This window comes from Cotesia typhae, unplaced genomic scaffold, assembly GCF_013202065.1.
Source record: "Cotesia typhae breed Kobodo isofemale line unplaced genomic scaffold, CoteBio_Ctyphae contig_22, whole genome shotgun sequence".
Lineage (NCBI taxonomy): Eukaryota > Metazoa > Arthropoda > Insecta > Hymenoptera > Braconidae > Cotesia > Cotesia typhae.
In genome coordinates this window covers 8735650-8879828 of record NW_027423728.1, presented here as the reverse complement: position 1 = coordinate 8879828, position 144179 = coordinate 8735650, and the positions used below count along the sequence as shown (strand labels likewise).

The 144179-nt window shown below is 30.9% G+C and overlaps 15 protein-coding genes and 5 long non-coding RNA genes across 36 annotated transcripts in view; 10 read left to right on the top strand and 10 right to left on the bottom strand.

Annotated features, from left to right (window-relative positions):
* The window catches only part of LOC141523866 (uncharacterized), an 88402-nt gene extending 70908 nt beyond the window's left edge, over positions 1-17494 (bottom strand). For 2 of the 4 annotated variants that reach the window (XM_074237409.1, XM_074237410.1), the window contains exon 1: positions 17398-17492. In XM_074237409.1, coding sequence (XP_074093510.1) covers positions 17398-17437 — 40 coding nt within the window. In that variant the 5' untranslated portion in view covers positions 17438-17492. Of the gene's footprint in view, positions 1-17397 lie in introns of all 4 variants that reach the window. The other 2 variants (XM_074237408.1, XM_074237407.1) reach the window with 2 other exon arrangements.
* A 19039-nt stretch (positions 17495-36533) lies between these two features.
* On the bottom strand, positions 36534-44504 carry LOC141524005 (uncharacterized). Of its 4 annotated transcripts, XR_012478651.1 has the most exons (7): positions 43704-44004; positions 38972-39425; positions 38439-38861; positions 38155-38324; positions 37049-37127; positions 36797-36878; positions 36534-36721 (listed from the first exon to the last, which is right to left on the bottom strand). It is a non-coding gene; the product is annotated as an uncharacterized LOC141524005 (long non-coding RNA). The 4 variants fall into 4 exon arrangements; XR_012478649.1 differs by lacking the exons at positions 36534-36721; positions 36797-36878; positions 37049-37127 and adding an exon at positions 44433-44504 and having other exon boundaries at positions 37962-38324; positions 43704-43816; XR_012478650.1 differs by lacking the exons at positions 36534-36721; positions 36797-36878; positions 37049-37127; positions 43704-44004 and adding an exon at positions 44433-44503 and having other exon boundaries at positions 37963-38324.
* Positions 44030-54514, top strand: LOC141523994 (dexamethasone-induced Ras-related protein 1). Its single transcript, XM_074237625.1, has 6 exons — positions 44030-44082; positions 48745-49025; positions 50075-50232; positions 52413-52596; positions 52668-52878; positions 53108-54514. Exons 1-6 carry the CDS (start codon positions 44065-44067, stop codon positions 53318-53320), a joined length of 1065 nt encoding a protein of 354 aa, XP_074093726.1. The 5' UTR covers positions 44030-44064; the 3' UTR covers positions 53321-54514.
* Positions 54515-56507: 1993 nt separating this feature from the next.
* Pmp34 (Peroxisomal Membrane Protein 34) lies at positions 56508-59338 on the top strand. Of its 2 annotated transcripts, XM_074237628.1 has the most exons (9): positions 56508-56771; positions 56865-56986; positions 57121-57181; positions 57619-57685; positions 57774-57922; positions 58174-58287; positions 58483-58730; positions 58965-59032; positions 59118-59338. In XM_074237628.1, the coding sequence occupies exons 2-9, from the start codon at positions 56915-56917 to the stop codon at positions 59257-59259; spliced, it is 921 nt and encodes a 306-aa protein (XP_074093729.1). In that variant the 5' UTR covers positions 56508-56771; positions 56865-56914; the 3' UTR covers positions 59260-59338. The 2 variants fall into 2 exon arrangements, with proteins under 2 accessions (XP_074093729.1, XP_074093728.1); XM_074237627.1 differs by having other exon boundaries at positions 56508-56986.
* Positions 59339-59475: 137 nt separating this feature from the next.
* Positions 59476-60838, top strand: LOC141523995 (uncharacterized). Its single transcript, XM_074237626.1, has 3 exons — positions 59476-59871; positions 59942-60324; positions 60431-60838. The coding sequence occupies exons 1-3, from the start codon at positions 59476-59478 to the stop codon at positions 60684-60686; spliced, it is 1035 nt and encodes a 344-aa protein (XP_074093727.1). The 3' UTR covers positions 60687-60838.
* On the bottom strand, positions 60774-62931 carry LOC141523999 (uncharacterized). The gene is made up of 6 exons (XM_074237632.1): positions 62821-62931; positions 61603-61913; positions 61465-61534; positions 61323-61407; positions 60935-61255; positions 60774-60845 (listed from the first exon to the last, which is right to left on the bottom strand). Exons 2-6 carry the CDS (start codon positions 61838-61840, stop codon positions 60774-60776), a joined length of 786 nt encoding a protein of 261 aa, XP_074093733.1. The 5' UTR covers positions 61841-61913; positions 62821-62931.
* Positions 62200-73345, top strand: LOC141523992 (uncharacterized). Of its 4 annotated transcripts, none has more exons than XM_074237621.1 (10): positions 62200-62467; positions 63225-63585; positions 63674-63795; positions 64049-66009; positions 66563-66667; positions 66953-67057; positions 67275-67419; positions 67518-71644; positions 71741-71810; positions 71885-73345. In XM_074237621.1, the coding sequence occupies exons 4-10, from the start codon at positions 64132-64134 to the stop codon at positions 72646-72648; spliced, it is 7194 nt and encodes a 2397-aa protein (XP_074093722.1). In that variant the 5' UTR covers positions 62200-62467; positions 63225-63585; positions 63674-63795; positions 64049-64131; the 3' UTR covers positions 72649-73345. The 4 variants fall into 4 exon arrangements, with proteins under 4 accessions (XP_074093722.1, XP_074093721.1, XP_074093724.1 ...); XM_074237620.1 differs by having other exon boundaries at positions 62200-62471; XM_074237622.1 differs by lacking the exon at positions 62200-62467 and adding an exon at positions 62943-63078.
* Positions 73346-75618: 2273 nt separating this feature from the next.
* Positions 75619-78570, top strand: Nup75 (nuclear pore complex protein Nup75). Its single transcript, XM_074237624.1, has 9 exons — positions 75619-75777; positions 75903-76008; positions 76077-76418; positions 76561-76940; positions 77008-77327; positions 77489-77706; positions 77771-77989; positions 78056-78155; positions 78223-78570. Exons 1-9 carry the CDS (start codon positions 75748-75750, stop codon positions 78428-78430), a joined length of 1923 nt encoding a protein of 640 aa, XP_074093725.1. The 5' UTR covers positions 75619-75747; the 3' UTR covers positions 78431-78570.
* LOC141524003 (uncharacterized) lies at positions 77496-87005 on the bottom strand. The gene is made up of 3 exons (XR_012478646.1): positions 86866-87005; positions 86662-86797; positions 77496-77637 (listed from the first exon to the last, which is right to left on the bottom strand). It is a non-coding gene; the product is annotated as an uncharacterized LOC141524003 (long non-coding RNA).
* Positions 79214-87519, top strand: Lrrk (Leucine-rich repeat kinase). The gene is made up of 2 exons (XM_074237618.1): positions 79214-79716; positions 79914-87519. Exon 2 carries the CDS (start codon positions 79915-79917, stop codon positions 87307-87309), a length of 7395 nt encoding a protein of 2464 aa, XP_074093719.1. The 5' UTR covers positions 79214-79716; position 79914; the 3' UTR covers positions 87310-87519.
* On the bottom strand, positions 87165-90409 carry LOC141524002 (uncharacterized). The gene is made up of 3 exons (XR_012478645.1): positions 90278-90409; positions 89431-89623; positions 87165-87305 (listed from the first exon to the last, which is right to left on the bottom strand). It is a non-coding gene; the product is annotated as an uncharacterized LOC141524002 (long non-coding RNA).
* Positions 87621-89422, top strand: LOC141524001 (nudC domain-containing protein 3). The gene is made up of 2 exons (XM_074237634.1): positions 87621-88596; positions 88674-89422. Exons 1-2 carry the CDS (start codon positions 88291-88293, stop codon positions 88857-88859), a joined length of 492 nt encoding a protein of 163 aa, XP_074093735.1. The 5' UTR covers positions 87621-88290; the 3' UTR covers positions 88860-89422.
* A 5-nt stretch (positions 90410-90414) lies between the features above and the next one.
* On the top strand, positions 90415-101186 carry LOC141523998 (uncharacterized). Of its 2 annotated transcripts, none has more exons than XM_074237630.1 (7): positions 90415-90820; positions 94436-94559; positions 97486-97596; positions 97781-97918; positions 97990-98087; positions 98581-98746; positions 100011-101186. In XM_074237630.1, the coding sequence occupies exons 1-7, from the start codon at positions 90695-90697 to the stop codon at positions 100112-100114; spliced, it is 867 nt and encodes a 288-aa protein (XP_074093731.1). In that variant the 5' UTR covers positions 90415-90694; the 3' UTR covers positions 100115-101186. The 2 variants fall into 2 exon arrangements, with proteins under 2 accessions (XP_074093731.1, XP_074093730.1); XM_074237629.1 differs by lacking the exon at positions 98581-98746 and adding an exon at positions 98842-99007 and having other exon boundaries at positions 90438-90820.
* On the bottom strand, positions 90831-92771 carry LOC141524004 (uncharacterized). The gene is made up of 3 exons (XR_012478647.1): positions 92032-92771; positions 91329-91823; positions 90831-91276 (listed from the first exon to the last, which is right to left on the bottom strand). It is a non-coding gene; the product is annotated as an uncharacterized LOC141524004 (long non-coding RNA).
* An 83-nt stretch (positions 101187-101269) lies between the features above and the next one.
* Positions 101270-102301, bottom strand: Mrpl12 (mitochondrial ribosomal protein L12). Its single transcript, XM_074237633.1, has 4 exons — positions 102142-102301; positions 101724-101952; positions 101507-101635; positions 101270-101428 (listed from the first exon to the last, which is right to left on the bottom strand). Exons 1-4 carry the CDS (start codon positions 102198-102200, stop codon positions 101312-101314), a joined length of 534 nt encoding a protein of 177 aa, XP_074093734.1. The 5' UTR covers positions 102201-102301; the 3' UTR covers positions 101270-101311.
* Positions 102302-103109: 808 nt separating this feature from the next.
* On the top strand, positions 103110-107431 carry LOC141523943 (uncharacterized). Its single transcript, XR_012478632.1, has 4 exons — positions 103110-103490; positions 103694-103910; positions 103980-104022; positions 107296-107431. It is a non-coding gene; the product is annotated as an uncharacterized LOC141523943 (long non-coding RNA).
* Positions 107131-112833, bottom strand: LOC141523942 (uncharacterized). Its single transcript, XM_074237528.1, has 4 exons — positions 112661-112833; positions 109060-109225; positions 108407-108666; positions 107131-107585 (listed from the first exon to the last, which is right to left on the bottom strand). The coding sequence occupies exons 2-4, from the start codon at positions 109222-109224 to the stop codon at positions 107486-107488; spliced, it is 525 nt and encodes a 174-aa protein (XP_074093629.1). The 5' UTR covers position 109225; positions 112661-112833; the 3' UTR covers positions 107131-107485.
* A 3864-nt stretch (positions 112834-116697) lies between these two features.
* LOC141538599 (uncharacterized) lies at positions 116698-123034 on the bottom strand. Of its 5 annotated transcripts, none has more exons than XM_074260194.1 (4): positions 122000-123034; positions 117828-118020; positions 117580-117724; positions 116698-117368 (listed from the first exon to the last, which is right to left on the bottom strand). In XM_074260194.1, exons 2-4 carry the CDS (start codon positions 118017-118019, stop codon positions 117112-117114), a joined length of 594 nt encoding a protein of 197 aa, XP_074116295.1. In that variant the 5' UTR covers position 118020; positions 122000-123034; the 3' UTR covers positions 116698-117111. The 5 variants fall into 5 exon arrangements, with proteins under 5 accessions (XP_074116295.1, XP_074116297.1, XP_074116296.1 ...); XM_074260196.1 differs by having other exon boundaries at positions 122508-123034; XM_074260195.1 differs by lacking the exon at positions 122000-123034 and adding an exon at positions 119419-119705.
* A 204-nt stretch (positions 123035-123238) lies between these two features.
* Positions 123239-135168, bottom strand: LOC141538598 (uncharacterized). Of its 2 annotated transcripts, none has more exons than XM_074260190.1 (2): positions 134966-135168; positions 123239-125596 (listed from the first exon to the last, which is right to left on the bottom strand). In XM_074260190.1, the coding sequence occupies exon 2, from the start codon at positions 125593-125595 to the stop codon at positions 124696-124698; it is 900 nt and encodes a 299-aa protein (XP_074116291.1). In that variant the 5' UTR covers position 125596; positions 134966-135168; the 3' UTR covers positions 123239-124695. The 2 variants fall into 2 exon arrangements, 1 of the variants encoding a protein (XP_074116291.1); XR_012481076.1 differs by lacking the exon at positions 123239-125596 and adding an exon at positions 132364-132808.
* A 1892-nt stretch (positions 135169-137060) lies between these two features.
* On the top strand, positions 137061-137660 carry Mrps21 (mitochondrial ribosomal protein S21). The gene is made up of 2 exons (XM_074237596.1): positions 137061-137202; positions 137308-137660. Exon 2 carries the CDS (start codon positions 137308-137310, stop codon positions 137569-137571), a length of 264 nt encoding a protein of 87 aa, XP_074093697.1. The 5' UTR covers positions 137061-137202; the 3' UTR covers positions 137572-137660.
* The last annotated feature ends 6519 nt before the right edge of the window (positions 137661-144179 follow it).

Here is a 144179-nt window from a genome sequence, read left to right as displayed (position 1 = left end):
TTGAATATCAAAAGTCTAACAGAGCCTAACAAAGCCTAACAAAGCCTAACAAAGCCTAACAAAGCCTAATAAAGCCTAACAAAGCCTAATAATAGTCACTATATTCGCAATCATATTTTGGTTTATTAAAACATCTATTATTGTAATTGTAAAGATCATCAATGGTTCTTTTTAAAAAAAAAAATTAATTTGTCTGGAGAATAGATTTTATTGAAATTAGAGGACTGAGTTTGCTGGAGAAAAATTTATTAAAAAATCACGGTGTCGAAAATGAGCGATAATTCTAAATTCAAGTACCTCGATGGTGATAAATAAAAATTCGAGTCGATTAAGTATTAAGTATAAAATATTAAGTCAGATCAATGATTTCCCGAGGCGACAGTTATCTTCACCAGTATAAGTAAGGAGATCATGAGAGAAATTCTCAGCGGTATCTCGAATCTTTCAGTAACGAGTTTCGATTCCTACCAATTCCACGGTCATACATCACTCCCAGGTAGATACAATGGTGACTCGAACTTGGGCGGCGTAACCACCAATCCCCACGATAAATATCTCATTGTGCCGAACGAGAAAGAGAAATAACGCACCGAATAATATAACCCGCCTTATGTATCCTTATGTATCCTTATGTAAAGCTATACTCTCTATGCTCACTTTTCATATTATCTTTTTTTACTTATTCTTGTTATTATGTTTTGTTAAGGTCTCATCTTTGTAATTAATTAACATTCTTCCCACCATTTTCTATTTGCAAAACTATTAAATACTCTTTTCCAAACTCTGATATAAGTTTATATTATTGTATTGTTTATTGTTCTTCGTGTTAAATCATTGTAGGAGCTGTCATCGATGGTTATTTTTTATTACTGTCACTATTCAATGAGTTTCTAGCAACAACTCCTTCGAATTGATCAAGTGCTTGATAGTTTCATTGTATCAAAATAAGTTTTTTGATGATTGATTATCTTTGTACTGAGATTTTATTTTATCTCAAGTATCATTCTAACGGTTTTTTTTTTTTTTTTTCCCAAGTTTAATAACTGTTGGTTATGAAAACATTTTAGAAGTAATTACAATTATTACTAGATTTGGTAATTGATTTTTTTTTTTTTTTAAACTTTTAATACAGAGAATAAATAAATTTATTTCTTTCAAAGATAATTGATGCTATTAGAAAGGAATTGCAGAAATCAAATGGGTTGTAATTATTGTTTTTTAGTTTTTGTAAATTTTTTTCAATCTAAAAAAATAATAATAATAATCAAGTTTGAAACAATATTAGAATTGGTCTCTACCTTACCGAACCAACAATCCCACGTGCTTAGGTAAACATTTTTATGATCCAATCTGAGTTATGATTCTGGAAGGCAGCCAACGACATGCAGTCTCGTCCAACCGAAACCAGGAGCATTTGATGATTTTTAGCTGGTGGATTTAAACCCACTGTCTCGACTTTACTATTATCCTAATATACATATACTAGCCGTATTATCGATCAACTGTGATCTCGATTCCCGGTGATTTACGTCGGCCATGAATCACCTCGGTACGTCACGTTAACTATTTTGAATGAAGAGAAACGTCATCGACTTATATTAACCAAAAGCAAAACTACGAGGAAGTAAATAGATAAAGTTTAGCAAACAGTCATTTGATTTCAAAGTAAATAATTATAATCATCTTGGAATGCTATTTAATATAAATTTAGCAGTTTTTAGGAGTTTATAGACTTATAGATTATGTAAATCAGCGTTTAGTTAACATATACAGCGGGTTCGATGAATCAAGCTCTTTATATTTTTAGGATAAATCTTTTTACAAAATCTTCGCATAATCTTTGGCACTGGTATTCTAAATTACTCAAATTTAGTTCGGCAATGTAATAACATCGCTATTGGATTATATATTATAATATTATATAAAATAGATAAAATGGTTGGGAATGATGCAGCTCGTATAAATAATAAATTGTAAAAAGTGATTTTAGGATTTGGCATGGAGTTTTTGATTTCTAAACTAGAATGAAAATTCCTGAGATCTCGATGACCGGAAATAAAAATACCTTGCCAAGTGGCAGAGTCTTTTCTGGGCTGGTAAAAAATTCGATGGTTGTCTGGTGGTTATTGGTGTGTAGGAGACAGAGGCTGCTCCTTTATTTATTTTTATTTTGTTAAATGAATGTGTGGTGCAGTACCTTGCTTATAAATCGGTGTGTTAAAACACTGACGGGTTTATGTTTACGAGTTTTACTGTTGAATGTCAAAGTGGCGCGAGTTGCTTATGCAATAACACTTTGAACGCCGGGAAGAGCTATTGTGTGTGTATTATGTGTTATGTGTTGTGTGTTGGGTATTTGTATATGTATTGTTAGGGTTGATGATGCCAACGCGTCGTTTGTTTACTCGTGGAACGGGTAAGGCGCCTTTAACAGCCTTGCGAAGTTGTTCCTTAGCATCCTTGCATGTCATGTAGCTTTTATTTTATACAACCTTCAATTCATTATCGTGACTCGTTTGTTCAGTATATTTCGGCGAGCTGGTTGGCTAAATTTGCGGTAAGCCAATTGGAGAAATTATATATATATATATATATGTATATATATATATATATATATATATATATATATATATATATATATATATATATATATGTATATATATATATGTATATATATATATATATATATATATATATATATATATATATATATATATATATTGAAGAAAAAAATTAAATTAAATAAAAGTATATTTTAAAATGAAAATTAACTGATGAACCTTGAATTCATTGAATAAAATCTAAACTTTATTAACCGGAAGTCTCTTTGGGGAAAATAGTAAAAATTAAAACCCCGTGACATATTGTTTAAACAGTTAGCTCGGGAATTTATAAATAAAGCTTTAATAAATCTTGATAAAACGTACACACCGGTGAATGATTAGTGTGATCATAAAAGCATTGTCGGTTGGCTGCCAAAAACGGGGCATCAATCCAAAATGTCGTATGAAATGAAACAAAAGGAAAACAATCCATCCGAGATACAGAGTGACGGTACATATCTAAGTTAATTTTATTAACCGTTTTCAATCCAGAGTTATTCCCAAGCTTATATTCAAGATGACACTGATTGACACGCAGACTGAGCTTAAATGAAAATTATCACGCCATCCTTCCTGTCACTCCTAGTGCAAGGTCACTTTGTAGCCTTCTTCATTATAAATCATAAATTTTCGATAAATAATTGTTTTTGCTTTTGGCAATAAATTCCAAAATTAATGATTTAATTTATTTTTAAATTTATATTTCATCATCGAATATTGGAAAAAACCATTCAAACACTCTCAACTTTACTATAAATAAATAAATAAATAAATAAATAAATAAATAAAGCTTTTGTAGTAAAGTATGCCTATAAATCTAAATTGAAATGTTAATCAAAGGCAATCAACATTAATTACTCCGAGCATAACCAATAATAATAATAATAATTATTATTATTATTATTATTATTATTATTATTATTTTGTTATTAAATGCTCAGGGGGGTTATCCCCGGAGTCCGATTCTCCGAGGGCCCAGCCTGAGCTCCATCCGTTACTGCTGGACCACTCCGCACAACAAGGCGGTTAGTGATCACAGCAGGCCAAAGTCATTTCCCTTAAGAGACGGAGAGAACCAAGTAAAACAGCCTTCTGCATCCTAACTGCCAAGAACTCAGCTTTTGATGAGCAAGCTGGAACTTTGGCAAGTGAGGATACAAAAGACTGTTTCATCCCTCCTAGGACGCCAACAATCAGGACGACAAGCTTGACACGGTAACCTGGGTAAAGTTTGCCAATTTCAAACAGGAGATCCTGATATATTTGTCTTTTGTGCTCTTCTTTGGCTGAGATGTTGTATTCAGCCGGGGCCGAGAACTCAATGACATAAATGTCACGAGTGGCCTTGTCGAAGAGCACAATATCAGGTTTGTTGTGATCTATCCGCCGGGTTGTTGCAAATGGCATGTTCCAATAAATTTTGCAACTGTCATTCTCAACAACCTGGGGAATATCTCCTGGCAAATAAGGCAGCACTGGTGTCACGTCAATACCGTAGCAATGACGAAGATAGTAGTACAGTACTCTCAGGGCAGCATTGTGACGCTGGATATATGCACCTCTCGCCAGCACTGGACATGCCGACAAAAGGTGCATAAGCGTCTCCGGATGTTGTCTACACCTCCTACAGGACGTGTCCGGAAGCTGCACCTGGAGCACCTTGCTACGGTACTCAAGAGTGTTAATGACACCATCTTGGCAGGCAAATATGAACCCTTCAGTCTCGGACATCAGGCCCGCTGACTTTAAGAAGGAAAACGTCAGCTGGATGGACAAGCCATGATCACGCACGTGTTTAAAGAACACGCTGTGCATGGACTTGTCCATCAGTTCGCCAAGGAGTAGTTTTTCCTCGGCGTTCCTGATGACGCTCTTAAATTCCTCCTTTCGGAGTTCCATAAGAGCGTTTATTTCTCCAAGACCAAGGGTTCTTGCCGCATATATTGCTGCCTTATACAAGAATGACCCCTTATGCGCATTTTCATGTTTATGTACAATTTGCATAAGAAAGTCATCCTCGTCTGCAGTGAAATTGACAACTTCGTGAGTTAAACCCAGGACCAAACGGTCGTGAAGCCGCTCCAAATTCTGCAAACCTCTCCCACCGATGGACCGGGAGAGGTATAATCTGGCGACTGATGAATTGGGGTTCATGCTCCGATTCATATTAATGATCTTACGGGTTTTGATGTCGAGATCTCGTAAATCCTTTCGGGTCCATTTCAGGACACCGAAAGAGTATAGTAAGACTGGGACAGCGAGCATGTTAGTAGCTGAGACTTTGTTTTTGCCGGAAAGTTCGGAGGACCAAATTTTCCGGAGTCTCCTAACATACTCGCTCTGGAGAGTTGTTCGGACTTCAGAGACCGCATGCATGCGGTGCTCTTCCATTCCTAGATATCTATACAACTCCCCGGCGTCTAATTGGCTTAAGACGCTCCCATCCACTAATTCGACATCATCACCAGTATCAGAGCACTTACCCCTCGCCAGATGTACGACCGCACACTTGTCCAACCCAAAAGACATTCCGACATCTCGTGTGTACTCTGCTACGATGTTGAGGGCCGCTTGTAGATGATCTTTATCAGCGCTATACAACTTCAGATCATCCATGTAAAGCAGATGGGTAATCGAATAGTTTCGATCACCCGGAGGCCCCACAGAGTACCCATGAGTTTTACGGAGAACAACAGATATAGGCAGCAGTGAAATGCAAAACAGCAGAGGGCTCAAGGAATCGCCTTGGAAGACCCCTCGTTTGTACTCTACAACTCCGGTTACGTGCAATGCGTTTCCACTTCCAATGTGAAATCGCGTTCGCCAGAGCTGCATTGTACGCCGAATGCATTCCACTATTTCGGGATTGACTCCCAGGCATTTGAGTAGATATAAAATCAACTCATGTGGAGTTGAGTCAAATGCCTTGCGATAGTCAATCCAAGCCATTGACAGGTTGCGTTGATAGTAGATCGCATCTTGTAAGACGCATCGATCCACTATCAGGTTCTCCTTGCAACCTGACAGGCCTCTTTACTGCCACGTTGTTCATATATCTGTTGCCATACAGGCTCTATCTGCTGCAAGATACGGTTATTTAAAATTTTTGTAAAAATTTTATAAACCGCATTCAAGCAGGTGATAGGCCTGAAATTCTTAGGGTCAGACAAGTCACTTTTTTTAGGTATCAGTACGGTTCGCCCTTCTACAAGCCAGTCCGGAATCGGATCGTCAGCTCTAATGTATGATGTAAATATGCGGGCCAGATGGAGGTGGGTAGAAGTAAACTTCTTCCACCAGAAGACATTAATGCCGTCTGGTCCCGGGGCAGCCCAATTTTTGCTGCCATTTAGAGCTGAACGAACTTCATCCACACTGACTGCAGGGCTCTCTTCATCAGCATTCTGTCGACGGTGTTCCCGACAGAATACTTTGAAGTCGTGCAGAGCTGGAGTGTTGGCGTTCACGTTTGGTTGATCTCCATACAACTCAGTCCAAAAAGCTTCCACCCGCTCAGGTGTTGGATAATTCCCGGTAACATCGGTCTTTGGTGTCAGAAACCGTGAAGGGCTGGTTTATAATAATAATAATAATAATAATAATAATAATAATTACAATAATAATAATAATAATAATAATAATAATAATAATAATAATAATAATAATAATAATAATAATGCTCTTCGACAAGGCCACTCGTGACATTTATGTCATTGAGTTCTCGGCCCCGGCTGAATACAACATCTCAGCCAAAGAAGAGCACAAAAGACAAATATATCAGGATCTCCTGTTTGAAATTGGCAAACTTTACCCAGGTTACCGTGTCAAGCTTGTCGTCCTGATTGTTGGCGTCCTAGGAGGGATGAAACAGTCTTTTGTATCCTCACTTGCCAAAGTTCCAGCTTGCTCATCAAAAGCTGAGTTCTTGGCAGTTAGGATGCAGAAGGCTGTTTTACTTGGTTCTCTCCGTCTCTTAAGGGAAATGACTTTGGCCTGCTGTGATCACTAACCGCCTTGTTGTGCGGAGTGGTCCAGCAGTAACGGATGGAGCTCAGGCTGGGCCCTCGGAGAATCGGACTCCGGGGATAACCCCCCTGAGCATTTAATAACAAAATAATAATAATAATAATAATAATAATTATTATTATTATTATTATTATTATTATTATTATTATTATTGAATTGAATATAAATAAATAAAAGTATAATATGTTTTTTATCGAAAATTTCGAATAACAGGAGGAAAAAGGGATCGGTGTATTATTTACCCGGTAAATAAAGAGGCTCATATAAATGTAATTAATTTTTATATCTCTATAAAGATACCCAGTGTGTATATGTAGGTATGATAATACTCAACTCTCTGGTCGCTGGTCAGTAAGTTTATGTATCGACAGTAATTTTTTACCGACAATTCCGATCGAGAAGTCATGTTGTGACATTAATTCTTTCTGTTAGTGTGTTCACCGGGCGATAATCAGCCGGAACAAACGACGTGGGATCGGGTTCGATACGAGTAATTTAACGACTCCCGTGCTCGAGAATTCGTACACTGGCACCACATATACACAACAAGACAGGACAGATGGGACTAAGACCATTCTTATTTTACTGCATCCTCGATGGCCTACCTGCGATCGGCCCCTTAATTAGCAATTAAACGGGCGAATTATTGTAATAAACTGGCAACTGACCGGCTTACCGGCTTAACCAAATCTTTTGGTTCACTCGGCAGCTTCCCAAGTAGCACGCGGCTAAAATCACCTCCTTTTTATTCCAATACTTCGTTTAACTTTGTTTTTATTACTGTGCTTTGACCCTACAATTGCCGATACCACAACAAATTATTTCAAAAATCAAATATATTAGTTAAATATGAAAAAAATAAAATAAATAAGCAAAGGAGGACCAAAACTAATGAGAAAAAAAAAACAAAAAAAAAAAAAATCTATAGTCGGTTTCAATGGGAGATAAGACTGAACAAACCGAGGAATGCAAACAAATATACACAAGAGAGCATGAGGTTCTGTTGTTGGTCGAAAGGGACCAGCCTTGCCCTGCGTTCACAGTTATAACAATGCGCGCCTAATGAACCCACTCCGTGTCTTATTACCGCCGTTAATCTCCCCGTTTAATGTGAATATAGTACGCGTCTTATTGTTCGCTTTCGATCTTCATCAAACAATGCTACCATTTTACCCTTGTCTTTCCTTTAAGATTCTTACCAACCAAAAGTTTGGGAATATTAAAGGTCCAAGAAATGGTGAACCATTTTAGGGTTGAAACTTTACTATTGATTATAGAAAAGAGAACTTTTGCAAGAGCGACTTTTTGAGCATCCGCATATAGCATTGGCATAACCTCCTGGTCTTCCTTCTACTTAGCGAGTGGCGTCAACCGTTATGCAATACGCAAGAGAAGAGCCCAAGCAGGGATTGCACTACCAAACATCCCAAGTATGTTATCTCTGGGGCATTCCTTTAACCTGGCAGTCGGCAACAATCACCCGCCCTTTCAATTTAAAGATCGGTTATTTCTTAGCCAACAGTATAAGAGAGTTGTCACCATTTTCTCTGCTCTATTTTACAGGATTTTATTCGCTAGCTGATTAGAATTTTAAAAGTAAAAGTAATAATGAATATCAGAATTCGAAAATAAATAATCAAATTTCTTTTTTTTTTTTTTTTTATACAAACTCCTTCTCATTATCAACCGTTTACTACTCAAGAATTAATTGCTCAAGGCTTACAACCTTATTACAGAAATAAATGATTTAATTAAAAATTTATCGAGTTTTTACTCACTGATTTTTTACAACCGAATAAAAAGTAAATAATAAATAAAGTAAAAGCGGGTTGTCGACAATTAAACTTTTTGAAATTAAAACAAGCTGTTAAGCGCGTGCTTATCATTCCTGTGGATAATATGTTTACTGTTTACAGCGGTCTTGACGTTGCTTTTCTCCACTAAATAATATAATATAATATAATATATATTATACACAAATTATTAAGTTTTATTCACCCACTCGTTCATCGCAAATGTATAAATATATTTTATTGGTAAAATAACGCAGTTCGACAACAGGTGATATGAGTTTAGTTATTGCATAACAGATATTAAATTCTTCTATATAATACTGTATGACTAAATAAAATAAAATCAGCAATTTAACCGTGACTTTAGTCTCCGAACAATTTAAAAGCTATTAAATATTTTTTATACCGCATTATCTGTATTATATATATTAAGTCTTCGATAAATAACTCCCACGCGATTTGTATAAGAAAAATCTAAATATTCATTTATAATAATAATAATAATAATAATGATATATAAAATAACAATTGTGAGCTGTATTTGTGGCCCCTGGCACGCAGCTGAATGATGACGAAACGACTGCAATAGTCTGAAAAAAACACTAATGACGTGTCAGACAACTATATGACAGTTTCTATTTTTGTTACCCGGTAGACCGACGATAGAGAGCAAATTCATCAGGAAAAAAACTCATCAAATCATTTTACTTTTTACTTTTCTTTAAATAACATTTTTTATTCTGTGTCATTTGTTTTTAAAAGACGAAAAATAGACAGATTATTAACCCGGTATTTTATCTAGTGGGTATTTAAACTTTGAGACTAACGTTCTGACGTAGGAATTACGCACAATGTTAAAAAAAATCTATATTAAATACGATGATTTTATTTATTTATTTTTTTTTTTTTGATTTATTAATCAAGTATATGTAAATATTTTTCACGTCACGATTTTTAAAAAAATTGGATAAAGATTTTTTTTGTAGAAAATTCAATTTCTTTTATCATTGTTTTGTTTCAACTTACGCGATTTTATTACCGTCGTTCTTATTAAAACAGCTAGCTTTGATCCATAATACTCAGGTGTGGCTAAATAAATTCTAGTTTCCGCATTTAAAGTCGGCAGTTTCTCTCAACATTGTTCAATTCCATTTTACTCGATAAAAATATATTTCAGAAGCACCCTACCGCTTTTAGACTTTCAATATAAATATCCTTGATAAAATTTTCTCCTACACTTATGTGTATTTGGAGTTCCCATAAAAAATCCAGTGACCTTAAATAATAAATTGATCACTATCACTTAAAGTACCGAGTAACATCTTAATTGAAGTATTTAACGGGAAATATCGGAATAATAAATAGTTTATATCAATAACAAATTGCTCGGGATTCTTTTCAGAAGTTTAAATTAAAACAATTAATAAAAATTCCAAACAGTCAAGATAAGGGATATTAAATTAATAATTATGACGTTAACATTTTTAAAAAATCAATTAACTTTGTGAAAATTAATCTAAAGACGCAAGGCCGATAAAGAATGAGCTCGATAATTTCTTGTCATCCCTGCTAATCATTAAAAATAGCAATGTCTTGCGGTTTAACATCTGAGATGGACTTTTTTTTTATTTTTTAATTCTACATTCTTTATTGTATAATCTATGTAACCACGAGCCAAGGACTCGCCTTTCTAACTTTACCCACGCGACTTGCTATCACGACAAAAAAAAAAAAAAAAAAAAATACAAATACAAATATAATAGAAAAAATAAAAAGTAAAAATATAGTATGTTTTACCTCATAATCGAATTGCGTACTGGGTTAATGATTAACAAGAGAGAAGAGAGATGAGTCTGTCTGCTTACCTGTAATGAGAAAATGAAAATTAAATTATATTAATACCTTGAATATTGAAAAAGAAAGTACTATTAATAACAGAAATGTGTGGCGTGTATGTGGGAGTTTAATAAATTTCGGGTAATAACGGTCTCGTGTGTCTTCCACCAGCGTAATTTTTAACATATTTTACTTCTTTCCTTTCTCTCCCACTATCGCTTAACTTTTTTACATTTATTTTTTTCGGATACGTTTTAATAAATGACTCAATAATGTCATCCTCTAGTTTATATTTTTTTGAGAACATTATGTAAAGAGATAAAATCAAATAATTATATTATTTTATTTATATTAAGTACTCTTCAATGTTTCAGAATAAATAAATTATTTTTATTTAAGTAAAAAAATATTTATATTTATTGTTTCCTCGATTAATTGCTACTCAATTATTATTTTTTTTATTAACAACGTTATAAAAAAAATGATCCGTAATTTTTAAAAGAAAATATAAAATACTTATTCTGGATATATTATTGGAGCCCTTATTATTTTTTTTGTATCTTCTACCTTTCTCTTAGAGTATGAATTTAAGATTAAAAATCAAAATAATAATAATTTTAAATGTTTAAACGAGTAATAAAAAGATAAAAGAGGGTGTAGGGAGATTGAAAAACAGAGTAGAGTGAAAACGAAACAGAAACAGAAACAGAAACAGCAACAGAAACAGAATCAGAAAGAGAAAACAAACTAAACTAAAATAAAATAAGTGAAGTAGTCGAGAAGACGCAAATAGCACGCCAAACTTAGCCTAACGGAGTTGCCAGGCACATCTGAAGGGGGAAGTAGTTTAACGTCGACTTAACTTCTCATTTCTTCTCTTGTCTCTTTTCCTCTGGCATCTAAAGCGACCTCTCAGACCGACAACCAACTATCAGAACAGATAAATTTATACCTTGCCAATAAAATTAAAGAAAAAAAATTCGGTATGAAGCAACCGGGTTGCGGCAATCGGCGTCATAAACCAAAAAATAATCAGTTAAGTACAAAGTAAACAATAGAAATCCTAAAAGTGTTAATTAACACCCGAATACTTACATTTAAACTTCCATTTCCACGTCCGAGATTATTTTATTTGTTGTGTAAGGTCTCTTTCAGGACTATTCAATTCCCTCGGTATATGTATACATAGAAACATATATCTGATGGCTTAACTTGTTTGTGGTGTTATACCGGGTACGGGCGTGTCATCAACGCACGTAAACTCGGAAATTTATTGGCGAAATATTTACCGTAACGAGATATTATTTTGAGAGCGGTAAAATAAGACCGTGAGGAAAAAATACTGCCGTGGGTTTTTAAAATTCATTTTAACAACACGTTACGCTAATTGAAATATAAATAAACCCCGATGGGATTAATAAGATGAACAGACTGGAAAATTATCAGAAGATAAGTATTGATAATTACCGGACTGATATAGATAAATTTAATGAGTTATTTGGTTTACCCAACAAGAGAACAGAACAGAGATTTTATGTGTACTGATGTAAGAAGAAAATAGAACGAAAACATTTATCTTCAATGTCTAACAGCACAAATAGTTAAGAAGAACTGGTTAAACAATATTTATTTATATAACGAGGCTTAGTTATCAATAAAAATTTATTTTTATAAAAAACTATTAATTTATATTTACAAAAATTATACCTCATAACAAATGTATCTATTCCCCTTATCCTTTTAGCGATGCCCCTTAACCTAGCAACCGTCAACAAGCAATACAATACCTGTTCTGAAACCTTTTAGCATTACTTTAAAATTTTGTTCATTCGAATTGAACGGTTGATTCGTCACAAAACGTTAATACGAGTACAAGTTTGATCTTGAGCGTGGATTTAGCGACGGGAGAAAAAAAGAGAAAAAGGGGCCTCAAGCAAACTGTAAAGCGATTAAGAGTTAAACGATTCAGCCTGAAGGTATCGTTTAGACCAGTGACTTGTTTACTTGAGATAATTTAACTATAAATTAAATACATTGTACCTATTTATATTTTTGACATTAAACATTATTATTGTAAATATTAACGTAATTATTTGAAAACAGCAAAAAAAAACTTTGGATCTAACAGTTTATCACTTTGATCTCATTAAAAATAGGTGTTAGTTAGATAAGTAAAAAATTAACGAGATTAATTAAGGGGCGTGGGTAGAGCGCTAAAATAATGTCCAAGGTCTCGTAGATGATAGTTATTAATTTGATAATTTGATAATTAATAAGAATAAACCTAGAATAGTGTACTAATACTAATACTTTTAAGATGCTCGGGTCTGCAGTTGCTCTAGCTTTTAGCTTTACATAGCCTAAGTGACGCCTAAGTCTCGCCATTTCGGGAATGGCCGGGGGAACGTCTTTACGGGCTAAAACTCTGGACAGAAATATCCCGAACGCAAGGACAAACTAGTAGCGAATTTAAATGGTTAACTTAGATGCCAAACTTAGAAACTTTTATCTACCAGTCAAGCTGTGTTATTTTATTTTTTTATTATAAATAAATGATATAATATTATTATTGTTATTAATTAATTAAAAATAAAGAAAGTAAAATTAATCATTTAAATTAAAAAAGACAATAAAATGTCAGGTTAAATGTTTGCCAAATATTTAAATCAATGGACGACGTAGATTGGTATTACACTATTAAATATGTATATCATTGAGTCATTAACTAATTTCAGAAAATATAGAATATGTTTTCATTCATATTTCTGGTGACTAATCAAGATTGGAAGGCCTGTAAGGATCGTAAGCTTAACGCCAACGACCACACGAATTTTATTTTAAAATAAAATAATAAATGTTTGCTTTAAAAATAAATAATGTTTGAAAAATTAATTTTTAGTTGTAATATATAAAATATAAAATAGAATTAAAATTAAAACTATTATTGTCGAGTAAATTAACACACTGAATAAATGGGGTGAAAATGAATGACAAGTGTGATGTAATAATTCATTAAGGGCAACAATAATTAAACTTCCTAGATTTTCTAAGCTTATGTCACCCGTGCCAAAAGTTGTCATATCTCAGCAATGCTCTGGTCCTAATGACTCGAATACACTTATAACGCGTGCAAGAGGAAAACTTATGTTAATAGAAATAAAGAGAAAAACCGACAAACTATTCCATATTACATTACATAGTCGAGAGAGTAAGACGAAATAGTTGTACGGTAACTCGGAAAAAATCGGTGAAAATAGATAAGAGGAAGTAACGCTTGACGGAAGGAACAAAGAATGACATCTTTACTTAAATTAAATTCGTTGGGAGTTGTAGAGGCTAATGACTCTTCTTTTTTTAAATAAATTTATCTCTATGTAACAATATTAATTATAGAATATACAAGTATTTCTACATTAGGATATAAATATACAGTTTGATCTCGTGTTTTTCGGATTAATAATATTATTAAGAGACGAAAAATTATCGTTTGATTTATGGAGGATTTTCATTTATTTTTACGTTGTTTTGGAAAATTAATGAAAGAATATATAAGTCAGTTGAAAACTAAAAATTTTTTTCCTAAAACAAAATTATACCAACTCCAAGTATTCTTTAAATAAAACCTTCAAAATTAATTCCCATTTCTCAAAAACGACACCGAGATATTCCGAACTAATTTCTCACAGAAATTGACCCCAGGATCGCTGAAATGAACTCGAACGGAGTCGCCTGGCAGAAGATTTTCCAGGTCAAAAACATTTTATCTTTTTTTCCACATATGTGTATACGTTTTTCCAAAAAAAAAAAAAAAAAAAAAAAAAAAAAAAAAAAAATGAAAACTATTGTGGATAGTCTCTGACAGCATGTCATTTATTTTTACGGACATATAGACACGCCAGGGTGAATGTTTAGTTTTCAGTTAGGTGGATGCTGTGTCAGACACTTGAAGAGTTCGCAGAACTTTGTACCAGCCAGACAGCGTGGGCTTCCATTAAAAATCTCACAGTTGGATATATTGAAAATTCTAGATCGTAGGACGTCACAATCGGTAGAATGACTCCTTATATTTGTATTACATCAATGATAAATAATAATTATTATTATTCTGTAATAAATAATAAATTTGTAAGAATTTAAGGTAAGAAATTTTACATAAAGTACGGAGGATCTGATTTAGGGCTTGACTCATATGCAAGGCACCTCTATCTGCACATTGTTGATTGTCTGGTAATACTAAATTGCCAGAAAATAGGTGTCAGTATGGGGAACTAGAATCATCAATCAGAAATTAGGCAATACGATTAGGTTGGAGATGGTAATAGTAATAGTAATAGTAAGAATGACAGAAGACATCAGTAACGCCCGATTTGCTTAGACAGGATCGTGATATATTATGAACGACCGGTACAGTCGAAAGTTTACAGTCCACGATCTAATACTAACGTCTAGTGTCTAATATGTGTAAGTTGAGCGGAAGTCAGGTGCAAACCCGCTTTTAAGAGCTAACTTATTTCCAGTTCTGGCTTATCTTTAGCGTTTCCGGAAACGGAAATAACATAACAAAAATCTCAGCAGTTGCACAATATTTAAATAACTGATAGAAGAATTAATAATTTATCGTTAAAGTAAATTAAGTTTTGCAAATATGTTAAAAAAAATATATATATATATATATATATATATATATATATATATATATATATATATATATATATATATATATATTATATATAAGTAAAGTAAAGTAAACGGAAGAGAGTATAAAGACAGCGAAGAATGAGAACAACGTTGCGCTTTAGCCGTGTAACGAGAAATATATCTGAGACTTGTTTAGTTGTTGAGAGCATAATATCCATCCTCAATCTCAATCTGAATTGTGAAGCCTCTCTACAATCAAACAATCCAGCTATAATATAAAATAATAACATAACATAATGTAAGATATAATACACACGAGCATTCGTCCGATGTCGGATTTTGTGGGTGTAAGGTGTCGCCGATTTGGATGACGGCCAGTTTTCGGGGACTACGCCCACGTAACGCACATACCGTAACGATAAATAATCCAATGGTGGCTCTGCCAAAATAAAATAAAAAGACGCCGGCGAATTTCTGCCTTGCGCAGTCTCCGTCCGTCTCTTTAACATTAAATCACGGATCTCTTTATTGCAACTTTCACGCCTCAATTGTCATCAAACTAGTTTTGATTCTAATTGTCCATCCAATTCGCTCAATCGGATAATCTCGGCTTTCAACACTAAACCAAAAGACTTCTCTATTATATTTATTACATCCATCCAATCAACTCTTACTTGCTCGTACAAGAGTAAGTTATTCTATTCTATATTCTATTTTGGTAGAGTTTACTCAAAAAATAACAAAATTTACATTTACATCGACAATACATCATATGTGTAGTACACATAACCAGCTTGATCCAGTTACACAATCACCCACCATTCCTAGAGACATTTGTTTTCACTGTAAGAATTAAATACACCAGACTAAAAAAATTGATTCGCTTTCGCTAGGTTAAATTTATTTGCGTAGCTGCTCAGATTATTCGCAATATCTCTTGTGTCCAGCCAAAGTATTTATCAACCTTATTAATGTTAAACTTATTCTACAACTAAACGTTTTAACAAGCGTAAATTATCGTTACGGGATGCAAAATCAGATTCTAAACTCAAAATTATAGAAAAGAATTCCTCTAAATCTACCGGAAAGATTATTACATTTCGAAAAACGTTCTAAATAAATAAAAAATACATTTAATGTATCTTAATTTTGTTTCCTCTTAGCTAACTGTTTGACCCAGTTTCTAAATTATCCATTGAAAATAAAAATAATAACAAAATATACTTTTTTAAAAACTAAAACTTAAACTAACGAAACTCCTTTTTTTTTTTTTTTTTTTTTTTGCAATTGTAGCTTCAGTGTAACTGTAACACAGCGAAAAGGTCGAGATTTAGCGAATACCAAATACCAGATTACAGACCTACACCATCTCAGACTACTTTCTATATTTAGAATCTGTTTTTCATCGACAGCTGTTGAGCCTCATGTTTACGATCCATTCGACTCACCTACGATAAAAAGCTTTATTTCATTTGCTAACAAGTAACCCTATGACCGCTCCAAAGAGCCTATTGTTTCAAGACATTTCTAGTTAATTTCCGGTTTTCGAGCCCAAAAGAAGCATCTTCAAACATACAATTCTATTGCAAACAAATTAAACTCGATGTAAATAAGTTTAGACATTAGATTAAAATTCAAAATTGATCGAAAAAAATTTTCTTCAAAACGTTCATTGAAGCTTAATATGCACAATTGAGATATAAATATAAATAGTAAGGAATCGAATTTATTCTGAATGAACGTCAAGTGGATGAGGTGTGATGATATGAAGACAGGAAGAAAACTTGAGAGGAAAAGCACCCGTTGGTTAATATCTTCCAACTGAGGTCAAGTTCTATGTATAGAGAAACCTGGCAAAAAAATTAGAGCAGTGAAAATTTGAATCTGACTGATAAATGTATTGGCTTTAGCAGTGTTACATAGTCAGCGCAGGTGAACAACCGAAGATAAAAATACTGAGGACACAACAAAGACAAAGAATTGAGAGGATTAGATGCTTAGAACCCGATCGGAATGCAATGGACGAGCCATATACATAGTTCACATACGAGCACTACAAAATTAATGACCCAGAGTGAGATTAACCGTGCCCCGGGTCTCAATTAAGCCTGACTTTTCATCGAAACTTCCGTCCCACTTTCTGATTAAAAGCTGACGCCATTAGTTGATCATTTAATTCGCCCAATTAGTCTTCTTGTCTTATCTGCTCATCATAAATAAACTAAACAAACGTCACGGATTTTATGAATTAGTTAGTAGGTAGTAGTAGTAGTAGTAGTAGTAATAGCAGCAGCAGCAGCAGCAGCACTTGCACTCATTAATATCCACGTTAATCATAGGTTAATTCAATCACACATCAGCCAAATGTCAACAAAATTTCGTTAGTTTAAACTCAAACGAATAAATCAGCACAAACGATTAATAAAACGACAATGTTGGTTGTCAAAAACAAATCGTTTAGTTATATTTCTTGAAGGCACATTCTTTGGACAATGTCGTACCCTCACAGTGTTTACAGCGCTTTGCCCTCGGTTCAGGCATTCTGCGGTGACCTCGTGACTTCACCGATATTCCATTTTCGGTACACACCGTTCAATGGATTGACTGTTCTTCACTAAATAGTCTCACTTCACTGAACATTAGCATTACCCTGTTTTGGAACAACTAATTTCCAATTTGATTTTTTTTTTTTTATTTTTAAATTTTTAAATCAACAAAACCAAAATACTAATCTCAACAAACTGTCACACATTATTCATTATTCAGTACAGGGAATGCATGTCTACACTAGTAGGAATGATACGTTGGCTTAATTTACATACGCTTCATCAAAATCTCAATGTTCTTTAAAATTTTCAATTTTAATCTTTTAAACAATTTCACTCACCAGCTATGAAAATGCAATTAAAGTGACTTTCAGCCATTGTCACATTTGATACTTTTGATACTGTTTTGTCAGTAATAATTACATTTTTTGAATAATAAATAGATAACGAAATAGCGATAAATTGTTTTATATTTTTGAATCTGTTTCTGTTTTCACTGACACTCACTGTTCACAAATCAAAGGTTCTGATTCAACATATCAACTTGCTATCACCAGACCGAAAAATAATCATATCTAAAAAAACGTGCTGGTTGATCGTGGAGCGCTTTGCAGCCATCTCACACGCTTACTGACGGATGCTCGACGCCGGGACGCCTTAATCTTCGGGAGTACTCGGTTCACCCTCTCGGTAAGCGTCGGGACGCCTGTACTGGCGTCACGCCAATTGCAATTGTCGACGACAACGACTGCTCAAATCCACTGCCTATTTTTCTATTTTATCTACCGCTTCTTCCTTCAAAAACAAGTCATGCAATTGTGTTTTGCATACGCAAACTCAAACTTCATTCATTATAATTAAAATAATAAACTAGATAACCAAAATTAGTATAACTAGGACCATCAAGTAGACCAATAGATGCTGTAATTGTTGGATAATTTAATTCTAGTCATGAGTATTTTTATCACGTCCTGCATACCAAAGAAGTTCTATTAAATTTTAGTCTATCCAAGCAATTTTCTGTGGATGGCGTCATTCGATGGTTTAAAGGCTGAAGTTTAAACAGAACAGATGGCCTTTGTGGCGACCGTATATTTGGTATTGCTTCTAGTCTTAGTATTAGTGATAGTTCTCAAACGGCGCACAGTTATAGCCACAGAAAAGCATTATTGTAGAAATAGGTGAGCTAGAATAAGTAAAGCAAAGCCCAACTTTTTAAATTTTAATGTAAATTAGTAAACATATTTTGTTTGTTCGGAGCTTTTATTAAATGGTTGTCCCATATTGTTTACGATCCAAGGTTTTTAGTTTTACTTTTGTCTCTTATTCGTAATCTCATTTACGTTGTTTTTGTCTTTCGACACTACTTCTATTTTGTTCATCGAAGTCATTGAATCTAAAGAAAATATATGTTGAGCTTGTTGACGAAAACAACTAGTTAACGTTATTAGTAAATAAATTACAAGGCTACTCAACAAACTATGATGATATATTATATACTATTAGTTGAGTAATGAGAAAGTGGATGCTCGAGTAAATAAACCGTTTATTTTTTAATGATTTGGGCAACTGTTTCACGGGGTTAATATATGCCTTAATTGCTGTGATTATCTTTTTTTTTTTTTTTTTTTTTTTTTTTTTTTTTTTTAACGAGCTATTTTTTCCTCTAGTTTTTCAACTATTAATAGACAAATTAATTATTTTTTGTTTGCTAATCAATTGTAAATTTAACAACGCAATGCTCTAATATATAAACTTAATTGTAAAAATTAAATAGACAGTATTATGACGAAAATAGTACAAGGAATTATTGTGCGCTTGAGCATGGTTTATGTTAAATTGAATCACCGATTAAATAACAGCTCGATATTATTCAACAAAAATAATTATTTCCTCAATTACTTTTAGAAAAATTTACTGTATCACCCTCGAACTCGAATTAAACTTATTTGTAATGAAACTGTCTAATTCAGTAGCAAGTGAAATCTATAAAATTAACATTTTTATTATCAAAAATGTCTTATATATTTTATATAACTGGGTACAGTGCAATGCTTATCCCATGCACGAAAACATACGATAAAAATATCGTGAGTTTAATTTTTTAATACGAAATTTTGATTAATAGTTTCCTGAATATATAAGCATTACACTCGCATATGTATTTCATGATTTAATTCCCCTTATATTTGAATTTTTTATGTCTCTTAAACCTAAATATCTCAAACTTTACTGGATCATTCATAAAATTATTTTATATATCTTTACATCTTTTATATTTTTGTAATTTTATTTAGAGCATTTGCTTCCATGCGTTTAATGCATTTTTATTTATTTTTTGAGCTTTGCATACCGTTTGTTATTTTTTTTCTCGAAATAATAAAGCCCTGACTCTCTAAACCGTACGCATTTTACCTTGTTTCATAATAAAAATAATAATATGATTTTTAGTCTTATTTTTATAAATTTTCAAAATTCACATAGATGGAAAATTTACACTCACGATTAAATAAGTCCAAAAAGTATCTGCGAGAATTTTGTTATCATCATTATTATTATTATTATTAGAAATAATAATAGAAAAAAAAAAAAAAAAAAATACGAGCGTAAAGTATGGAGAGTTTTATTAAGAAAAACAAAAAATACAGTATAATTAATACCGACATAAAGAAAAATTAAAATTATATAACAACATATATCTCTTGATCGTTGATGTAAGATAAGTTAAGCACGAGTGTGAAAAATATGAAAGTGAATAAATATAAATAAAGTATGAGAAATGAATTAGTACGGTATGAAGACCAAGAAGTAAAGGGAAGGACCGAAATTCGTATGGAAAAAAAGTAAAGGAAAAAATTATTTTTACAAGAGTGAGTGCGTTTAAAGCTGATGGATGCACTCAAATTATTTATTAACTCTTAACTCTTGACTCGGGTCGTCAGGCTGAGATAATATATGGTCTATAGAGAGAACTAACCGGCAAATCAGGAATTTAAAATTGCAATAACATTTTTTAAGTTATGGGAGTTTAAACACGTTTTCATTTATTTTATCATACTCTAGTTTTACTTTTACTCTTTTCTTTTAAAACTACAGCAGGTTATGGGCCCAGTACTATTTCGATAACTTTTCAACACGTTAAATTTTGTCTTATTGGGTGTTTATCACCTGGTTTACTAAAACTTTCAAGCATTAAACTCCAAAACAATTTAAAAAAAAAAAAAAAAAATAAGAAAGTGATGAACAAGAGCGTAGCGAGAGTAGCCGAGCGAATCACGATAGTTGGCTATTCTCTACCGGGTGGCCCGAGCCAAACGTCAAAAATAAAATAAAAGCGCCGGTTTACTCAAACTTACACTGTTGTCCTCGGCAATAATACTATGTGATTAATTTACCGCGAGGCTTAATGCTATCACACAACTCACTAGCTTGCTTTTAGTATTTACTGAACAAACACCCTGCCTACGTGACTTTTCCACAGAGTACAACGTAAATCATACGAATGTTCTGATTATGACATATTTAAAACAAATTTCCTCTAATATAACGATGAAACTAAACTAATTGGAACCGCTACAAGCTCAGCACAGATACCAAAATTTATATGTCTTGAATGTATACGACATTAATAATAATATATTGTTTTTATTTGAGGCAAGTAAATGCCAACTTAACGCCTTATGAACATACACTATCTCATATAGATGTTAGTTTGGGAAACAGATCTCCTTTAAGTCCAAATTAATTGTTCATGTCAGAAAAGTTTCATTTTTGAGCTACTGCTTTGCTACTGTTGGTCAGGTCATCTGTTATAGACAATCTAGAACGGGCAATAAATTAACAATAGAGAAGAGACTTGAGTATTTGCAGACGGGCATTTGTCTAAGATTTAAAAGACACCTTCAAATGTAACAAAAATTGAACTATTGTTTAAAATATAATTTTCAGTTAAACTAAACTGTTGAAACTGAATTATATATTTAGAAAATTTTTGACTAAAACAATTTTCACAAATTTCAAATATCAAAAAATAGCTGAATAAAAGAAAGTTCGTCGATAAAGAAGCTCTAAAGCAAGGTACTGCGACAGATCTCACAATGAAGGTAAATCGAGTTGCGCAAGCCTTATTTAACTCTGGGTCTCATTGGATTGGAGTCTGGACTCTAGAAAGAACATACAGCAAGTATGAAAGCAGAAGATGAAGAAGCTGCTGCTGCTGGGGACAACGACGAATGACGTACGAAGGTAACTTGGGCGGCTGTGTAACCTGTATGTGAAATAACTCGTGTGGGAGTCGTCGTGAGTCAGCCATGGCCAGAAATACATGACGCCTTGCCTACATTCACAATAACAACACTCTTAACTTCACTCGTTTCGAGCAAAGGTACAGCATTATGATTTTCGCAATCCAGACTATCACTCTGCACCATGTCCTCGCAATTGCAATTCTTCATTTTGTTTACATTGCATCTAATATGAGCTCCTCCGAAACCGAATCGACAGAAGGGACAGCAGGTACTATAAACATAACATAGTGCCAATGATAGTAAGTAATAACAGATATTGTTTAAACGCAGAGGCGTGATAGTCTAACTTGAGCAAAAGTTAAAATGAAAGACCACATTAAGACCAAATTAAAGATCGTAATGGTCCAAGTGTGGGCGTAAACGCGAGGCTCTACTTGAGATAATGCTCGGTATAGGTGAGATAATTCTGCTAATCACAGGTGATCCGTATCTGAGACGTCTAGTGGAGAATTGAGCCCCAATTATTCGCCCATTTCGCAATTAATCTCCAACTGGTAACAATTTAAGTTGATACACGCGTGTTAGTTATTACTTTATTACATTTGGCTTTATAGGGTCAGAATTTGAGTCTGGATCTGAGTTGAATTGCATCGAAACTGGTAATGGTTTTATTTAAGATAATCCCGGATGAGTCATGCTCATGCCTGGTACACCGTTCGCTAAACGAATGGGTGACGTTATTCAGCCCAATTATCTCTGGGTCATGGTATGCTCTCCTATTGCGTCAGATCACGATTGCGCTTTTCGAGGAGTGAAGTTGTTGTTGTTGTTGTTGTTGTTGCGTTTATTTTATTGTAAGTTTAATAAATAAACGCATAACTGGTAACGAAGTTTTTTTTTTTTTTTTTTTTTTTTTTAAACTCGCCGACTATCATATCAGGCGTTATATCACTTGTCATTATTTACTTGGAGATAGTGATGTTGTTATTACAGCGCGAGTTTACTAATAAGAGGTATTTTATATCGTATGTTTGATGATCGAGGAGGATTTTATAAATGATTGGTTGTGTTAACGTAAAATGAGTGACATGTAGGACGAATCCAAAATGACGGTGTTTACTAATATTATACTTTTGTCAACATGATTGGTATATCAGGAGAGCCAGACAAGGGACGTGAGAGAGAAGAGAAGTCAGAATTTCGAAATAGCAGTAGGTGGATCATTATAGAATGTGGTTCTGAGTAAACAAGAGCAAGTACTGGGAAATTGAAAAAGGTGAAAAAATTATTCAACTATGAATTGTTTCTAAATAAATAAAATTAAAAATAAAAAACAAAAGAAATAGAAATATCATTTATCAGAATTTATCAGAAAAGTAGTGTTAAATTCCCGTAAAATTTACCAAAATAAAATCAGTTATGGTTCAGAATTTTGATTGTCTATTAAATTTATAGGACAAAGATATAAATCCAGAAAGTAAAGATTTATCTTCTCAGTTGTTATTTTACGAAATGCTACGAAACGAGGTATATTGTATACGAGAGATATTATGCTGGGTTATTATTGCGAAACGGTAAACGTCTCAATGCGATCATAAAATGTGCCAGTGAACTCGATTTAAAATTTCCAATTATCAGACATCTTCACTAGGAGTACGAGGGTGTAGCCGTACCTATTTATCCATCTACCTAATTCACTATTTGACCATTTACTACTCAATCTAATGAAAATAAAAATAAAAACAGTAATTTATAGCCTATATACCTCTCCTACATCTTATTAAAACAAACACCGTTGATTTACTAGCATCGCTGATTAACAGATTAATAATAAAATTCTTTACCGACATTTAAATCATGCGGGATGCTCACGCTTCCATTCGCAATTTACACAGCTCATCGCTACGTGTCTCTCGGTAGCAATGTTAATGCATAACATCATAATCATAATACATTACATACATCTTCCACACATGCATTCGGGTCATTACTGCCCATGTCTATTCTACAAATTTAAGGGTGTGTACAAACGTGATGCACTTTCTATACAATATATAATGTAATACTTCAATATATATATATATATATATATATATATATATATATATATATATATATATATATATATTATATTATTTACGCGCGGGTGTGGCTCGAAAAGCTATCACAACTTTTTTTACAGAATTAGAAATTTTTGATTTAATTTCCTTAAATGAAAAATAAAAAAAAAAGTTTTAACGCGAATTCAATTATTTTTTTTTTTTTTTTTTTTTTTTTTTATTTACAATCCACAACCCTGAGCCAGATTATTTTCCAAGTAGAGACACGAGACACGCTTATATAGAATAATGTTACAACTTTGAAAATAATTGTAATGACATCTTAGATATTTAAAATAAAATAAATAAAACAGTAAAACCATTGGTGTCTTTCCGGTTTACTTGTCAAAAAATTCAATTAAACTCTTAATGCCTTAAATTCTGGCTGGCAAAGTGCCTTAATAAAATTGTCACGCGCTAACGTTTGATCGTTAATCGGATACTTAAAGTTATATTATATTACATATCCATTTGGTTTGTACTTATTGTTAATCACTGTCCAGCGAAAGATGTCTCATTTTATTATCCTAAAATGTAATCGGCAATAATTCCCCCAACAATATTATATTATATTAATACACTGAGACTTATAATTATTTATTTATTCATTAATGATCACCATCTCGTGATTCTTAGTGGGACAGTGACAGTGACACTGAGCCGTTAGGAAGACCGAAAAGAACTCAGCGAGCCGGAATATCACTCATTTACCATTTAAGATTCACTAACACATAGGGGATTTGTGATAATCTTCAATGGGAACAACTATAATGAGATTTGAAAGAGCTTATTAAATATTTCATTCAATTGATTAACTTGCGATTAATATGACAAGAGAAGTGTTACTTATCGTTGTAATTTATAATAATTTAGAGTGTATTATATTAACTCGCGAAAAGCGAAAGTTGGTAAAATAAATTTTTAAATTAAATATCTCGAAAATTGTACTGTTCAAAAATTTCATTTTCAAAGATTAATTATTGATGATATAAAATCCATCAGATAGGAATTGTCTAGATCAAATAAAAGATTCGATCTTTTTTATCGATATAACTATATTCTATTTATATTATTATTTTTAGTTATAATTGGAACGAAAAATGGGACTGAGTTTGATCTAGTTGACTAGTTTTAAAAACGCATGAATTAATTTTAGAGGAGGAAATGAAATAAAAAATACAAAATCGTAGATGGAGATAGTTAATACCCTCGTCAGAGCGGGCCATGGAGGAGATAATCTCTCTCAATTTTTTTGTTTCGCCAGTGTATTAAAAGATGTAGTCATAAGATGAAAATAAACTATTACAAATAGTGACTATCGAAATAGTTTTGTTTTGTTTAGCTCTATTTTTTTGTAAATCTTTTTAAAAGTAGTAACTTATAGAGAGAGAGGACTAAAAATAAATATAAAAATAATAAATGTAATTAAAATGGTTGCCCTTTCACCCCATTTAATATAAATAAAAAAGAAATGTTAAAATAAAGGCAAAGCGCCAAAGATATCGGTAATTTATTGTAATAAATTCAGGAATAAAAAAGCATGAGATTGTTCTTGTGACCTCTTTGAAATGGTTGAAATGTTGATAGACAGTGAGTGAGTAAAAGATATAATTTGCAGGTTTCGTAGAGTTGTAAGATTATCACACGTTTAAGTCCGTGATTCCTAATCAAGGTGTCTCGAGGACAACGAAAAGAAGTTTTCCAAGCACCGGAGGCGAGATCATTAGGCCTTCGTGGCGGCAACGGCGATTTAACTGACACGTTTGATCGTAAACGGACAAGAGATCGTCGCAATCGCAGCTCCGTTAACGTTCATCGATGCAGTTGGAATCGCGATCCGTGATCCGGTTTTTGATATCGATTCTCGTGTTATACACTCTCGCTTGTATTTGTACGAAAGCACCGAGATCCTTTTCGGCGATCGAATTTATCGCTAACAAAATACTAAAGAGAAACTCTAACTCTAAAGAACACTGATCATCATTTATTCCCTACTATCTACTGCCTACTACCTACTCTCGCTATTATTTAATATATTTTACCGGTAAATAACTTCCATAATGGAAATAATTATACGACCGGTGGCATTAAATATCATTTTGTTGTGATTAAGGGCCACTTACTTTTTATTGCCTTTAGTTTCTAATAGTTACAATTTATTTTAAATTATTCAACTTATAATAAAATTTTTTTAACAAATACTCTTCCTCCTTCCCTAAGCATGCCTAGCAACAAAACTTCGAAATTTTATATTAAATTTTCATTTAAAAAAAAAGTTAAGTGCATATTTGGCAAGTTAAACTCTTACAATTAAAACATTGGCTTAATTTCAACAAAATTTAAATCAATAACTGACATTGTAGTAAATGCAAAATAAACTCAACTACAGTCCAAGGAAAACAAATTAGCAGTAAGAATATATCGTAGGGAATATTTTATATCGCGGAATGTTTTAATTAACAACACCAAATAAATATCCGCGTGATTTAGAGGACAATTACGGAACAATTGTAAACAATGTCAGAAATTGAGAGCCTGTGAGGTAACATGTAGCGAGTCGGGCACAACTGTCGAGCGATAAGTCTGGAGAGGAGTGTAAAAGTAAATAGTAAATGTTTGTCTTTCATTTGCATTGCTGTATTGGAGTATTTATGTAAGTAGAGGCAAATTTTCACCTGGCACGCAAGCTCATAAACTCTAAGCTGTTACATTATGTACAAAGTTTACAAAGTGCCGGACTACTGAATAACACCCAACAGTACATCAGTGCCGAGGACGAGAAGATCTGCTCAAGAGAGGACTAATAAGTCGGCCAGCATGACGAAGACAGACAGGTGCAAGAGCTGTCGCGCCATCCACTAAATTACTATAGAATAGAAATGACCAGAACGTGGATTTATAGAGGTAATATCCTCGTCAAAGACTCGTAATTTGTTGAATATTTTTGACTTTACTCTCAATCATTTATACTCTTTACTAATTTACAACCGCACCTACACAGTCGACAGTTTTAACAACCTGTTTACTCTTGAGCAATCGTATTAATAGATTTATTCCATATCTTTATAGTTCAATTAACAATAAGGTAATACATTTTTGACTTCCCCTTTTCCCCTTATAACTTACCGACTATCTTTTTTTTTATTTTTAAAAGATATTTGGACTTGAAGAAAATTTCAAAAATCAAAAATCGAAATTTATGTTTCCGGATCTTTAGGTGGCCATAACTCCTAAAATAATTGCTCTAAATGCAATTCTAACCACTCTAAATTGTTCCTCGGAAAATTTCCTACAAGTTACGTTTGTGATTTATGAAGAAAAAAATTTTTTTTCGGGAGATATCGGGACTTTAAGAAAATTCGGAAAATCGGAAATTCACAATTTCGACTTTGGACCATAAAAGTGGCCATAACTCCTAAAATAATTGCTCTAAATGCAATTCTGACCACTCTAAATTGTTCCTCGGGAAATTTCTTACAATTTACGTTTGTGTTTTATAGAGAAAAAAATTTTTTTTTCGGGAGTTATTCAGACTTGAAGACAATTTCAAAAGTCGAAAATTCAAATTTTTCGTTCTGAACTATAAAAGTAGCCCCATAACTTCTAAAACAAATGAATTTCCAAAAATCGCCAAACTTTATCTACAAGAGTACCAAAGACGCACTTTTACGTCAAGAAACCTGTTACGAAAGATCAGCTACCCAAAGGGAAATACGTCGAAAACATACGAAAAGTGACATTTGTCGCGTCTAACGGTTTTCTGTTTCTCGGGAACCCCGCGGCTTGCACCTCCTCCAACCAATAAATACCGAAGATTTGTGAATCGAGAAGATTGGAGGAGAATTTTGATCGGGATTTTCTCAGCCTGTCCGCAACATTCTCACATTAAAAGTATTTGTTGCGATAAAGCCCGACGTTGAAGATGAGGAACAGAAGCAAGAGCAGGAGCAGGAGCCGGTGCTGTCGAATGCCCCAGTATTGGGTGTATGATAAAAAGGTCGTAGCATTGCCGACACGTGCTTTCATTGCTTTTGGACCACACACGTGGTAAGCCTGCGTGCGACTGCAAACAGTTATACAGACAAGACGACAAACCAAAATATAATACGAGATGGTGAATTCCTTCAACAGTGTCTCTCCTTGCTTATTCCTTGTTTCTGTCCTTTGTCTTTTTCTCTCTCCACCGTGTACGTTCACTTGGATGCCTTTTTTATCCTTACCCCCTTCGGTACCAATGATGATACCTCTCGATAACGTTCCTATCCTCCTCTACCCTTCAAACTTAAATCCAAACTAAATAAAATTAATACAATCGAGCCTCTAGAGACTGAGGACTTATAATCGGTCTTGTATCTTGTATTAGACTCCTATCCTATCATCATCAATCCGATGACAATCCTCAACGAGTCGTCGAGGATGATATATTAATTAAAACAATTTTTATCGCTCAAGATACTCGATATTTTTCTTAGGACATTCCCCGCGAGTTCTCAATGCTAATCAACCTGATACCGAGTATAAGTTTTGTTAGAGTATGAAGGTGTAATTCGTCTCCGGAAGACCTGAATGCGACTAAAAAGCCACCAGCTAAGGCTACGTGTTGTGTAGATCGAGATATCGAGCGTCAACCTATTTGTAATTTTTAAGTTATGATAAATAAACAATAATTTGATATTGTTTGTTGCATGTCGCATCAAAAATTAGTGTTTGGTTTTGTTAACTGATGGTCCTTTTGGCCTTGTCGCACTTGCTGGCATCCCTGTCGCGATTATTATTTATGGAATTACCCTTTTTAATCTCTGATTCCTTGAAAGTTTAGAAAATGAAGGAATAACTCTTAAAAATTAAATTAAATATAAATTTTCAAGACAAATTTTCAGTATTTGTAGAACAGTAAGTGTTTTGTTTAGTTAGATTAAACCTTGTCCGAATTCCTTCGGTCTCTTGTAATTATCAAAAGTCACGGACAAAACTCAACAACGATTAATAACACAAATAATATTTGCTCTTTTATTGGGCTTTAGATTGCTACGGTAGATAAAAAATATGAAAAGCGGCTACGCTGCCAGTTCGATGGTAATTTATATCAGGCTTAGCAGCAAGGCGGCTTGATGCTTGATGTTATAATGTTAATGTTATTCGAGGTGGTAGCCAAAAGTCAAAGCTAAGAGTACTGTTTAGTTATTATACCGCGGTAATTGTGTGCCAGATACCATTTCTACTGTCAACGTTAAATAAATACATACACAGGCAAAATTTAAATTATTTCACTAAAAATAACTTAAATGCTTTTTGAACTCGTAATTATTTTATTAATAAATAAAATGTCGTGGATAAATAAAATACGACTCAACACTGAACACTCAACTCTCAACACCAGGTAAGAAAATTAAGTCTACCGGATAATGGAATTCCGTAACGTAGGTATCTACCAGTCTGATAGAAAAAGCACCGCAATTATCACTAAATCTCCGATATTAATCTTCAGAAGATCAATATCAGCATCAGCAATCAGCGGATCGGTAAGATCGAGCCCGCGTTACTCACATTAGTGTTTTTAAAATAAAATATAAAATTCCGCGAGTATATGAGCGTAAGATAGGAGTTTAAATCACGCGGAAGTTTACTCAGGACATTTGTTAGTAATCGTGACGTAAAATATATGCGTCCTACGTTTTAAATTATTCCTGAGCTTCCAGAGGTCACAGGACTCGGGATTTATTTTTACTGGATATACAATTACATCATTTTGAAATTTTAATTTTGTTTATAATGTAGCTTGTAGTTATTTTACAGTTTAACGTCAACAGAAATAATTCTGGTAAAACCCGTTAAAAAAATTCTCAGTACCCTTTACACTATTTTAAAATAGTATTGTTTTATGGATTTAACCTTGACCATTGCTCAATTTTTCATGCTTTTGACAATAAAATATAAATAGAGTTAATAAAATACTGATGGAAATTTTAAACAACTATCACTACTCTGCAATTTTTTGTTCATTCAAAAATAGTTTTTAGTATATATTTTAAATTTGTCATTTGCAAAATAATATTGCTCAAAACAAAAAAATAAAAATTAATTTATTTTAATGAATTATTAAATGTAATTAAATTTGTAATTTTTTTTTTTTAATAAATTATAATGAAAAAATAAAAGAGAATGAAAATTTTTTTTAAATGAATTTTTCGTTGTTATTTAATTATTAAAAAATTGACGGATGTCATCACCTAAAAAATGTAACCTTCATAATAAACATTAATCAGTGAATGAAACTAAATTGAAAAAGTTAGCTAAATATAAAAGAAATAGATAGTAAACAAATGGTAAGTAAACATTCGTGTGACCTCTAGCTGAAAGAATGTGAGTCTTGAGTAAATATAATGGTTATTGACCGACAGAGAGTGTGTGGGTGGTCAAGATTAATTTTCTCCAAACGTAATAAACACCAATAAAAATATTTACTTAGCGTAATAATTTATTACAACATCGTATTTACCTTTTCTCAGTCAGCGGTCGTTATTATCCAGCATACTCGTTCAATCATCAGACCAGATAAACGATAAACGCCTATCTAAATGTCACAGTTTATCAACGTTAATCCTTAGCCTCCGATAATAATACTCAACAATTGAAATTACTAAGCCCGCTGTGACAATTCAATTGCTCGTATTTTTTGACAATAAGCGAAACTTTTCTGTTGAAATCAACTATCTCGGAGGCTGTTTCTGTTGGAAAAACGAAAAAAACGAAGTGAAAAATTAATTTTTATGCATGTCTCTTCCACTCGTAATTTTTACCAAGTTCCAATAGAATTTTAACGCTTACCTATTTTACAAACGCGGTACTCAGCATGATTATCACAATCGGACACTGTTAACTCGTGTTCAAGGCACTACACTCATAAAAAACTTTTATTTTTAATCACTTGTCACTAATTAAAATTCTTACTCTGGCAGCCATCTTGCCGACAACCATGCTTCGGAATATAAGAATCTGCGCATGCGCGCATCTCTCATCCCGACTAAGACCGAAGTTTGCGCGCCATTTTTCAGAATTTGAATTTTCTAATACTTAATTTTAATTATTAATAAATTTTTGCAAATGAAAATCGCAAAAATTAAAATAATTATTATTGAGTATATAACACTTTATTTTTTTTGTAGTTTTAAAAAATATTTAAATTTTAGATTTTTCTAGTGTGTGTGTCGGTAAGTTAAATTTCATTATTAACGTATTTTTTATCTACGCAAGATGGCGAAGTGACCGCAAATCATAGCCTAGAAATTTACACTCAAGATTGTTACCAAATTTTTTCAGAAAAATAATAAATATTTTACATTGAATTGATAAATAAAAAACAACAATGCTGATTCCGGAAAAAGTTGTCAAAGGTAATAAAAATTCAAATGATATTCTGATAATAATTATCAAAGAATTAATTTTTTAATTTTTTAATTTTGTGATGTTATAAAACTAAACATGGCAGATAAATTTTATTTTTATATAAAAAAATAATGTTTAATACTTATAATTATCATAAGTGTTTATATCTTTAAAAATCAATCAATTTTGGTGAATAAAAAAAATTTTTTGCTGTTTTTAAGATCATATGTGTCACTAATAAATTTGTTTTGTTAAACTTGAAGGGAATGTAGACCAAGTATCAAGTAATATAGATTTTAACTGTTGACATTTTTTACAGTGGGTACCTTTTGGGACAGAGTTAAGCTTTATTACAATCGCCATCCCGTAATTTGCGGATACACAGCACTATCTTCGGCTATTTTCTGTGTAGTGATGTACAATCAATACCATGCTGATAAGCGAATGCAATTTGTTGCTAAATACCGCAGAAATTACACTGGTAGGTCTCTAAAATTTGATAGACGTTTTCTCTAAAATTATTGACATTGAAAGTAGCCGATTTTTTTAAGGTTTTAGTTTTTTTAATAAATGTATGCTAAAAATTTATATGAATTGATATTTTTTCTAGTTTTGAGACCGGATGACCCGCAAACTGCGATGATCAAGACAAAACGCATTGGACTGGATTATTAAATTATGTAGCTAATCATTAAAAATCTCTAATAGTCTATAATTCAATAACACACTTTTAGTATGATGAATTAATTGGAATAATGGATATTTATTCAATTAAAAATTATTATCAGTTATGTAAATACCAATCATTTCAATTTAAATAAATAATTCAGTCTTAAGTAATATCTATCTAATTTTTTTAATTAATTTTTGTTTTTAATATCGAATTTTAAATATTTTATGATACAGCAATTATTCAAATCATCACACGATTTTATTTTGGAGAATTGAGAGGAGTAATTAAAATTTCAAAGTTTAACTCATAATTTAAACTTTAGTATAAAATTACTTATTATCATTATCTTTACACTTGTTGTGGAAGATTAAATTACCACAACAAAATTGTGACATAAAACGTCAAAAAACATTCAAATGATCACAGCAAAGTAAACATCCATAGACTTTTAAATTTAAATACCACAATATTAATAATAATAATAATTTTTCTAGTCATCAACGCGTAAATAATAAATAACGTATTTTTGATACTGTTGTAATCATTATTTAGTAAATTTTAATCAAATTTTACCCGAAATCTATTTATTGATAATTTTACTCACATTTTACTTTCATGCTGCTTTCTATTTTCATAGTAAATAACACGTAAATACTGTAAATTTAAATTTCATTGTTTTACATATATATATATATATATATATATATATATATATATATATATATATATTATTAATCGCTCATTGCATCACAGAGAAATATATGTCGGCCGCTCTCGCGCCGCCATCATTGAGTCATTTACAAAAACAAGCTGCAGGTGGCTCTACGGATCGGTCAGATTTCAACGCGCAGAACGAAAACTTGATATTTAAATTTTGAAATCTGACCGCCCTGCAGTTTGTTTTATAAGTGACACAATGATGGCGGCGCGCGACCTCATGACATATTCTGTAGTTCGTTGCGCGAATGATAAACAATATTTATTATACACGTGTTGTTTTTATAACCATATCTTATTTTACAATTATGTGGATAAATATATAATATCCGTAAGTAAATATCATAGTAACAAAGCAGTGATGTTAACTTTTGATTTTATTGTTTATAATATTTATAAAATGTTAAAGTCTTTTTAATTTAATTTTTATTCCAAACAAATTATTGAAAAGTTTGTTACTATTTTTTTTATTTTTTAAATAAGTCAATTGCATTAATAAAATCTCTTCTAATTTCAATTGTTTTATTATCTATGGAATATTTTTAAAATGAAGTGATAATATTGAATACGTTGAAATTCATAAGAAATTTTAATATCCGAGCAAACATAGTACACACTTTTTATTAATCAGCATCAAAGCAGAAAATTAATTGACCTCGTTGCTGATAGTATTAAAATTGAAACAAGTTTATAATGAACAAAATTTTTTATTGTCAAAATGAATCACAGAGACTATTTAATTGCCAGAGTTTATATAACTACTTTAAATACTCGATATTTACGTAGAGAAATTCACATATGAATAAACAAATTATCATTTAATCGGTAAGAAACAAATGACTCCAAATATATAAATATATATATATATATATATATATATATATATATATATATATATATATATATATATATATATATATATATATATATATTCATCGAAAGCTCCATTGCAGGAACAAAACTGACCAACTGATGATTCTTGGTATCAACGTGATGCTGCAAATTCAAGCTGATGTGCCGCTGCTGGTCAGGTTTTTAGCTGGATTGTTTTCTGTGGGTATTTCATCGCCGGGTGAGTCAAAATTTATCTTGAATATTTTATTAATATTGCATTTAGGATCTCACGTCAATTTAAATTGATCCTTGATTAGAAAAATGAAATCAGCTATTAAAAAAAATAACTAGTTTGAGTTGATATTTTTATTTAAGATGATCAGGTTCTGGTCAAAATTTTTTTAAGATACATAAAAAATGGTAGGACATTTTTCAATGTTTAACGCTTTAGGTTTCTCAGAGTAGCGATTTTATCATCTTAAATTGTAAATTCTATTAAGATACAGAAATTATAAAATCGCAAAGAGGTGACTAAAAATTCCGTGGTAAGTCTTTTTCTTTTTTTCTTAGAAAAATAGTTTTATCAAGGTTCTTTTCTATACTACCAAAACAATATCATCAACATTGTTTTGTTAAAAATGAAAAAAAAATAAAGATTTTTTGTAAAATAAATAAATGAAAAATGAAGTAACACCTGAGGGTTGTTAAGCGCTGATAAGGGCCGGATTTTCTAACAGCATAAATATGTTCCACTTGAGAAAATATCTCTTCACGCGTACGTACTTGTCTTACACTGAGAATATACATCTATACGATCGATTGCCGGTATCCATATAATACTATACTATTATATATACTAAAGGTACAGCATATAATATTTATAACGTAACATTTGAGTCTTTTATATTCACTCGAGGGAGTCTATGCTCCACCTTCAACTTCCATCCTACCCAGAGAACATAACAGGAGAAAACGATCTTTTTAACGAGTAACGAAGTTATCGAGGAACAGTGAGAGCGACCAATCGTGAAAACCGCTTTGCTTCACTTTCTCAAAGTAGTCTGACAATCCTATCTCCGATCTCTATCGAATTAAACTTATAATGTTTTACTTTTTTTATTTTATACCAGTTTGTTCTTCGACAAACTAAACATACAAATGTCTTTCCGATATGCACCGACGACTTTTACAAATCGATAGGTGTCCCGAGCGCTAAAAAATCCACCAAAGTCAGCAAGAAAAGTGTGGAATCATTATTTGAAAATTTTATCAAACAGCTGCGAGGCTTTACTTTTTCGGATAATGTATGTGTAATGTCTTTTATATACAAGTACAGTTTGAGTATAGATGTATTGATTTAGCAGACAACAGAAGATGATACCGCTATTTTTTTTTTCTAAATGAAAATTGAATTTTTTTTTGTACGAAAAATTAAAAAAAAAAAAAATATTAATTCAATTATCTTTTTAATGCATTATTCACAGGGCAGTAAATTACAAACCAACAGACATTTCAAAAAAATGAATATAATATATTTCCTCGAGGAATACAATAAATGTGCCTTATCTCCACACCATGAAATTATCATGACAAACACAGTTCCATCATTATTATATAAATTATTCTTATTACCTACTCAAACATTAATAATTTATTAAAATTAACCTTGTAAAATAATGGAATAATAATTTATTTAAGCCCATACGTGATAATTCAAAATTTTCATGACCGGGCGTAGTATTTGTACCTCATTCCAGAGCGTATCATATTCAAATGGCTGCTAAATGCATACATTAAATTTAAATAACAGACATTGATGTTACATTCTTCCAACTGGTACATTGTTAACTAAAAGCTCGCGATTTTATTCAGCGATCAAACATTTGTAGGTTTGTAAGTCAAAAAGCATTATTTTCTGTACGGATGGTGTGTATTTTTTCTCGTATGCACCACAAACAAATGCTCTTTGTGGCCGATTATTTGAGGAGTACTTTTCCTATGTAGTACTTGACAACCATTGTTCTTTGTTAGGGATAAAGTCTCTAATTAAAACTATACCACTGTGAAAAAATTCTATTGATTGCATTCCAAAATTAATACTGAGTACTTTTTTAGCAAAAAAAAATTTTTATATTTATAAATACAAATCACATTAATATTAAAAATATGTTTGTAGTTGCAGATTGATCTCTTTGAGTTAAATCCAGTACATTAAACTTTACAAACTATTCAAATCAACTTGAATTCAAATTCATGAAAGTACTTTTAATAATTTTACGTCTTACATTTCTTCAAACAGTTTTAAAAGTACTGAATTACTCATCTATCATCCGGGAAAAAAAAAAAAAAAAAAAAAAAAAAAAATTGATTAAGAACTGTTCTAAAAATTTTAAAGAGAAAAAAAAATCTCGTTTCATTTTATCACATCAAATGTAAACAATTTATCATCTAGTCTACTCAAAAATGTCCTTTTACAAAAACGGAGTGAATTTCCTTAGAAGTAAAATATTAGGGTGTCAATAGCGCCGAGAGCAGTGTATCCGAGGTAAACGGTAACAGACATCCCAAATTCAAACCCAAACCTAAAATAAATAAAAGAAACAGAGGAGGGTGTTTATGTGAACAACAGGGCCTTTTTTTTTATGTCAGAGTAAACGATAAAGTAGCCGAGTTATCTTTATCGCGTCCGTCGAGTGCTCGTAAAAAGTTGTGAGATCGGGTCTGGTATTCGCGACGTGCAAGACAATAAGTCCCCTCAACTTCTTTCAATATAACAACTGCATTCTATTCTAAAAAAATTTTTTTTTAATTTCTTATCCAAAAGTTCAGTAGACTGTCAAAGATTTATCGAAGGTATTATCTTCTAATCGTGAATTCTTGATCCCTTTTCTCGATCACGAAGCAGCTCAGTGTGAAGGTCGCGATGCAAAGGGAACACTGACAGAAACCTATAAAAAAAGTCCGTAGAATATTTATACACATATATAAATGTAAATATAAATATATCTATAAATGATAGATGTATAGAGTTTGAAGAAAACATAAGCGCGCAAAATCGTAGGATCGCGCAGCACACAGCGGAGCAGCAGGTTGAGTTAACGGTGTAGTGGGTAGAGTCGAGTATAACGTGTGTGGTATAGCTAGCCACCCCTAACTCTTAGCCAGTGGTTCAGTCAACGGTTCGCACCGGCGGCTCGACCTTCTACCGTGTGTTGCTGTTGCTGTGTATAGTATTCTCTCAACTCTCTGCTGTATTTGTATCTCTATCTATGTACCTGGACTGCTTTCACTCTACTCGAGAGTCTGCTCGTTGATCAATGAGGCTATAAAATATATTAAAGGAAGAATAACAAATCCGACGATATTAAGTATATTGTGTACCGACAAAGGATTATCACCGAGATTTACACTCGCTGCTGCTGCTGCTGCTGCTGCTGCTGCTCCTGCTCCTGCTGCTTTTATCACATCCTCCTTTGTCCTCTGTGAAGTTTATGTTTTTTTATTACTAAATTATCTCTTTATTTTTTTGTTGAAAATTTTTATAAATACTTAGAACAAAATTCTGAGCGTATGGGTGTTTTTTTTAAATTCGATTCACGGTTAAGCAAAATTGGATTGTATTGAGTAATATAGTTACTAGAAGGACCTACCGGGTCCTTAACATCAGCTCAGTGTATGTCTCAACCCCTAAACGTCAGACTTTCGCCCTACATTGCTTCTCCAACATTCCTGAGGTGAGAAAATTATTTAAAAAATCAATAAAATAATTTAAAAAATGTTCTTATGCATGAAATTTAAATTCTTCGGACAGGAAATTGATGGTACAATCACAAAAGTTGAATTTAAAAGTTACAAGACATAATGGTGTAGATACAGTATGAAATGAAAAATAGTTTCGATGTAATCAATATCATTGAGATCTAAATTAATCAATCGAGGAGAGTGATAGTCGGAGGAAATTTACTTTGCTTAAAAGTTGCTCTTGACAAGATTATCAGACACGTCTCCTACTACTACTACTACTACTACTACTACTACTACTACTACTACTACTACTACTACTATATATCGCATATTCCTCTCATCTATAGATCTATATGGCTCATAGCTTTTATTCCCTACTGGTTACGGAAGTATAAGAGACATTAAAGCGGCAAATGTATGAGCAGCATCACAATCTTTAAGCCTGTACCAAGTATCTCGAGTATTTTAATTCTGTTTTATTTTTAAAATTCAAATAAGTTAAAAAAAAAAAAAAGCAAGATTTTTTTTAGGTAATTAAATTTTCACTGTCTTTATGTGCCTCCCTTTATCTAGAATCTTAATTAAAAGTCGAGATTTTACCCACTGACATTAAATTAAGCGGTCAATTTTTCTTACCAAAAAATCAAAATTTCCACAATTAAAATTCGAGTATTTGTTGATATTTATTATTTAATATTATTCAATAAAATTAGTGATGAAAACGGATTTATCAAGCATAATATATGATACATAATATTTGACGTTCAGTTATATATATATATATATATATATATATATATATATATATATATATATATATTTATATTATAAATTATAATATACAAAGTCTATTAACTTAATTGACATTTAAATGGACTACAACAGTAGAGTAATGTTATTATTCGGTATGATTATGATTATGAGCGCGTCTATCACTCTATTGTGGTAGAATACATGTGTAGCAAAGAAATAGTTTTAAATGTCAGGTAACAAGAAAATTATGATAACGTACACATGACAATAATGAGATAAAATCAATGCGTTTAAGTGGTTCTTTGGTAGATGCCTTGCTAGTGCAACAAGTCGGGTAACAAATGGTTCTAGGCATAACAGACAAACCGTATACATGTACTCTAGACCCGCTAGACTCGATTTGGACAGAGTCCAAGAATTCTTCTAGAACTGAGAACAGACAAGGGTTAAAGTTTAAGGATTCTTATCAGCTTTTAGAAACCAAGAGTGTCGGAAATATTTTTAGAAGGATATTTTTTTTTAAGCAAGTAATAAATTATTTACCTTAAATATTATGACACATAAACCCTCAAATGTTGCTCATATTTAGACATTAGAGTGATAAAATAGGAAGATTTATCAACCAGACGTCTTACATTATCCAGTGTCGTAATACAATAACACATGATGGCTCTCTTCCTTAAAAGGGAATATCAAAGTATGAAGGATTAATATAGCAAGCAATACGTCAACGTCAGGTCAATTCTCGACAGTTGTATTGTCATTCAAAGCTTGACGTTATTCCACGGATCTATATGTATCTTATGATCCTTATCCAGCTCCAAAGCCCGGAGATAATTAATTCTTCAGCCGGCTTAGTGCTGATTCAAAAGTTTACCTCTCAAAAATTAAAGACTTCCAGCTAAAAATACTTGCAAACAGCGTCTAGTGTCAATTTACTGTCAGGCGTTAGTTCAACATCTGAAACTATTATATCAGTTTATAGGAAAAAATAGATGCAGCTAAATTAAATTAAAAAATTTCCTTTAGACGTAATGGAATTTTTATTTCTTATTTCTTTATTTTGGTTAACTTACCATGAAATCTTAGGACAGAAAGCAATGCTTATTACTGAATAATTTGCAAAGTGGAGATCACCGGCTTAAAGGACTCTGTTTTTTTTTTATCTTTTATTTTTAATTTTTTATTTAAAAATAGACTTTGTTGATGAAACGGAAAAGATCTTGAGTGCAGATGGTTTTCTGTGTTTGCGGATATAAATACAAATATAAATCCGGGATGAATGATGAATGTATATCCGATTACAGCGAGTTGAGTGGGTATTGGCGAATGATGAGGCTAATCCGGAACATAAGCATGTCAATGCTTGCATTAAACACCTATAATGCTATACCAGAGAGCTTCTATTTCTAATCTCCCGATAATCGGCTCCAATCTCATCAATCAACATTGTATTGTTTTGGGTTTAGGATGTTAATCACATTCCGGTAATCTTTGTTACCAGGATCCGTATCTCCATTCCTGAAATGCCTAAATCATACATTAATCGGTCAATAACTATTTTCAATTACTATTTTATCATTTATATCATACATTCTATATTTTAAATTCATCTTATTTAAAATTTTATTTTTTTTATATTATAAATTATTCACTTGACTATTTTTTTTTTTTTCTTTTTATGTTTATACAGGTATTATAAGCTTTTCTGACAGCCAAAAATTTTCATGCTAATAAAATGTTTAATATTTTATTCATGATTGGAATTTTATTGATTTTATGTTGGATTTATAAATTATAGCTTCACTGGACTTTGAACTTAATTTATAAATTTAACATGTAAAAGTTTTTATAAATGATATAAATGTAAATTAAAAAAAAAAAAAAAAAAAAAAAAGTGAGATGTTTGGTGACATCTACTATAGTATAATTACATAAATCAACTTATAAGAGGAGGGAAATTTGTCTATGTTTATACGAAAGTTATTCGTCTTACACATCGTTAATTATTCGGTAGGTTGTATCAAAGGATTTCATAGAAGCTCGAGTTAATCTTTTAGGATTTCTCTGGCATAGTTTCGTGAGACTGGGGGTACGCGGAATGCTAGGGATGTGAATTCGACCGAAAACTAATCGCCCTTGGGTGGAGAAAACAAAGTACCGCTATCCAGCTCTCTGGCTTGAGGTGTGGATCTCTTGGGGCTGGAAATGGTGAACAGATCTTCCAATGACTAGTCCAGTAAACTAGTACGCTTTGTAAGATTAATTGTCAACGTTGCATTCTTCATTTCCACACCGCTGCCTTTTTCTTCTTTTCTCCTTTTTTATTTTCACATTGACACACTTTCAAAACAAATACTTTGTTTTATGACAAGTATCAAGTATCAAACCAAAACTAAATTTAATTTACTTCTATAATAAATATTTCTTATCATCAATCAAACAGTCATTTAATTTCTCTTAAAGTTCATTTATTTTTCTTGAAATAATTATTCTCTGTGAATAAAAGCAGTTCATGCTAATTTAAATTAGTTCTAGTTATAGAAAAATCGTGATAAAGTGATAAAACACTTTTGTGTTCTGCTCAAATCAGCTTAGTAGTGCATGCATGGCTTTTCGAGGTTATTTTAAATTCAAATAGATCCTTGGTATGATCAAAACCCGATGTTTCTTCTGGCGAATAATTTTATTCTTTGAATTTAACACCGGAAAGAAAAACCAGCGCTTGCAATTTGATTAATAAATTTTAAAAAAAGATCTAGCGAATTTTATTTTGATAAGAATAATTAATATTTACTTCTATGAATGCTATGATAGATTTTATCTCAAGAAAATAAGTAAAATAAATTACTACATAGATTTTGTGCTGAGTTACAAGCATGACCGGCCACAAAGTAACAGTACAAAAGCTAGCAATAACAAAACGAATCATTCAGACTCCAAGCTTTGACACAGTCTAAACATAAAGGAAAAAATAAACAAATAATAACTTTTTTAATAAATAGAAGGATGATTAATATCTCGTCTTATTAATTAGCCAATTTTTTATACGCGGACAAATTGTAAAATATGAAGAGAAATAGAGAAATCAGGCGCTCTGGGGAATTTACTAAGATTAAATTATTAATCGCAAGTCGCAAGTGCATGCTCAGTGCTTGTATATAATAATAAAGAAGAACGAAAAAGGGATGAAAAAAGATCGAGTGGATTTAGACTTGGGGAAGTATGAAAAATCGAGAGACTTGCTGGTGAATATGTGAGAGATAAATTTTGTAAATTTTATCAGATACAAAGTGAATCGCTTGTACGTTTTACATTTTACTGAGAAGTTACCTCAACGCTGTTTGTCGCATATCCTTCTAAGATACTAACGCAAACGCGAACGGATTCTCTTTCATTTTTTTTTTTTTTTTTTTATTTTTTTTATTTTTGTCAAACAGACTTAACGATTCTCGATGAGAGCTTCGAGATTTTGGTATGCACCAAAGAGAAATTTATTTTTTCGATAGATTAATAATTTATTTTTTATCCACAGTAGATCATAAAAATTATTATTTATTAATAATTTATTTTTATAAATTTAAAAAAAAAACATGTGTGGAAAATTTACACATATGATTATATATTTATAAAAATCCCTTGTTAGTTTTTATTTATTGGAGAATATTTTTATTATTAAATTTTTGAAGTCGCAAATAAAAATAGATGAAATATTTTTGTTAAACTCCTTACAGAATCGCTCTTGAATTACAACACTCAGAGTCAGAAGTATCATTAGCTGATTCAAAGTTAGCATTATATCCAAGCTTAGATTTCAAGATGACATTTGAAGAAAATGGAATATGAAATCCTCTGAAATCAATATCCTCTTTTATTTTCACTTTTTCTTATTTCTTTGGAGAGTTTTTATCAAAAGCGCATGAAGATCTATGACAGGCATTTTTTACAGTGGAAAATTTAAATATTAAAGTGTTATTTTATCCAACATCCCACATCAGACATCAGACATAAAAACTGTAATTTCCCAGATAAATAGGAGCGATTCAGACCACAAGTCACAAGTTATAAGTCATGAGTGAAGCAAACAGATATGACACGCAAGTCAAACTTGTATCATCTACTGTAACTTTAAGTTTGTATTCGCTGTTTTCCAATTGACAATGTTTCAATTTTACCAATCACTTTATAAATTTAATTAATTATTTAAAATTGAAAAATTTTAGCGACTCTTAATTTCAAGAATCAATTTTAATATTACAGACTTTTTTCTTATTAAAGTATCCTGACATTTATGAAAGGCTTAAAGAAAAATTTATGTTATAAAAAGATATAAACTAAAGTGGCCATCGTTAAATTAAAAAAATCTAAAAAAGTATTATTTATAGCTCATGTTTACGTGCTTACATTGTAAAAGTTATTATAAAACTCTAAATTAGTTTAATCTGTTTGACTAACCGCGAGAAACTCACTTTTTTTATTTATTTTTATTATGGTCCTTACACTTTTTAAATGTGTATAAAATGCGTGAGGTTTTATTATTTGTAAAATAACAATTTTTTTTTATTTTCGTAAACGGAAAATTGCATATTCTGCAGAAAAAAAAAAAAAAAAAAAAAAAAACATTGAATGTAAAATACAAATCATTTTTGTTTTCCATCAGTAAAATATTCAGATATGAAATATGAAATGATATTTCTGAGAAAATCTAATAATTAAATTCATAAATGCATATTACAGGAGTTAAGACTCATTAAATAAAAGTACGGGTGTGTCAGCGCATTTAAAATACTTACTAAGCTTTTAGAGGTTTACCACCTAGAAATAATTATATTTGTAAAGAAAAGCCACCTTTGCTTTGAATATTTAATAATTTGGGCTTCCAAAAATGTCAAATAATAATAATTATAAAATTTTCTTTCAAATGAGTACTCGAATTAAAAAAAAAAAAAAAAAAAAAAAAAAAAAAAAACAATTTGAAGCTTGAAGACAGCAGGAAGTTTTTGTGGTAATCCGTAGGGTCAACTGTTTTTTGGATCGTCTCTTGTCAAACAACGAGGCAATAAATCCTCGAATTTGTAGAATAGAGAAATATTTTGTTTACCATAAAAATAAAAATTGTATGACCTTTCGCCAATTTTATACCCATCAAATTATTCCTTTTCATGATATTAAAGTTAAAATAAATATAACATAATATATCTACATATAGTAAATGCACGAGCCCCGAAAGGTCTAACAAAACCGGAAGGATATAAAAAAAAAATTAGAATTAAATCTATGTTGAAAGATATGGCCCCTTGCCAAAAATAATTTTAACAGCAAAGGGATATCACTAAAATAATAATAAAATATCTGGAGTTAATTTAAGTAATTGAGACCTAGGTCAACTAAAATAATGACAAGCTTTTATTACCGTAAAGATTTTCTGTTAAAAGCGGGAAACATTAAAAAAATATTGAAAGGCTTTTTTATTTAATTTTTGCTTTTTTAATTATGTTAATAAACGAGCGGACAATTAGTTCAGGGTAATCAAATTACTCAAACGTTATATTGCGGGGGAGGTGAAGCAAGAGTAGCAGGCGGATATTACGTGTTGGCCATTATTATTATTATTATTATTATTATTATTATTATTATTATTATTATTATTATTATTATTATTATTATTATTATTATTATTATTATTATTATTATTATTATTATTATTATTATTATTATTATTATTATTATTATTATTATTATTATTATTATTATTATTATTATTATTATTATTATTATTATTATTATTATCCGGGGGATGTGACTTACTCAATATCGTTTCCAATGCACAGTACACTTTTAGTGACGCTTTAATTGATAAGTTAATTAATTAAATAAATAGTAGACTTATGGGCGCCGAGTCGATAAGCGATGACTACTCACTGTGAAATAACAATCAGCTGTTTAATTGCGAAAAAATAATTCCATTTTTTTCTTTTTATTTTTATATAATTCTTTCAATTAATTTACTTCAAGCCTACAATTTTTTTTTTCAACTACAGCACTGAAGTTTATTGAAATTTTTTTATTCTCAAGCGCGTACATTTTTCCGATATTAATGCAATTTCATAAACAGCTATTGTAATTCTCATTACACAAGAGAATATAATTGGAGAATATATGTGGTGACATGGAGAATATGAGTGAGGTAAAAATAAAAATAAAAATAACTTTAGTTCCTCTGTGTGTGCTAGATAATATTTTTAAAATATTAATATTCTTTTAAAATTATAATTAAAAAATTTTAGTTTGCTTGAGCAAATATTTGACAACTTTGCACGACTTAATACAACCAGCCCGTAATTAATAACGTCAAAGAGAGTGAAATAAATTTGACATCTGAAAGATCAAAGTCCGCAATTGATTTTCCAAAAATGTTTTAATTAATCCCGATCGAGATTATTTTAAGTATATACAAGAAAGCTATTTATTTATCTTAGCCAGACAAATATGAAACATGAAACATAAAACATGACTGTGTAAATGTAAATTTGTTACCGCGAATCTTGGTGAAATTTGAATATTAAATCAGCTAAATGGGCAATTACAAATGACGCGACACAAGTTTTATCACAGGGAATATAATAGATACTGCGCAATTGTCTGTCAAATTCCACTTCGGGTTTACTTTGAGGATGTAAATAGTTACCAGTAAGCACATACTTTTTAGCTCTCTGTGTTGTGTACCGAGTTTATTACACAGGCGAGAACACTCGTAAAAGATAACGATAAACATTCTGCGGTTGTACTCCAAGTTAAATCTACTGTTGTAATATTATGGATTTACATAAATTCATACTCAAATGTTTGTTTATACATTTGCTAATTCTGATTTGTTAACGTTCCATATGTTAAAATATCTACAATTCAACATCAACTACTTAATTCATTTTCAAACCTCCCAATTTGCTGAAAAAAAAATTTTAATTATTAACTAAAAGGCTACTATATTTAAAGCAACAATATTTATCAAAAAAAGTCCTGTGAAAATTTTATATTATAAAAAAAAAGGCCATTTAGCTTTAATAAATAAAATTTTCAATTACCTACTTAAAATTAATTTTCTGGTCATTTAACTTTTTAGCATAAATTAAAATGATAGTCTCTTGAAGTTAATTCTATTAAGCTTATCGACTTTCTGATAACATGAAAATTTAATCTGTCTAAGAAATTCATTTGGATTGTGAATAATTCTTGAGATTCGATCCGAGTTTAAAAACCAAAATTCTAAATATGCACTATCGTATTCTTGAGCTTTTCCTGATTGGCAGAATACAAAAATAACTTCCGAAAAATAAAACTAAAGTTTAAAAAAAAAAAAAAAAAAAAATGGTCTCTAGTTCTGAAATAAAAAAGGTTCTTTTGTCTGGAAACCTCGAGCACAGAAAAAAATTTAAAGCGCAATATTTTTCCGCTTAAAAAAATAAAAGTATATCACGAGTGAAATCGTCGGAAAAAAACGTTTCAACTACATTCGCTAGACAATTCAGACGATTGAGTATGAGTACACCTATTTATATTGTAATATGTGTATATACCTGTATACCGCTGTTGATGTGAATGGTCATACCATTTTATCTCCGGCATTGAGAATTTAAAAGGAGTAAAGTGAACACTGGAGTACTTATTTTTCGAGCAGTAAAGAAATTTTCGCTTGTTTCCCGGTGAATGGCTCTTTCCGAGGACCGAAATCGCCAATCGATTACATATTAAAAAAAGTAGAGCCCTCTGAGGATAAAAAAAAACCACAATAAGTTTATCTTTTTATTTTATTTTAAAGACTTACATAATACATAGTTAAGGTTACTTAACTATCTCTTCAATAACTTATTTATATTATAATGGAAGCTCGAGTTTTTTTTTTTTTTTTTTTTTTTTTTTTTTTTTTTTTTTTTTATATGCACAACATTATGTTTCATAGAAAATATTGCGCTACAAATATTGTATAATATAAATAAACCGCAGATGCTGTCTCCAGAAGTAACTCGATAAAACAACAAGAGCACTGAATTTTTTTATTGTTATTGTTGTTATCGCTGTTTGTCTTTGTGAATAAATAACGCTTCAATTTTTATATCGAAATTTATATCAATTCCGTATTACAAACAGTTAGTAGAAAAAAAAAAAAAAATAAAAAAATTTTATAATTTTATCATTACAAATTTGTTCACAGTTCTGATGTACGGTTCGTGTAACAAGACTGTCAAAAACTTTTTAATTATAACCAAAAAAGGAGCATTGAGAACAATAATGTTATTCAATATCATCCCTCATTGTTGGTGCGATAAAAAAACCTCGAAAAGTATAAAGTAAAAAACGGAATAAAAGTTTCATAACTTTTTGGTGGTCTTAAACTCTTTAGATTCTCTTCCAAGTGAAGTATTTTTCATCTATTTTATCTTGAAGAGACAATACCTCATTTTCTTTAAAGAGTTTCCTCTGGTTCTGGTTTTGTATTGGCTTGAACTTATCATTATATCTCTCTCATTCTAAAAACTTAAAATAAAAAATAAAATAGAGATTAATACCAAGTAATCTAGGTAGATCCACTTAAATCGAGACTCGGAATCGATACGGTCTTTTGAGACTTTTATGATCACTAAAATAACACAACGTATCGGAGAGTCACGTCTTATCAAGTGTATGCTTGTACAACAGAAAGTATAATAAGAAAAAGTACTGAGGAAAATGGAATTGAATTGGTTTTACAGATGAGAATTTAATGGACAATTAACGTGTCCGTAAAGAAGCTTGTTTAATAATCCATGTGAGATTAAATAGCTCGCACCAGATGAGCTCTGAACGGTCAAAGCCACTTACCTGAATTATTAATATTAATACTCCTTTGTTTTCTATTATAAAAAGCTTAATGGGCTTGCATACACCATTATTTCATGCCAGAGAGCCAGAGTTGGTTCCTATCCTAATATTTTACCTATCCAGCTTTCAATTTATTTAAATACTTAAATGTTTTCTAAAAATAAACTTTTTTAATTTCCAAACAATTTATTTAACTAATCCAATTGATTTGTTTAAATAATTTTCATTTAAAAAATTATTATTAAATATTTGACACTTTTAATAAAAATGATTAGTTTAACGGAAATTATAATTCCTATAAATTTACATCCAGTCGAGTTAATAAACTCCATATATGATTTTATTAGGTCGGATGTACGAAATATTACTCTATCGATCAGAGAATAACGGCAGCAATGCAGTATATCGTAATTGATAGTAAGTTAATCACTATGGAATTCAGAGAAAGGCAAAGTTTATTTAATAATATTTGGCCGACGATGAGAAAAAAAGCAAACCCCAATGAAAGCCAAAGTTAATTTGCGAAGCCCGCTAATAATTTCTTAAGAAAAGCCACCAGTTTATTAGAGATACGTATATATTTCTGGCTTATTTTTCGACGATTAAGCTGCTAAATCACTTTGCCAAACTTTTACTTTTTTGACAGTAAACAAAAGTCTAAATTAATAATAATATAAATAGACATTGATCAATTTTATATTAAAATTAATGAAAAATTAAAAAAAAATATATATAATTTAAACGACGTAGGAGGTGTTTGTTTATTAAAAACAAACACTTGGTAAGATTGTTGCGTAATAAAACTGGGGGAAAAGCTTAAATTGAAATTTCTAGTTAAATTTTAATGTAAGCCAAAATCATTATGCTGGAAACTCGAGTTTAATTTAGGGGATTAAAATTGTTTGACACTGTCATAAGGCTCGGCGTGTTACGTCATTGATAATACATATCAAGGATAAAGGTCTAAAGGGAATGTTCATATTCTTTTAAATTTTATCGCGACACTTGATCGAACCAGCGATGATTACTCACTATTTTTAAATTGATTGTCATTAAAAATTATAAAAGCATTAAATTAAGCGGTTAAGGGGATATTTAATTTTTTTAAGAAATAAATTATGAAAAATAATTCCATGTGTGGAAATTTAAAAAAAATACTAAAGTAATACATCAAATAGATCAAAGTGAGAACTACAACGCCAATAATGTTTTGAGAAAATTTTAAATTCTTTACATGTATCCTTGTATATTGACTGTCACAAATGAAATATTTATAATACCCCTATTGTTCTTTTTGATAACTTTAATACTCTTACATAAAAAACTGCATGGAAAAATTTTTCTTTCAAAAGTCTATTAATATTTTCTACAAACCAGAATAAATATAAACACAGAAGTATCGAAAAGTTCAAACAAATATAAATAAATCTTGAAACTCTGAAATAAAAGCGTGTTGCAATCTTTTCTTGAAGCTTCGCGATATTATAATCTAGCAGAAGAAGTAATCCAATACATTTTTTTAAATATCGAATATCATTAACTAATTTTCATTGGTATTACTCAATGTACATGAATTTTTATAAAAATCAACAACGAACAGACAAAACTTTTTAATGGACGATATCGGGTTATTTTTAATCGACGTCCAGTCTGATATTAATTGAATTTCGTGATCAATAAATTTAGTCGCTATCAAAATAGTCTACCTAAACTTTTTCTGTAATCAAGCGTTGTTAATTGCTGACCATTCAAGACAAAGAAATTTAAATTCATTTAACAATTTAATTTTCAAAATAATAAAATAAAAATTATTAAAACATTGTAATTACCTCAATTATTTACCAAAATTATTATACTGTTTTTTTTTTATTTTTTTTTTTTTATAGAAAAATTAATCCAGCCCCAGAACAATAACACCACAAATATAAATAAAAACATGATATTTATAGAAAGAAAAATATAAACGCGATATGTCGAATTTTTCTTTCAGCTGGAGGCGTGTGGCCGATTGTTTGGTTGCGTACAGCGACTCTGTGGAAATAGATCAGCAGCGGTCGAGGAGAGCGAACCCCGGCAAGTACGAGGTCGTCGGGGTGCTCAGGATCTCGAGGGACCGTCAGGCCCGGAGGATGCAATTCTCCCGGTTCCGGTTAGTCCGAGCCCTGCATCAACTTCCTCCCAGGAGGACTCGTGCAAGCCGCTGCCCAAAAACTGCTACCGTCTCCTTATTCTCGGCAGCGCGCGGGTCGGAAAAACCGCCATTGTAGCACGGTAGGTTTCTTCATCCTCTGAAAAAAAAAAAAATTTACAGATTTAATATCATATTTGTTTTATTCCATCAACACAATAAAATAGCCAATCAAAACAACAAAAAGCCAATCAATACCAAACAAAGTTTCCAGAGGAAATTATTTCTTACGTTTACTAAAAAAAATTATTTTTCCAACGATGACTCTCGCTCTGGATATGTTTTATTGCTAATCGCGACGGGATTCGACAGCAGTCGATGGATCTGTCGTATCCCCTCACATTTGCTCACATTTGACCACTCGTTGAAATGTATCGTTATTGCCTGACGGGGTAGTATGCATCGCTTAACTCATTCGTGAGCTTCCGTTTGTATTTGGTACTGTTTGGAATTTTCATCGGGGATTCACAGCTTGTTGAATGTTCCACGCATCAGTTAATTCTCGGAAATGGCTGTTATCCTGATATTTTTATTTTAATAATCAATATATATAATCATTTTTATCGATAATTATCCCTTTATATATTTATCTGGCTTTTGAAATTGAATTAAAAAAAAAAAATGTCAATTAATTTTAGTCTTTGTAACTTATTGACTGATGAATTTAAAAGATAAAATTCTGAGCAGGTGAGTTATCTTATTAATTTGACTTGTCATCCACAGCACACTCTACTGATCGCCCTGAAAATCGGATTGAATGAAAAGTGCCTTGGAAAATAATATAAAAAATCGGCGGAGAGTTTTATCTTTTAGTCGAAACGAAAGAGGGATTCGGGAAATAAAAGTAAAAATAAAAGCCAGTGAGAAAAAATGCCGTTAGACGAGAAAAGAGCTGAGGGATTTCACGATCCACCGACTAACTTGAAACTCCACTCGCTCTCGTTCCAGATTTTTGTAACAGGGGTAGTAGAGAGCTCGTCTATACGCGAAAACTGTTTCCCGGGAATGTAATCCCCAATGAACTTACCGGCTGGCATCAGGTTGACATCAAGACCCTTATACTGTTCAAGACATTTATATTGTTAAAATAATTAAAAATTTATTTATTTATTTATTTATTTATTTATTTTAGATTCCTGTCCAACAAGTTCGATGAAAGTTACACCCCGACGATTGAGGATTTTCATCGAAAGCTCTACCGGATACGCGGTGAAGTGTACCAGCTAGACCTCGTAGACACCAGTGGCAACCATCCATTTCCTGCCATGAGGAGGCTTTCCTTCCTAACTGGTAAGAATAATACTAAATAATTGTTGAGTGTTGATCTTGACCTTCCTTAATCATCAATGTGTTTCATTATCAAACTATTCGAAAAGAAGAAAAAAGATAAAACATTATTATCTATAGCTTTAAAAATTAAAAACAATTAAAAATATTTAATTTCAAGGGGTCCTTTAAAGAGGTCCCGGAAAGAAAACAAAAATATTTAAAGTTAATCTCGAGAGAAGAGAATCGTTGGCGACAGAGGCCGAGCAGAAATAAGTGTACTCAACAAGTTGAAGTGAGAGTAAAAACACCCTTAACCGCCAGCTGCGAGTTAAAAGAGAGAGAGAGAGAGAGAGAGAGAGAGAGAGAGAGAGAGAGAGAGAGAGAGAGAGAGAGAGAGAGAGAGAGAGAGAGAGAGAGAGAGAGAGAGAGAGAGAGAGAGAGAGAGAGAGAGAGAGAGAGAGAGAGAGAGAGAGAGAGAGAGCTTCAGATTTATATATAAGCCCGGTGCTTTGATCAATAAACACCAATTTAGTCTCCGTTGACTCTCGCTAAGAGAAAACTCATTTAATTTTCATTCTATTAATTTTTTACAAACTTGCAGGACTCTTACTCTTGGCTCTTACTTGTTATTCGGCTGCTAAAAATCAACAAGTTGTCATTTGTTTTATTTTTTAAAAAAGCAAAAAGTCTTTGTTTGTTTCTTGAGAAAAAAATTTAATTTTTTAAACAAACTTCTTGATCTCGATTGTGTCGTAATCCAATAGGAGGAAGCCCCGTGGACTATGATATCAAAATAAATGAACATATGCATCCCGACGAGACTTTGCCTATTACCTAAGATATATCGTTCATACGCGGCTGACCCCGATTCGAAGACAATGCCGAGTTTCTTCGCCGCTAAATAGACACAATGCCTGACATATTTCGAGAAACTAACAATACGTATATAAATACATTAACACCGGCATCTTTTCCCGGTAAATAAAACTTTTCTACGCCCTACTCAAGGTTTTCCGAATTGAAGTTTCATCGATTTTCACCCTTATATTTTCCTTTAATATTATTACCACTGGAATTAAATATAAACATAAATCTATGCAGTGATAGTAAGCGAACGAATACCGAATGGATTTTATTGAACGTATTCCGTTTCTTAAATGGTTATCCAGCTATAAAATAAGTGACGCAGATATTTTTAATGATAAGGATGCCTTCCAGTTATGTGTCTGCGTCACATCGTCTCCTTAGTCTCTAAATTGCGAGTATAATGCTCGTAAAATGTGCAACTTGCGATATAATACGTAAAATTCTAGAGCCTCGAGCTAGGTAAGAAAATTGCAGATTGCTAGGATACAGAATTCCGCAGAATTTTTATACAAAATCGACATTTTTTTCTGGAAAAAGTTTCCTTGGTAAATTAACAGGTTCCAAGTAAATTTAATATGGTAATTAATTCGTAAAAGTTTATTGCCAATTTTATTTAAAATAAAAATTCTTTTAATATGAACAATAATTATTTTTTCTAGAGGATTTTTTAAAATTATACACTACTTGACGGTCTGTACTTTTATAATAATATGTAAACGATAGCGTGTTAAATTACTGTTCCCTTATCCATAATCATAACAACACGAATGTACTTTTTAAATATATATATATATATTTCATAACCATCACAGTACATAATCTAACTCTCGGCAAAAATAATTCATTGGCTTATCGGTATCGACGATAGAAATGTCTCTTATTAGAGATTATATTTATACAATATTTTTCCAGCAGAATAAATAACAGGCATCATTTGCGAGGGAAATTCACGCCAATCAAACTCACGGACAATATTAATACGCTATTGTCTCTAATTTTCATAATTAAATATTTTAATGAACAAAACAGACTCCTGAAGTTTTTAATAATTTTAAAACCATTTATATTTATTATTAGAGAAAAAGTTTGAATAAGTTGCGTGTTAATTACATACGTGCTGATGTAAATTATATATACGGGCTAGGTTGTTTAATACATAGTTAATGGTCGCGTATACGTCACTCTTTTTATACTTCAGTAGTTCATCAGTTTATAAAAGCCTGATGAATATTTAAATTGGCACAATTTTTTAGTAGGCTAGGGTGGAAATAAATTAAATAAAATAAAATAAAATAAAATAAAAATAAAATTGTGAATAAATTTGTTGTTAACAGGTGACTTGTTTATACTGGTGTTTAGTATGGACAACCGAGAGTCTTTTGAGGAAGCCATCAGATTAAGAGAGTCAATAATGGAAACTAAAATAACTGCCACACAAAATGTTAAAGGAAGGAGCAAAAGTCACAACATTAAAGTTCCGATGGTTATGGCAGGAAACAAATGTGATTACGATGTTAAGTAAGTTTAATCGTTTTTTTTTTTTTTTTTTTTAATAAAATTTTTTTTTTAAATAAAATAAAAATTCTTAGGGTTGTATCAGTACAAGAAGCTGAGAAATATTGCGTGAGCCAAGATGAATTTTGTGTCTTTTCCGAAGTCTCAGCAAAGTTTAATACCAACATTGATGATCTTTTTGCGCAACTTTTCGCAGTTGCTGGATTGCCCCCAGAAATGGCTCCAAGTCAGCACAGAAAAGTTCCCCTGTCCTTTGGCTCGCCCACGATGTTTCCACCCTCTCAGGTGAGCGGCATTATCCTTTTTAAAAAAATAAAATAATGCAATTATAATTAGTAAATAATGAATATCAAATTGCCAGCTGATCGAAGAAACTTTGACCGGTTATCTAATTACAAAATATTGACAAGGGGAAGATATTAATAAACCAGAATATAACATAGCATTTATCGATTATTGTTTATTGTCTAGAGTTTATTTTTTATTGAATATCGCTTATTTTATATTTTTAAAGCCAAAGCACAAAGCGACGCTCAGTATAAAACGTCGATTGAGCGACGCTTGCGGAGTTGTTGCACCAAATGTACGACGTCCAAGTATTAGAACAGATTTGATGATAATGAGGACCAAAACGTGTTCCCTTGCCGCTGGAAACGAGAATATCGCACCGGGTTCAAGAATCACCCTTCGATCTTCCGAACCAGGCAAAACCTGCACAATTCAGTGATAAAATACTATTGAGATAATGTTATTGATTAAAATTATATATTAATATTAAATTATATTACTGTAAACAATAAATTATAATAAACTTTGGATTAACAAGTGAATAATGTGAGACATTATAAAAGTAAAGTATCATCGTGGTCGGCTCTAAGACCATAGCCAATAATTTTCAGATCTCTTTTTATCGCAATTAATAACTCATTGAATAATGTTAAATTAATCAGATTTTAATTATATCCATAGTTACATGTTGAACGATAATTAATCCTGTAATTACCGTTCAGGCTGCCTTAATTAATACTGTAGAGAATTGTTGAACAAAATGATAAATCTTTTAATTGATAATTGATTATTGATGTAATTTATATAATTAACCGAACCAAAAAATTGCTAGATGAAATTGCTTTTTTTTTTTTTCCGAAAAGAACGATAATCGAAACAAAGTTCTTAACTTTTATTAATAAAAATATTTATTCTTGTAAAAAAAACTTGAAAAAATTTTTCGACAGAATTTTCGCTTTCTGATATTAATATTTCTTCTTTATAAAATTCCAAGTTGTTTAATCAAAAAGTGAAAGCAATGTCTTAAAATTCGGTTATAAACTTTGTTTTAACTCTATAATTTTTTGGTAAATGAAAATGAAAAATAATTTAATTGATATGACGTCAGTTGTCATTTGTAATTTGTAATTTATAATTGTAATTAGTTTTCATTCTCGGTAATGACGAACCAATTTATGTAAAATGTAAATATTAATTGATGGCAATAGGATATATGTGGTGTATATGACTAAAATAATGAACCAATGTATAAGAGAACCGATTAATAATCAATAATACCATTTGTCATGTATATGCTATTGTCATTTAGATACTATTGGTTGTTATATTACGTGCGTACGCATTCAAATACTGTACGTTACACTTGATTTATCGAAATTTCTTAATAAATTTGAGCAATAAATTATTATATTTTTTCTTTCCTTCGCAATATCATGTGCTAGTCATTTATTTTTAATTGATAACTTGTTAGTTTATCAAAAAATAATATTTATGGTTGCTTAATCGGATTATCTTGTAAAAAATTTATTTTAAGAGTATTATTATGGTATTTTTTTTTTACAGCTTTGCACTCGTAGAGTTAGAAATTTATTTTTACAATTTAAAATAACAATTTATGTAATCTTTCCCTCCAAATGCCCTAAAAAAAAAAAATTTGTTAACTTCTTCTGAACCTCAGAGAGTATTCTAGAGCATTTTTCTCGTAATTAATAACGCTATTTTATCAATTTATAAAATAAATTCAACGGATTTTTAACCATAAAAAATAATATTTATTCATTACCACAAATGTCATCAAACAAAAAACAGAGTATTTAAACTAATGAATAAAAATCCAAATTACGTTGTCACGATCATAAATAACGTTAAAAAAAAAAAAATTAACAACATGTCAAAAGTGACGCTGATGATAAATCATTTCTATCAAAAATAAATACATAAATAAAAATATTTAAATTGGAGTTTGGGATTGAGATGAATGATTAACGACAGGTGAGTATCGTTTCAGCTATCAATTACCTAAAATTAAGTGCAAGTGTAATTAACCGGATAACTAAACTCTTAGGAGTTTTTTTTTTTTTTATTTTATTTGTATCACATAGGCAGTGTTTTACAAAAATCTTTCTAAATAGAAAGACAAGCAGCGCTGTTTTTCTATTTAGCTTGTTTTTATGTGGATTACATAGTAATATATTAATTAAATTATTTTTTAATTTTAATAACTCTTAGGAGTTAAATATTTAAAGAATATCAATTACAACTTTGATTATTATTATCAAAAGTTTAATTTTAGTTAGAGTTAGGCAAACTCGGAAAACTCAATTGCCAGATAGAGAGTTTAAGTTTTACCCCGCTGAGTATCTGTACCAGGTGTACTTCAAACTAATCATTCAGCAATGTGTCACATGCTATATCAAGATACATCTGATACATCTAGGCCTGTCAGTTTAGAAAAAAATTGTTCATTCATCTTGGAGTAATTAAATTTTTATTCTTTTATCAAAAATATATTTTGAATTATTTTTTCCAGCAAGGGTAAGTCTTATGTTGAACTTTTCTAATCAGACATTGTATCAATAACCAGAACTTGTTCGTTACAATTTTAAAATCCGTGTTATCTAAAAGATTTATCGCTTTGTTTTCTTCTCAAACTTGAACATTTGAAAAGATTTATCGAGACTTGAGTGTAATTGGATTTTTTAAGCGATTTGTTGATTAAATCAAAGTTATTCCATTGATCTAAATTAAAAAAAAAAAAAAAAAAAAAAAAAAAAAAAAAAACTTTATAATAAAATTACTTACTTGAACTAATAAAAAAAAAAAAATCTAAAAAATAAAAAGTTTTGCGCTCAAAGTGTGCAGTGAACTTTCATCCCAAAACAATGAACCACAGGTGCGCATGTGCGCTCATTTAATTCACTTTTACTTATATTTTTATATACGTTTTATTATGCTTGGCTTTCATCAATACAAGTATAGCGCAAATTGTACGCAGGCGTGCAGTTGCTCGCCATGTTGTAGCACCGAGGATTATAATTTCAACAACAAAACCCGTTTCTAACGAAATAACGCGATAAATTTCAACGTGTCTGTTTAATACACAGTGAAATATGTGATTAGATTACACCCGAACCGATAACAAACATTTTTCCACAACAAATAATAAAAACTTTCAATGTATTCAATCGGCTCGGCATTCATTCGCTCTCTTTCACGCAATTTATCGAAAAAAAAAAAAAAAATCAATTATGTTTTAAACAATTGTATTTGTGATAGTAAATAATGTTTGTACTATTTATTAACATTTAGTTGACAGTCACGCTTTACTTGTTAATTTAATAATGTGTCATCCATCATTTTTATTCTTATTCGTTTAATTAAATAAATTTTTTAATGACACTAAAGTTGACAGACATCAGAAATTTTATAGAAATTAAATTATTATAAAAAAAAATTCCACATGTAAAAATTAAAAAAAAAAAAATTACTAGCGGAAATTTTTTAATTAGAATTATTTATTTGATATAAAAATAAAAAAAAATTGACAAGTGTCAGCTAACTTCAGTATCATAATTTCTAATGTATATATATAACAGCAGTAAAAAACGCGGGGACTTTTTCCAAAATTTAAAAATCCCGTGTTGAGTTTAAATTTTAAAATTAAAGTTTAGTTTCAAGTCTGAAGACCGCCAGTCTATCGACATACACGTGCTCTCTATTGCATAACTCAATAATAATAAAAAGAATACTAGTCGCGAGAATAACATACGTGTCAGTCAGCGGTGTTTCTTTATGCGACACGCAATAAAATTATAAGCACGTATTATAAATAAATATAAATAAAAAATTAAAGATTTAAAAATCGAGGTGGAGAAATTAATAATTAACAGGTAAATTAAACCCGAGCTCACACTCGGTTGAAATATGAATGAGTAAAGTTTTGAGAAGTTATAAGTGGGTCAAAAGTTAATATAACGTTAAAGTTTTAAGAGCTGAGTTATTAACAACTCCAATAAAAAGAGCCTACGCAAACATGACAGGCGGAAGTCAAAGAGGAAACATTTTCACCTATGAGACTTTGGTCCACGCAATATCAGGAGCTGCTGTAAGTAATTTATAATTGTTTTTATTATTATTATTATTATTATTATTATTATTATTATTATTATTATTATTATTATTATTATTATTATTATTATTATTATTGATAAATTTTAATATTTTTAATTTGATTTTTAGGGAAGTGTGGTTGCCATGGCAACTTTTTTCCCGCTGGATACAGTACGCAGCAGACTGCAGCGTAAGTTAGGAAAGATAATTTAAAAATATTTATCAATATAACAAATATATGTGGTATGTAATTATTGCTGCAATTAGACAAATTATGCTTGAGGGGCTGAGTGCTGTTTGATGTAATCAGTAACCACCTAAGGTGAGCGCTGAGTATGCTTATTAATTCATCGAGACTGCATTATCCTCGAGAGGGTACTCTCGACACATTTAAACATTGATTTTACACATGATACTGAAAGTAACAGACATCTGATTCTTTTTATTAAATAAATAATCACAAAAAAAAAAAAAAATTTAATTATTCATTCGCTTTTTATAATTATGTTGAAATATGCTAAGCGAACGACCTTTGGACTAGTGAATAATTAACACACCTGGATAATAAGTTTACATAAATTTAAGAAACCAACAAAATAATTTTATTTTTATTATTTTAAATTCCAGTTGAGGATGGAAGACAATCCAAGAATACACTGGCAACAATTCGAGAGCTGGTGGCCAAGGAGGGACCGTAAGTTTTATAATTTAAAAATCATAAATTTAAATAAGTGAAACAACATTATCAGGATAAAACTAAGTTTAACTTGTAACAATTTTAGATACACACTCTACAGAGGGATTATTCCTGTTTTACAAAGTTTGTGTGTCAGTAATTTTGTTTACTTCTACACTTTTCACGGGCTTAAGCTATTAAGAAGCTCAAGGAATCAAACAGCAAAAAATGATTTGTTCGTCGCATCTATAGCTGGTAAATTTAATTAAATTGAAATTATATTCCCTCTAATCCCGGCATTTAGTTCCCATTATTAAGGACTTGATGAGGCTTTAACTGTATGATTACACTGTTAACGCCAATCCAGTGGCAAGAGTAACTTTACAAAGTCCCAGATTATCTAGGGATGAACGTTTTCACTATTAAGAAAATTAAATCAGTAGACTTTATTGCAAAAAATTAATAATAAATTTTTTTTGTTCATTTATAATTATTATTTCTTATAGGAATTATTAACGTCCTTGTAACAACACCGCTGTGGGTTGTAAACACTCGTTTGAAGATGAAAGGTATTGGCGGAATTCCCGAGAAGAATAACAACGAGTACAATAATCTTTTAGGTATAATAATAATAATAATAATAATAATAATAATATATAACTTGATTTATTTTTAGAGTAAAAGTTAAAATAAATTAACTAAGTAATTAACTTGATAAAAGTAAACTTTTGCTGTAAGAGTTAACTCTGAAGAATAGTTATGCAAGCAACTACGTGTTAATTAATAAAATACATTAAACTCGTTGTTAATTTCAGAGGGAATTATTTACATTTGGAAGTACGAGGGCATTAAGAAGCTTTGGGCTGGTACTTTTGCCAGTATGATACTCGTTGCGAATCCCGCAATTCAATTTATGACTTATGAAAGTATCAAAAGAAAAGTAAACGCATCTTTGGGTGGAGCGCAAACACCTGCTTGGATCTTCTTCACTATTGGAGCGATCGCTAAGGCTATTGCCACTACTGCTACTTATCCTTTGCAGTTGGTTCAATCCAAACTTAGGGTAATTATAATTATTATATTTATTTATTTTCATCAGCCATTAGCTAATCAGTAATTACAATTAATATGAAAAAGTAAATTTAATTTGTTAATTTTATCAAGTGCAATAAATTCTGTTGAATTTATGATAAAAACGTTTGAAAAAATAAATTTGCATGATATCTGTACAAGAATTTTAATTAATTGCAAAATATGTCTCTGGCGAAAGAGTAATTAAATATTTAATTTATTACAGCATGGTCATAATTACGAAAACTTCTCAGAGAATGCGAGAACATTGCAGATATTACTCTACATCTTGAAGTAAATATTTTGTAACAATTAACCCAATAACTAAAAAATTTATGGCTTTACTATAAAATTTTTTTTTTTTTTAATTTTATTTTAGAAAACACGGATTCGCTGGACTTTACAAAGGAATGGAAGCTAAATTGCTTCAGACTGTTCTCACCGCTGCACTTATGTTTTTAGCGTATGAAAAAATTTCAAAGTTTGTATTTAAGATCTTGTACAGACCGATTGTCAGATAGAATGTTTGATATTGATAAAACGATCAGTATTAAAATCAAAAACCAAAATACAATAAACTTTAAATTTCCAAATTGTAAATTACGATTTTTTTTTTGTACTTAAATTTTTTTTTAATTTTAGACTTAAATATTGGTTAAAAAACAATGGAAAGTTTAGATATAAGTGATGGCGGCGATGTGACAAAAAAATGATAGTTGTTTAAATAAATTATAATAATGACATTGATAAAACAGGTTATGAGGAATAAAAATAAAAATAAAAGTTTTAATAAATCATTATCAAATATGCCAAAAATAAAAAATACCGAGCTGAAAATGAACACACCGTCGAGGATGTTAATTAGAAACTGTGATAATAATAAATTTATAAAAAATGACAATAAGGTGACAGAAAAAACATCCGAGGAAGAAGAATTACTTAATTTTATTTCAAATAAACATGACAAACATGGTGGTGATGTATTGAATATAAATGAAACAATAAAGTCCCAAGAGAAGACTGATCGCTCGAGTAATTTGCAATCAACCCGAGTAAATAAGAAAATAATGAGAAGTAGAATTCCTCGGAGAAGGCCTGTTGTTACAGCAAATAAGCTCACGGGTTTTCATTCGGTTTGTTATTATTATTTACTTTATTTTATTAAATCCTTAGTCATTTTCACATAATTTATTTACAAAATAGGTTACGAGAATTGTAGTTGTCAAGAAAAATTCAAGAAAAATAAAAGTACCGAGTGACCCGATTATTACGGTGACTGATTATAAGTCCGAGTGTCAGCCAATTGCTCGACTGGTTGAAGAATTAAATGAATTAGATGAATATAAAATTCCCGAATCTCCTGAACTCAGTCCTTTTACCAGAAAAATTTCCTTGTCTTCTTTGTCTTCGTCTAATAACAATAGTTATTTTGACGATGACGCTGACAGCGATGTTGATAATGATGATTGCAATGATTATGAGTATAGTTACGACACGCGTTTACATTGCTCATGTGAATCTTGTATCAACAAATACAAACGAGGAGCGGAATTATTACATCAGCTCAAATATAAACATTGGACTACGTAAGTTAACGTTACAATTTATTTACATCCAAGATAAATATTTTATTTTATTATTTATTATAATTATGATTTCCTTTATAATAAAAAATTAATTGTCTAATTTTAGAAATGACGTACTGAAAACCGCTCGGTATCAAAGTTTAAGCTTGTCTGAGGAAGAAGAAGAATCTTCTATCGAGTCAAATTCGAGCCCAGTTTTCGAAAAAAAAATTTATAGAAAAAACACCAGAGAAGTATATACTTCACCGAAGAGATCTAAGCAGCACCACCAGTTACAAGAGAAGAATTGTACTTATTCATTCTTACACATTTTTTTTGATATAATTTTCTGGCCATTTTTATTCTTCCGAAAGCCCAAATAATATTTAATAATTATTATATTAAAATATATTTTCGCTTAAAAAATATATTCATAGAAAAATAAGTTAAAAAAATTATAATAAGATTACTTATAAATATTTCTCACAATAAATAAAAAAGTTATTAAAGATGTAATGATGTTTTTTAATGCACACCGAAACCTGGAATAAAATTTTATGATTAAAAATTCTTTAACTAATTATAGATTTTCGGCACTTGAATCAGAATTTTCATGACAATGACAGTTGACCTTTATTTTTTGCAAAATATTACGCAGAAGATAATTTTCGCGAGACAATCGATTGCTTCTTTTAATTTCGTAAGCCAGCAGAGCTTCTTTACTTGGTTTCAAAGACATTCGCGACGTAGTTGCTGGTGTACTATTATTATGATGATTTTCTTCTAATAAAGCGTCACGAAGAAGGGTTTCAATAGATTCCTTGAAAAGAGTTTCTTGAACAGTTTTACGCTTGTTGAGAATCATGTATTTATTGCTGATAGTTTTTATCAGTTCTTCGCGTTCGCTTAATTTTTCTCCAATATCGAGCAATTTTTGTTGCAACACAATAATCTAATGACAATAAAAGTGTAAAAATTTTTGGAAATAATAAATATATATTAAATAAAAAAATAATCACCTGGTTATCTTTGTTCTGCAAAAGGGAATCTTTTTCTCGTATTTGTCTTTTTAAATGGTCATTTAATTTCAACAATGCGTCATATCTGTAAAAAATAATACACAATAAAATGTTTTGTCGATTAATTTACGAGCAAACTAACTTTTGATTCCATGTTTTTTCAACTTGGGTCTTCAACCCTTGAGGCAAGTCCGCATTGTACCGGAATAAATCTGTAAAACATTATTTTATATTTAAAAAATTATTAAAAGTTTAAATAATATTTAGATAAAATACAAACTAAGCATATTAGAGTTTCGTTTTTCTGATTCTTTTAAATCTTCCTCCAACCTCTCTTTAGAAAGTTCAATCGCTTTGAATCTTGACAGTCGTAATTTATCCCAATGATTCGCTGTTTGAAAGTTTGTCTCCAAGGAAGACACTGTATTCCTTAAATTATGTATTTTTTTAATTAAATTTGGATTCGCAGCTTTCAAAGTTTCTTTCCCTTTTCCTCTTGACAAATTTTTTATCTCCATAGCTGTCAAAAGTTTCCTTGTAAATAAAAATTCGAAATAAGCGCTGATTTTAGAAATTGCGCGAAATTCAAACCTAAAAAATAAAAATTATTTAAAAAAAAATTTCCAAAGATTTTTTTAATTGATTATTATTGTAATATTTATTATTATTATTATTATTATTAAAGACAATTTTTCATTTATTTTTTGACATAATGATAATTTATTTAATAAAAAAACAAAATTGCGCCGAATAAAAATTTCTAAGTGGCGCCATCTGTCAGACAGAAAAAAAAAGTTTATGCGCAGTCGCAATAAAAAGTAACTAAAAAATATATGTTAGGGATTTTATTGTAACTTTATAGAAAATTTAGCGGTGTTTTATTGGCGATGATGTAAAATATATTATGGCCGTTGCCACCTTACAGCAAAACGCGTATACGGAACTGTCGTGATACGAAAATTCCTCTGTCTGTCAAGAGTTATTATTGCCAAATACATTAGTGTGTACGTGGTGTATTTAACAATAAATAATGGTGTAGCAGTAGAGAATAGCAAGGATTACAGTGTAAATAAAAATAAAAAAAGTAAACTGTGAAAATAACATAGTAAGGCAACAACACGGGTGGCTAAACGCGCGTTCGCGGAGTAGGTAATATTGATGATTTAACTTTGCGACGCTATTCGCATCATACTGTTTTTTATAAATGTTTTCCATTAATAATCATTATCTCGGTGGTATTTAGCGGTTACAGGTGCATATAAATATATCCAAGCGGGATTTTCTTTTGTTTACGCCTTGTCACTTGTGCTTTTGTTGTGTGTAACCGCGCGCCGCACTGCTCTAGGTCCAGTAGGTGATGCGAGCACTGGTTGTGTTGGTATTGTGAACCGTAGTGTAATACACGTACACAACAACTACACTCTCACAGCTTTCGTTATAACCTCAAAATAATCTTCCAGATGTCTATTTTTTTTTATAATAATTCCATTACTTTTACCTCCGCCAGTTCTATAAATTTTACTTCGAGTCCATTAGTTTTAGATTTCTTCAGATATTCCCTCCACAGCTCCACTGGTTGTTGTCACTTTTTATGTCAACATACCAGTTGCTGTTGATAAGTCTTTTGACAATACATTATTTAATTTCATTTATCCTGCTGAGATGCTTTTTACACTCAAAACAGCTGACAAATTTTATTTTTCGTTCATCTAAAGAGATTTAACACTTAAAAAATGTAATTTTGGCAACAGTCAAGGTTGGATGATTGTGATGTTTTCAATAACTAGTTACTTGCTCCAAAGGAGTATTTTTTTTAATTACTTCTGTCTACTTGATTTTTATTTATTATATTAAAAAAAAAAAAAAAAATAGTTTATAAATATTATAATTTTTTTGTTTCAGAATTACGATGATAAGAGGGTAAATTTATGAGATCGTCCCAATTAATGATATAAAAAGGACTCTAATGGGACTGACAATCAAATGCCAAAATATAGCAAGAGTAATGCAAAGACTTATCGATAATTAAACAATCAAACAATGTCAGCAAACTATTTCGCAGTTTTAGATTTAGGATAGGCTGTAAGCCATTAAATATTTAAGTAATAAAATTGCTTATAAAAATAATAATATTGAAATAGGAAAAACATAAGCAATAATCAAGGAGTAAATAATATATTTTCAATGGATAAAAAGTTTATTACAAAGGATACTAATAAATATACCGAGAAGTACACATGGCCAATCGTGATCAAAATATCAAGTAAATTACCAAAAAATTTCACTACTGGTTCTATTAATATATTTATTATTTGAAGATTAAAAATTTTTATTGTATAATTGGCGTATAGGTAAAATTTTAAAATTACATGAATGTCAGGAGCAGGCGACGTGGGTCGCAGACGCGTTGAGTGGCGCCGCAGCGCAAACACAAATCAACTTTACTAATAAACAAATTAACACAACTAATAAGGTAAGTGGTGCTAATAATCATTTAGCAAATATTCATTCAATATATTGTTAATTTTATTTCAAGTTAAGGTAGTTTGCTAACCATGATCTATGTTTTCGGGTAATTTTCAAATTTATTTTTCGTTTCAATGATAAGAATCAACTAAAAATAAAAATTAAATTAAGAATGAATGTGCGGGTAGTAAAACTACCTCAATTAAAATATCTGTTTAAAAATTATACGACACTACAGGTCCGTTCTATTGTATTCCCAGGTATAAAGAATAATTTTGGTAGCGAAAAAAGGTGCTGAAAAGGTGGCTGTTTGCTACCTAGGATTCGGAGGTGCTGCGTGGGCATGCAGCAGCCTCAGACACGCCCTCTCCTCGGGGACTCAGTATCCTCTACAACTTCCCCGACAACACGACGTGGTAATTCGGTGACTGTATTAACCCACCAGCAGTTACAACAAATACAGCAATTACAGGCCCATAATTCAACTGGACAGCAACTGACATTTGCATTGCAGCAGTCGTCAAACAATGGCCAAGATCAAGCGAACGGTTCGGCGACTGGGAATCACATAGTGTATCTTAATCAGTTGAGCCAACTGAATCAGAATACAATAAACCAGTCGGGGACTGGTATGGGCCTACCCCCGGCCGGCCCCACTTTTGGGGTGGGCCTCAATATGGGATTGCCTCTGTCATTATTAAATACCAGTCTTACATCATTAACTTCAAACGTAATAACAACCTCTAATCCTCTGCTCAATATCGGATTGCCCAGCAGCATTAATCCAGGCATAACCACTGTAAACACTGACCTCAACACCTTGAACGCCATCAACTCGACCTTGAATTCAAACTTACCTTCCAACAGTATTACCAATGGATTGGCTGGTCTTGCCCAAGACATTAATGCCATTAATTCCGGCATTAATCGGCTCAATACTCTCAACTCCTCCGGGCTTTCCAATATAAATTCCGGATTGAGTGCGAATTTGAACCAAAATTTCGCGACACTCAACGCCAACGTTGGAGAGAACAACTCTGGGCTATCTAATTTGAGCAGCCATACCTCGCAGTCGTCCTCGAGCATCAACCAAAATTTCAGCAGGTCACTCAACGTCCTCGCGGGAATAACTCCCAGCAGCCTGAATTCATGCAACACCAACTTTCCGTTTCAAACCATCCAGAGTATCCAGAGTATCGCGCCGCACATAGTAGGCTCGAGTGTAAACCAAGTACCGAGTTCAGCAATCCAGCAGCATTCTAATTCCAGCGGGGTCTCGATATCCCACAGTTCAAACCTGGCTCTCAGCTCTAATGTCTACACGAGTACGTCGAACACGCCGATCTTGTCAACGACTGCCAGCGCGAACCAGTCCTCCAACGTCACCCACAACCAGAGCATACATTTGGGAGTAATGCACACCAACCAACCCAATGTGTCAGCCTCACATTTTTCAACAGTTAATGATTCAATAAATACTTTGAGTCACATCTCGGCGATCGGCAGCTCGCACAACACCGGGTTCCAGCAAAGACAGTTCTCTCAAGCTCAGAACTCGAATTTGGGCTCGATAAACATATCCGGGAATCAGACCTCCAACACGGTCAAGACAGTTCAGAATATTCAGAGCCAGAATGTCAGCTCTCCTGGTAGTCCCTTTTCAATGCCGTTGAAGAGTCCGGCATCGAATATCGCCCCGCCAACGCCGAGTCCAAGTCCGAATCGAGTCTTGCTTCGCAGTCCAGCTTCTAACTCGATTCAGTCGAACAGAAACAGCCCCAGTCCGGTTGCCACATCGAATAGTAATTTTAGCATGCAACTGCAAAGCCCGATGCAGAGTCCGATGAGTGTTGGCCAGATACAGAGTCCAGCTCCAAGTCCGTACCCTCCTGCCAAGAGTCCTCATCACTTGGGGTCCAATACCACACTCAATAACAGGAGTCCTGCTCCTGGAGGAAGTCCAGGTCCCCCTGTTGTTAGGCCTAATACGCCGATTCTCCAGCAAGGGATGCAAGTGTTGCAAATTATTGGCACACCACAGGGCTATCAGCAAGCCTCGTCACAATTAGTTACGCGGACACATCTTTTTGGCAATCAGCAAATCCAAATAGCCGCTACCAAGCCTGCCAAACAGCCACCGCAAATATTACCGAAACCACCTAATCAACAAGGAGTCGCGACCCAGCAAAAACAACGAGTGACAACGACTATAACTAACCAGGTAATTTAGATTTTTTTTTTTAATTTTATTGTATCTATAAATAATATTTAATCGTTGGAAATATTATTAAAAAAAATTTTTTTTCAATTTAAAAAGCTTCTAAGTTTGCTAAATAGTTGTTCAAGACAATAACTTTTTTATCGTTTTCTTATTAAAAAAAAAAAAAATATCTGCAATCATATTTTTTCTATTGGTATCAATGGTTTATTGTTTTTTCAAGTGTAATTTTAAATACTCTATTTCAATTTTTTTTTTTTTATTTTTGATGGATCATCAAACATTGCAAACATGACAGTAAAAGTAATAACGTCGATTTTTTTTTTTCGTATTAAAATAAATTATTGATGTAAGCCAATTTTTAAATTAAATAAAAAAAAAATTTCTTTAATTAGCCTTATCTAATTAGTTGTCTTTAATTAAAAGCAATTATATTTTATAGTTTTTTATGATAAATTTTTTTTTGTTGTAATTAAACGCAAGGTTACTTTAATATATTTTAACTGATGTATCAATAACTAATTTTATTTATATTTAAACTATTTAAATTAATTAGGTGACGCAGCAAACACAACCACAATTGGTATTAGCTAGTCCCCAGCAGAATCCAACTGGTACAGCAACAATGATACCCACAGCACAAGGTCTTTTATTGAATCAGGTAAAATAAAAATCCAAAATATGTATATTTAATTATTTATTATACGCAGTCATTAATCAGTTTAATTTCATTATCATGATCATTGTCATAATAATACTTTCATTGAAGAAAATTTAATCCATTGATTGTAAATAATTTTTCGATTATCCGATTATTGAAAGATAAAATAACAAATAACTAACATGGATAATTCCAAGCTTAAAATTAATAGTCTCTAAATAACAACCACAAACAAAAACAATCATGGGTGCTGATAACGGTTTTCTCATTGGGTTTGGTAAATAGGTTTTGCCGTCAAGTGGACCCGTCATTGTGCAGCAGCAACCCGGTGGCGTTCAATTAATACTCCGAGCACCAGCGAATGCTCAACAGCAAACGCATACTGCACAGGTGATGGTTTCACTCATTGTCCGTTTTAACTATTCTAAATCGACGCAATTAAGCGTTTTCATCATCTACACGATCATTGCTTAATAATTATCATTATAAAATACGCTATACAATTATTTATTAATTATTAATTATGTTTTTCATTATTTATTAATTAATTCTGCTGGATTACTGACCAGTTTTTTTTTTTTTTTTTTTTTTTTTTTTTTATTTATAGTTGACTCAACAACAACTTGTACGAGTTATCACTGCTCAAGGTATGCAGATGCAAGGACTCACGCCGACATTTTTTGCCGTACCTAATGGTTTTTCAACACCAGCTCCTTCCGTACTTAGGCATACACCTACAAGCCCAGCACCCGGTAAACTATTAATTATTTATTTATTTATTTATTCTTACAGGCATCCCACTTTATGATATAATATAATATAATATAATAAATAAATTTTTATTCAACAGCAAATACAGCAAATAATAATCCAATAGTAATTCAGAACGCGGTGGTCCAGAGTCCACAGCCTCAGATGAACCAAGTGAGTTCTTCAAATACAAATCACGTATCAGCAGCTCCATCGCCTCAGCAGCCGACGGTTGTTGAACAGAATTTGCTTCCGCCACCGAAGAAGAAAGCTAAGAAGAAAAAGAAAGCCAAGAAAAAAGATGAAGAGCCTCCGAAGCTTGACCTTGCCAGTATCATGAAAATATCTGGCATCGGCGACGACGATGACATGTTTGACACGGACACGGTCCCAGATAATGAGCCCTCGCAGGTCCATGTTGAACAGCCTGTTCATCATCTAGGCCAATTATCTCCCCACCCGCAGATGTCGAACAGCAGTCAAAGCATACCCCAACCTCAATCTCAACATCAACCTGCAATCAACACCCCCAACATCCAGTCTACAACGACCACCACGGATAATTTCGACGGTAGTCAATTGGTAGCACAGCTACAGATGCCGGTGCAAAATGCGATTTCCGGTCAATTGCGACTAGCTGTCGGTGAAGATGGTAGAGTGGTACTTCATCACACTCCGGACCCAAACCAGCCTGAATTGGATCAAGCTACTGCTCAAGCCCTTATTAGATCTCTCATCCAAGGCAATAGTCAGAATTCTCAAATAATCTCTCAGCTTCTTGGCCACGCACAAACTCTAGCTCAACAGAATGTACAGCCTCCAGAGCCTGCGACTCCACCTCCAGTAAATAGACCAAAAAATCCTGTTAAAGCTCCAACTCTAACTCCGACTTCTCCGGCTCAAATAAATCAGACCTTCAACCAAGTTAATTCTTCGCCAGTGACTTCTATGTCTCAACAAGTCCATGGCACCAAAATTTCCTACACTCACAACTCTCAGAACGCACCCCAACCTAATACAAATATTAATGTTAACCAGAGAACAGACTCGGTAGTGTCTTCGCCGTCCTCTTCAATGAACAGTTTGCAAGCTTCGCAAATTACCAAAAATATTCAGTCACTAAATGCTGGTGTACAATTGTCTAATGCGGGTATTCATATTGCTGTCGGACCAATGTCACCTAAATCCGGCTGTAATTTATTCAACGAATCTGGGAAAGTTAATCAGCAGACTGTAACGCCTTCGAATACCGGGATTAAAAAATCACCGATGCAAAATGTTCGGCAAAAGTCACAGGGCCAAGGAAATGTCGTTAATCGCAATGTTAATATCAAAAACACTCGCACTGTTTTACAGAAAAACCAACATGAAAAACCTCAGCAAATTCAGCAACAACAACAACAACAACAACAACATCAGCAGCAGCAGCAGCAGCAGCAGCAGCAACAACAACAACAACAACAACAACAACAACAACATCAGAATGAGCAAATTAACCAACAAAATTTACAGCAAATTTCAACCCAAACAATACAGTCACTAAATGTACAAAGAGTTCTTGAGCAAAATCTTCACAAAATAACTGTTTCTGGTGTTCAGCAAAATTCTATGAATCTTGTCCATCAAAATCCAGCTAATTCGCAGCATTCGATGCAGATTTTACAGTCTAGTGATAATATCCAGCAAGGGATTAATATTTTAGCTCCAAATATTCAGAATGTCGATCAAAATTTGCAAGGATTTGAAAATCAACGAAATCAAGAAGTTGTCGATGCAATTCATCAACGTCAGCAGCAGCAGCAGCAACAACAACAACAACAACAACAACAACAACAACAACAACAACATCAGCAACAACAACAACATCAGCAGCAGCAGCAACAACAACAACAACAACAACAACAACAACAACAACAACAACAACAACAACAACAACAACAACAACAACAACAACAACAACAACAACAACAACAACAACAACAACAACAACAACAACAACAACAGCAACAACAACAGCAACAGCAACAGCAACATCAACAAACTATAGCAAATCTAGTTAATTTAAATCTACAACAGCAGCATCAAAAAATAATTGGTACAAATATTCCTTGTCAAAATTCTCTGCAATGCGACACCCAGAAGATAATAAACTCCCAGCCGAATGTCCAGCAACAAAATATATTTTTCTCAAGTGATCCACACTTGGTAAATGTGACACAGGGAACAGATCACTCGAAACAGAAAGTAGATCTCCCGAACGTAGACATGCTGAATAATTCACCTGGAACTAATATATTTAATCCTTTAGGTAATTTAAATCCAAACGACCAAATATTAATAGCACATCCGAACGGGCAGATGCATATTATCAACCAGCAGTCTTTCCAGCAATTGTTGGCAGCCAATCAGTTGAGCACGACTCAGCAGAGCCAAAATCAGCACCAGAAAATCGTTATTGGAGACTCAGAAGCATCTCAGAATTTACAGGGTGTCCAAATAAATACACCAACCAGTCAGATTATTGTAAACAGCTCCGGTGGAGCTCCAACGATACAAAACAACATCCAGAACATCGTAGTGCAAGCTGCGCCCTCGCAGATGCCTCACCAGATTCAGATCCAGAACTCCGGGTTCCCGAGTCAGTTTATTGATAATCTGAACCAGCAGCAGATAAGAAATCTGTCCAACAATCAGCAGATGAACCAGCAGCCAGCTCCAGCTAAGAAAACTAAAGTTGTTAAGAGAAAACCCGCTGCTGCTCAAACGATTGGGTTCAATGTAAAGACGGTGACAACGAGGCCAATGACGAGTTCCACGACTACGGCGACGGCCTCGACAAGAATTGACGGCAAAGTCCAAACAATTTCTTCACCATCGACGCCTCTCAGTACAAATCCCAGTAAAAGCGAGTGTCAGAGCATCGGTAATGGCAGAGTTACGTCTCCCAGCACCCCGACGAACGGACAACCCGGCAGAAAGTTCATCCAGCTGCCAATATTCAAAGAGCAAATGCTGAAAAACATTCAGAGTCAGATCCAGGCGATCAATAGCCGAAAGCAAATCACTCCCGGTGACAGAACTCTTCTCAGCAAGCTCTTTCAAGAGCGGGAGAAAATTCTTGCTGGTGGAAAAGTCGTCAGCGCACCACCTGGGACCATTCCGACGGGAACCGAGACCACGTCGCATTCGAGTATTTCTTCACCGACAGTATTTTCGGTGTCTCAACCTTTGGCGAATAAAAATCCAACGTCGACGGTCGAGACTCAAACTCCGGTTGTTCCTGTTTCTTTAAATACTCAGTGCGTTAATCCAAATATAAAAGATCTTACAAGTGGGGGGGCTGGTTGTGATGGAGTGATAAGCAGTGTTGGTCAGAGTATGCCTAATATTTCTAACACTGGTACTAGTTTGCAGCCTCTGGTGAGCAAACCTCAGCCGAAGTTTTACCAGGTTCACAATAACCAGCTAGTAAGTCCGTCCTTGTCTACTGCGCCGTCGACGACTGCTCAGACTCAGATATTAAATCCGGTAACGATCGTCATTCAGCAACAGTCGACTCAGTGCCAGACAGACCCACCGGATATAAAGCCAGACATTAAACTGCTGAGTCCAATCAAGCAGGAATTGTTGTCATCACCGGTCCAGGTCCAGGTCCAGGCACAACTTCAAGTACAAACTACCCCGGTCTCTACGTCGCCGAGACTCCCCATTCCTAACCAGAGTATCCAGAACCCGATAACTGTTCCCTGTGGGAATAATAATAATAATAATAATAATAATAATAATAATAATAATAATAATAATAATAATAATAACAATAGTAATAATAATATTAATAATAACAGTAATAATATTAATAATAATAGTAATCTGAGTGGCCAGACTGTGAAAATAATAACTAATTCTGCGGCGGAGAGTCCCAAGCAGGGTATTAAAAGACCGGCGACTAGTCCGATTTGCCGGCAGATTAACCGAAGCGATGTGATAGAAAAACAGCTGAAGCTTGATCAGGCTGGAGCTACCAATCCGGATGTAAATACTCCTTTCCTTGATAAGAAAAATGCTTGTGAAAGACTTCTTAACTATCATTGCTTAAATGAGCAAGTGTTGAGCGCTAAGGATCTCGCTAAAGCCGACGAAATATTCGAGGAGACGGCTAAACATTTACTTAATAAATTTAGTTTAATGGTTAATAAGTACACCTATCTGCTGCTGATGGACAGTATGGTATGTATTATTGATTATTATTATTATTATTATTATTATTATTATTTTATTTATATAGTGAAGCGATGTTTTGATAATCTATTTTTTTATTTTTAGCGGGAAGTTAGGACGTCTGAGCTCATGATGATTGATCGTATATTTGTTAATGATGAAACTAAAGCCAATGGTAAGAATATTTAAAAAAATTTTAAATCTGATGATGGTATTTGATAGTAGATAATTGTTTTATTTAATTTTTAGAAGAGTTAAAAAAGGAAGAAAAACCAATATTCCCTAAATTAGAAGCAGACCCAATGGACGAAGAAAAGCCAGTGTCTTCTCTAGCGAATATCTCAGTGAAGAAAGAACAGGAGGAGGAGTTTTCGAGTATCGAGGTAGATTCGAAATTGAACCTAAAGCCGTCTAGTAGCACGAGTGGTGACTACGACGAGTGGCTAGAGATTCAAAAAGAACTGGGAGTTTTTCACTCGACTGGTGATTTCTCAAAGTGTAAAAACATTAGCGCGAGTGGTGGTGTTAATGCAGGTGTAACTGTCACGACGGTAAAGCCCTCGAGGACCGAAAGAACGCGAAATAACGGCGAAAGCCTTCCCCCACGTGCCAGTTGTGTGAGTTTCTCAAGTGCCGCGATACCAAGTACTATGTTGAAGAACGCGATAATCGAGTCGGATATGTCGATGGAGCCGATGCTGGCCGCCGGGGAGAAACACTGGTGCTCCAGCGCGACTGACCTCGAGCGGGACTTGCTCGAGGACACCGACAGCCTCGACGAGCTGGCCTTCCACTCCCAGGTCCACTCTCTCCCCGGGGACGTCGACACCAGCAACATCCTCGAACACGACGACATCACCGCTCAAGTCCAATCGGCTATCGACAGTATTTTGAATCTCAAAAAAAGACCCTCTAGCTCGACGGCAACCACCAGCGCTCCCGGCGCCTCCCAATCTAGTGAATCTAAAGACCCAATGCTCGATCAAGCGGTCCGTAGCATTATGGGCTCGTGACCCTCCTCGAAAAATAAAGTATGTTGAACATTCTTTAACCGTTAAGGTTTTAACATTAATATTAATAATTTTACCACACAGTTATCTTATTTTATGTGTATTTATCACCTTTTTAAATTATAACTATGGTAAAAAACGGTTGTAACGCCATCAATGTCTTTCACAAACAAACAAACACTGGCTCGACTTAGTGGTCTAGCGTAATTCCAGCCGCAATTATCATTTATTTCCGTTTCACTATGGCAATAATTATTTATACACTAAATTGTACACTCTTTATATATATATATATATATATATATATATATATATATATATATATATATATATATAATAATTTAAAAATTTTAAATAAGGTTATATAAATAATGATAATAATGCTGATATGAAGAAGAAAAAAAAAAAACATTAAATTAAATTAAATTAAATTAAACATTGATATGAATAATTAAAGAACAAAGCGCCATCGTGTAACTTTAATTTTTAAAAATGTACATGTGGTAGGCAGATAAGCACCGGTATCCTACCCAGGTGTCAGCTCTGCCAGATTTGTAATGTAATTTTGTAAAAAGCAGCTATTTAAAATGATTTATTTCAATTAATCCGTCATTGTATTGGAATAAATTGTATGGCTATTCCATAATGGCAACTACGAATTGTAAATATGATTTTTAAATTATAACATTATAATTATTGATATTATTATTATTATTATTTTTATAATTGTAATTGAGCAGCTGAAATTCAGAAGACGGACTTTTGAATTATTTAAAATTTTTTAAATGTTGTAATTTAGTACAAAATTATGAACATCGATATTTATTTTATAATTATTATCAAACTTAAATTAATTTAAAAAAAAAAAAAAATCTTTAAAGATTTTCAATTTGATTTTTATTTATTAGACAAAAAAAAAACAAAAAAATAAAAAATAAAAATAAAGTACACTTTTGAATTTAAGCTAGTCAATTATTATTGATATTATTATAATTTTAGTTGAATTTGGTGTAAAGAGCGATGGGAATCGATAAAACATTTTAACGAATCTTTGAGGATTTTATTATAAAATAAAATATAGTTCTGTCAAAAATAATTTATTAATAATGTACACCCCGTAATAAATAATTGTTTATCGAAACATAATTATAAATCAAAAATTTTAAAAGGACTGATATTGAATGTTAAAAGTTTTCCACTGTAGTCTTAAAAGATGTAAAAAATTTTTTTGTACAAATTTTATCACAAAAGAAAAGCAATTCAAGTATATAATAAATATATACGATAATAATAGTAACAGTAAATTAAAATTAATAATAGATATTAGTTATGTATGATAACTGATAATGAATAAAATATAGATAAATTAAGACAATTATACGTACAAGACCAACAGACATCACATCACGCCAAATAAAAGGTTTTTTTATACAAAAATAATAATAATGGTTAATAATCGATATCAAGTTAATGAATTTTTGTAATTCTTCAGTACTGATAAAAATTTTACGATTACGGGGTGTGCAATTAAAGTTAATAGAAAAGAAAAAATGAAAATATAAAACTAGATAAATGTAATACTAAAAATATACGTTTGTTTTTAAATAATTTATGATACAGGGACAGTCTGAACTAAACTGAGAATCAAAGAACACGTTTTTTATCTAGCTTTTAACATTTTACATACTTTTGGCATCACATTTAATATAAATGATGAATAGATGTGTGTAGATAGATTACTTGTACGCAGAGAGTTTAACTACGGGGAAAGGATTTTATTATTTTATATTTTTGTCCGATCTTTATCAATAACACCTTATTTTTTATAATTAGAGCAAATCGTTTATTTTATTATAACTATAAAAACAAATGTAATAAGATATAAGTAATCTGTGCTGATTATTTTTTTTATTTTATTTATGCTACCGTGGGTGTACGCTGTTTTTATTAATTAATTATGCTGTGACATTTAACGGCGTTGTTAGACAGTACCTTTCACTTCTTTAGTATTTATTATACTATTTTATTTTATTTAAATAACAATGATTAGATTGAAATTTTTTACCAAATTTTTTTTTCTATAATTAATTATTAGAAAAAAATGTAAATTTTTAAATTAATTAATTTATTAATATTGTGAGTGTGGGTACTGTCAAAAATGCCTTTAATAGATTTTACCAATAATTAAGTTTAAATTAAGTAATTAGTAAATAAAAAAATTAAAAAAAAAAAAAAAATGTTTTTTTAAGGAATTGGAAAAAAAAAAAAAAGTCGCATCCTTTCGCCGGGTGTTCTCTCGATAAAAACAGATAAATAAATAAATCTAAATCTTTTACATGATCTGCTGTGTACAGAAATATACATAATAATAATAATAATAATAATAATAATAATAATAATAATAATAATAATGATTTAATGAAACAGTGTGATTTTTTTTGGTAAGAGCAATCTAAGACTGAAAAAAATAAACAGAAGAAAAAAAAACAAACAAACAAACTTTTAATTTAAAATAAAAATATAAAAAACTTGCAGAACTATTAATTAAATTATAATTTGTAAATAAATAAATAAATAAATAAATAAATAAATAATAATAATAATAATAATAATAATAATAATTAATTGCACCTAAAAACGGCAACTGCGACTTAATCATAATATATGTGGGCTCTGGCAGGTTTTTAAAAAGATGAATATATTAAAGTTTTGTTGTTCCTAATAAATTGCCGACATTTTGCCAGTATAATTATTTTTATATACATATATTTTATTTATAACTATATAACATCCACTTAATTAATTATTTAATTTATTATTATTATTAATAATAATATAATAATATTATTTTTTAATTTTATTTAACAATCATTAAAGTTAATAATCATCCTAATCGTTTTAATTTTATTTTTTGAATTTTTATCATTTTTCCCGCTGATTCTTGCGCATGCTCTGATATTTTATTTTTACCCGCTTCGTCGTACTCAATACATTTTACCGCGAATTGAGATTTCACGTAAACATCAATCTCGCTGTTTTTAATAATTTTAAGTGATTATTATTAATTTTTTTCTACTATTGCTTCTTAATTAATAATAAAAAATGGCTGAAGAAGATATTCCACAAATTGTCGTAAGTATTTTTAAATGTTTTATTTTTTTAATAATTCTAACCTAAAATTTACTCCTTAATATCGAAGTTTATTTGACATAAAGCTTGTCAATTTAATTATTTATTTTTTTTATAATAAAAATTAGCCAATACCCGATGATTTATGCCGACGGGCAGGTATTGCAGCAACATGGCGGACTGGGAATAATCTTGGAGTATTTGCTCACAAGCATATCAATGTTTATTCTGGAGGTTAGTTATTGTTTACCGGTTCATTTTAATTTATATTTTTATTTATTAAATTTATAATAATTTTTCAGATAAAAATAGTAATTTTTATCCGTGTGATAGTCAAGTGCATTTTCTCAGACCAGAAATAATATTGTTTAACCCGATACTCCGTAAATTAGTAAATGAAAGCAACGGTATTTTTCTTTCAATCAGAAAAATTCAAAAGTCCAATTTTAACGAAGTGAGACCAGAACTTGTGCGACACAGCAAACAGTATCGTTCTATTTTAAGGGCTTGCGTTGAAAGCTTGCAAGATGCAGCTGAGAATGTTTCTGATGATCGAGAACTGTATGAAAATTTTCTCACTATTTTTTATAATGTCGAATGCGTTTGGCACTTGACTGAAATTTTGTATATTGATACTCTCCCAGGTAATTATTAAATTTTAGAAATATTCTTACTCAATTATATGATACTAATTAATGAAAATTATAACAAATTTTTTTGTTAAATATAATTAAAAAATTACTATTTTTTTTTTTTTTTTTTTTTTTTTTTTTTTTTAATTTCAAGGTGACGTTGTACTTCCTCAATTATTAGAATGGGTACGTTTTCATTTTCCATCCCGTGAACTGACAGCGCTAAAAATTTTATCGAAGAAAACAATCGGCGCCGAATTAGAGAACATTAATTACTGGGAAGCTGTAGTAGGTTGTGCTCTACATGGTAAATTAGACATTGTGTGTGCACTTTTGTCTTTTCATACAAAAGCCGATCATCCGGCTTTCGTAACCGCTATTCAAGCTCTCAAAACAATGCCAGTGTACAATGTTTACGGTGGGTACTCTGTTAATGAATTTACAATGCGCTGGAAGCACTGGCAATCCGATTTGACTTCAAACCTCGAGTACAAAACGTTTATTATCGATCATAATTTAGAAGAGCTCATGAAAGTAAGTTAACTTTTAAACTTTATTTTTTATTTTAAATGGAGTTTTAATTTTTTTTTTCATTTCACAGTTGATATCTGGTGATGAGTCAACATTGTGGGAATTCGCGAAATACACAGAAGCGTGGTACGAACTTGTTGCCGCGAAATTACTCTATTCGTCACCTTGCTGCAAGCAACCAGAGCTTGCGCAACACGCTAATAACATTGCCGAGCGCTGGCAAGCTGGAAGAAATCTAGATCATATTATTCTCGCTCTGATGGAGAGCGATTTGTACAAAGTTATTGAACAGATACAATATATGAATGACAATGGTTGGTTTGCAGCTCATCTCACCGATTTACTCTACAGTTGCGAGAAGCTTAAAATTATGAATGAAGAACAAGCAAAGTATATCATTCTATTCATTATATTATTGTGTTTATCAATACAAATAATTTTTACGCTTAAATTTATTCACATTATTTGATGACAGTAATTTTTTGGTTGACTAAAATTTATAAAAATAATGAATATAATTAAATTAAAAATTTTCTTATGACTTTTTAAAGCGTAACAGCACAATTACATGAGTCACTTTTGTTGGATTACGGAAGTATATTATTCAGTCACTCTTCACTTTGGCAATGCGGGGCAAGTTATCTCGAACACTGTTCAATATCTGGATTAGCTCGATTAGAAACATTATTGCAATCCATTCCTATGGGAAGTGAAGCAAGAATTAACAAAATAATTAATGTTGCTCGTAATAATGATTTAATTAATGTCGGTAAGTTGAAATTAATTTTTAAATCTATTATATGTAATTAAAAAATTATTTATTAATTTTTTAGTAAGAAGTTTGTGTAAAATACAAGGAATGAAGTCTATTAGACGTGGAAGAATAGGAAATGCTTTAGCTTGGGCCATTAAAGCACAAGACGGTGCTTTTGCTACGTACATTGCCGATGAATTTCTTAAATATTACGTTAATGAAAGTAAAATTCAGTGCAAAGATCTTTTAGAAAATTTAGGAGCTTCTATGTTGACCAGTGACCGTTTGACATTTTTAGGTAAAAATATCAATAATTTTGTATTATAAAAATTTTCTTGTTTACATATATGAATTTTTTCATCAGGAAAATACTGGGAATTTCATCAAATGTATGAAATAAGAGAATTCAAAGAAGCTGCGCGATTATTAATTGCTCTGATAATTTCAAATTTAATGCCGAAGTAGTAAGTATTTTTTATTAGATAATAATTTATTTAAAATATTTACTAAATTTTTTATTTATACTTCCAGTTTTTGGTCAACACTGTTGACAGACGCGATTCCACTTTTAGAAAGTGATCAAGTTTTATTTTCAAGCGAAGACACATCCATACTGGCACGCTGCGTCGAAGTTCACGGCGACGACCCCAAATTCGAAGATAAACTTGAAATATTCCGGTTAGCGGTCGCGAGAAATCTAGCACGTGCTTTGAATCTCGAAGGCTGCGAAAAAGATTAATTTTATTTTTTTTTTTTTATTTTAATTTATTTATAAAAAAAAAAAAAAAAAAAAAGTAAAATTAACTTTTTGTTAATCTTAATGATTTTGTAAATTTAAATAAACACGGTATTTCTATAAAAACATTACTTTTGACATTATTATTATTATTATTATTATTATTATTATTATTATCAATTGTCAACTTTTTTAAATGTGAAATAGATGATAATATAGATCTTTGGACATTAACAGACATGTCTCCTCAATTTTCACGTAATAAAATCTAAATTACAATATTTCGACATAAGAACACAAGTAATACAACACCTGATATTTTCTAGTTAATCAATTGGATGAAAGCGATAATAACTGGTTTAATAGAGCATGTGATACCTTTAAGAAGGCTATGGAGTATTATTTTCATTTTTTAACGTGAGAATTTATTTTATGGAATATTGAATTAACAGGATTAGTATTTATCCTCATGATTTAATATCATTGATGATTTTTTATATTTCTTATACTTTTTTTAACTTCAATATCATTTAATTTATAAAAAAATTTTTTTAATAAAACACTAAATATTTTTTTTTTTTTTTACTAACTAATTTTTCATAAACTATTCATTAAGGTCAACCAGTTAACATACGGAAATTAAATTACGTAATAGGATCGATTTTATTGACGGGTTTAGGTATAAAGATTGATTTCCCGCCTATCATCATTGTTAAAAAAAAATAATTCACCGACACCCAACCAGTATATTTATTAAGTATAAACGGATATACCAACACAATAAAACTTCAAGCAGCTGTTGTCATATATCTTTATTGTCAGTTCCACTCCACACTAGTTGACTAGCACCGTTTTCCCAGTCGATAGTATAGAAGTGTTCATTCACAAAATGGAGTCACTCTACCGCGCGGTGGTCAAAAAAGTTCCCCCATCTCTGTTTTTTATCTAAATGTCAATAATTTTGACGTTTAAAAAATCACACGAAAATATATTTAGTTAAAGTTGTTTTAATTTCCGGCGACAATGTTTAACCAAAAATTATAAATAATGAAAAACCAGTGCTGAGTTGTTATTGTTGTTATTTGTTAACTTTTTATTTTTAATTGACGGTAATATATTAAGTAATTAAATAAAGATAATGAAAGTTAAAAAATGATTTTCACTGATAACTGGAAGATAAACAACCTCTTAATATCAGTCTACGATTTGGAGTATCAAGATATCACGTAAATTATTGAGTGTTAGAAAAAAATGGAACCCAAGTGAATTTTATTTTCAATCACTGAAATGTAAGTATTCATTTTTTTTTTTTTTTTTTTTTTTTTTAAAGAAAAAAATTATTTTACATAATATAAAAATCAATTTTTTAGATTTTTACATTCACTAAATTATTTAAAAAAAATTTATTAATAAAAAAAAATTAGCTTTAAAATTTCAAAATTATTATTAATTATTTAAATAATAAAAATATAAATAATTTTTTTAGAATGGAAGATTACACTCCAGTAGACGAGGACTTTCCAGGTCGGCTTTTACACCAAGCAGCATTGTGGGACAACGCGGAGCTGCTGGAAGACCTTCTACGAGGTGAGCATGCCCAGTATATAAACAACCAGGACTCGTGGGGCCGCGCTCCGCTGCATGCAGCCGCGATAACTGAAAACTCAAGATGTATTGGAGTATTATTATCAGCTGGTGCCAATCCGAATATTCCCTGCGGCCCGCGAGGTCAGTATCGAACCCCACTGCACGTCTGCGCCGAGCACGGACACTCTGGGAATATAAAAAAACTGCTGGAGTACAACGTCAATCTGGGAGCTGTCGACGCGAACAATTTGAACCCTCTGGCGATTGCTGAGAAGAATAATGATACTACTTGTTTAATTTTGCTGAAAAAAGCAGCTGAGAAGTACGAATTAGCCCGAGCGGCGACTCACGCCTCTCTCAGGGCAGCTTGTATCCAGGGTGACACCGTCGCAGTGAGAAGTATCATTCAAAATTGCGACTGCTTTGAGTTTGTTGTTAATATGGCGCCCAACGGGGCCAATACTTTGCTTTTTATAACCGCAGAACTCGGTCACAGGGACATAGTCCGTCTTCTATTGGACAATGGAGCAGACTGTCGCAGTCATCCCGTGACCAAATATTGTCCTTTGTACATTGCTTGCTATAACGGAAAGCTGGATATTGTTGAGCTTTTGCTCCGGCATTTCCCCAAGCAAATCCAGTCGCTGACTGTCGAGAGATGGCTGCCGATCCACGCAGCAGCGATTAATGGTCATTATTCTGTTGTGGATTTGCTGCTCAAGTTTGAGTATCCTCAGCATCTGAATCAGCACTTCAAGGATCCGTCCAGTGAGTTTGAGTATGAGATGCCGTTCGACCTCAACACGCAGGATGTAACCGGTCAGAACGTTCTCTACATCGTCAGCGTGCTCGGTAATGTTAAAATAGTTGAGCTTCTGCTTAATTTTAGAGTAAAATCTAACAAAATTAAGACCGAAGAAGGAATCAGTCAGCCGATATCGGTCTCCAAGCGCAGGATCTCCAGTGGAATTCAGAGACTGATGTCCAGTCTCAATTTCCGCAGCAAAAATAGTGACAAGAGAGACGATAATTTAATTTCACCGATTAATTTAGATATTTATTGCAACAACAACTCGGAAACTGCGCTGCATGCTGCTGTCAAGGCGGGTCACACGGACGTCGTTGCAGCGTTGCTTCAATCGGGGGCTAACCCTAATCTGCCCATCAATATTAAAGTAAACGATGGAAGCACTAATAGTGCTAGCAGTACTGACAATAATGAGGGAATTACGAGTGTACTGACAATAGCATGCCAAAATCATGATATCAAGATCACTGACTTGTTATTGAAGCACGGTGCAGTGGACAATGACTGCAGAGCGCTTAAAATTGCAGCACAGAATCGCGATCAAATTCTCACTGCAAAGCTGCTGTCAATAAAAGCTCATCCTGATCCAGAGTATAAAATCAATAAAAAAGCGATGACTGAAGGAACGCAAACCTCCCATTTTTCAGCATTGTCCAGTTTTGGAAATGTTACCTACCCGTCATTATTCCCCAACACGCCTACCATGATCAATTGGCATAATCAGCAGTGCAGGCTGTCTCAGATTCGCGGACAATGGCTGATAGACGCGGTGCTTTATGTTAATAAAAAGTTGAATGTGAAGAACAATGATCTGGTGCTCTACGCCATAACAAGGATCGATATTTCTCACAATTCTATAATCACGGTACCGTCACTGATTTTTTACCTCCAGAGTTTGAAATATTTAAACATGGCGCAGAATAAAATTGACAATTTAGTTGCAGAGCCGAGTAATCCTAGGGACAAATTGTGTCCTGTGTTGGAAGAAATTTACCTACAGGACAACCGGCTTGAAACGTTGCCGAATTTTTTGATGAACTTGACAGCACTTGAAATAATGGATGTTTCCAATAATAAACTCCAGTGCTTACCGGATAATTTGTGGCAAGCACCAAAATTGAAAGAATTGAACGCATCTTTCAACCTTCTCAGGGATTTACCTAGTCAGGTATCACAGAATATTTCCCGGCGAATTCAGCGTGACGATATACTGAGCAATAGTCCAAGCAGCAGAAGTATAAACTCCCAGTTAGGGATTCCTCACGAAGATTCCACGGAATTTGAGTCTTTTATTAAGCTTGCCAACGCTCAGATAATTGAACTGGAAAGGCCGCATGTTTGGACAGAATCTGTCCAAGTGACTGAAAAAATTTCCGACGACACAGAGCCAGGAACTAGATCCGTGCTCACGTCACTGAACTTGGCGCATAATTTGTTCACCAGCGTTCCAGTGGCTTTGCCATGTTTGGCGGTAAATCTGGTGAGACTCAACATGGCGTATAATTCTCTGAGGTCAATGAGTCACATAACCTCTTACCCAGCTAGTCTGAAACAACTGGACCTGTCGAATAATCAGATTTCATGCTGGCCAAGTTTACCTCAGGTCGACGGAGCAGATTTAATGGAACAGGCTTCGACTGCTTGTTACTGTCCAGCGACCAATATTCAGTCGCCGATGGTGTCCAACAACAGACAAACAACAACTTCCTTGAGGGACGTTGTCTTGATGTCTGTCTGCACCCACCGCAGACACCTGAGGCTGGAAAATTTGAGAACGTTGGTGCTTGCTAATAATTCTCTGATCAGGATCCAACTGACTTCAGTCGATGACGGAGAGTCTCCGAATATGGAGGAAGAAAGCATTGATCGAGACACCAAAATCGCGTACTCTGGATCTAAATTGTACTTATTATTCCCTAATGTCAGCATGCTGGATGTCAGCAGTAACCAACTGAAAGAGATCCCGCACAATATTTACGAGCTGAACAATCTCTCGGTTTTAAATATCAGCGGGAATACTGAGATTACGGAACTACCTCCTCAGATGGGTCTTTTGTCGAGACTATGGAATTTAAACACCCAGGGCTGTCGGCTTCAAGAACCATTGAAGTCAATGATCGAGTCCAAGAAATACAAGACCATGGACGTCGTAGGTTACCTCAAATCAGTACTAGAGGACGCAAAACCCTACGCTAGGATGAAGCTTATGATCGTAGGTATCCAAGGAATTGGCAAGACCAGTCTGTTGGAGCAACTTAGGCAAGAAGGCGAGGTCCCGAATAAAAAGAAAGCTTCTGAACACTGGACCAAGAGAATGGGCAATAAAAATATCAATACAAAGACTGCTAAAGGTACTACCATCTCCACCGTTGGTGTCGACATTGGAGATTGGATTTACGAGAAAAAAGTTCGTGGGCAGTCCTCTCATGGACCTGTTTACTTCCGAACCTGGGACTTTGGCGGGCAAAAAGAGTATTATGCTACCCATCAGTACTTTTTATCAAAACGCAGTCTCTATATTGTTGTCTGGAGGATTATTGATGGTCTCAAAGGTATCAATGAGATATTCCAGTGGCTGATAAACATCCAAAGCCGCGCTCCAAATTCTCCTGTAATTATCGTTGGGACTCACTACGATGTTTCTAATGAACAGAGCGAGTCACTTCAGCAATACATCCGCGAAAAGTTCATCAACGTAGTGGATGCTGAGAAGTGCGGGCTGCCGAAAGTGATGGAGACCATTGAAATCAGCTGCAAGACTAGGCACAATATTAAGATGCTTTGTAACCTGATTTACGACGTTGTTTTCAGTCTAAAATCACCTGGAAGCAAGGAACTGCTGCTAGAGCAGCGAGTCCCAGCCAGTTATCTTGCTCTGGAGGATGTCGTGATCCAATTGGCGCATGACAGAAAGCTTACTGGAGCAGATCCGGTGTTGAAAGCCGACCAGTACTACGCGGCAGTTAACAATGAGCTTCACAAACTTCACAGATCGTTTCGAGACCCAGCAGAGTTGCATCAGGCGACGCTTTTTCTTCATGAAAACGGAATTATTTTGCACTACGACGATGCAACGCTTCGTGATTTATATTTTCTTGATCCTCAATGGCTCTGCGATATGCTAGCTCATGTAGTGACCATTCGCGAAATAAATCCCTTCGCCAGGTGCGGAATCATGAAGCTAGATGACATCCAGCATGTCTTCAAGTCATCTACAATGTCCTCGACAGACACTCAGGGTTATATTGTTAGTTTGCTGAATAAGTTCGAGGTAGCTCTGACCTGGGACTATCGAACTCTGCTGATACCAACTTTGCTACCAACAGAGGAAAATATCCTGAGGAATAATCAGTTGATTAAAATTCCCGTAAAGACGCGGAGTTGGCATGTCAGATCCAAAAAAATATCCACGCCGACAACACCCTCTTCTGGGATTTCAATTGAGAAAAATAGTAGGAACTGTTCGTTTACATCAAGACCCCAGCCAGACTGCTCGGTCACTCGATTGCTTCTGATGTCCTACTTTCCAAGTGGATTCTGGTCGAGACTTATTACCAGGATACTCGCCGACGACGCTATCGTAGAGATAGTAATGTCGTTTATTTCTCCGTTCAAACAAGTTGTTGATGAAAGTTTATTTTCTGCGCTGACCGATACCCACGCAGAATGGGTGCTCTGGCAAACAGGTCTCGAGCTTCGGTATGCAGGTGTGACTCTCTTGAGGCTAAAAGAGGTCAATTATAATCTTAAAAACACGCCTTACGACTACAGACAGTTTAAATTTAAGCTCAAGCAGGATGGAATTTGGTGTACCGTTGATCTTAAGAATTCTGCGATTCTAGAAATTTGGTTCCCAGTAGATACTTTGGTGATAAAACAGCCAATCTTGTCTGATTCTGTGGACAATGAACCAATAGGCTACCAGGCGATTGTCGTTGAACCAAGACCAGAGAGTATGCCTCAATTATTGGCGCTGATTGTCGACCATATTGACATTTTATTAGAAGACTGGTATCCAACTTTGGGAACCAGGTTTGTTCATACTTCTGAAGGGAAGCTGTTAGTGACCAGGTTGATACCTTGTCCGCGCTGTTTTTTAAATAACGGTGACCACGAAGAAACCAGCGATCAGGATCCTGAAGACATTCCCAAGTATTTTATAAACAACCGGGAACGGCAGAGCCAGGATAGTTATAAATCAGACGGTGATAGTGGCGTGGGCTACGACAGCTCAGCCTCCAGCAGAATGCCATCATTGGAAGGGCATCCTGATCTAATTCGGCAGTATCCCAAGCCTGAAGGTATTCTCGCCTACTCGTGGATGGTCGAAGAATGCATTTTATCCGCTTACAGTAATAAAACAATAGCTTGTCCCAAGCACTTGGACATCCCGCTGTCTCACATCGCGCCTGACATTATCTTCATGGACCTTGGTGCGAAGCATCTCATCAAACCAGAAGATATTAAACGTGGAAGGATGCTTGGCCGTGGAGCTTTTGGGTTTGTTTTCAAAGGAAATTGTCGACCTCCAGGGAGTTCGGGGAGGATAAACGTAGCGATGAAGATGCTCCAACCCGTTCCACCAGGTCCGAATTCTAAGCCCTCAGCGGTGTTGGCGTACAAAGCCGCTCAGAGTAAGTGGGATCGCGATCCTCTTCAGTATGCCTGCAAGGCCTATTGCACAGCGCGACAGGAATTAAATATTCTGCTGACCCTCAGGCATGTAAATATTGTCCCTCTTGTTGGAATTGTCATCAGTCCTCTGGCTTTAGTTCTAGATCTGGCGCCTGAGGGAGCTTTGGACAACGTTCTCAAGAATTACCGTCGCTCTGGCGCCAAGCTGGACCCTTTTACTCTTCAATCAATAATCCTTCAAGTCGCTAAAGCTGTTGAGTATCTTCACCAGCAACACGTGATCTACAGAGACCTGAAATCTGAGAATATTCTAGTCTGGCAGATGCCTCTGCCCTTTGTAGAATTTCCTGAACAGCATAATGTCCACGTAAAAGTCGCAGATTACGGAATTTCCCGGCTGACTCTGCCCTCTGGAGCAAAAGGGTTCGGCGGTACCGAAGGCTTTATGGCCCCGGAGATAATAAAGTATAACGGAGAAGAGGAATACACGGAGAAAGTAGACTCATTTTCATTTGGAATGTTCATCTACGAGCTTGTCACTCTACGACAGCCGTTCGAGGGACACGAAGCTGTAAAGGAATGCATTTTAGAAGGCGGCAGACCCCCGCTGACATTCCGTGAAACGCTTTATCCGTGCTATTTATTGGACCTGATGGTTATTTGTTGGGCTCAGAATCCTAAAGATCGACCAACTGCTAGTCAAATAGTCTCGATTGCATCCGCGCCGGAGTTTACTCATTTAATAGACGTGACTCTTCTGACAGAGCGGACTCATGTCACGGCAATAACAGCGACCTCACGATTACTGGATGACAATGTAAATGGAGATGAAATATGGCTGGGTCACAACAACGGGGAAGTTGACATGCTGCTGGGGACAGAAAAAGGCTGGCTGCAGCACGTCAGAATAGAAACACCCGTTATCCCGTACGCTATGTGCGGGCTGGACGGTTACATTTGGATTGGAGACAATGCTGGACAAATTCACGTCTATCTGGGAAGTAACTTTGGCTGTGTGGGAAGTTATAATCTTGAACCTGATCATTATACCGACTCCAAGGTCGTTGGTTTGATCCATCTCGAGCAGCTCAAGCAATTTGCGGTCGCGTTGTACAGTGGGAAGATTTATTTGCTCAACAACAATTTCACGCAGATGAAGAAGACAGAGATAGAGACCAAAGTTGTTGGTAATATTAAAACTTACTCGTTGACTGCGGTTCATCGTCGTAGGCGAGTTCTCGAGTTATGGACCGGTCAGAGCTTCGGAAGAATAACCATCTACGTTCTCAAGGACTCGAACTTGGTGGACACCTGCGAATTGATCCACATTCCCAATGAAACTGCAAGTAAAAATTTATTTGCTACTTATTTAATGAGCGCTGAAAACTCGGTGCTGAGCTACACTTACCCTGGGTGCATTGTCTACCAGTGGGATGTTGAAACTCGTCAGATTATAAACAAACTTGACATGTCCAAGCTGGTTCCTTGCTCCGAGAGCCTCAAGTCTATTTCAATTGAAGAAAACTTAACAACCGAACGCTGCCAAGTGACAGCATTGGAGGCCTGTTCAAACCAGCTGTACATTGGAACTACTTGGGGGTGCATCGCAGTCGCTGAGTGCAATTCTTTGAGGCCAATCACCGTTTTTAGGCCGTTCGAGGGCAAAGTGTGCCAAATAGTTGCCTTGAAATCCAATGACAAGAAGAAATTGTTCCTCGCTACTGTCGGACAGGGATACCGTAGCTTAATTTCACGATACACTGATTATCCACTGGACTGTTTGCTCGCTGAAGATCTTAAGCATAATATGTACACTTTATTGTGGAGATCCGAGCATTGGTCAGCTGCCTAGAAAATTATTAATCATCAATTAATCAATTATTGTTGCTGTATTGAAGATTGTTCTATCAAGAGATTATTATGAATTATTGATAACATATTAATCACCAATTGATACCAGGAGTGCTTTAAGGTGCAAAGTTAAATATTATTAAATATTAAATTAAACATTTTTATATATTATTGTCAAACGTCCAAATATAGAGCTTTATATATTTCATTACCCTGGTATATTTATAAATATTTAATATATATATATATATATATATATATATATATATATATATATATATATATATATATATATATATATTGATCAAATATTGTAGCGATTAATCAAGTTCTATGATCTCTTCTTCGGGCATTTTCCGTACATACAAATCTTTTTCAATTATCAACATGATAAAAATTATTACATTTATATAAATCTTCCAATTTTTTGTTTAAATATTAATAATTAATTATCCTAAAAATAGTCTGTAGTACAACAAACAAACAAACAAACAAAAATAAGGCCGCTATGAAATTATAGAATTAAGAAATCACTCTTGCGTCCCAATTAATATTTATACAATGTGATAATGCTCTGTAAACCTGTATTGTACTAATTATAATTAATTTATTTAATACTCGGAAATTATTTTATAATACTAAAAATAATTGACAATTTTTTAGAGTTTTAGTGTCGTAATTTTGTTGCACGTTTTTACGCATCTAATCAAAATGATAAAAAAATTTTTTTTTTTAGTTTATAAAAATTTTACGGATAATAATAATAATTATTGATTGTTGAATATATTTTTATTTTTTACCAATTTATTATTTATTTAAATGTAATTTATGCTTGTAAATAATTACGTATTTAATAAATTTTATTGTTGAAATTAACAATAATTAAAAATTAAATTTTTTTTGTTATTTTTTTTTTAGCGATATTCTTTTTTTTTTTTAAATAAAATGACATTTATTAAAAAGAAAATTAGATAAAAAAAAAATGAGTGATTATATTGCTCAAGTGCAAGATCCAGATAGTTACAATGGTGCTAGTCATGATAACTTCAGTTGGTCGCAAAATATAAGCGACCTTGACGTGCTCCTGAACATTCCTAGCAGTCTGATGAGCCCCCGTGACCTCAAAGTCAGCGTATCGAGCAAGGAAATCAAGGTCGCGATAAGAGAAAAAAATATTACCGGCGCCGATAGTCCTGAAAAATGGTCTCACTTGTTAAATGGTCAATTATCATTCCCCGTAAAGCAAAATGAAACCATTTGGAGTCTAATTCCTAACCAGCATATTCACGTAAATATTCAAAACTTTTAACAAAATTAAATATATTTTATATCATCTCAATCTTTTAATCTTTTAATTAATTGCAGATTCATTTAGAAAAAGCCACTGAAAGGTGGTGGGAAGCTTTGATAGTCGGTGAGCCTAAAATAAAATTAAATGAAATAGACTGTTCGCGGGATTACAGCGAACTTAAACCAATTGAGCAAAGCAAATTGCAAGAATTGATGTGGTATCAACAACAAAAATTACTATCTAGGTCAAGCGATAAATAAAAAACAATAAATGAATTACATTAATTAATTAAACAGCAATATTTATTTAATTACTTCTGCTTCTATCAGCTAAAATTTCTTGATACTCGACATTAAATCATCACACATTAAATCATGCAATACGCTGTTCACATTTGACTAGACATATATCAACCATCAAACCGTTTGCTCTAATTTTTTTTGCAATAAATAATTTCATTTAACCGTTATATTGGAATATTAACGACATTATAAGTAAAGGTCTAGAAATATAATAAAAATCAACAAGCAATTACACTTAATAAATCGAAAAATAATTAATATTAATTAACTATTTTTTTTTTTTTTTTTTATAATGGTAGAAGAGTTATAGATGATTAGATTAGAAAGGAAGAAAGCTTGCTGATGACTGGCAATCGGTGATATGTAATTATGAAATCTACTTGAGGTTTCAGATTTTTAGCTGAATATGACAATGCTTTTGTAATAATGAGCGTAGGTTTACATCAACTCTGATGGGCAAATACATCAAGACTGAGTAAATTTTTTTGGACTTAACTTTTTATAGTATAAATATAAATAAAAATATTACCCCCTATACCAGTCTGACGGGAGTAGCAGGTGCGTGAGAAATCAAGACCAAGTTTACTCCTCTTTTCGATCCTATACCCATTCATGTTACGGTATCTCTGGTTTTACGTTTCTCGAGACTTCCCAAGGATTTGTAAAACTAGAAGCCAGTGTTTCTTTTTATGTAGTTAAAAAAAAAAAAAAAAAAATTATCTCTGAAATATAATATCGGAGAGATAAGATGAATTTGTTTTTCATACAATTCAGATTTGAGAAACTGATTATTTGTTTAGAAGAAATTAATAAAACTGCAAATTATTAATTAGTCAGCAATCTAGATTTCCTTAAAATAAAATTAAAGTATTAGAAATAATAAAAGCAAGAGTTACATATTAATGTTATTGCTCGAATTTTTCTGGCACGGTACGAGCGCGATGTGTAATGCAACTCAATACAACGCGTAGTTAAAAATCGGCATTCCAAATCCCCGGAATCCCTATTATACACCTCTTTATAGATATAGACATCGGCTCTTTTCTCCGATACTCATATAGTTGTCGGTATAGTTAGTCACTGAAGAAGAGGGACAGGATTTGATTGTAGGCTCATGAAACAGGTAACCATATCTCAGTTCTCATCCCGAGGCTCTCTCCGACTTACCTTCTTCCTCCAAAATTAAAATAATAAAAAAACCAATTAATAAATAAGAAATTAAAATATTTAGTTTCCTGATCAAGTTGGTCTCAATACGAAATAACTTGGACATTGGTATTACTCGAATGACTCAAAGTTTAAAACCCCGAGGAGGTTGAGAACCGCGGGAGGTAAAACACTGGCAATATACCTGCTTGAGGACTATTCATCCCCACCTGCACTGGTTCCCTCCGTTCCCTCGCCTTTCTTTAGTTCTCCTTCAGTTCTCCCGTATGGACAAAGTGTAGCCAAGTTCCAACTCGATTCGATTTTCTGCTTTTCTCCGGGTAAGCTACACCACAGTCGCGTCGCGCCGTTAATGTTGTTGCCGAGAGAATGGTATTATTATATGTGCTCCTAAGTGCTTATTAAAAATAATAATTGTGGTTAATAAATAAAAAATTAATTTATTAAAAATAATAATAAATATATGTGGAATAGTGATACCTGTTTGTGTCTTACGAATGCTCCTGGTATTTCAAAGTTATTCAATAAAATCACCAGATCTTAGTAAAGATCTCGGTACCTGGAGTACCAGCATCAGTAATAATTTTTAATTATTTAATATAATAAATAAATAATTGATTTTTGAAATGCCTTGCTCGGCGGTGACACTATCTCTGGCAACCATAACCGGCATAATCGCGACAGCACTTCTTGCAATAGCATTTTCCACGGATAACTGGCTTTACACGGAGGTCAAACGCGCCCAAATACAGGTATTTAATTTAGCTATCTAGTATAATAATTTATTAATTATTATTTTACTATAATAGTGTCTGGCGAATTGATTAATATTAATATATAAATCAGTATGCTGAGCGAGACAAGTAAGGCGTTTTAATGGGCTGAGTAGCATAATATCCTGGGAGGAATGCTGGCAAGACGGCGAGGAGCATAAAGAACAAAAATAATAAAAAGTAACTAGGATCGTAGGCTGGTTAGAGGATCTTGTAAAATTGCCGGCTTCCTGGATTAAGCTAGGCGTCCTTGCACCGGGTTAATGTCCTGGGTCGCAGGGCTCACGAGCTCGAGATTCTTTACGATTTTCTACCTTGATAAAAGCTTTTTCTTGAGCACCTTCATCCGTCTACCAGCTACTTATTTTGTATTATATTACAACACCACAATGAGTCGAGTCGCTGGAGTTGTGCAAATAACTCCTTACCTGTGAACTAAATGTTAACCCTTTTTATAATTACTCATTGTTTTATTTTAAATACATACCGAAGGTTTTTTTGTTGAAGGACTCCTGTTTTTGTTGACCTGTTTCACTTGACCTGCAGAATCTTTATCGATTTTAATGCAGGTCATCTTCTTCTTTAAAATCGACATCTCAGTTATTAACTTTTAAATTTAATTGTTACAACTAAATAAATAAAATTATTCGTTGGCACAAATGTTTTTCTAAAACTACCATTTAAAGTTTTTCCAAGAATTAAAGAATTACTAATTCTTTAAACACGAGATCTCCGTTAGCTTAGGACCATTATTGATGTTAACAAATGAAAACAAATTGTTGACTTATGATTTAAAACTTGACGATCAATGATCAGGAGCCTTTCCAAGCGATCGGCATTCCTCGCCGCGCCCATTTCAGCTTAGCTCGACGAGTTTTGAATTTAGTTTTGATTTTTTATGTCCAAACAAATATCAAGCTTGCGTAATTATTTCGAATCCTCATTAACAGGCCAATTAAACCAATAAGCACATACTTAAAATCTGAAAACGTCAAGTATTATGACCATTATTATTAATTAATTAATTTTAAATTAAATCATACTGAAGTTAATTGACAATAATATAAAAAAAAAAAAATTCTGACATTTAATTTTAAGCATACTTTTGATATCTAACCTAAAAATAAAAATTTTTGAACTTGCTGTCAAAATAGATATTTGTATAAATGTGAATAGACGAATGTATGTACCTTGTATATATATTTATTAACGATCCTCGTGAAATAAAAATAAAAATAAAAATAAAAATAAAAATATGTTGCTCTTATACTGGAAGAGCGAGTAGCTGCGTGGATCGTACAGTTATTTACCACCACGTAAACGTGAACGTTGCTGCATGTACACACGAGAAAGTCCTCGGATATTATATACACGGGTTCTGTGTTCCACAATGTCTGCATATGTACAGGTGTACGGAAAAAATATATCCACAATCCACATTGCTTCAAGATCTAATATAAAATTATACCAATAAAGTTATATCTATATATATATATATATATATAATGTAAATATATATGCATAATATATTTAATCACACTTAGATTCAGGTCACGCATTAAATCTGCTAATTACCATTGCGTGAATTATTGTCCGACTTAATATATCATATTATATATTTATAAATTTATAAATCTCGGTAGACAAACTCGTTTTTGATAAAAGAAAGTTGATCGTGAAATTTCCATTTGTCAATATGAAAATACATATTTTATGAATCATATAAAAAAGTAAGTAATACAGAGAGAAAACTGTGGGATAACAGTAACATAAACTGGTTGACAATTTTAAAAATTATTAATTAACCAAGAATGCGTACATCTGGCTGATTATTATCGGTATTTATTATTATTACTTAAATATTTTTGTTGTTAATTAAAATGATAAATAACAAGTTGTTATTATTTTTTTTCATAGGTCTATAATAGATATATTTTATATAAAGAGAGGTTATCTAGCAGACTTCCGGGAAAATATCAGCTGAAATATGCTGTAAAGTGACCATTAAATATTCTTATTCACAACAGATTGATAGATTCACATTAATTTCAGGCGTGGTAAAATATATTGTTGGCATTTTCCTTTCCATTTTATTATTATATACACATCCATACTGAAGAAATCATCGTCGTTGCATCGGCGGAATGGCGATATACGATGTGAAAGCAGCTGAAACGGTTTTAACCTGATATAAGTTGGGTTTTATATTTTTTAACTACGGGACGGTTGTTAACGCGCGTTGATTACTGGGATGTGTAGATAACATTCAAGTCAGCTTTTGTTGCTCAATACATAAATAACTGAACATGTTCTGGGTTGCTCACCATACAGCGAATTTTTAAATTTGTACTTTTTTAATTTTTCTCTATGACAATTTTATATTGTTTAGATTTCTTCAAGGAAAAACAATTTTAAACGCTTACTGTAATTTAACAGTACTTACTTTGATAAGATAGTAATCGGAATAATTATTTTGAGGTACTTGTTCAATATTAAGCTCAATTCTGCACCAACTTTTCTGCAACTTGATGAAATTTATTCAACAATTGTTTTCTGCTGGCTGGAATTTAAATGCGTTGTTATTGTTATTATTGGATAAAACGAGTTGAGTATTAACTATTAGTGATATCAGAAATATTTAACGACCTGTTAGTAATTAAATAATAATTATCATAGGAATTTTTCTTGGCAATATTTCAAGTTGTTTGAAACCTTATCGGGGATATAGAAGTTGTGTTTTATTGTTTGTATGCAATTATTATTCTAATGGGAATTTAGATAGTAGTTATATATTGTCGCAAATATATTTCTTCATTACTGTGGAATTTTTCTTTTTAATGATTGTCAAGTATTTCAAAATAATTATCCAATTTTTAAGCAAGTTTTTATATTTTTTTTTTTTCCATTTCTTCAATTCAAAATTTATAAATTATTTTATTTTTAAAAGCAATGAAAACAATTTAAATTAATTAAATATATTAAATTCTTGAAATACCGCTTTTTATGTCTTTTTTCTTTAACTTTAGTTTCTATTCATGGTAATTATCATTTTGTATAATAAAAAAATACCATCTTATCGTCGGAATGAAGAAAGAACTCAAGTAGTAAAATATAGAAAATATTTCTAAGTTTTAAAAGTCAATAAATTATTCGAATGAAAGTTATTTCTTTTCTTTAATTTAATTAAATTTTCATTTCAATTTAAAAATTTAAATGTACTAATGAATTTTTGGAGTTATATCCCAGTCAATTTCACGGTTGTAAATAAGTTATAAGAGTTAAAATAATCTCCATAGAAGCTTACTCTTATAAATATTTAGAAAAAAATATCTGTAAATATATTTAACGCGTGAAATAAAATCTTTTGTCATACAAATACGTGCTATAATATTTCAATCGATTGATTCAGTAGAATACGAATGACAACAGCCGTTAACTATTTGTAAATACGAGTTATGATGCAAGAATTAATTCGCTGGCCTTGAGAGAGACATTCAAGCCTCGGGCTCTCTTATTATTGTCAATATTTAAATTACACTTTTATCTATTGTATCATTATATTAATTTAACTAAAACAATTCCGTTTAATTGCAGCAATATGCGTCGAAAAATGGCGAACAAAATCACATTGTTGAGCAGATGAACTCGAAATTCTATTACTACACAAGAACGCAAGGACTCTTCAGGATATGTTACCCTAAAGAACGTCCTCCAAAAGGTAAATATCCAAATCTTGATTACGATTGATGATAACATCAAATACCTGTAAATAATAATAATAATAATAATAATAATAATAATAATAATAATAATAATTATGATTACTTTCTAACGGTCATAATAATGAAATGAAACGGCGTTTTATCTCTTCACTTAGACTAGGACCCACGTAATAGGTTAAACGTTGAATAAAACACCCGGTGAATTCTTGAAACATCAGGTGAAATTTTAAGAAGTATTTAAGATTCTTCTTTCTTATATCAACTACGAAAGTAGGTCTAATTTTATTATTAACTATTCGTGTGTCATTGTTCAAGCCGGAAGAGTTTATTTTTTTTTTACCGTTAATTTTTCTAGAATTACCTGGAATAAATATTCAAATCTAATTAACTAGAATAAAACTGCAGTCATTGTACTGATCTCTTCTTTGCTCTTGAGTGATTCGCGCACAAATTCACGCTATCAATACTTTATTTTCTTTTATTTTAATTTTTCGAGATGTTATTGTTGTTATTACTGGTTGAGGTGATTCGAAGATAAGATACTCCGAGTTTAATTGAATATATTTGAATAATAATTACATGTTGGAGTTAATCTCAGCAATAGAAAGTCGAGATGAAAAAATAATTTTAATTTTATCCATATTCACTTTTAGAAAATATAATAATTTTTTAAAATTATATTATTTAGATAACTCATTATAATTATAATAATTTAGTATATTTAATAGTGGAGCAAAATATTAAATAACAGAAAAATTTTTGTTATAAAAATTAATGTGTTTTAATATAAAACTTCCTTTAAATATTTTTATATCTAATCTTTTAAATTCCATAAATCTGTAATTAAAATATTTTTATTAATAAAACTATTTGAAAAGAGGATTATATAAACAAAATAGTAAATATTATAAATTATAATGATATTAATGATATAAAATACCGGCATTCACTTTTACCCATTTAAATAAAAACTTATACAATTTAAAAAAATAAACCATTAAAATAATAAATATTAAAGATTGTGTTATTATTTCCGGTGATGATTTGTTAATGCAAAAATAACATTAAATTCCGTTAACACGTTAATCACTCAAAATCAGCAGCCGGATCATAACCGTTAGCACAAATGTTAATTACTTAACAAATGATAGATCTACAGTCGTGGCTCGTGCTTTGATAATACACTTATTTTTTTATCTGTATTGCTGTTCATTTTTATTATTTAGCAAACTCAATGCAATGAATTTGCATCAGTGTAAACAACAGCTAACGCGATTCCTGATGGGGATAATATAAACCAGTCTGCAAACAAAAGTTCTATTATAATTTATCAAGTCTGATGATGATAATGATGATCATTTTGTATATGATTATGCATTATACTTAGCATTTAACTAATCTCTGTACTCGGAAGAAATGTGGTAACAATAACAATAATAATATATTATACAAGAGAAAATATAACAAAACATAACATTGACAAATAGAATTCCTATGACACAGAACCAGAGGATTTAACTTGGGAGTAAAAGAGCCGAATCTGATATTATAGTTACTATCAGGACGGAAATAACTGATGGCCTCTGGACTTGTATTGAGGTACCGTTCACTTTGACCGAGAGTACCTTATCGGGTTTTGGCATTCGCATGTCACACATCCGGCGTAGCTTTATTTCCGGTTCTTATACGGCCAGTTTATGTTTTTTTATTTACGATACGTGATCAAATATCGTCAGGCTTATTGTTATTTTATTTACAATCATGATCATTGATATTTTTAAATTATAATAAACGGTGACGTAGTACAGCAGACTGGCACAGTCTGAAGAAGACAATCTTAAAGAAAAAAAAAAAATTCTTCTGAGAAGCTATAATGAAGATCGAGGATTGATGACGATTTTACCTTACTTTTAATCCTGTTTTGTGTTAAATAGACACATCTAACTGTTTATAAGCTTACTTACCAGCTTTTACGTTCAGTTGGGAAATTCGTAGTAACTATAGAGAATTTAGAAGCCGTTTTGTTGTCCTAGATACCGATGGTACTTGGTATTCATCTTTGATAAATCTATTACACAGTTGGTTAGATTACATTTTAATATTTAGTATTATAGATAGTTATTTATTATATTGACTGACCTGAAAATGGTTGGTTTAACATTATGAGAAATTTTTTTTTTTTTTTATTTTTAAAACTAATATTTTAAATAAATTAATAACTTGATGAGAGAATTTTATGTAATTTTTCTCATCTAATTGGCGATGGAAATTAAAATATAAAAATATTAAAGCATTTAAAACGGTAGTTTTAATGTCGATTACATGGCTCGCATAATTATGAAGACAATCGTAATTTACGATGGCTCTTGAATACTTAATTGCAGCTTCGATTTAAAGATATAAAGATTATAGATTAATAATGAATAGATTTTCCTCTAGTAAAGTTATGCAAAGATATTAAATGTGAGAAACTCATAAGCTTTGGTCACGTAATTAGACTTGATTATCGAAAGTAAGGATGTAATCCAACAAACAATGAACCTGAGCTTTAATAATTACCAATTGTAATTGTAATTATTAATATATAATAAAATAACATATTATTTCTCATAAAAATTAAAATACGTCCTTGTGCTCGTTCAATTACGAGGTATCTCGAAGAGTTTATGATGGTACTCCTTTCCTTATATATTAGAAACAAGCCTACATGTTGATGAATAAACAAGACTTTCAGTATATCGCCATATAAAGATGGCATGCTGGCTGTCATTTCTTCACACACCATCACGATGACGATAAACTTTTATTGATCTCCCTTTTCCTCGGTCCTTAAAGTGTCTTTCACTGTAAATTCACGCTTGTTAATGTTAATGTTAATTTATCTTATAAATTTTTTTTTTTTTTTTTTTTTTTTGCTTTCAGTTGAGACCTACCTCAGTCCCGTGGAAACTCATTGTATGAATGTCGACTATTTCCTCCCAGATTCTGAAAATGAAACCCGGGGATTCTCAGATGATGCCATGGCACGACTCCGTAAGTAGATTTTTTATTCTAAAAAATAAATAACATGATTCTATACTTATATTTACACTGATTATCAGTTTGCAGAGGTTTCTATTTACGCATTGAAGCTTAAAATCTAAAAAATTTCTAAAATCACGTTTTGTCTACTTTCAGTTAGACAAATAAAAATCTAACTAAGTAATTTATCTTTCAGACATGGGAAGATCGGTAATCGCTCTCTTTATTCTGGGATTCCTCGCGATCTTTATTGCATTCTGGACCGGAGTCGTCGGATGTTGGAGAAGATCTCATGGAAATGTCACTGCTACAGCGATACTTATGCTGCTTGCTTGTAAAAATCTTAATTAAATTAAATATTTAAAATTTTAATTTCTAAATAATTAATAAAAATAAAAACAACAGGCTTACTGAGTGCTGGCGCAATGGGAATTTGGCATGGTGTTGAGTACTACGAGAAAGAAAAAATGGTGGGCGAAGAATACTATCAACAATGGAGCAACGTGAGTCATTTTAATTATTTACTAATTAATTATTTAGTAAATGTTAAATGTATTTATTTTATTTAAATACACTATTATAATTAAAGCAGTAGTTAGTAGTGTTGAGAGAGAAATTATATGGAAAGTTGACAGTGATCAGTGAAAATAAGAAACTTATTGTGCATAAACTTTGGGCTGAATATATATTAAGAACAACAGTAGCAGCAGCAGCAATATATATAGAATGTAGAGTAAACAATGTGAATATTTATATAAAATTTCTCACGAGTCATTGCACGTCCCGGATATTTTCTCTAATTTCATCTAGATATATAAATGTGGATACTTTCCTGCTCGGATTGCGCTTTTCATGCGCTACTTTCAGGTGTCATTATATATATATATATATATATATATATATATATATATATATATATATATATATAAGAAGAAATGACGGATGAAGTAGAGTGAGAGTATTTTATTTTATAAAATAAATTTTTTATCTTGACAGGTATTGAAGAATAACGTAGCCCAGTGGTATGACTGGTCATTTTATTTAGCCTGGTTGGGAGTCGCTGCGTGTTTCGCGACGATGACTCTCTTCTTGATAGCGGCTTCCTGTTTGAGGAAGGAGCGAGCGCACGAGCAGGCCGCAAACATTCAGTACATAATGCCAGGTGAAAAATTATTAAAACAATAAACTAATGGATGTATGTTTTGTTTTGTCTGATTTTGGGGTCTCCTTTGGCAACCTGGTCCTGGTGGAGTGTAGATCCTCAAGGAAAGCTCGCTAATCTCGTACGACTGGTCGTACGTGGTCGCTTGGGTCGGCGTCGGGTGGGCGCTCATAAGCGCAATATTGTTTAGCTCCGCTGCGATTTGCTTGAAGGGCGAGAGAATTCGCGACGAAGCGATGAACATGCAGTACCTCATGCCTGGTACATACGTAACACTTTTGCTTCTACTAACTTAGTTTTATAGGTTGATAAAGGTTCAATCGCTGAAAATTTCATTTTTTTTTTTTTTTTTGAAGAAATCAGCAAAATTAAAATTATATTCAGCGATTACGCCTCTTTTGTAAATTATATTAACATTTATTTTATAGAAACGTAGAATAAATATAAATAAATACACTAATCGGCAATTTATTAATAGAAATTTACTATTACAATTGAAAGTTTTTATTCATTTTTATCGGTTATTAAGTAATTATGTTAATGTTTATCCATTGAAGAACTAGAGAAAACGGTAATTAAAACATTAATTAATTCCTGGTTTTATTTATACCGAATTTCAACATTTCCGAGGTTTGCCTAATATTTGCAATTAACGTATCATTCCCAAAACCGCAACTAGTGAATTAATCCTGATTATCATTATTTGTAAAGATAATTAACCTTTTTAACAATTATTTGCTGAAAAAATGATAACTATATTAATAATAAAATAATTTAAAATGTAAAAAAAAGGACATGAGAGCTAAATATTCTTCCTTACAGGTGCTTTTACTTTTTTTTTTTTTTTTTTTTTCTTCTAGTATTACGCTCTGTTTGCCCCGGATTAGTATAATTTTGTCACGCTCTGACTCTAAGAAGGCTCCGGACTTTCTATGTCGCCTTTTTCCGTCTGCAATCGATAAATCTATCGATAAATACTTTTTTTTAATCAATAAACATCCGCGATTTAACGCCTCTGAGCGCGGTCAAACGAGGATCCGCGGTAAATAAAAGAGCTACGGCAAATAGAAAGTGGCATACTTGCCTAAAAAATTTTTTTGCTCAAGTAGATTGCAATTAAATAATTATACCCCAGTTAATCTAATGATACTGTTTTACTTTGTTACTCTATAAATTTTTTTATAAAAATTTGCCCATCGGGATATTTAATGTCTAATGATATGCTATTATTATAGTGATAATAATAAAAAATTTATGATTATAGTGTATCCACAGAAGCAGCAATACGCTTACGCCTCATATCCTGCACCAGCGGCTTATCCAGGTCCTTACTACCACGGCTCTCAATATGGACCTTACAATTATTAGAAGAAAGACTGTACGATAAGCCGAGAATTTATTTACACAATTATTTCACAAATTTATCTAAATGACTAAACAAAGGATGTCATTTCTTCTCTAGTTAATTCAATTGCAATTGATTATTTTAAAACTTGAAACATGAAAAAAAATTTTTTGTTAAAAATTATTGTCCTAGTACTTATTAATAGCTACATAGAATTTTTTATATTATATTATTATATAAATAATAAATCTATATATAATGTTAACATATATAAGATGTATGAATGTAATAACGTGTATTTAACGGTTAGTTAATAATATTAAAATAATAAATTTAATAAGACGGCTGATCTTGCTCAAAATGGCTCGGTCTTTTAGGATTCATCTTCATTAATGTTTTAATAACATTTTTTTAACATTATTGGTAATTAATATAATAATTATCCACTTTGTGCTGTCGTAATTATTGTTACAGCAAAATGATACTCGATAGGTGCAATTAACTAATGTGAAAATGACTAGTATGTACATTATTGTATTGCACATGTTTATAGTTTCGTAGTGTCATTAATTTGTTAACATAAAGCATTTTTATTGTATTGAGAGTGCTATTACTTTTATACGACTATTAAAAATAAATGTAATTTTATTTTATTTTATTAAGAAGTTTAATGTAAGAATTATATATTATTTTTGTTCGGTAATAAATTGAACCGAAATCAATCTCTGTGTAATATTTATTATTTGTAAATATTAATGGGGAAAAGAAGAATATCAAGTTTCTTCACAGGGGATTAGAGGAAACGGGATCTTATGTTGAAAATAAAATTTAGTTTCTCAAGATACTTGGCAAATAACGTTCTTATATATTTTTATACGAGCTCTATTCTTTTAGATAATACTTTCTATCATATATTCAATATTGTAAATTACAAAACAATAAGGCTAGTTCCCAGAATTTAGATTATAGCCAAAAGAATGAAAGTTTTTGCTTCAGCTCCGGTTATTTTTTACTAGATCAATGATCTCGTGTTGAGAATTTTAAATAATCGAATTTTTTTTATAAATTAATATTTATTTTGATACTAAATTTTTATTTCAAAAAAATACTCGAGTGATAAGTGAATAAAAAAAAGGTTTGTTTCATTAATAGTAATATTTATTATAAAACTATTAATAAAGAATGATAAATGATAAAAAGTATATTTATCAATATAAAATTTATGCAATTTCTACTTCTCCTCCAACTTTTTCAATGGCTTCTTTTAATTTGTCAGCTTCCTCCTTGGAGATATCAGCTTTGACAACCGTTGGAACTGACTCTACGAATTTCTTAGCCTAGACAGATAATAAAAATTATAAGCGTCACATAATGACTGCAATATTTCTAGTAGTAATCAAATAAGTTTTAAATACCTGGACAAGATTCATTTCAGGCATCAGAGACTTAATTTCCTTTATCAACGCAACCTTATGTTTATCATTAAATTTAACTAACTTTACGGTAAACGACGTTTGGACTCTTTGAGGTGCTTCTTCTTCTTCCTAAAAATTGAAATTTAATTTTTAAGTTAAAAAAAGTCAAATTAAAAATTTTTAATAGCTAAAAATGTAAGTTTGAAAAAAAAATTACTTCAACTTTGGGAGCTGCGACGCTACCAACGGCCATAACAGGCGCATCAGGAAGATTAAGTCGTCTTTTCAGGACGTCGCTTAATTGTGACACTTCTATTAAATTTAAAGCTGTAATTTCTTGGACAAGTTTTTCAATTTTCGGGCTCAGGGCTGGATCGGCACCTTCAGGTACAGGAATTGTCAATTTTGGAGCTGAAGCCGCTACTGCTTCTTGACAATATCTGAAACTATTAAAATTTTATTAATTATCTTTAATTGTATTTTTTATTTTGTTTTAAATAATTTTAAATAATTAATTTGTAATCTTTATATCATGATATTTATATTTATAAAATAAAAGTACAGAGTAAGGTTATGTAAACTACGGAGATAAAAGTAACAAATAAAATTACAATAAATAATAATAAAAAATTAACCATGTATGAAATTGTCGGAATGTAACTTTGCTTCGTGCAATTGATCTTAAAGAGTTCATTGTTAAATTATTTATTTAATTGATAACTTTAGAGGAGGCAAATTTATGTTACACGCCGTGGAGTGTTTTGGTGTGTTTCTATGAGCAAGCGCAGTGATCAGGTAACTGAAATAACTGAAATATATATATACCAGAAATTCAGCAAATTCAGAAATTCTGTAAAATTAAAAAAATCGACAATTATTTATTAATATTAATATTAATTAAATTAATTAAGAAATTATGTAATGCGAACATCTACAAGTGAATGTAAAATGACCCAAGAATGTCATATTCAATAAGGTTATTACTGCGTAATAAGTAATCAGCGCATTGAGTACCTGAAAAATAAATCAATAATTTAATTATTTTTTTTATTTCTTCCTTAATAATTTCATTAGTAAGAAAAAAATAATACTTCTTGATCTTTCATGTTGTACCGAAAAAACCAGCGGCATATGCAAAGCCAAGATGACAGCGATATTAATATCAAAACGGGAACTGATGAAGAAGCACACACTTTTATATTTAACATTGGTTAATATTTAATTTAATTTGTTTATTTTTAAATTTTATTTTTTACATATTTTTTTAAGATGATGTTACGAAAAATTTTGACTTTTACATGTGTTCAGTCTTTTGTTTTTACATTATTTAAGTCATAATAAAGAACAAAAGAGAATTATTCTGGATAAAAAAAAAATTTATAAATTATTTAAGTATAAAGAAAAAAAAAAAATAAACAAACTATTCGCACAAATTTTAGAAAAAAAAAATGTGCATCGTAAATTCAAAATTGCCGCGCTGAAATTAAATGCGCGCGCAGCTTGAGTATCAGCCAATGAGAGACAATCGTTTGTCCGTTAAATCCGGTGTCGAATTTCACGGCTCTCCTTTGTCATTCTGACCAAGATGTCGGCTCACGATCACTTTCCCGCGTACACTCCGCTAATTAATTATTTTTAATTATTTATTTTGTTAGATATTTGACAAATTATACTTATTTAGAATCCCCAGTCCTAGAATTTCAGTTGAGAATAATAATTTTTATCAAATAAGCATAATTATAGAAAAATTTTTCATTTTAAAAGTAACAATAGAATTTATAGGCATTGAGATTTATGTTTTTTTATTTTAATTCTTAGAATCATAATGAAAAATTATTTCGAGCATTTTTGTAATTCAGAAAGTCGTAAATATTTGTGTTGGAGATAATCGAGAATTATTACCCGTTTGTAAGACAGAAATAGATGTTGAAAAAAAATATTCAAATCGTAACAGACAAAACACTAGCGCCAGAGGTGGTAAGTGGTAGGTATCATCAGTATACTTAATTTTTCACAAATGGAATTAAATTGTTTTATTTTTTTGTTTAATATTTAAATAATAAATTTTTTTTTAATTAATAATTCAAGAGTATTAATTTTTTTTTTTTTTTTTTTTTTTTTTTTTTTTTTTTTTTTTTTTTTTTTTTTTTTTTTTTTTTTTTTTTTTTTTTTTTTTTTTTTTTTAAGAATAGTCGCTGAATCGAGAAGAGTAATTTAGTAAAGTAGTGAAGTGAAGTGAAGTCATTGTCAAGTGTAAAAGTATTTTTTTGAATTTTTATTTTTTAAATAGTGCGGTACATCAGTAGTGTTAGTCAGTGTCATTATATTATTATATTATTATATTATTTCTCAAGACCATTATATACAAACTAAATTGTATTTGCATCTCCTACAAGGTTTTCAGGTAAGATAGTTTATTATATAATTTATAATTTATTTTAATACATAATGATAACTTTTCATTTTTTTACAGAGATTGAAAGAAGTCGCTGCTGGTCTGGACATTTTGCGGCCTGGTAAGTGTGTTTTGTAATTAAATTTTCGCCAACACTGGATGATGATACCAATTATGAAATAACGACTATGAAGTAAAAGTAGCTCTGAAAATTTCGCGGAAAGTAGTTCAGGAAAATGAGCAAGTCAAAGTCGTTAGTTTTTTACAATAGAATTTATTATCAATGATTATTAATTAATTAATATTAGTTTATAAAATATTCATTAAACCAGAATTTAAAGCGGTTTTAATAACACTACCTGATAAAATATTCCATAGCGTATTTTACAGTCGTACCATAATAAGAATGATTAAAAATTCTTTAAATTTAATCTTAGCTTATTCTAGGTGTAACATTAGACTTTCTTTTATATTAATGCAGAAACTTAATAAATAATTATCAATTATAATTACAACTTCAGCTTATCAGAAATCATTTTTCATCTGCTTAAAATTATTTCTTTTCCAATCAACAACGCAATGTTGAACTTTACGTTGACCTACAGCGTGTTTTTTCCTCATGTGAATATTCATATTTTATTAATATCTCTTTTTTTTTTTTCAACAATTTTTTTTATATATTATATTTACAAGGCTCGGTATATTTACTTTGGTACTCTATGAAAATATAACAATGTAAATTAGAATTATTTTAATAAAAGTATCTTTAATCAACATTTTTTAAAATAAATTGTAGAGTTCAACTATCAACTGACCTTCGGACAGTTATAATATATATTTTTTTAAATCATAGAAATCACAAACAGTCATAAAAAAGCTCAATTTACTTAAAAAAAATTTCTTCATAGAGTATCAGTTCACCAAATCTCAGTAATAACTTGTACATGTGCGTTCAATGGCTTACATAATATTCTTAGATAATTAGAGCCTGAATTTAAAAAATTTATAATTTTGATCTATTAATTCCTTAGTTATGTTTCTTTTTTGACTTGCCCTCTATTCGATTTATTTATTATTATTATTATTATTATTATTATTATTATTATTATTATTATTATTATTATTATTATTATTATTATTATTATTATTATTTTACATACAAAAATCACCATTTTAAACTTTTCAAAATTTATCACTGCTGTTTAAACTTTTCAATTTAAATAAATCACATTTTATTTTTATTTAAAATTAATTTAATTTTCCTGATTTTTATTTTTAAATTTAAATAATGATCTCTAAATCTGTAATATAAATTGAAAATTTTAAACAGACTCATACAAATGACTATCAAATATGAAATACAATATTTAAAAAAAGCTACTGAAGCATTAATAATAATCTTCATTGAAAAAATGGCTTACTCTCGATCCACCGTCAACTTAATGTGAATAGAAAAATACTCTTAACTATTCACTCGATTCAATTCATCAGATATATCTCCGTCGAAGTTTATTAATATAAACTTCAATTCTCAATATTATACATATTATTCTTAACACATCTCTCCTCACCAACCGTAAACTGTCTGTATTATTATTCTTATTTCATGATAACTTACTATTAAGTATCACTTGTGTCAATTATTATAAAATATCAACTATTTTATAATTATATTACATTATATTAATATTTATAATTCTTAATCTAGCAAACATAATGTAAACGGTACAATTTTAATAAGTATATCTACATTATGTTTCATTTCATTTGATAATAAGCTTAATGTGCTTTTCAAAAGCAATTTGCTGTATTTAAATTGTTGCTTATTTGCAAATAATTACTTGAGTCCACTTATGAAAAAAATTAACTTGAAAAGTTCTTTTTTTTTATCAGTGTTTGTTTATCATATTGTGTAATTTAAGCGTCAGAGTGGTTCATATTTGGCAGCTGATGATTTGCTAATTTTTTATATCTTTAAAATACTTTTTCTTTTAAGATTTTTTTATTTTAAAAATTAATTGAATTTTTTCCGAGATTTAAAAATTTATTTTATTAAATTCAAAGTACCCAATTAATAGAGTGTTTCAAAAATAAAAAAATTAGCGCATCAATAAGTGCTTTGCAAATAATTCCTTAATTAATTAATCGATAAAGTAATTCTACGTAATTAATTCAACTATATTCACAAAGGCTTTTCTTAAAAAAATAAATAAAAATACATACAAAAATACAATTGAATAAAATCTGAACTAAAGAAATAAAAGTTTGAAACTTCTTGCTCGTTTCTCAGTAACCTTTAGCTTATTTGTGCTCTCATAATAGAAATAATAATTTACTTTTCTTTTGTTTAAAAACGTTGCTCTTAGGATGGTTATGTTATGCAATTACCTAATTACCATTAATAAATAAAAGCAATACAATATAACTAATTTTTAACTCAGGATCAGACTTTTATCTTTTTAATAGTCATAAAAAAATAATGTTTATTAAGTGGAACACATTGATGCCAAAATTGAACATATTTGTAACATCCTTCAAGGATTCAAATTGTTAATCAAATCACTAGATTTTTTTATCTTTATTAATGACTATTATTTTATTTTATTTGAATAATCAACGCAGCCTTACGTAGTTTATTTGATACAAGATTATCAATTGCAAGATTTAAGAAACAATCGATCGATAAATTTTATTTTGCTTTTATCCTCAGACAAAATGTTAGCAATTTCAAATTTAGTTTAATTTTTTATTAATAATGACAGAGATTTTAAATAAGATTTAATTTTTTTATAATATAATTTTAGATCAAATCCAATTGTACTCTATCGATATTTTGTCCGTGGATGAAAACGTTTAGAAATTTTAATAAAAAAATATATAATAATAAATATATAAATATATAGGTATATAATAATAATGATAATAATAATAATAATAATAATAATAATAATAATAATAATAATAATAATAATAATAATAATAATAATAATAATAATAATAATAATAATAATAATAATAATAATAATAATAATAATAATAATAATAATAATAATAATAATAATAATAATAATAATAATAATAATAATAATAATAATAATAATAATAATAATAATAATAATAATAATAATAATAATAATAATAATAATAATAATGGATATTTAAATATATATTAAAAATGTATTTATATAATCCTAATATTATTTAAAAATTTGATTTAATTATTGTTTTATTTTGTTGAAAATATTAAAGATTATAAATATGCCATACTTCCGAACTTTTAAAAAATCATGGCAGTCTAATAATGCCACTTGATTTTTTTTATTGTATTATATTTATTATTTACCATTTGTAAATTCTAATATTGTTATTATAATTAATTATCATTAATTTACAGCCAAAAATTAATCAAAAGATTAATCAAAAAACTAAAAAATGAGATTGAATCAAACGAAACTTTGCTCGCGAGGGTCGATAGGATGAGTATGGAGAACGGAGGCGTTTGTTGCGTGAGAAGTCGCTGAAGAAAACGACGAGGATGTTGTAGGACAGGATGACGAGGACATCCTCTTCGAGGCCGGCTGAGCCTAGGTATTATTCCCGTGTTTACGGACCTTGTTCTCGAGAACGGGGGTTGGCTTACCGACAAGGTCTTCAAGCTCATCTGGCGTGAGAACCGTAAAGTCCCTGAAATTTTAAATTATATTAATACAAATAACACCTTTTATTAGTTTTTAGATTTAATGTTTGTATTAAACTCTATGTATTTAGCACATAATTACATAGGTGATTATCTTCAGGCTTAAGTTTTACTAATATAAGCGAGGGTTGATTACAAGGTCAAGATAAATTTATTTTTACCTCCTTTTTAATTCAAGTTTTGTTTTTAAATTGATAATTTGATTTTGATGGGGTTGAAATTTTTTTTTAAAAAGTCTCTTTAGAAAAAATGCTTTTTGGCGACCCTTATCATGTGTACACAACCCGTCAATGTTTGAATTATTTTTATAAATTCAAACAAATATTGTCCTGTGAATGTTTTTAGTTTAACAATCCATTTCCTTTAATTAAAAATAAACATTCTATAGGTTAAAAAATAAAAACGATGTTTGCCAAAAGCAAAGTTTAACAGCAATATAAAATATTTAAAATAATTCCCAACTGGAATCGTATCAACAAACATTTAACGAGATTTTTAATTAAAACAATCCTTCTGTGATGATTATAAATTTTTCACAACTTTTTACTTCACAGTTTTTAGTTTAAAAAAAAAAAAAAAAAAAAAAAATTGCAATGTACAAGACAGAGTAGAGAAAAAGAAAGAGTTTAAAAAAGCGAAATCGGCTTACGGAGTACGAAGAGTTTGTTCATAATATTATACTGGGGATTTAAAAGTAATAAGAATAACATTTTATGAAAGTTGAGTGTAAAAATAAAGTGTAAAAGTAAGACTTATATAATGTGTGTAGTGACAAAATATTATTGTGTATGGATATATGATATTATACCTATGTTGGGCTAAAAGCATGTCTATACTGGTAACACTCCGTTGATGAGTAGAATCTTTCTGGGCAGCCCTCTTTCTTCTGAGCCAGAGAGCTCTCAACTGTGCTAGAAGGGCACCGAGGGCCAAGAGGGTGCATCCGACTCCGATGAGTGCCGTTGAATATTGCGCAGCTTCAGCTCCTGGTGCCAGCTGCACCAGCCCAACAATGAGAACAACAACTCCCAAGAGAATAGAACCTACGACGACATGTAGAGCGTTTATCTGTAAATTCAAATGGAAATTAAGTTGTTATTATTATTGTACCTTATGTATATAGTCTAAGAAAACGATTAATCTAATTATTAATAGTAACGTGAGAATAAACTTTATAATTAAAATCACTTGCATCGTATTTTAGCTTACAAGCATAAATAATATAAACACTCGGAATACGAGTAAATAGATTCAGCGAGTAGAGTAACCATAAACACGACCGGACTCCCACAGACTTTGATGACGTCAGCTCGCTCATGTTTCAATGGTTTTTACAATTACAATGGAATTCCATTGTAATTGTGCTTACACGTGGTGCGAGAACTTTATTATCGAGTTACGGTTGAGTTTACTCTAGTCTGCTAAAAATACATTTTTAAAAACGACATTATAATACTTTACCTTGCCACAGAAAAAATACTCGGGTTGTTCTTTTTCTGTTAAGGCGACGATTGCTTCGCTATCTGTGAGAGGGCTTCCAGGTTGACTCGCTCCGGTTCGAGCTTTTTCATGGTAGTATGTTTTGTGGAAGACCTTGACTGAAGGCACTGGTAACGCTGTAATCATTCTAAAGTTTTTTCTTTCTCAGTAAAATCCACCACAATCATGATTAGTCATTTCTGTTGAAATTTAAACTTTTGACCTTTAATTTTCAAGTTTAATTCCCGAGAAATATAGCTTAATAAGGAAGTTATGTCGCTAAAAGCTTCCGGGAAAGATAATATTTTTATATCAACCATCGGTATTTTGTTTTACTACCAGTTGATATCAAAGAGCTCAAAAGTTACGATAAATTTTGCTCGTGTGTACATTATGACGCAACCTTAAGATCGTAGGTGTAGACATCGATATATCTGTTATAATATTATTCTATGTTATATATAGATGTAGGAGTGACCTTTTTCGGTATTTATCTTCCAATAAAAATTTTTTTCTCATTGCGAAACTTCTGTGAATTTAAAATTCGGTTTAAATCATAATTGCCAATTTTTTTTAACTTGAGCTCAGGAGGGTGCTATCTATTTTTTTTTTTATTTTTCAAAAATTACATGTCCAAAAGCTCCGAAGAATTTTTTGTCTTGAAAAGTTCAATAGAGTCTCTTAAAAGCTTCTTCTTTGGGAAGATTAATTAAATGATAACAATATTAAGTAGTCAATATTTACATTTTCAACATCTTAGTACGTATTCGAGTAAATTGAAAGTAAAATTGAAATTCTCTTAGGGTAAGTAAACGTTGATGTTTATGGGAGATAGCGAATTAGTATTAATAAATTATTTTGCATTCAGTAATATTTTATAAGTAAAGCTTTACTGTATTTTCTGGCATGAGGAATCATAAACCATTCATTTGAGTTTATATTGAATTTAATTTTACGACTAACTCAAAAAAATACCGACGTAATTTATATTTATGTCTCTGAACAATCTAGAATGATTGTTACTTTCTATCACGTAACTATAACGTAATACATAAAGTTTCTAACGTAATGCTCAAAAGTTTACCGTCACTACGGGCAGTAAAATGTCTTTTAGATCCTCAGAGGACGCGATAATTTTTTTTCGTAGTTCACAGTCGCTGGTACAGAGCAAGAAATACAAAGTTTTAAAAATTTTTTATATAAATTTTTATTTCGAGAAAACAATGAGGAAGAATGTGGGGTATTAAAAAAATGATGGAAGATAGTTCCGGTATGTAGAGTAGTTTTACTTTTTCTGTCATATATAATGAAGATTTTTAGATGGAGATTAAAAGTTATTTTTGCAGCTTATTTTAAATATGAGAGTAGGTCGAAAAAAAAAAAAAAAAAAAACTTTCGGTGAAAATTAAAGTGAATGCCGCTCTGCTTTTTTCTAGATGGTCGGTACTTTTCATATCAGAATGAATAATTCTGATTATAAGCATTGACCACGAGTTGGTAAATCACTATTTTGCGGTCGTCATTTTGTTTGAATAAATAGACTCAAAAATACATAACACATCAACAAAATAATCCAAGCGATAAATATTTTTGCGGTTTATTAATTATTCAGTCTAAACCTAGGTCTCGTGTTTCAAAATCTGGTAAACGGATAAATAAACTTATATAAATCACTTTTATTTGTTCAATATCGATAGGCAGATTGTCTTTATCGAAAGGTAGGGCTTCGTATCTTATACGCGTTTACAAAGCGTGGTAAGCTGCAGGCGGGAGTTTAAGTTGAAAATGAAACAATGCCACCTGGGTTTAGGTCGGGGATTATTATGTACTAAATATCCAATCCATAGATCAGATATAAAAGTTGGCAAGCATCCTTTATTACATTGTAAGTCAGCAATGCACGAGAAATAGAGCAGCTGAGTGCCGGATTTTAGTAGATCGTACACAGATATAGTCAGGCGTGTGCCGATGTGCTGAGATGTCTGTTATTTATTGATTTTAGATCTATGTCACTTGATATATTCATATAAAGTAGAACAATTTCAGTGTCAAATGGATTGTGAGTATCCCTAAAAAATAATAACTTTCTTTTGTCGAAACTGAAATAATTAACGTTTGGAAAAAAAATTAAACGCTGGAAGTTTTTGAGCTTTTATATTTTCTAAGTTAAAAGGGAACCGATGGGATATCAATTTTTAATATAATTTTCCGATAAATAAATTTTTAAAAAGCTTCAGTGTAAATAAATATTGAATCAAGAAAGGGGTGAGAGGTTCGAAGCTCTCGACTGGTCTCTGGTCTGAGCTGCAGAACCCGGCAATTCGATAATCGAGGCACTACGGCCGTCGGCCCCTCGGTGAATCTAGGACACGTTATTGCGACTCTACCAAACAGAGTTTTTTATCCACGTGCAAACGTTGAATAAACTCAAGTATATACTTTAGATCTCATTGTTGAATTGTTATTCTTTTATAGTGTGAATATGATGTAGCGTATGAAGGAAATTTCGCCATGATTAGCAGGGGGATAAATATAGAAAGAAATAGAATAGGGTGTAAATGGAATACATTTATAACGGAACAGGACATGCAACTGTCATTAGTCATTATCTCTCCTTTAGAAGCATCATGACAAGGTGATTAAGAATACGGTTGTGGATTAAGCACAACAAATGTAAAGTAGAACAGTGACCCGGATCAAGTCGGATCATCGTATCATGCACGTGTACTTGATAAAGGAGTGCAAAAATTTAGTTTTACGAATGTTATTTTTGACTTTTTTGTTAATGTATTATTATTATTATTATTTTTATTTTTCAATAGAAAATTTTATTTTTTTTTTTAATTAAAAAATTAAAAAATTATCTGCTGGTACTCATAAAAAAGGAAATTTTATTATTATTATCATAGCTACGTTTTGGTCAAAATATTTTAAGGTTTGTTATGTACAAAGTCGCTGATATTTTGGCCCTGTTCCAGTTTTGACTCACGTAGGTTAGCTTCTCAATGACTTTATACTACCGAATATTACGTTTATTACTAAATCATGCATTAGGTTTAGTCCAATTTTATTTTTTTAATTTTTGCGATTAATTTATAGATAAAGTTTTCTTTAAAAATACAAATTAAAAATTTATTAATAAAAAAAAAAACTTAGAAAATAATAAATTCATAAGCTTCTTTATTCAACCCGCGGTTAAAAAGCTAAAAAAACTAACAATTACTTTAAAGGAGCATCTAAAGAAAAAGATATCACGCCGGTGTAGGTGAAGCATCAGTAACGTGTGAATAAAAAAAGGTCCTTGAGCAATTAGCTGAGTCTATAGACTCTAGACTATATAGACCACATCTCCTCCATATAAATAAAAAGTCAAGTACATCATTATAATTAGATAAGTAAAATGGAAAACTACCGGTTGGCAAATGTGGAGCAACATTTGTTAGAAAATAAAAGCATAAGACTTAATTCAATGCGCCGAGTATGAAAAAATTATGTTGTATTGTTTACACGTTAGTTAATATAACAATAACAATAATAATAATAATAATAATAATAATAATTTAGATATAAAAAGGACACTCACTTTAGTTGGTTGTGTTTAAAAGTAGAGCCAGCTAGTTAAAACTCACTAAACTTGTTTGTTATTCGATTAGAGTACAATGAACAATGAGTATCAATACCAAAGCAATATATTATTGGTAAATAAGGAGTTAGCCCGCCCTTGGTGTGTTTGACGGGTTGCTGGTCCCGCGGAAACTGAGCTTCGCCACGTTAAATTTAGTTAGTGTGTATTCTGGTCGATAAACCACCCTACGCTCGCCCACTTGTTCCCACCAAGGGTGACTACACGTCCGCGCTTGTCGGTATCATCATTCTTAAAAATAGCTCAATGTCCTATGACGAACTTACCCTTCCCTTTTAGTTTTTATTTTTTTACACTCGATCGCCCGTCTATACCACCTATTGATTCTCTGATTTATGCTTCCAATCCAAAGATTAATTTTTATTAATTATAATGGAAGAATACTTACAATTTAAAATTCACCTTGGAATATTTTTCCGATTTTTTATTTAATTTTTACAATGAAATTAGAAAATTTAATTTGATTATTAAGAAATTTAATTTCTTATTCTCAGCTCCAATTGGACCGAAAGATTAAAATCTTGAGTCAGAAAAACATCTCAGTCATTAGTCACCTAAAGAATCCTTTTTACTCGAATAATCTAACGGGTTTATAATATATCTGATCTTGATCTTAATGTCTTATTACTTATTACACTTTAAAATTGAGGAAATCCTTCAAATTGTTAGAATTTTCAGTAAAATCGATAAATTTAATACGATAAGGTATTACGTGACCAGAAGGTGGGAAATAATTATACTTCAAATATTTTTGAGCTTAAATAATATGTTCAAAAATATTTATGGGATGTAAGAATTTTTTTCAAATAATTGATACGAAAAAAAATATAAAAAAGTAATTTTGAAAAAAACCTTTTTTTGAGCCTCAGAAATTACAAAAGCAGAAATAATTTTAGTACATGTTGTTTTTATGTAGAATTATACATATGAGAGCTACAATTTTATTTATTTATTTATATTACAATATTTTTAGCGATAAAAACATCACATCGTTAATATTTATGACTCTATAACTATATTTAAAGATAATGACAAATTGATTGTGATTTTATTTATAATAAATAGCTGTGCGCATGTCGATGAATCATTTTCGCATAAAAATTATTTATGTCTGAGAACTTAGGGTAAATAAATTACAATTAAATTTTTCTTTGTTTCGTGGTTAATTTTTTGTAGAAAATTATAAATTTACAATTAAACGGTTTAACTTTCACCGATCGCTGATCATACGACGTTAATTTTATAGAAAAAATCGGAGAACCTTTTGAATAGTTGTACTTGTAAAAAATTATACTTTCAGTTAAAAGATCGGATTTATGTATTTTTTGAAATGATTTAATTTACCTTCTTCCTACAATTAATATCTACTGCTAAAATTTTTATTTATACGCAACAATATTTTAAAAAGACCTTTTTTCATTACACAGTTATTTTCAAATATTCATCATTTTTAAAATAAATTAATGGAAAGGCTTCAGTTCATCACTTTTTTAATAACTTTTAGTTTTTATTTCGTAATTATTAATTAAATGCAATTGTCTAACATCTATTTTACCGTTATTTTATTTTATTGGAATTAAAATAAGAACAAGAAATTTATTCATAAAAACAATTAAATTTGTAGTGTAAATTGTAAAAATTAAACTATTTTTTTCCATATTAAATTTGATTCACAATAATAAAATTTAATAAATAAGTGCAAAATAGATGTCAGAGCGTAAAAAAAAAAAAAAAAAAAAAAAAAAAAAAAAAAAACATTTTGGTAATAAATCATATTAAATACAAAATATAAAAATATATTATCGTTTGGACATTAAGAGTAATTAACATTAAATAATTATTATATTTAAATATTTTTAAAAATAATTAAAACTAAAAATTTATTGTGCAACTTAGGTTTTATTATTAATTTACAGCCTTTTCAAGCTCAGTCTTTTTAATTAAAGAGATCTCACACAATTTTCTTAATAAACAAATTATTTTTCATTTTAAAAATTTTTTCCAGCAATATCACTCTTTGAAAAATAAACTTAATAATTTTAAAATATTTTTTTGACTGCTGTATAAATTGTCAAAATTATCCAACTATCGTGGAAGATCTCAAATTTTTGGAATAATTACCTACAATTGCACAATAAATTTAAAAAAGGATTACAATCCATTCGATAAAAGAAATATAAAATATAAAAATATTTTAGAAATATTTGAAATATAAGTAAACAATTGTACACATATCAAATCTTAAGATTATCAAGTACATATGATAGCAAAATAATGAAGTACGGAAGCAATAAGACGAGAAGTATGGAAGTTATTGCGTTAGTCTAAATACAACTCGTAAGATATTCAAAAAATTCAGAAGCAAGAATTTTACAATTCTACTAAACAATGTCCTTGAATAATTAAGTTAAATAGTTTACAGGACACTTAAATATTTAATTTCAACGAATGCTTAATTCCTCGATAAAGAAATAAATATACGTATGTTTAAAATTTTTTAAATAGATAATACTTGGTCTTTTTTATTTTAATATTATCCACAGTTGAGCTTAAAGCGTTAAAAATGTTGTAAAAAAATCATAAGTTGTCGTGATTTATTTAGATCAACTCGTAATCACAAAATGGCGTAGCAGGCGTCAACAATTTACACATTTTATTTATACAGTTTTTATTTTAATAATATTTTTGTTTGCTTGCGTTAGAGATTTTTCAAAATTATTAACGTTAATTGGTACTCATATCTGAGAATTAACTAATATATGCAATTATTATTATATATTATTTATATTTAACTATAATTTTATATTTTACGTATAATTAAATCTTTATTTTATATCACTGCTCAATACGGTCATAATTTTATGATTTTTTTTTTTTTGTTCAATCACCTTCGTTTAATTATTTGTTTGTATTTATATATTGTTTTACAATAAAATCATTTAAATAACCAGTGAAAATTTATTCATTCTACTTTATAGATTTTTTTTCAAAATTTAACTAAAAATTTCAAGGTTTATGAAATTTTATACGGACCTCGATAATAATTTTAATATTAAAATGCAATTAAAACATTTTTTTTTGGGTAATAAAATTTGTAAAATATTTAATTTGTCTGTGATAATAATAGTAGAATTTATAAATTTTCACGGAAATAATTTCTAACATCGATATAACATTTTTATTATATAAGAAAGTGGACCCAAATAGTAGTCGAACGTATGTCATAAAAGTGAATAATATATGAAAGATTTCATTTAAAATATCTGTTTAAATATTACGTAAATTTAATTTAAGGAATAAAATATATACATGTATTTATATATGTTAAAATTTATCTTTTTTATGTTTTGTAATCGATGTCTACATTTTCATCGTTATCGTTAAATATTTTTTCAAAAAGAACAAAGTACCGAGAAAAAATTGAACCTTCATAATGGTAAAACGTCAGTAGTATTCCTATAAATTTTTCACACCCATTTATTCTGGTACGGAACCAATTTCGTGCGTGCGCAGGCTCTGTGACGGTACTTTATTCCTCACTAAAATTTTCAATAAACTGAACCGAAGTAAATATTTTAAAAAATATCAACGGTCATTAAAATTTCTACAAGTTACAATATTTATACATCGTTAAATTTTTATTATAAAAAAAGTGCTCGGTAATCGAACATCGATAATAGAAACTCAACATTTGATTTATAATTTTAAAAAACGAACTTTAAAATTTAAACTTACGCGCCATTTTTATCGACTATAATTTATTTAATATTATTTGAACTCTCATCAATATATATAATATATATTTAGAATACAGACAAATATACACAATATACATGCAGACAAATAAAATACCACACTCTGCAAAGAATACATAAATATATTTATATTTATATATATATATATATATATATATATATATATATATATATATATATATATATATATATGTGTGTGTGTATAACATATCAATATTAATATTTATAATTTATAAGTGTATAGAAAGTTATAAAAGTTAAAAGAAACGACGCGACGCCGTTTTATATATTTTAATTTAAATTTAGCCAGTTTGCTGACTTTTAATATTTCTCATGCCTTCAATAATATATTTATCAGCTGTTTTTTTATTATATTTATCCGTTTATTTTGTTCTTATCAGCTTTCTTTTAAATATTTTGAACACTCGCTAAAATTCAGTTTTTAAATTGTAGAATTAAATTGAAGGACTTAAGTACAAGCTTTTTGGCGGTCTATTATAAAACTGCGTACAATTTTACTTTAGTATTACCCGTGATTGCAGTGAGGACATTTGTCAAAAACAGAACCAACAATTTACCGACCAATGAGTTGATTAATGATTAAAAGGAAATACTGATTGTGAGTTAGGAAGTAACTTAGGCTTTTTCGACATCGGAACTTTGGGACGAGCGCTTTTCTTTGTGGTTTCCGTGGTGACGGTGATGTTGATGGTGGTGGATCATTTGTTCGGTCTCTGGGGGGTTTTCGTGTCCTACCAACAAGTCGAGAGTTCCTTTCGCGACTGACGATTGATCTGCTGTATTGGGAGGCGGTAATGGCGTCGCCACTGGAGAATCTGTTGGTAAAGGCATGCAGTGCAGGACGTAACACCTCACGCCGGCGAGAATTATCCCTGAGAAAAGTTCAAATTTTATTTTTCATTTTTTTTCATGTGACCGTCACAAATTTTAATCGATATCTAATTACATCTTTCTATAAATTATTAACCAAGAATATAATTTTAAAATTAAAATTAATTCTCGATAATTTGTGGCGGTCAAAAGAGGGTAAATGACTCTTAAAATTTATAAAATTTTATTAGTGATGGTTGACGAGTATCTTACCTAAAATGAGTATAGTAGCGCCAGCTATGAGCAGTATGAGTCTGTGGTCTGTGGTCGTTGCTCCGGGCGCCAGTTGAACTAGACCAACTACCAAGACTATGGCGCCCAATAGTAAACAAATTACTACTGCATGAAGCCCCGATATCTGAGATCAGAATTAATTGATTAATAATATTAGTTATTAAATTAATATTTAAAAGTAGGTCATCACTCTCCGTAAAAAAAAAAAAAAAAAAAAAAAACCTTGCCTTGCCACAGAGATAAAGCTCAGGGAGAGGATCAAGATGGCTATTTTGTCCATGAGGGCTGGGAGTTGGCGGAGAACCTTGGAGAGGAGGCAACCATTGTCCGCCGAGATATAGCTGGCTCGGACGTTTCAACCTTTTCTCTTGTCTCCTGCGTTCATGGCGCACAGCCACCGCTGGCATTGCTCCAATCATCCTGAAATTAAATCAAAACATTAATATTTTCAAATAAAAATATTTTTAATTTTTTATCATGATCATAGCAGACATTTGACCAAGATAGTGATCATTGCTTTTTGCTTCTGCTTCTGCAGGGTAATGATACAATGGTGTGATGCAACGTTTGGTTATTTCTGCTAGTACAGGTTCGTGAACTAACGCGCTGTGAACTTTAGTGACCTCGAATGACCCTCGCGCGGTCGATACGTCACTATGATCCCGCTCCCGCCACCCACCAGCTTGGTTCCAGACCCGCGTACAGCCAGCTCAGTCCCTCAGGCAAAGACCTCCAAGCTTTCTGTCCCATGGATTCTATGGTACTTCTATGATATCCAGTTTCCAGTATTTACTACACTGCCTTTGTAAAATCAAGGGTAAAAGGATTTTAAAAGACTAGATTTTGCTATCAGAGCTTTTTAGTACTAATGATTATGATAATGATAATAATGCTGTACGCCGGCGTGCATTTTTTTTCTTATCATTTATCATACTCAATTATACTCATTGGATTAATTACTGGAATAATTTCCAGAACATCACGCTCTTTTTTTTTTTTTTATCATGATGATAAAAGAATTTAAATTTTTTTCAATGAAAACAGCACGCAAACTCATTAAAATTTTCAAATCCTCGTTTATTATTCAATATAAAGTTTAAATAAATTAAAATTGTTGCCCAAATAAATTAATCGATTCTCGAGTACCGACGCTAGTTTCAAAAGTAATTAAATATTTTAATTTCATTTTAACATAATTATCAAAACTAAATTCTAAGCAGCAATCAATCCTTTATTGTTTATAAATTCAAACGAAAAAGTTAATTTTTTAGTTTTAAAATAATCGCCCTTTAAAGTTTCGTCCTTTTTTTATTCGCTCAATAAATTCCTCTCTGAAATTCTCTGGACTTTAAAACTTGTGAAACTTTCGAGCTAAAATTAAACAAGCTTCGCTTATTTCACATTTTAAACAATATAAACAAGTACGAAGGAGTAAGCAATTGACAATTGACGCTTTAAATTAAAAAAGTTTGAAAATTAATAAGTATTCTCGTTTATTATTTTACTTTTCCAATAAAAATATTACTTTAGCAATTGCAATTACAGATGTTGCCTGCATTTATTTTTCTCGAGTAGTAAAATATGAATTTTAAAAACATTATGCATAAATTAATACAATTTAAAGCTTTATTGAGATCAAAAGCTCGTAAAAGCGCTTTTTCTGGTCCAGAAAATGTTCAAGACTTATCCACCCGTTGCATTAAGTGGTGAAATAATTTTATTAAAAAATTATTCCATCTTTATATTTTATTTTGTTGAACTTTATAAAAAATTAATTTCTCGGTGGTTTTATTTTTATAATATTTTTTTTTGACATACCTTCAAAAAGTAATTATTGTAATAAAGCAAAATACAAATTCAAACAGTGGGTGAATGCGAAGCCTAAGTCTAATGAAGATTAAACTTATAAGTCTGGAAATTATAATTCAAATGAAGCTTTCTTCTTACACCAATAACTTGCTTTACATAAGGAATTATTTTCAGAGCGAACGTTTGATTCTACTTTGAATTAATACAAAGCTGGGGTTTGTTCTGCTAATAAGTCTTTTATTGTCACTGCTAACTTCAACAGAAGGCTCACTGTAAACGAAATTAATTCTTCTTTTAATTTTACTTTCTCAAAGAAATAAATATATCTTGGCTTGTTTAAAAAAATGCACACAATAATTAAATATAAAATTATTATTTTCTATTAATAGAATAACTTGGAGGAGAATTATTAAATTTATCACAAATTTCGCTCACGTAATTGAATAAAGAACAGGTAATATAATATTTTATAGAAAATTCAGAGCGTGATACTAATAACAAAATTAAATGTATTATTTCGGTCGACACTTTGATGATCTATATTCACCTCAATCGGAAATTAAAGTCATTCATTGTTTTAAAAATATTTTAGAAGTTATTTAATTCAATTTAAAATTTATAAAAATACAGGACAGCAAAAGTGAATCACTAGGTTATTGATTTTCTGATAAATATAAAAATTAACGGCTGTAGATTCTTTTATTTAAGTAATGCGTGACTGAAAATGTTAAGGACGTAGGTGTCTTATTCAAAAGGGCATTATTGCTCTACTGCCATGTGTTGCTAGAATTACATAAATTTTTCTCCCTGCTATTCTTTATCAAGAGCTTATACTTTTGTTAGAAAATTTATTGAGTGTATTATAATTAAAATAAATTTATTTCTAAAGGATAAGTTTAAATTCAGCTGATTTTTTCGTTTCATCTTAATAGAATTGTCCGGATCCAAATTTAACCTTTCTTAAAGTGAGGTCGGATTAAATTTTTTTTTCTATCTAAAATTAGGAGATTCAAACGAAACAAATTCAAGGCGAAATAAAATCGACTCAAATGAACGAAATAAGGGTTTTTTATATTGAAAAAAATTTCAATAAAAATTCTGAGGAAAATAAGTTTTGTAAAAATAAATTAGATAAATTTATGTAACATAGATTTACATTTGAATTGGTTACTCATTATATTTTTCAAGAATATGTATTAATAATGATATTGGCAAAAGATAACACGGGATTCAATCACTTAAAGCTTCTGTCTGTAAAGTCAAGTAGGGCTTGAGGTAATCAATTCTTCGTATTGGAGAAACTGTTCTTGTGTTTCTTAGCAGAAAAATAAAATTCTCGGAGAGAAATCTCTTTTCGTTAAATTTAAGGAGCATTATAGTTTCTTATCTCTTCTACCGTAAATATTTAACCGTCTTAATTTTACCTTTCGAAAATTTTTGCGATTGCTGTAAATATTTAATATAACATTAATGGATAATAATTTAAAAAATATTTAAGGAGCGTTAATAAAGTTTATTCTCGAAAATTCGTGCGTCAAATATTTAAGTGATAGAATAAAGTTGAATACAATAAGAAAGCTTATTAGAAATATTAATAAATTACTATTACAATTACAATATTACAATATTAATTATTAATATAATTACATGTAAGTTTTGAGATTATAAATAACTATTACGTTATTATTTATTATGTTTATTAAATTAGCCAAGATTCATTATATGTTCTTAATTTTGTTACTTTTGTGTAACTTAGAGTTATTTTCCCGATAAATCATTACCTTTCTGCTCATGCTTAAAGTTCTAAATTACTTCACTTAATGATTATTGAATTAAATGTTAAATATTAAACATTATATGCATACAAGTATATCACGCAAGATTTATTTTTATAAATATTAAATAATCGGTTTCATTCACATCACATTTTAAAATAAACATTGCTGATGAGCTGACGACAGTGTTATATACTGAAATAATTTTATAAAATAACTCTATTTAAATTTTTCGTAATTCAATTTTAAACTCATTATTTATTTAAAAATTTTCACTGATATTATTTTATCGAATGCAATGAATTTAATGATAAGAAATTAATTTGTCTAAAAAAAAAATAATTATTGCAAACATAACATTAGCAAATAATTAGTTTTTTTGTCAACTCAGAGATATTTATTAGAATTTCTTCGCATAAATACTTAAATATGTATATAACGGAGTGTTCCCGAAATTCAGGTCATGCGCTTAATTAAATCTCGATTTTAAAAAAGGTAATTAATTAAAGATCCAAAATGTTCGCGTTTAGACATTTCGCAGAGACTTTAAAATATTAATAGAAATATTAAAAGTGTTGGATAATAAATGGAGTGACATAAATGAAATAAAATTATAAAAAAGGCACTTTAATGAAATTAAAGATCTGAAAAGTTCATTTTTAACTGACAGCTCTTTCTTTTATGCAGAAAATTCAGATAAAATTGCCGTTTTATGCATTTCAAATGCAAACGCATGTATTATGTTCCTTTTTTCTATTCATGTGTATGTTACTACTATGTGCGTAATATTTTATAATAATAATAAAAAATAATACTTTTTTTACAGAATAAGATTATTTGAAGGATTTCACTTAGCTTGTATATGTGAATTGATTTATTTTTTTTTTTACATCACAGAATAGTAGCGCCCGAGCACAATTTTATTTCTTCGAGAAATTCTCAGGAACAATATAAATTTTATTTAACAAAAAGAATTCTTAATTTGGTTTAAGATGAATTGAAAAAAAAAAAATTTATCCCGGATTATTCAGTTGAATATTTTATAGAAAATCATGATTCCCGAAAAATTAAATGTCCGTTTTATCCCTTCCTTTTACCTAGATCAATACCAGGTACTTTATCTGTAATCTTAATAAAAGGTTTTCTTGATGGAATTTTTTATTCGAAAATTGAAATTGATATCAGAATATCTACATGAATTTATTTTACTAAAATAAAACAAACAAATAAATTTAAATTATAATAAAAAAAAAGTTTCAGAGAATTTCTCAAAGGCTTAAGCTATAACACAAATAATTCGAGGTATTAAAAATTGGAATGTACTTTTAATAATATTAATTCACTAGCTTAAATATTATTAAACGTGTATACTTATATTATATATAATATAATACTAGCGACCCGGCCACACGTTGCTGTGGCTGAGTGATTTAGAAAACGTGCACAACACTGAGAAAATTTGAATTAAAATGTACCGCCATTTATGATATATTTATGTCAGGCAGTACTACAGTTAACCGTAAGGCGCCATCTGTTTCAGACTTATGAAACTTACAATTAATAACAATAATCAACATAAGTAATCATTTTATTGTTAATTAATAAATGTTGCAACCATGAATTCAAATGAAAACTATCCTATCTCTCAAGTTGGAACAAACACACTCATTTAAACGAAAAAATAACTAAAATCGGTTAAGTAGTTTAGGAGTCCATCGCGGACAAACATCGTGACAGGATCCTGATAAAACAAAAGGATTCAAAAGAATTTGAAATAACTTGATTTTTAATCATTTTTAATGATATCTAATCCTTCCAATTCTTTCTCTTATGGGCGTTTAACACGGAGAAATTCTTTTTAATTCTCTTTTTTAATCAGATGAGATTTATATATATATATATATATATATATATATATATATATATATATATATATATATATATATATATATATATATATATATATTAAGATAAGATTGTAAACAATTTATAATTTTTATTTTCTATGATCTAATATAATATATATAAATGATAAATAATAGATGTATATATTTCTGAGCAGACTTGCGTAATCCAAATAATTATTAGACTTGTAATCGATCCCGGCTATTTATTCAGAGGACGAAACACGCAAATAATTATTTAAATCCATTCGACATCGATGTAAAATCTGTGTAAAGATGAGTATATATTTGGCTTATTGGTATTATAATTATAATAGTAAATTAACCTATAATTGTATATTTAATATTCAATATACTTATATAAAGAATTTATTATTTAAAAAATGCGATTGCAAGTTGCAAGTGATATTTGTGATAGCTTCGTTTATTTTATTTAAACTTTTAAGATTTTTTATATATTTTATTATATATTGTTGCTGGTGATAATTTTGCAACTTTTGCTTTGGTCCGTCAATCACGTCTGTATTTAAATCGTTTTCGTATATTTATTATTATTATTATTATTATTATTATTATTATTATTATCGGTTACGATATATAATAGATGTATTGATTTTTATCTGTACTCTGCTGAAAATATAAGCGAATATTATTTATGTATATAATATTCTTTTTATATAATATCTCTTTGAATTACTTGTATCGACGATATGTCACTGATGATCAATGAGCTCTTATATTACTTTAGATCTTTTACAGAATACGCGTAAGCAACAAAATACTGACATTGATTAACTTTCATAAAAATTCAAGTTATTTTTATATAAGTAGAAATTTTGATTGTAATTTTAATTATTTAGAGATTGTAATTTCTAAAATTTTATCATTTTTCGTTTTTTAATTAATAATATCCGTGAAAAAATTTTATGGTATGGTATAGTTAAATTTTAGTATTGAACAAAAATTGTAAGGAGACGATTTAGTGGTCATGCGCCATCTGTTGGAGATGTTTAACACCATTTCAATCAAATACAAAATATAGGGGATCAAAGATAGAATATCAGGACGATCAAAAATGACAAATCATATCAAAAAATTTCTTCACCGATAATTAATTTAATTACTCCTATAAAAAACTACCAAATTACATGATTTATCTCGGCGTAATTGCTAATAGTCGTTGATCTTCTGAGAACTAAATTGGCAATCAAAGTAATAATCAACTAACTAACTATAACCGCGAACTATCATTAGTATTAAAAATATTAATTACGTGTACAATTAACTAAATCCTACGGGTGCAATTATCGATAAATGATTGAACTTTCGCTAAAATATCAAAGTATAAAGATTAACAATAACTATACATATAATAATAATAATAATAATAATAACTACAATAAACAATCGAGCATAAATAATCTTTAGACAAAAACAATAATAATAATAATAATAATAATAATAATTTGGTGTTCGCAATCAACATCTTTGTAATTCACTATTCTTACCTATCATAACTATACCAATCAAAATCTTTCTTTATAACTTAAATAACCTTTTCCGTCTGGTGCTTATTAAAACCCTTAAACAATTAATTAATGAATTAATTAATTCCTAGCAGAAACGTAAATCGGAGGATGCTCGTCGTGATGGTGATAATTGTGGTTGTGCTGGGGGGTGTGAGTGCCATTAAGCTTAGAGTGTCGAGAATTATTGCGCAGTAGCTCTCTGGTTTCGCTGGGCGACCCCGGACTGAGACTATTGGTAGTCGAGGTTTCCAGCCTGTCGCTGATGATCTCTTCCTCGGTGATCTGCTCCAAAAAGAGTGGCGGCTGGACCGAGTGGTCCCCATTTGCAACTGGTGGCGGGGAGTACGCGGGAGGAGGACTTCTAGGGGGAGAGCTGGTGGTTTTTTCGCTCTGGAGCTCGATCGAGCTGAGGGAGGTCATTTTCCTAAGCTGCTTCGCTTTCCTGGCATGTCTAGTGGTGAGTCCTCCGGTTTCTACGTCCCTCTCGAGCCTGTGACCGGACCTGGACCTGGTGAGTTGTCTCTGGACGTACTCCTCTAGGTCGTCTTCTTCCCGCTTTGCAATTACGCGGTTCAAGACAATCAGGAAGATTCCGACGACAACTGCAAAGAGACCGGTGGCGACCAGCTCGTTCCACCAGCCACCGGAGCCTTTCGAGCTCCAGGTTGCCAGATCGCCCGGGAGGAGTCCGCTGCCCAGGAGGAAGCCCCCCAGGACGAGGAAGACTACTCCGATGTGGAGCATACCGATGGAGGTGACCACCTTGGAGTCGACCATCCCCTGGCCGGCGTGGTGTTGCTGAATCACGTGACGATGCCGGTGGTGCCGGTCCAAGGACCCCGTCGAGGCTCTAGGAGACGTCAGGCCGCTTTCCCCGGATTGCGCGCTGTAGCGGCGCTCGCGGGCTCGTCGCTGCTCATCTCGCCGGTTTCTTTGACGCTTGATGGCCAACGCCGAGTGCAATCCAACCGCGTGCATCCTGCAACACCGCAAACAATACCTTGCTCAGTAACCACTTTTTATTATTCAGTTATTTTTATAGATTTTTTTTTTATATATCGGGACTGAGTAGTTTGTTATTTTTTACGTTGCAGGATGCATCGTTGGAATTCAGTTTTAGAGATTACAGATTACAGATTATAGATTATATTTATATTTATATTATATACGAATGTTTTATTCTGTTACCTTTTACGAAAGCTTTTAGGTAGCCTCCTTGATACTCCGGGATTTGCCTTTTAAAAGCTCGTTTTAGTAAGCTCAAACGTTTTTTTAGAATTTTTGAGTTGTTGTACTCAATTGTGAGAAGTTTTTTTTTGAGAAATTTATGAAAAAACTTAAAAAATAATAAGCTTTGTCGTGTTGATAAATGATGTTTAAGGTTTCTAAAGAAATAAATACATCAACAGTTATTAAATTCCTTTCTCAGTGTTCGAGAAAATGAAACAGGGCCATAAATATATCTGCAAATTAAATCGTAATCATAACGAAATTGCAAGACAATGAACCATTCATTTACAATTAGCGGCGTATCATACTTTTAACAAAGGGGATGAAATTAGATAGCACTTTCATCGGATGATACTAAACTTATCTCCCTCAGTAAATATAAGCAGAACGATACCATTAAGATTGTCTAGACGTATTTGTGTTATATTTAATCGATTTCAAATTTGACCTTTATTTCCTCTAGATAATTTTTTTTATTATTTTATTTAATTATGTGCCGTTGTTATTTGCCTGCACATTACTATACAGTATTATATAGAGTTTCAGCATAAGAGAGAGTAGATAAGCGGTCTGTTATTTAGATAGATATAGAGATAAAATAGGGTGAAGAAAACGCGCTATGTCGCCCTATTTATTCCTGAGTATAGTCCGGAGCCACGTACAACATACTTTATATAGACTATTATACAGCTTTCATCCTATCATCTTAACCTCAACTTATTTGCTATCGGTCGTCGTCCGGAACGCAGTATATAATAAACCAAACATTAATTTCATAGTGTCAATTTATAAAATTTTAGTGGCTCTATAATATGTATATATTTCCGTATATTTTAATTCTCTTATGATTTCCGTTTTGGAAATTCCTTTTCAATTCGCTTCAACTCTATTATAATATAATATATGCCAATAGTTCAACGCAGCAATTGAATTACTTTCGCGCTAATCAATACATTCACATAAATACGGAACAATTATCCAAACATCTAAAACGTAGCTTTAAAAGCCCAATTATGTGACTATCGACGTGGATATGAAAATTTAATACACGCCTGAAAGACAATAGGGTACTTGTGTTCGCATAAAAGCTCAACCCACTTTTCAATTCAAAAAATAGAAAAAGATACATCGAATATCGTTTATGCGGAGCCTGGTGACTTTTTTGTTGAATGACATTATTTTATAAAAATCATATAATGGAAATTTACTTGTTATTAGATACGATAGTATTGTATTATATGGGAAAAAAGCCGATTGAATGTGATATTAGCCGCGTAATTGGAAAATCAATTTCAAGTATGGGGGATAAATGAAAATTGAGGAAAAAATTGGATTAGGATAAAGTTTTATAATAAGTGAGGTATGTTTAATTATTTTTGGAATTACTTGAGTGATTAGTTTTTTTTTTTTTTTTTTTTGTTTTGAAATTTTTGTTGACATTAAAAGATTTGAAACTAGTTAAATAATTCATGTTTTATAAATTCACGAAGAAATGAAAGTTTGAAATCCGTAAACTTTATCAAAATTTTGGCCGGCTTAGAATACTCACATATATATTAACAATTCAAACATCTATGTTTAACTTTCCGACAGCTCGAATAGATTTCAAGTTACATTAGCTATTGTCTCAAACTTACACATTTTCAGTAAGTTTTCATGACTATTGTCTGATGAATACCACACAAATACAAGTGCGAACTTATTATTATTCGAGGCTTGGCATTTCAGCAGACTACTACTGCAGACATAGTATACATTCATATATATGTACAAGATCGTGTCCTACTAATTTCGAAATAAACAAACCCTTGGCATGCATGCATCGTTATACTAAATACCAAATGGTAGATCTAAATATCATTTGAAGAAAGCTTCCAACGTTTCCAAAAACAGTTTAGTCTAGCGAATAGAGACGGAAATCTAAATTCAAATAAAATAAAACGAGGGACCTAAGTGAACAATATTTATCCTGGCAACAAAAGTATATAAATAATGTTGTTGTGATCTTTCGTGAACCGGTACGGTATAGAAACAATGATTATATACATTGGAGCCAGGTTGTGTTATACAGCGGCGATCAATAAGCTTCCTCCATGTCTGGTCTGACAGAACGCAAACGCAACGTGTGCACCTACCCTGGAGAATTTCATTCAAAACATCCATTTTACCGCGAGTTTTTATTTTATTAACCACGCGAGTCTTTATTATTCACTTCGGTCATTAATTATATTTTCGTTGATTAATTAAGGGCTTTTATTAAATTCCAAAAGTTAGGGTGGTAAATATTTATCAAGAATGTCTTCAGGACACCCTGAAAAAATTAACATTGTCTTAAATTAAGCAGAAAAATTTTTGAATTCCGTAAAATTTTAATGATTTGTAAATTAATTCGGAATTTTTTGAATAAATAATTCCAAATACTCATGATTCGTAATAAGAACGGATTATTTATAAAGCCATAAACTGCCTTAGTTATTAAAGCAATTAGGGATTTCCAAGTAGCATTAACTTTAAGCAGCATGTTGATAATACTCATGAGAAAATATTTCTCGGGGATCATTACATGTACTTCACAATAAAGAGTACCCACCGGTAATAAGATGAAGCCCTGCATGAATTGCGAAGTAAAAAGAAAATAAATAAATAAAACTCTTCTATTTAGCTTTCAGATCTAACCTAGTTAAATCGAGTTGATTTTACGTTGATTAAAATTTCGAATTATCAATTCTTTACTCTATGATTATTATTGTTATTGGACTAACTACGTTAGTTAGACCTGAACAAATAAAGAACGAGTCAAAAAGCAAAAAAATATGTGAATTCATTACTCGTCCTCGAGTTTCAATAAAATTTATTTATACTATTTTTAATTCTGTTCCGAGTTTGCGATAATGAGAATTTTTTAATTATGAGAGCCATTTAGTAGATCCAACACTCGGGAACGTAATTATGAAAACAGTTCTCTGCTGTGGAAAAATTATTACCCGTTTGATCACGAAAATTATGCCCAATTTTAGACAGAATTACTTTATGTAATTTTTTTAAAGTTTAAAAACTAAATATTGATCGGATGGGGGAGAAAAATAAATTTATTGTAAATTTGGAAAAAGGCAGAGAATAGTTTGGATGAATTGCTAGGCTTTAGAATGAATTAATCTTATTTTACAGCATATGGGGAAAGTACTCTAGGTATTAGGGAAATTATTTATCTATCGAGGTAATATTATTAATGATATACAAGCCCAGTATACATTACAGAAGGAATTGTTTTTGGATTATTGAATCGTTTCGTTCAACTTTTTTAAAGAAAAAGTAATATTAAAAAAAATTCACAGCTAATTAAAATTAAAAATCTTATAGAAGTCGGGCCATCGAGGAAATAGAATTAATGGTCATCCTGAGCATCTTTCTCAACCGGATGTTGTATTTACTATATCGAAGGTTACTTAGCATCTACCCTCTAGCACAGTATGAAAACAGACCCTTGAGTTCATCAATCCACTTATACTAATGAAATTAATCGGTCGGAAGAACCAGAACGTGATCGAGCCAATTTGATGTCCTGAGAAGTATACATTATTCGATAATTAATCTTTTGCACGAGCTATCCTGCTCTCGGTATCAGGCCTACTCATATTCTAAGGCATTTCGTACTTGATATTAAATTCCGAATAGTTTTATTATTAAATTTGCTTCTATTGTGCTCAATATGAATAAAATCAATGATTAATGATCAGCGATTAAGACCGCTATTATAATAATTAATCGGATTGGATAAATTGTCAAGGGATCTATGCCGGTTTACCGAGCCATGAACAGCAAATCAAGTGTCAAATACAAGTATTCCAACAAAAGCTTCTCTTTAGATACAGATACAGTAATATTGTTATTGGATTTTATTGTGTTCATTCAACCGAGTGAAACTTTAATTAGTTAATGATGAATGATTACGTAAGAACAAGCATCAAATTTTATGATTATTATTATTATTATTATTATTATTAGTATTTTGTTATTAAATGCTCAGGGGGGTTATCCCCGGAGTTCGATTCACCGAGGGCCCAGCCTGAGCTCCATCCGTTACTGCTGGACCACTCCGCACAACAAGACGGTTAGCGATCACAGCAGGCCATTATTATTATTATTAATTATTATTATTATTATTATTATTATTATTATTATTATTATTATTATTATTATTATTATTATTATCCAAAAGGATTATTGTACGAAATTAAATGTATTTATGACACAAATATGACCTTTGTTTGTCCACGATGAAATATTTTATCGTTTATCTGGTTTATGAGCAATATCACGAATATAAATACAGATAAAAGATAAAATAACAGTAATAAAAAAGATTGATACTCTGTGATAAATATATATCAGATGGAAAATGAAAAAAGATGTGGAATGACATGAATTTTTTCATACCGAGGTTAATGTAAATGTAAATTTAATTGTAGATTAATCGTCTTTCTCCGATTTGAGAAAAGCTATTTATTAATTTCCATCAAAGTTCAAACTCGAGTTTGTTTTCCGCCGGAATTAGAGGTAACTCGAGGCGGTATAGTTTTAAAATTTCTAGGCGGCGTCGAGCGCGTCATTACAGATCGTAAATTGAAGGCGAAGGTTTGCTGATGATAACAATAATTATAACCACTGAGAAGTTTGTCAGAATAAATATTTAAGTTTTTAATTCAACGTATGATATCGATTTGGCGGCTAATCTGTTCCAAGAGCTTTACTTTAGTTTCTTTAAGGTTTCTGGATGCTGGGGAACTTTATTGATATTGTTAACTCAATTTAAAAGCCTTCTTCTGTTAATGTAGTACTTACTGCTAGCATTTCAAGTAATAACACAGTAAATTTATGCGATTCAACGAAATTGTAATTTTTATACCGCAATCATTTTATTTCAGATGATATTATTCAGATGATCGGTTGATATTATTTAGTGGTATTGATATAAATTATTAAAGTTTAAAAAATAATTTTTCAATATTTAAATTAAACATTAAAAAAAAAAATTTTTTTTAGACTTTTAAAGCACAAAGTTTTCTATAGGAAATTTCCCGAGGAACAATTTAAAGTGGTCAGAATTGCATTTAGAGCAATAATTTTGGGAGTTATGGCAATTTTTATGGTCCAAAGTGAAAATTGTTAATTTTCGATTTTTCGAAATTGGTTCAAGTCTAAATATCTTCTGAAAAAAAATTTTTTTCTATATAAAGCACAAACGTATCTTGTAGGAAAATTCCCGAGGAACAATTTAGAGTGGTCAGAATTGCATTTAAAGCAATTATTTTAGTTGTTATGGCCCCTTTTATGGTCCAAAGTCAAAATTGTGATTTAAAAGCTAACATATCGATCTAGGTTTTAGGCTACTTATTACGAATTTACAAATTAAATTATTCCTGATCTGACAGAAAAAGAAGTAATTGTTTATTCTTCGAACTTTAACATTAAAAATGCAGCCAATTATTTATGGTAATGTACTACAATAGCTAGGAATAATTACATGAAGCTGTCATATATTGCGTGACAGAGGGTGTGGATTTTGTTGGCTCACCGTTTGTTACCTTAATATCAAAGAAATAAATAATCATATTTTCCTCGCGCTTACATACTCTGAAAAAAAAAAAAACTTTATTTTCTTACACATCATTTATGTCTTTTAAATGTTCCAGCCTCGATAATATCGGCCCTCAAATCGATTATACAACCAACCACCTGTTTAGTGACCTATTGTACAACCATTTTCCTCTCCAGGTTATATTGATCCTCAGTAGTTAGCATGTAAGATTAAAATTAACGAGGTAATACATAATACAAGACATTTTTTATCTCCTCTCTTTTTATATATTTTTTCATTTTTTTTTCTTCTGCATCGAGATTTTATTTATTACCCTTAATTTGCTTGTAGTAAAGTTTATTATTATATATTATACTTTACATTATTTTACAACGTGAAAGAATATTTATTAAAAATTTATATAGAGTTATCTTTTGTTTCCGAGTCCTTTTAATAGATGGTTGTACCAGGAGGATTTTATGCTGTAGAGAAAAAAAGAAAGTAAACTTTTTTTGTTTTATTATAAAGTTTTTCAATTGTTTCTTTTAATTTTTTAATTTTAAACTCCAAGGAGTGAAATATTCTGTAATAATTTTTTGTAAATGTGAAAAGCACATTATTTTATTTTTTTTTTTTTATTGGTCAATTTTTGAAAACCTAAACGTATCAACTATTGTAAAATAAAAAAATTCCGTGCACTTTTGGAAAATAGACGAAAACTTAATAACTAAGTTAAAGTCTTGTTTACAAGTTAAAGACTTATAGTTGAGAAACAATGAGTAAACTTTATTAACTGGTGATGCGAATAAAAAAAAGTAAACTAATATAAAAGAAAAAAAAAAAAAAAGATATTTCATCCGATTACATCCCGTGAACCCGTAAATGAATTGAAACTTTTTTTTTTTCCGTTTAATTAATAGCTCTCACTCAAACTTCAAACCTGGATTAGTTTTACATGAGTTGATTGATTTACTGCAATATATTCAAATTAAAATAAAACGAGTGACCGGACTCGAATATTCAACTGCATAAATATGATACTAGTAAATTTCACTACACATCATACAATTTTTTTTCATAATAAATACGTTGGTATCTAACCATATGGCGTAATATCTGGTCTGATTAATTCTATTGAGCTGAGGTTATTTTAAACTTAGGTAACTTTTATAAAAATATATTTTCAATTTAAAGTAATTCGTTTTTCAAAACAGAGTTAGAGTTACAATCTCTGTGTTGGTTTATCAGAAAAAAAAAAGAGCAAAAAGTGTCGTAAGTTTTATCGGCAATATATCCTTGGATTCTCGAGCATGCCAGAAATAAATAACAGTTCCGTCCAGGAGTTGAGAGAAACAATAGGAGAAATGTTGGACGGTTGCCAATCTGTGAGTAATTAAAAAAACAATAGTTTGAATTTCTCCTAAACTTGTACTACATAATATAATGATGACAGAATTAGTTATTTATCACTGACCACTATCATGCGGGTTGGAAATGTTTGTTAATATACTGTAATGCCGGTACTTTGTCTGATTAATGAGAGGTCAGTGACTAAACTTGTTTTTTATTTTTATTTCCATGTGGGGAAAATAAATCTTGTGAATTACGGTTGACCTATTGTCTTACTAAGAATAATTTCAAAAAAGCGTTTAGCATAAAGTCGTTGAGAAAATCAATAGCTTGAAGGGTCAAAATCACCCTGCATCTCCACGGTAAAGAAATGCGCTATATTTATTTATTTGAGAAATTTTTTAAAAAAACTCACGAGAAATATAATTTAATTTTTATTAAAAAAAGAATATTTTTTTTTTTCTGTTTAAAAACTTATGTTATATATTACAGTAACATACTTTTAAGAATAATTCAGCCCAAGATAAGAAAAGGTAATTTTATCAGTGTAGTTTTTGTCGACCGTAATTTCATTAAATTTTTTTTTCCTTGTTATCAATTCATGAACGGAGCTCAAAATTTAGGTTGAAGCTCAGAGATAATGGAATTAAAAATGGGGCAGTTAAGTCCTAAGCCCCAGTGATGAATGCTTGTATCTTAATTTTTCTACGCCTGATCCAAATGTTATGACTAAGTAATGGACTCTGTTCAAGCTTAATTATGTTAACTGGCGGGTAGGATATATATTCAGATGTTCTCGGTCATTGTTATTCACTGGATCACTCACCAAGAGTTTTTTTATTCTGTTTTATATTCTGAAAATTTCACAATAAATGTTTCACTTTTTCACTTCAAATGTGTTACATATTTATGTTCATGAATATTCTGCTTAGATTTTCAGAATATTTGATTTAAAAAATTCTTCATGTTTAATAAAAATAAAAAATTTAAATTTAAATCCAGCAATTTTTATTTAATTAAGCTAGGTTGCTTAAAAAAACATTCAAAGCTCATCGTTCTTTTTCTAAAAAAGAAAAACACTCGACCTCTTTTCAATTGACACAATTTTAATTAAAATAAAATATTTTCCATGGTAAAGTAATCATGAACTTGGGTACTTAACCGAATTTAAAATTTCGATATTGAAGAAGTGAATGTTAAATTTACTATTGCACTTAATAACAGAGCACTATATCTACAATCAATATTAAATAACCAAGTGGTTTCATTTCGGTTTACTCCCATTTGCATGAATATTATTATTATTATCTTCATCACTATAATTATTGAATAAAAATATTAATAAAATTTTTCTTGAATTGAGTACCCGCAAGTACTTTTTAAGCATATGCGTAAATTTTCTGCGTATGTGAATCTTGAAAATTTATGAAAATAAATTCATCATGTTTATATTTATTTCAAAGAAAATAATAAATTTTTAAATTAAAATTACTATTATTATTGTAATTAATATCATGAATAAATTAAATATCAAAGAGCCCTAATGTAATAAATACCATTAAGCACACGACAAAGTGTTTTAATCTGACATATTTGCTAATAATAGTTTATGTTACCATGGCACAGTTATTATTCCCTTATTTCTTTACTCTTAACATATCCTACATACTCGCGATAATGGTAATGGTAAATCATTTATTAATACACACGTATACATACACGTCCGTGCATTAACTCACTCACTTTTATTTACATTGTCGGTCGTATACCGGGTACCCGCTAAATATCTACGCCGCAACTTCCAAGGACTATTAGAGGAGATAGCAAGCCCTAATATAATCTAATACAATTCAATCCAACAAAACTATCACAAACTAAGTCAGTCATTGACCGTCTATGTTCGGTGTTTACATTTTCAAAACAATGATAAATTAGTAAATATATTGACAGGTCGCGCCCTTGTTCACCAGCCCCGGAAGCTTTGTTAATTATTAGGGGGACCGTTGGGTTGGGGGGGGAGGGGTGAAAATAAAATAAACCATGAAAAATAATTAATACATAATTTTACTTGTTAATTTTTTCATGTCAAGTTTTTACTTTCGGATCATCACTGTTAATAATTTGTTAAAAATATCAGGAAATTATAAAAAAGGATTGTAGACTATATATACATTCATATATTGATATTACCTGGCTGAATAGAAACCCTTTAAGTAAAAAAAAGTTATTCTTCGACGGCTTTGTAGATGTCAATCGCGTTCTACTTGGTTGGCTCTTTCAAGCCATGGATTTTCCCGTTGCGTCAAACTGCTTTTATTGAGCTCACGTACCCGTAATCGTTTTTAAATATTTTATTTTATATATTAGCATATAAAAACACTTCTATCACTGGTTACTATTATTGTTATTATTATTATTATTATTATTATTATTATTATTATTATTATTATTATTATTATTATTATTATTATTATTATTATTATTATTATTATTATTATTATTATTATTATTATTATTATTATTATTATTATTATAACTAAATATTATTATTAATTAATTAATTAATTAATTAATATTATTAACTACAACTATTAGAACTACTTGATGAATTTGTAATAAATAATTATTATCTCAAGTAGATGATAATAAATTACATGATCAGGCCGGCATGTTGAGATTTGTTGTTGCAATTTTTCTACCTACTACTAGATTTATTTTAAATGTTTACATCCGTATGAACTCTACTCGATTGCTCGGACACGAGTACTCGGTTATATGTGTGTCGGAGCGGCTTACCCAGGACGAGGATAAAACTTTTATTGTGTTGGAGAGCTTTGCGCAAGCTCGTGCCGGTCCGTCGCTTCTCGGGAGCTTGACAAGCGCAGATAATTTTTACGACGCCCTCCAGGCTGATGGGTTAATGGGTTTTCAGTTTTCAATTGTTACGGATAACTTTTTAGCAATTTTGGAGGTTTCAAAAAAACATGAGCAGGGAATTGCAAATTTTTTTTTAATTAAACGGATCGATTAATTTGATCGAGTCCTAGGCGAGGGAACAAACAAAAATTATCTGATTAGAAAAAACTATTTTTTAATTGAAAATTTGAATGAAAATTCCTGAATTATAAAAAGAGCTTTTTTCGTTGAATAATTAATTAAACTTTTTTTTTTTTTTTTTTTTTTTTTTTCGGAGCGAAATTGAGGTCTTAAATCTGGAACTCAATTGTCAATTAAGATCATTTGAAGTTCATTAATGCGAGGTTAGAACTGAGAAGCTTAATTTGTATCACGACGACGGGAATGAGACTGTTATCTCGAGGGAGGTCGTTGATTTGCTCAAGTGTCTGAAATTAGCTTTTGACATCTTGCTTTTGTTAGACTCTGATTGTCAAGAGTTAGCAAAATTCGGAATGTTCGGTCTAAATTAGAATACTTCTGAAACTTGGAGAGATAAAATTTTTTTTATTATCTATTATGATTCTTATAAAGTTGAGACACATTGTGTAAATAAATACCTTGTTCAAAATTTTCCAATACTTATTCCAAACACAATATATTTTATTTATAGAGTAAAGACACAAACTTTTGTACGTATGTTTTAAATTACTTAACAAAGAATAAAAAATAATTTTAGCTTGTTACACAAAAGTTTGATTTATGTTTCCAGGTAAAATAAATCTGGTAATATTTAAAAATTAAATAACAACTAATCCGAAAATGGGTTGCATCAATATATAAGCCTCTCTACTGTAATAAGGGCTGATGAAAAATGGATGAGATGCGAATAAAATTTTATCCTTTTTGAATATATCAAAAATATTTATTATTAATATATATCAGCAAGAGATATAATTTATTATTAATTATTAGAAAAGCAATTTGTCGAAAACGTCAGCAATATTAACGAGTTAGAAGTTAAATATTTAGATTGAATACTTTTAATTATTTTCGATGACCCGATAACATTATATGACGATAAATTATTAATGATGGCTATAAATAAAAAAAAGAATAAAACTTTTCGGTTATTAGATCGGTGAAAATTTTTATTTAATTAGAACTATTTATAATGAGACAAAAGTTTACAAAACTTTCAATAAATTTTATGACTACTAAGATAAATTGAAAATTATAAAATTAAAAAATTGTCGGGATTGTTATCAATTATTTTTCCACTGTCCGGTATCATGAAACTTTATCTTAACTATCGATAAAGTAGAAAAATATTTCTAAAATTTATTTACCGATAGTCAAACTCTCTATAAATGTTAAAGTAGAATTTCAGAAGAAAAATGATTTAGAAATTCTACAAATCAAGAGATGACGCTCCAGTGCAAAATGAAAAGCCTCTATTGAATTTCTCCATAACCTGAAAGTTTGTTTATCTTTTATTCGGCAGCAGAGAATAATAAATAAAATTAATCAAGGTAAGTACAAAATAATTATATTGACATACTAGTTAATAATATATTTGATTATTATTTGTGATATTTGTTATTATTTAAAAAAAAATTATTGATATTTTTTAATAGATGAGACACGCATCCTTTTTTTCAAGAACAGTTCTTGTTAAGAACAACAACATAGAAAGCTCATTTCGAATCCTGAATAAGATCCTCGGCAACGAAGGTTTCCTGGACCAGTGGAGAAGAACCAGGTACTACGAGAAGCCGACTCAAGTGAGACGCCGCATCAACTACGAACGGTGCAAGTCTATCTACGACGAGGACATGAACAGAAAGATCCATTTCTTGATGAGAAAGAACAGAATCGACCCTTTTCCAGGCTGTCATTAATTATATAAATTAGATTGTACTATTAATTTTGATTAATTGTTAAATTATGTCGCTACTGGATATAAGGAGGAATAAAAATATTAAATTCATGTTTTGTTGCTGATGTTTTATGGATTTCCTTGTAGTATTGTTATTTTTGTACTTATGTGTATTTATGAACATAATCGTTCTTTCATTAATTTACAATCGCATTACTCAGATTGCGCAGGGAATCAATTTCATGGAGAATGAGCAATTCAATCTATTTGATCTTATATATTAGTGAAACACAATCGTGTAATCATAAATGTATATATGTTAGTAAGTCAACGATAGATCGATACGACAAGTTGGTTTGATTACGATAAAAATAATTTTTATTATTATTATTATTATTATTATTATTATTCGGACTTGGTGCGTTTCATTTGGAATATTACATTAATAATTTACATCGTAAAATATTCTATAAGTCATTATCTCTTGATTGTTTATTTTATTCGTCATATTTTTTATCAAATAAAAAAAAAAAAAATTCAAAATTCAAGTCCAAGCTATTTTAGAATCTCGAATAAAATTTCTCATCTTTTCTTCAAATATATCTCAATTACTTATTTCCAATATGTCTTGAGTCAAAATAAATTATCTATAATACAGAAACTAATTTAACAGTGGCTTTCTATTTCTAACAGATAAATATAACATTCCTTACAAATTTTATCAATAAACAACACTGTTAATGCATTTATTATTAGAAAAATTTTATTGATTTATCAGTTTATATTATATCGGAAAGTGTTGCATTAATAATCAAATTAAAAGTTCCTAATAAATAAGTAACGATCAAAAATTTTTCAAATAAACTTCTTGAAGATTCTGATTAAAATAGATTGTTTTTTCTTAGCAAAAGTTCAAATGACAATTATTCCAAGGCAAGTTACTGCCCTCTGTCAAAGCTGTATTCGTGGGTTTAATATATAGGTGATTTTATGATAATGAAAGCGGTATTTCGAATGGTGTGTAGGCAATATCGCACGTAAAGGTAAAAAATAAAGTTTAATAAATGTCGAAAACTTGTCCCTTGTAATAATAATAATAATAATAATAATAATAATAATAATAATAATAATAATAATAATAATAATAATAAAATAACAAACGACGATGCTCTTATTTGAAGATCTTAGGCTCCGTTTTGGTGACCCTTCACAATGACTGAGAAAAGTTGGCACGGTTATAACCAGGAGTGCTAGGTTCCCGTATCTATTCAATTTTCGCAAAGTTAGCCCGATCGGTGCCAAGAAAATTGGCGTTACATTTTCTCTTCTTTCACATCAACTTAATCTGGAGAAAAGTACGAGGACGAACATTCCCTATGGGCAGAAAAGACTCTAGGTAGATAAACTAAATGCATTAAATACTATATTAAATTTTTATTCCGGTGTTATTATCACTTTCCTAATTTAATGCGCTTTTTTACGTTATAATTTAAGCTCGTCTCATTTTGCAATCACGCTTATTCACGGAATTCGAGATTTACTCTGTTTAAGTTATTAGAGTTGGACGAAAAAACGTAGCTCACTGTTGGAAAGAACTAAATTATTCCGGAAGTCAAAAGTCAAAATTAGTATAATCAGCGTCAAAGTCAACGGATATGTCTTTAAATAATTTACAATATTTTTTATATTTTAATTTCCGTATCCCTTGTAAGAGTGTCAATTTTCACAAACTTAATAACTAATTTGAAATTGAATTTATATCTTAAATTTTAAATAAGATTCGTAAGATAAAAACGACATTAATAATATACTGATAGGAGTATTTATTAATTTATTGTCATTAGAAAATGAATGATTATTCTTGCCTTCTAGAGGTGGATAAAAAAAAAAAAAAAAACTTTCGCTGTTGGTAAATCCGAATATTCACACGACATATTTAATAATACGATTACGATCACCGAATTATTGATATTGTACTTGGTATTCTACTTCTAAAATTTATCATAGGATAAAAATGATACAGGATCACTCGAAATATAGCAAGGATCATATCACAGATGTATGATCTATGTTTTATGATCCATGATCAATGATCTATCTGTTCAGAATAAAATGATGTGGATAAAAGTAGAAACGGAAACGGATACAGACGATATAAAGACGAGTGGCGCCAAGGTATCTATTGTGCCCCGGTTATAATGGGACGCCCTGCACGGAAGTGTAACGATCGTATTATATACGTCTATATTTATAGATAGATGTTAGATGTAGGTAAGGGAGAGAATAATGACATATGCTATCAAGAGAAGCATATCGTTGACGAGAATAAAACACTCGTTTGAATTTATCCGCAGCACTCTCCGAGAATTTACTTGATATTTATATTTATTCAACAATAGGTTAATTTTATTAGTCAAAATTGTGAACTGCAAGCTTAATTTAATTTACAATTTTTAAATAATTTTATAATTATAAATTTATAATTTTCTGTTCTTTCAAATATTATATAAATTTAGTAATATGCTGAAAGCGATAAAATCGATTACTGGGTACACCAATTATGGACTTGTCAACAAAACTGACTGATCTAATTATTTCCATACCGCTGCCCCAATTATTGTCGGACTATCCTTCGAGAAAGTTGTTAATATAATTCAGAGCAGAGTTAGGGAAGAGAATTTTAATAAATATCTGATAAATTTTTGAAGCCGGTTGAAGATTAGTTATTATTATAAATAGTTGATTAAACCAAAAAAAAAAAAAAAAAAAAAAAAACAATAGAAGGATAATAAAGCTAGAAAGGAAGATAAAAACAGAGAGAAAATGTTTAATAGCTTGGGTAAATATGAGAGAGTTTAATTACGGTCATAAAAAAATTTATTATTAAGTAAAACGCTATGAATTTAAATAGTTAAATATTAAATATGAGAAAACCGGCCATGAAAAATCTACAAATTTATATATTTGCATTAATATACTAGACTGAGTTGCAGAAGCCGAAAGCCTCAAGAGCTTTTCACTGAAAAATTATTATTTTAGGAACAAAGGGGTGAAACATTTGTAATATTCATAATTGCTATTTTTTAAATTCATGAGCTAAGAAATAGTTAAAAAATTTAAATAATTAATTAAAGTTATTAAATTTTTTTTAGCGTAATAATACTAAAATATATTGATAAAATGTTGGAAAAAATAAAATCGATGATGAACTATTGTGAAGTACTTTAAATTGAAACCGTTGCATATATACATGATTCCGAAGGATCGTGTGAACACAAGAGCGATTACCTTTTGTAATTTAGGGATTAAGTAATATTCATGAGTGAGAGACCGGACACAAGAGTACACAGTAATGATTTTACAACTGACAGCTTGAGCTTTGACGTTTAGTCCCTAAAATTAGCATTCAAGAAAAACACAAATAACTCAAAAACTTTTAAAGTCACCGAAGAGTTATTCAGACGTGTGAAAAAAAAAAAAAAAAAAAAAAACATGCTGAGTGTGAAAATATGTAGATTAAGAGCTTTTGTCTTGACGACACTCAACGGTGGATAAATTAGAGTACCATAAATAAAGTTAAAAACAGAGGTCCAAACAATGGAATCTCTTAAAAGATAATCCGTTAAAGTCTTAACTCGACAAGTTGCCAGAAACGCTCATTTTGAGTTGGTTCAAGAGAGAATGGTTCTAAGGTGCACCCGCAAAAGGAAGACAGTGGTTAAGCTTAACTCCTCGAAAATCAGAACTAAGAACTATCTATAAACTACTCGCAAGATAGTTTGTTAGGAACTGAATTTTCATATACCATCAAAAGATATTCACTTGGATATGACTATGTGAAGAATAATAACATCGTCTATCGTCTCCTTCATCCATTTACCACTCACTCTCTTCATTCTCCTTCTAGGGACGCTATAACAAGTTTGGACTAGTTTATAATATCATTTTCTTCGTGGTAATTAATAAAAAAAATCTTATTTATATTCTATTCCAACAATAAACTTGTTATTACATCCTCCTGTTGCTAACTTGTTTCATTATATTCAATGCAATGTCTTTAAATGGATTTGATTAATGAAGAACATCGAGAAAGTTTATGGTCAATCATTTCTGCGCTGATAGAGAGATTTATTAAAAATTAAGAGATTTATTTTAAAAAAAAAATTATTATTTTCAAAAAAAATAGTTACTTTTACTTGAGAGAAATTTTTCTATCAGTGTAATTTTGTTTGAATTGGTAATTTTACATTTACGTATCGGTTAATACCAAACACACAAACTCTCATTTGGTTATTCACTTGACAAATTAAAATCTTTTACAAATTATTTGAACAATGCTAATGCTAACGAGGCAAGCAACTCCTATTATGTGTACCATTAATCGAGCAACTGTTTAACGTCCTTGTTACACGCGATAATTTTATTTGTACATTGCACAATTCAATAGGAAACTCGTTTTAAATTTTTCACTACAATTTACGGGATTTAATTAAATAAAGCACTCAAATTATTCGCGGGTAAGAAAAGTTCTTGAAAAATAGAGACCGAATATATATATATATATATATATATATATATATATATATATATATATATATATATATATATAAAATGTAAATAAATAAAGATCGCAAGCTTCGATCACATCAAATAAGTGCTTAAATAACATAACAATAATAATAATAATAATATTTATCTGGATTGGGCATTTGGATTTAGACCGGGTAAAGCAGATTTTCCGCATCAAAACTCGTGGGTATAATGCAAGCACAAACTGCAACTGCGCAACAAATGGTGCTCATTTGTTGTAACTTTCTGAAAGGCTTCTTGCATCTGCATCTATACTACAACTCTTCCATCCTTTTGTGCTCGACGGCTGATACGCCGAATTTATCTTTCTTGAAATTTCGCGCGGGATATATATTGATCCCACACCACCGTGAATTATTATTCTTTTTTTCCCGTATATTTATTTACGCTAGATAAATGTCACTAATCATTTCCTCCCAGGCATTATTCCCCGGTGTATATATCTAATCATTATTTATGTTTTTATTAATATTTATATTTAACCAGAGTTTTTTTTAATCTCCCTCATTCTATACAATTGCCCATTTAAAAAGTGAAAATATTATTCATGTATCGCAGTGATTCGAATAATAAGTAAGGAAGGAAAATACGGGGCTGCTAGAAAATTCAATGCGGAAGTAGTTATGTAGGTGCGATACGAATTGCAAGAAATTTTTCTGTATTCATCCAACTGAGCACGTACTTTTTAAATATTTACATACATTATTGACAACATCCGCTCAAAAGTTTTTTTTGTTTTTGTCATTTTAGAATAGTACACTGAAAAATCTTAAAATTATTTTTTTTTTTTTTTCTTAAAGTTTTATGAAAATTAAATCGCTAGGAAATTCAATTTAATTTAATTAATAACAAAATAATAACAGTAACTGGTTGAATTTATCGGACGGGAGACAATTTAAATCTGTATGACAGCGAAATAAAGATATATTTTATTTAAATTACGTATGGTATAATTGAATCGATACGATCCTTGCCTCAATTATCCATCATAAGTATCATTAATACTCCCATTAATTAGTCACGTTGACATTTTAAAATTATAATTATTCATCCTAAAAATAAAAAAAAAAAAAAAAAAAAAAAAAAACATCACCCCAAAAATTATTAATATAAATTTAATTGAATAAAAATTATTGCTTGTAATTAATAATTTTAATTGCTCGCGATAAATTAAACGACCATTGATATTTTATGATACTGATGTTAATTAATTTATTTGGAATATTGAATTATAAAAATGAAAATTAATAGGAACTATTGACTTTTTAATTAGTTGGAAACATACGAGTAGCACAAACACACAAATATTGAGCATCGTTTGCTCGGGAGTTTGTACATTAGTTAATTTATTTACTGATAATTATTTGTATTGGAGCGATTAGTGATCGTTATAAGTACAGAAATAGAGTTTCGAACAATTTAACGATTATTCGGCATAATAATTCGACGAGTCCAATAATAAGTTCAGAACATTAAATAGCACTTTGCACCAGCGCAAACTGGTCAGTATAAAGATTAAAACAAAATAATATTAAAAAATATTAACACGGTACATTGCGTATAATTTTAGAGCAGATAATGCAATTTTGTTCGGATAAATGTTTTCCGATTGTTTCTATTTTTTGCTTTCCGCTCTACAAAAATATCTTGATTTAATTCATCCATTGTTTAGTAATAAATGTACTCATATCTGGTTTACAGTCTGTCGGATATTTAATCATTATATCTTTTATTTATCTCTTACTAATCTGTATTGAATAATTTCAATTTCATCTTTTTTAATTTTTATTTGTACGAAATATTTATTTTCAAGGGGGCAAACTAATTTCTTTAGACAGCATGAGCAATTTTTTAATAAAAAAAAATTAATTATTTAAGATTTATAAAGAGATTTTTCCCTTGAAAGTCTGAGCGATGAATTAAAAAAAAAAAAAAAAAAGTTAAACGTGTTCGAAAAGTCAATCAGCACATTGCAAGTAAAATAGGAACAAGTATGGTCAGACGTAATGACCGCGTGGTACTCGAGCCTCTATAAATCAC

Coding starts and splice junctions, on each gene's coding strand:
- LOC141523994 (XM_074237625.1), top strand. Junction 49,026..50,074: donor AAAACCGCCATTGTAGCACG/GTAGGTTTCTTC, acceptor TATTTATTTTAG/ATTCCTGTCCAACAAGTTCG. Junction 50,233..52,412: donor GAGGCTTTCCTTCCTAACTG/GTAAGAATAATA, acceptor TGTTGTTAACAG/GTGACTTGTTTATACTGGTG.
- Pmp34 (XM_074237628.1), top strand. CDS start 56,915: ATGACAGGCGGAAGTCAAAGAGGAAACATTTTCACCTATGAGACTTTG. Junction 57,182..57,618: donor AGTACGCAGCAGACTGCAGC/GTAAGTTAGGAA, acceptor TTTAAATTCCAG/TTGAGGATGGAAGACAATCC. Junction 57,686..57,773: donor CTGGTGGCCAAGGAGGGACC/GTAAGTTTTATA, acceptor TAACAATTTTAG/ATACACACTCTACAGAGGGA.
- LOC141523995 (XM_074237626.1), top strand. CDS start 59,476: ATGACATTGATAAAACAGGTTATGAGGAATAAAAATAAAAATAAAAGT. Junction 59,872..59,941: donor AGCTCACGGGTTTTCATTCG/GTTTGTTATTAT, acceptor TTTACAAAATAG/GTTACGAGAATTGTAGTTGT. Junction 60,325..60,430: donor AAATATAAACATTGGACTAC/GTAAGTTAACGT, acceptor GTCTAATTTTAG/AAATGACGTACTGAAAACCG.
- LOC141523999 (XM_074237632.1), bottom strand. CDS start 61,840: ATGGAGATAAAAAATTTGTCAAGAGGAAAAGGGAAAGAAACTTTGAAA. Junction 61,535..61,602: donor ACGAAACTCTAATATGCTTA/GTTTGTATTTTA, acceptor AATGTTTTACAG/ATTTATTCCGGTACAATGCG. Junction 60,846..60,934: donor ATATTTTGCAAAAAATAAAG/GTCAACTGTCAT, acceptor ATTTTATTCCAG/GTTTCGGTGTGCATTAAAAA.
- LOC141523992 (XM_074237621.1), top strand. CDS start 64,132: ATGCAGCAGCCTCAGACACGCCCTCTCCTCGGGGACTCAGTATCCTCT. Junction 66,010..66,562: donor CAACGACTATAACTAACCAG/GTAATTTAGATT, acceptor TAAATTAATTAG/GTGACGCAGCAAACACAACC. Junction 71,811..71,884: donor TGATGAAACTAAAGCCAATG/GTAAGAATATTT, acceptor TTTAATTTTTAG/AAGAGTTAAAAAAGGAAGAA.
- Nup75 (XM_074237624.1), top strand. CDS start 75,748: ATGGCTGAAGAAGATATTCCACAAATTGTC. Junction 76,419..76,560: donor GTATATTGATACTCTCCCAG/GTAATTATTAAA, acceptor TTTAATTTCAAG/GTGACGTTGTACTTCCTCAA. Junction 78,156..78,222: donor TCAAATTTAATGCCGAAGTA/GTAAGTATTTTT, acceptor TTATACTTCCAG/TTTTTGGTCAACACTGTTGA.
- Lrrk (XM_074237618.1), top strand. CDS start 79,915: ATGGAAGATTACACTCCAGTAGACGAGGACTTTCCAGGTCGGCTTTTA.
- LOC141524001 (XM_074237634.1), top strand. CDS start 88,291: ATGAGTGATTATATTGCTCAAGTGCAAGATCCAGATAGTTACAATGGT. Junction 88,597..88,673: donor TTCCTAACCAGCATATTCAC/GTAAATATTCAA, acceptor AATTAATTGCAG/ATTCATTTAGAAAAAGCCAC.
- LOC141523998 (XM_074237630.1), top strand. CDS start 90,695: ATGCCTTGCTCGGCGGTGACACTATCTCTGGCAACCATAACCGGCATA. Junction 97,919..97,989: donor GATACTTATGCTGCTTGCTT/GTAAAAATCTTA, acceptor TAAAAACAACAG/GCTTACTGAGTGCTGGCGCA. Junction 98,747..100,010: donor CATTCAGTACATAATGCCAG/GTGAAAAATTAT, acceptor TTATGATTATAG/TGTATCCACAGAAGCAGCAA.
- Mrpl12 (XM_074237633.1), bottom strand. CDS start 102,200: ATGAACTCTTTAAGATCAATTGCACGAAGCAAAGTTACATTCCGACAA. Junction 101,953..102,141: donor TTCCGACAATTTCATACATG/GTTAATTTTTTA, acceptor AAATTTTAATAG/TTTCAGATATTGTCAAGAAG. Junction 101,636..101,723: donor TCGCAGCTCCCAAAGTTGAA/GTAATTTTTTTT, acceptor TTCAATTTTTAG/GAAGAAGAAGAAGCACCTCA.
- LOC141523942 (XM_074237528.1), bottom strand. CDS start 109,224: ATGATTACAGCGTTACCAGTGCCTTCAGTCAAGGTCTTCCACAAAACA. Junction 108,667..109,059: donor AGTATTTTTTCTGTGGCAAG/GTAAAGTATTAT, acceptor TTGAATTTACAG/ATAAACGCTCTACATGTCGT. Junction 107,586..108,406: donor ATGCTTTTAGCCCAACATAG/GTATAATATCAT, acceptor TTAAAATTTCAG/GGACTTTACGGTTCTCACGC.
- LOC141538599 (XM_074260192.1), bottom strand. CDS start 118,350: ATGGGACAGAAAGCTTGGAGGTCTTTGCCTGAGGGACTGAGCTGGCTG. Junction 117,725..117,827: donor AGCTTTATCTCTGTGGCAAG/GCAAGGTTTTTT, acceptor TTCTGATCTCAG/ATATCGGGGCTTCATGCAGT. Junction 117,369..117,579: donor CGCTACTATACTCATTTTAG/GTAAGATACTCG, acceptor AACTTTTCTCAG/GGATAATTCTCGCCGGCGTG.
- LOC141538598 (XM_074260190.1), bottom strand. CDS start 125,595: ATGCACGCGGTTGGATTGCACTCGGCGTTGGCCATCAAGCGTCAAAGA.
- Mrps21 (XM_074237596.1), top strand. CDS start 137,308: ATGAGACACGCATCCTTTTTTTCAAGAACAGTTCTTGTTAAGAACAAC.